This window comes from Apteryx mantelli, chromosome 30, assembly GCF_036417845.1.
Source record: "Apteryx mantelli isolate bAptMan1 chromosome 30, bAptMan1.hap1, whole genome shotgun sequence".
In the NCBI taxonomy this organism is placed as follows: domain Eukaryota; kingdom Metazoa; phylum Chordata; class Aves; order Apterygiformes; family Apterygidae; genus Apteryx; species Apteryx mantelli.
This window is the reverse complement of record NC_090007.1, coordinates 545,026-651,846: the sequence shown is the minus strand read 5'-3', so window position 1 is coordinate 651,846 and position 106,821 is coordinate 545,026. Positions and strand designations below refer to the sequence as shown.

Sequence of the window (106,821 nt, the reverse complement as noted above, 5' to 3'; positions counted from 1 at the left end):
TCTTTGCAACTGTTTAGTATCTTGCAGGAAATTAGCTTATTTCAAACAAACAAGTTGCTACCAGGGGACTTGAATGTTTTATAAACACAGCTCGTTTCCTGCTGTGAATTTCCCAAGTTGCAGCTTCGTGCTGGGTCCGCAGGGACGTTTCCCTGATTAGTTCTGTGCAAAGGCTCCGGCCTGGCCCTCCACGCTGGCAGCGCGCTGCGCCCCTGGTCCCGGTTTTGTAAAAAGCTGCAAGACCTGCACTGGGCTGGCGCCGCTTCAGCTGCTGCCTTTCCCCACCTCCTCCCCGTTCGATCGGCTGCTCGGTTTGCTTAAAAAAAGCCCAAACCCAAATATACCAGCAGCGACGGGAAGGGGCATTTGCATGCGCAGGGCGCAGAGCTCCCCTTTAGCCACCCCGCTCCGTCGAGCACGGAGCAGCCCCGAGACGCAGCCCGTGTCGCTCCACTGCATCCAGTGCCCCCAGCACCCCATCCCAGTGTGCCCAGTGCCCCCAGCACCCCATTCCGGTGTGCCCAGTGCCCCCAACACCCTATCCCAGTGCGCCCAGTGCCTCCCGTACACTGCCCTAGTGCACCCAGTACACCCCAGTGCCTCCAGCACACGGCCCCAGTGCTCCCAGTGCCTCCAGCACCCCATCCCGGTGCTCCCAGGGCTCCCAGGGCTCCCAGCGCCCCATCCCAGAGCTCCCAGCACTCTCAGCACCCCATCCCAGAGCTCCCAGTGCCCCATCCCAGTGCTCCCAGCACCCTCAGCACCCCATCCCAGTGCTCCCAGTGCTCCCAGTGCCCGCAACACGCCCCCGGCGCCCGCAGCGCCCGCGCTCAGCGCCCGCGGGCGGGGTCAGGGCGGCCCCGCCCCCAGGCCCCGGACCCCGGACCCCGCCCCCTCTGACGCCACTTCCGGGCGGGGGGCGGTGCAAGCCCGGCGGCGCGGCCCCTTTAAGGCCGAGGCGGGCGGGCGCACGGGCCGCAGGGCCGGGCGCGGCCATGGTGGTGCTGCCGGGCGGCGCCGCGGGGCGCGGCCGGGCCCCCGAGGAGCCCTGCCGGTGAGCGGGGCCGCGGGCCGGCGCCGGCGGGTCTCCGAGGGGCTGGTCATTGGGGGGGGGGGGGGGAGAGGGAGGGAGACTGGGGTGTCTGTGATGGGGCTGGGCTGGGCTGTCCGTGGGGGATTTGGGGTGTCTGTGGGGCTGCCCGAGGGGCTGCCCGTGGGGGGGCTTGGGCTATCCGTGGGGTGTCTGTGGGGCTGGCTGTGGGGGATTTGGGCTATCCATGGGGTGTCTGTGGGGCTGGCTGTGGGGGATTTGGGGTGTCTGTGGGGCTCTCCATGGGGCTGGCTATAGGGGGTTTTGGGCTATCCATGGGGTGTCTGTGGGGCTGGCAGTAGGGGGATTTGGGGTGTCTGTGGGGCTGGCTGAGGGGCTGCCTGTGGGGGGGCTTGGGCTATCCGTGGGGTGTCTGTGGGGCTGCCCATGGGGGGCTTGGGGTGTCTGTGGGGCTCTCCATGGGGCTGGCTATAGGGGGCTTTGGGCTATCTGTGGGGTGTCTGTGGGGCTGGCTATAGGGGGTTTTGGGCTGTCCATGGGGTGTCTGTGGGGTTGGCCATGGGCAGCTGGCGTGTCTGTGGGGCCCGCTGAGGGACTGGCCATAGGGGTAGTTGGGTTATCCATGGGGTGTCTGTGGGGCTGGCCATGGGAGGGGCTTGGGGTGTCTGTGGGGCTGGGCCTGTGTGCCCACCTCTCCAGGGTGGGTTGGTGTGTCCGTGGGGCTGGCTGTGGGCCTGCCAGCAGGCTGTCACTGGGACAGGCCGTGGGGTGACTGTGGGCATCCACAGGCTGCGTAGAGCAGCGGGTCGCTGCCCCGTGCCCGTGGCCCCCGGTGTGCAGCCAGCGCCCCCCTTGCCCGTGGGCTCCGTCCCCACATGCCTGGCTCCCTGCGAGGGACGGGCCGTGGTGCTGCCTGCGCCCCAAAACACCCTGGTTTCTGCACCTCGGCCTAAAAGCAGCGTTTTGAGGCCCAGAAATGCTGCTGGCAGGTGCCTCCCCCTGTGGCGGTCGCTGGGCCGGGAGTTTTTCTGCACTGGAGGAGCCCATCCTCAGCTCCCTGGAGGGGAAACTGAGGCAGGGATGTGCCAAAGGCGTCGCAATGAGGCCGGGGCAACGCCATCCCTCCCCACCCGCTTGGGAGCGGGGAGAGCCCTGAGCGCTCGCCCCGTGGCGCGGGGCAGAGCAAAGGGGAGCGCTGGTGACGGGACGTTGCTCTGTCCCAGGAGACCTTTTGCCCTGTCAGCCAGGAACAGGAAAGCGCCTGGGCCTGAAGGCATTTGTGTCAGAGGCAAGGGAATGTGATTAGGCTAATGGGCTAATTACTGTTTATCCTGCTGAAGGTCACAGGTGCTTCGTGGGGAGGTGTCGTGAGGACGAGTGAGCGCAGAGGTGATGTGCTGTGGGGGGGGAGCTGGGCATGGTCCCTCCGGTGCCACCGGCTCCCTGGCCCTGCTGGGTACCTGGGCATCCCGTGCGTGCCGCAGGGACAGGCGGCAGCTCCTGCAGCAGCAGGAGAGCCCTGGCCGGGCTTTCCGCAGGCTCGGGTTGGCACGGAAGGAGGCAGTTGCTGGCCATGCAAACAAAGTCTAGCGGCAAACCTGCCCTAAAGCATCCGTGCCGTGGTATGGGAGCTGCCGGGCCTGCGTCTGTGGAGCTCTGTGGTTGTTTCCACCCCTGGGAATGAGCTCATTGTGGCATCCCTAGCTCTGGACTTCAGAGCTGTGGCTTGCTGAGGGCAGAGGTGGACTTTGTCCTTTCAAAGGCTCTTCCCCTGTTTTAGGTGCTCATCCGAGAGGCTGGGTGAGGCTGGGCCGTGCTGGTGTCTAACCAGGCAGGAAGGGGAACTTGCTGGTGGTGGCAGCAACATCTGAGGGCTTGGAGGAAGTGACCGTGCAGCGCGTCTGCCTCGAGCACGTCTCACGGCATGCGTGCTGGGTGGCAAGGAGGAACCGCGGCAAGCCAAGGCTCAGGCTCCCCTTGAGAGGAGCCTGCTGTGGAAGTCGGTAGAGGACACAGGAGTCCTGGCCCAGCAAGTAATTTGGGGGCTGGGGGGAAGTTCTGCAGAAAACCTGCCCTGTTTCAGGGTGACAGCAGACAGTGGCAGCCTGAGTTTAGCTTGTCTTGGCGCTGAGGCTTGCATGTAAGAGGATCTCAACTCTGAAGTTACCTATACAGGGACTGGAAACGGAGCTCGTCCGAGACTTGCTGTTTGCTCCTGGCAGGGCGCCCGAGACTGAAAAGCTGGGCTGTGCTGGCACAGTCCTAAGGTCACTATCACCTGTGGATCTCCCAGATTGGAAATGAATCCCGCCGTTGAGCAGCAGGGCGACGTTGCAGAGCCGCACTGACTCATTTGCCTGTCGCTCTGCGGGGCCCCAGCGAGGCGGCCGCTGGCTGCTCGCGCGGCTTCCTGCCCGGCTGAGCGGTGCCGCCCCTGATCAGCCCCAGGAGCAAGCCTTTCGCTGTGTGTTGCGTTATCGGCCGCACACGAGCGGTGCCACAACCCCTGGGTTACGGATGGGGACCCCGAGGAGGGATGGGGGTGCAGAGTCTCCCGGTCCCGGCTCTTTCCCCGGCGAGGTTGCAGGGCTGGGAGTGCGTGGCCCAGGGCTGAGCTGGCGCCCGGGGCAGGGCTCCAGCCCCAGACGAGCAGCGCAATGCGCAGGTGACTCAGTTCACAGCCTTCCGCGTGGACTTGGTGCGCTGATGCAACACCTCCGCGGCGAAGGCTCTGCTAGCGACCAGGGCTCACAACTGGGGCAGGGAGTCGCCTGGCCGGTGCTTGCAGGTCTTGCGAGGGACAGAAAGGCACCACTGAATCACGGACGTGGCAGTGCAGTGAGTCAGGGCAGGGGACCGGGAGCTATGAGCACTTCACCAGGCACCTGGGCTCCTCAGCAAACAGCCTTTGAGGACTTGAGAGACCATGGAGACAGGCAGTAAAGTGAGCTGAAGTGTGAGGGGTGCGAGAACAGCTGAGAGACTGAGCATGACCATGGCCTAAGCCTCAGCCTAGGGGTAGGTTAGGGTTAGGCAGGGATGGCTGTGACACTGGGGATGGGGTCTGTCTCCAACAGACCTTTGCAACCCCCAGTTGAGTCCTGTTCCCCCCCAGGGCTCCGTGCAGGGTCTGTGCTGGGGCACAAAGTGCCTGGTGGCTGTGCAGGAGCTGGCGGTGGAGGAGTCCCCGCAGCTAAAAGCACTAGAGCTGCCACTGAGCTGCGAGTGCTCCTGCTGTGGTGACGCTTGCCCAGCTATTTTTAACTTTTTTTTCCTTTCTCCAACAGAGGAAAACCTCCTTGTTATCCCATTGCCCTGAGTTAGGGCTCTGTCATCTACAGAAAACAGAATAAATATTTACTGTGTTGCCTTGGGCCCCTTGTCTTTGCAGGGCTCCTGTAAGCCACCAAGGCGAATGCAGCAGTCCCTGGTGAGCTGCGACTGCCTCCTGGGAGTGCCAGACCCGCAGCTCCTTAGCTCTGTGCACTCAAACCTCTGCACTGGGGCCACAGATAACATGACTCCCTCTGTTTTGTTTTTTTTAATTGCCTTGGTATCAAAAATTGATCCATGGACCCTGATCATCTTTTGTTTGCCACTTAGATTACAGCTCTCCTCCCTGATCTGTTAGTCATCACTGGAGTTACATGCATCCCTGCTGGTTTTTTGCAAGGCCATCTCTGTCACGTTTTTCTTTCCACCTGGAAGCGAGGGAGAGGTTTTCTGATTTTGTTTTTTCTCCCCAACATTAGAGGCCTAGTTGCTGCCCCATCCAGGGGAAGCAAAAAAAAAAAAATCAAGGTGCCGAAGTGAAGAAAGAAGCTGGCTCCCTTCCCAGGTTGGCTTGCTGTAATCTGACAGTGCAGCCCTCTCTGCTTCCAGATGTTGGGGACAGCTGTGCCAGTGCTGTTGCAAGGTGGTGCCCATGCCAGGCCTGGGCGCTGAGGCTTTTCCAAGCGGCAGGACAAGAATAAGCTTTGACAGTAAAATGGTTGCATTAAATGTCCAGTGAGCTTCTCACTCATCACTCAATTCCATCTTAACAGGAAATCGGCTAAGTTATGGTCACTTCTAAATTGTGCACCTAATAAATAATGCCCTGAACACAGAGTTGTTATGAATAAAAGCCAAGACACCTTTGATGTGTATCCGTGAATGGTGGAGTCTTTCTGCTGGGGGTTGTAGCTTTATTGCACTCAAGGCTGCTGCTGGGGGCCGGGCTGGCAGGGCTGGCATGATGCGTTTTGCTTGGTGAATGCTCTCGGTGGTGCTGAGGCGGTTCAGCTCCACGCGCCCGCCTGCTTGTGCCGCACAACGCTGCTTGTTGCTGTGTCCATCGGCAGCTCTGCCCTGCTGGCAGGGGAGCATGGCCCATCGCCCTTCAAGGGTGAGCTCGGCCTCCTAGTCCTTGTTCCCAGCTCTGCCCAGAGCTAGGGCAGATCCCAGGGGATGGAGAACCAGCAGAATAGGCTCTTATGCCAGTAGGGGAGGAGGGAAAACCTGGTTATGAGGTACAGCCACACCAGTGCAACAGTCTGGAGGGAAGAACCAGCCTCCTCTGGGGATAGTTATATGGCTAGGCCAGGTGTTAACTCTATTCTTGTTTATCTGATGGAAACGGTACCTGCCCTTTGCAAATCACTCTGGGGGCCTCGTGCCAGGCAAGGTGTTGCTGGCTCCCGGCGGTGCTCTCTGGCTGGGTAATAGGAAAAGCGCGGTTGGTAGGTGTATTCCCAGCTGCCTGTGGGCACGTTCCGGGTCCCTCCGAACCTTGGGGGTGCCTGAGATCCTGCTGTGTGGGGAGGCCAGCTGAGACGTGTCTCTGCTCGGTGGAGGTGAATGTCTTTATTTCGCTTTGCATATTGGTAGAGTTAATTACCCAGAACATCTTGCTGCTAATACACAGCTGCTTTAAACAGACCAAATCCTTGGAGCAGGACTTGGTTTAGCAGTGCAGCGTGCCAATAAGGCTGTGAGCTGGATGGCACAGGGCCTGATGCAGGAGGATGTGGTGCTTATTCCACGTCACTCTGAAGGAAGACGCTCCCCCCGTCTGCCTCTCCCGTCGTCCCTGGCATCCCCGCCGTGGCAGTCCCCCTGCAGCTCCTTGTCCTCGCCTTCCTCGAGCCGTTCTGGGTCCTGGAGGTCTCGGGTGTGCTCAGTCCCTTCTGTCGTGTGTCTCTACAGGAGGATCGAAGACTGCCTGCCTCCCCTGGAGGACTCTCCATCCAAGAGGTTCTCTCCCTCCAAGCGAAAGCAGTATTATATCAACAAGGCCATCCGCAACTCGGACCTCATCCCCAAAGCCAAGGGGCGCAAGAGCCTGCAGAGGCTGGAGAACAGTAAGGATCTGTGGGCTCCAGGCAGCCTCTGGGAGCCGACTCTTCCCGTGCTGGGTCTCTCTCCAGGGGCTGTCTGCGGTGTGTTAGGCAGGTGGAATCTGCCCCGAATCCTCTTGCTCTTCCCCATGCCGCATGGTGCAAATAGAAGTGATGCCGGAGATGCAGGGCCTTTCTGAAGGCGCTCCCTCCTGACTCAGGGGCCTTGTTTTTCTCTCCTAGCTCGGTATCTGATGACGCTTTTGGAGCGAGATGAATGTGGGAATGACGAGGGAGAGCTTGCCCACTCTGCTACCCCGAGCATCTTCTCCGAGGCCTGTAACAACGAGACCTACGTGGAGGTAGGACGCAGACATCTGTCCAGCTCAGGGCTTGTTCAGGAGACCTTGAAGGGTCCAGTCCCAGCAGTACGCGGTGTTTGTACCTTTCAGTCCTCTGGTAGAGGAGCCCTCTCCCTCCCCGGGTTGAAGCGACGTTCCTAAACCCAAGCGGTGTTTTCATGTCAGAGTTAGGGGTGGTGTCCAAGTGCCTGGTGCCCAGCTGCAGCTGCGTGGGGCAAAGCGGGAGGTCGGGTCTTGGGCCCCCTGGTCCTGTGGGGCAGGGGGGACCTCTGGGCTGTCTGATCCACTCGGGGTACAGGGCCAAATGTGCAGTGCAAGAGCTGGATCCTGCTCAGAGCCAAAGTCGGTTCGGAGGACTGCTCCGGTGGGGGCTGCCCGGGCCTGCTTAGTGAAGTCTGCTGCCTTCCCTACAGTGCCTGCAGCACTGCTGTGCGCTCCTGGGACTTGCAGCTTTGCACAGCTTGTGCCTGCAGAGAGATTAACCCTGTGAAGGCTGCAGTGCTTCCTTCAGTACAGGCCCCTTGCTAAATCCCTCTGTTGCTTCACTCTGCCCAGCCGGTATTGCAATATCTGCTCTGTAACCTGGCATTTTGAAACTTTGGCTTCTTTTGTATGCTTGACGTTCAGGGTTTTGACTCTGCATGGGCTCCGTGTGTGGACTGTGTGCACTCTTGGCTCTGCAGAGAGCTCTTCTCCTCCTACTCATGCAGACCAGGCTTAGAAAGCCTAATGTAGACCTGGGTTTGAGGCTGGATTGCATGGCTGGGCTGTCATGGACTCCTGGCATCCTTTGTTGGCTCTGAGTGCTAAATCTGCATCTCCTCCCAAAGCAATTGTTTCAAGCTGTTATGTACCGTCGGGACATGAAGAGGCGAGGAGAAAGATTACTGTTGCTGTGGCTTGTGTCAGCTGTGATCTGCCTCCATGCTGGCTTGGGCAGTGTCACAGCTGCAGAGCTCTGCCCAGCCCCATTTATTCATCTCTCTCCAAGCTGCAGGGATGATCGCTGTTACTTCTCTGGAGTGGGCTCTCTCATCTGTACAGCTCCAAGAAGGGTGGTGGGGTTGGGGTGGGTGAAGAGGAGACTTACGGGGTTTCAGGTAGGGCTCTTAAGTGGCGGCTGCACACAGCTGGGTGCTCCCTGGAGATGTCTCTGCAATGGGGGCCTGGTGGCTTGTGTTGTCAGATCTGGAATGACTTCATGAACCGGTCAGGAGAAGAGCAAGAGAGAGTTCTGCTCTACCTGGAGGAGGAGGCCAGGAAGAAACACAAGAGGAAGCTGCCTGTGAAGAATGAAGACAAGTGGAAAGGTGTGGGGAGGGGAAGCTGGGCCAGGAGACCCTCTCCCTTTCCTCCCTGAGTGCCTGTGTGCATTTTGGGAAGGGCTTTCTTCCCTGAGGGCTGCATCCTGCTCCCTGCACCATCCGCTTGCGGCCAGGTCAAGGAGTGACTGAATTCACCCTCAGATGCTGCAGGGAGGGGTTAGCACCTGGTCGACCCCATCGTGGACCTGGGAGGGTTCATGGGAGCTGGGAATGGCTGGTGTGACTGGCACAGCAGCCGTCCCCCAATTCCACACCCACTGCACTGCTCCTGGATTTCAGCACCCCCCAAATGCTCCCCTGTTGGGGAGGGTGTTAGTGGTCTGGGGATGAGTTTGTGCAGATCCATCTTCTGCAAGCGAAGAAGGTGGCCAGCTGGGATCCTCTGGGGCAGTTAGGGAGATTTTGGTCATCCTGTTCTAGCCACTGCCATGTGGCTACAGCCAGTGCTAGCTCAGGGACCCTGGGGATGCAGACCGTATCCAAGTCCCTTCTTTCTTCTTTCCACCGGCTCCAGGGCACCCTGCCTACACACCCAAGGAGTGCTTCCAGCGCATCAGCCGCCGGCTTCGCTCCACCCTGAAACGGGGCAGGATCCCCATGGTGAGCCGGGGGTGACTGCCGGGGGCGGCTGGGCTGGGGCAGGCAGGGCGCCGGGTGCCAGAACCGCACGTGCAGCTTCGTCCAGGGACGTGTCCTGAAGGTTGTCCCCTTGACCTTGTGTGCGGGCGCCGAGCCAGAACAAGTGCCAAATTCCAGATGAGCTCTTGGGGAATGTGCTCCTGTTCTCTTATAACCCCTGCACTGGTGGCTAGTTGGGAACAGCTGATCAAATTTAACTCCCGGTACGGATGGCTATTCCTGGCTCAGTATTCTCTGGTAGTTACAGGACATTTTTACCTGGTAGTTTCCCAGTCTCTGCTCAATGAGCGGCTGGTAAGAGGGGAAATGAAGCCTGTTCACCAACACGGGCAGCAAGGGAGCCTTTGGGGTGTTCAGAGTTGTCCAGTAAGGACATCTGGAAGAACTCAAATGCATTTTGAGAGGGGTCAAACTGTATAAGCCATTGAGTAGACAAATCCGAACTGGAAGACAAGCATGGCCTTGTGCCGCCTGGCCTAGGGAGCCGAGCTGCCACACGCAGCCTGTGCGCTGTGCTGTGTGTACGGACACTTGTTTTCCTGGGCCCTGGGGGTGCCTGGCTCTCTGCACTCTCTTCTCAATGGTGCTGTTTTCCTGCTCTGTTTGTTTTCCTTGTTCTAATTAGAGCGCTGTCTCTAAAAGCAGCCTCAGCTCCTGCTGCCCGTTGGCTTCTGCTCAATTCGTTCTCCAATGAGACTTGCTTCTGTTGCTTGTCTCTGGGGTCACAGTGCTCCAAAGAGCTGCATTCAGGCTGATCTTTGACTGTCAGGAGGAAAGGAGATGTGAGGCACAAGGCTTTTCTAGCTGCTGTTGCTCTGAACATGAGCCAACACTTGGCACACGAAGCACGGAGCTGGCAGGAGCCAGATTCTTCCCCGCCTCTGGGACTGGATAGGGGAGATGTGGTTTATTTCCTTGTGCCTTTCCACCGTCTCGTGTCTAGATTGTCTGCCTGGGCGCTACTGGGAGTAACTGCTAGGGACTCTGAGGCCTCGTTGTGCTGGGGGCTATGCAGACACGGCACGGGAAGATGGTTGTGAACACAAACTGCTTTGGGCTCTGCCCAGGCCCCTGCAAGTCCACAAAGGCAAAAACCGCATGTCTGGGAGGGGCGCGGAGCTGTGTGGGGACAGAAGCTGCTTTGCTTGCCCGGGAGGTGCTGGTTTGGGCATGGGGAAACAGCTTTTGCTCTACAGCTTTTGCCTGTTGCTTCAGGACCTGAGCAGGGCTCTGCCAGTGCTGCCCTCTCCATGCCGATGGCCTTTGCTTCTCCTTCCAGGGGACCCTGGAGTGCCTGGAGGAGGAGCTGCTGGCCTTTTTCTCCGTCACCCCTCGCTCAGTCTACACAGCGTTGATGGACAACAGGTATTTCTGCAGTCTCCTCTGCACTCCCTGTATCTGATCCTTGAGTTTGGAGGAGTTGGGCAGGACAACGTGTGGGGAGATGCTGGTCTGAGACATGCCAGCTCTAACTCTCCTGTTCCCCTTCTCCCCCAGCTTCGAGCGACTCCTGCTCCACGCGCTCTGCCAGTACATGGACCTCGTCTCTGCCAGTAAGAGCCTCACGTTTGTTTGTGTTTTCCCCTTCTCTGCATCGCTATCTCTTGTCTCCAGCTCAGCCTCTTCCTCCCTTCCTCCTCCCAGCTCCACCTTCCGCTGCAGCTCACAGATAACCCTGCTTTCCTGCTCCCGCTGCTGTAACTCCTTCGGGAGCCTTGGCTGCGCTCGCGCTGCTTAGCCAGCAGCCGTGACTGGTGGGTGGCATCGGTCACGGCCTGGGGCCGGGCAGTCCCAGCGTTGCCTTGGCTGCCGTCCGGTTGCCCTTGCCAAGGGTGCAGGGAGGGGCAGCCCAACTCTCCTGGGCTGACCTAACTGGGGCTGGATCCCGCCCTGCATCCTGGGAGCGCAGCCCCTCTTGGGACTGGGCTGTCCCCTCGCACAGAAGTTTGCGCCTTGTCCCCACCATTTGGGCTTTGCTCTGTGCTAAGCGTCCCTCCTGCTCCCAGTCACCCTGCGCCTCTCCGAAGGCTCAGGGACTGGGACGCCATGTGCGTGTGGCTCATGTGCGCTGAAGTCCATCAGCCGGGGTCGTGGCCAGGCCCAGCTCTGCCCGGGGACATCTCATTTGCAGCAGTGCAGCCAGGTGTCCTCTTGTTCTTGGGTTGGGATGGCTCAAAGCAACAGGCTGCTTGCCTGGCTCGCTCTCTTGTGGCTGCTGTGTCATCCCACGGAGCACAACCAGGCCTGCGCCTTGCCCATGGGTTTCTTTAAAGGGTCTTGTTGCCAAGGCATCCTACAAGAGGCGCTGGCCTTCATCTCTGCAGATGAGCCTTTGCCGCTCAGCGTTTCATTAGCGGCTGCTTGTGGAAAATGCTGGGAGAGCTCTAATGAAGTGAAGTGGAGCCTGTGGTGCCAGCAGGGGTGCATGGGGAGAGCTGGGGGATGGAGGGGACCGTTGCTCTTTCTGCACCTCTGCAGAGCATGGGGGAACCTTTGTTAGAAACAAGCTGCAGGGACTTATCGGGAAGAGCGGAGCAGCTCTGAGGAGGGAACTGCAGCTGGGCTGGGGATGTCCTGCAGCAGGTTGCCGTGGGACCCCTGGCTGAGGGGCAGTGGCACGCTCACCGCTCTGTCTTGCCCCCAGGTTCGGACATCGAAGGGAAACGCCAAATGAAAGTGAGCAACAAGCACCACGTCTTCTTGCGCCCCGAGCTCCTGCTCTCAGACTACCTGGAGCAGATGAGCTGATACACCGAAGGATGTCCTGCTCCTTGCTTGGTGTGCTGAAGGCTTCGTTCATCTGCTCCTGGCCTCTCCCAGTCGCTTGGTCCCTGTCATCTGGATAAGCCTGGTCTGCTGCTCGCCTCTCCCCTTGCACAGTGCAGGGACCGCGAGGCGCAGTGCGGATCGGCTCCCTCTGTGCGCCCTGCTTCGGGACTTCTCCCTTCCCCACCTCCGAGAGCAGATGCTCGAGACGACAGCTGCGATACCTGGTGCAAAGCAAGGGGCTTACAGCCGTGCCCTCCGTCCGGACGTAGCCCTGGGCCTGCTCCGAGGAGCAGCGCCCTGATCCCCTCAGGGATACATGGACTCGGCCTGCAGGCTCGGCCACCAGCACGTGTGCAAGGTGTGACCGCAGTCCGGACAGCACAGGGCTGAACTCAGTGCACGCTGCCCTCCCGGCCCCTCCGGGTGCAGCCGAGGGGTGGAAAGGTGGGGTGAGAACTGCTCATCTTGTCACACCGGGGTGGAAGCGTTTGCTCCGCTGCTGGCATGCTTTCTGCAGAGGCCAGACTGTTTTTTTTTTTCCCAGGCCAGCACTCTGCTCTTAATCTGGCAGAGGGACTCCAGGCTGTGTGGTGCTGCGAGATACCGCCGTGCTCAGGGCGCAAGGCGTGGGCGAGCAGGTGCCTATCTGCCGTGCTTGCCCTGTTTCCCTGGTTGCTGTGCTCCCAGCAGGAGCTGCTCTGCCTGGAAGTGTTTATGTGTCTATTTATAGCCCAGGTGCTTTTAAAAATGAGCAGGCTGGACCAGAACCACCTCTGGCACTGTGATGCTTCCGGGATGATTTTGGCCCAGGTATTTCTGTGATGAAATAGTTCCTCATGGCTGCTGGCTCTTCCTCGGCTCAGATGTGGCTGAGCAAACCCTGAGCAAGTGGAAGAGCCTCCGGTCTGTCGCCTGCCCGGAGGGGAAGGTGCTTTGCTTCAGGACCAGCAGTCTGACACCAGCGATGGAGCTTATGGTAAAGCTCAGCCCCTGCCCAACTCCTCAGTAAAGGTGCTGAAAGCAGCTTGGTGAGAAAAGAGCTGCCTCGGTTCTGGATTCAAACCCAAGACTGAGGACTGGAGAGTGATCCGGAAGGGCAGGAACATTTGGGCCTGGGTCCATAGGTACAGGAAGGAGATTTCTGCCTAAAGGGAAGTGTCGAGGCCCGAGAGGCAGGACTGGGCATCCCCTCCCTGGGCTGAGCTCACGGACTCTTGCCCTGCTGTGTAAGCACCGCAGCGGGAGGCAAAGCTCTCCTGCAGAGCCCTTGGTCTCCTGGCCAGCCTGGTCCCAGCTGCTGCTGATGCTCTGGTTTGCAGTTGGTGTGAGAAGCTGGCATGCAGACCTGCCTTTTATTTGGGGGGTAATGGGCTGTTTTTAAATGTAATATAGCGTGTCTTTTATATGTTTGTATGTGTGCCGACGCAGCCCAGCAGCCTGGTGCCGTGTGACTGGAGCTCCTGCTTGTTGCCTGCCTTGCTCGGCCGAGGCGCCGGGGCAGAGCTCAGGCTCCTGGCACAGCCGCCGCGGCCGTGTGGGAGGCGCGAGGGTGCTTGTGGGTGGTGTTGTGTCCTGCGTGTTGGTACGTGTCTCTGGTATGTGTCGAGGGCTCCTTGCGTGTCTGCAGCAGCTAGAGGCATGCGGGGTGGGGGCTCGCTCGGCCCCGGTCTGCAGCCTGTTCCCACGGCGCAGGGGGCACCTGCCGGCCCCATTCGAGCCCAGCGGGCAGGGGAGCATCGCCCAGGGTGGCGCAGTGGCGTGCCGGGCCTTGGCCCACCGTGAATCCGCAGACCGAGCGGGGCTGGTGGGCGAGAGCCGGGAGAGTCATCGCTGCTCTTGTCTGTTTTGCGTGATGCAGAAATGGGTGGTGTTTACACAGGAACAATAAACCACGGTGCTCCCGACGGCTCCTGGCGTCTCGTGTGTTGCGTCAGGGCTGCTGTGGGGGTTTGGGGTGTGGGTTTGGGATGTGGGCTGGGGTTTGGGGTGGAGGTTGGGGTTTAGAGTGGGGGTTTGGGGGGGCCTGTCCTGGCTCTGCCTGCAAAAAGCATGGCTGGGCCTGAGGCTGCTTTTCTGCCTGGTCGGGAGAAGAAGAAAAAAAAAAAATATGGAACGCTTCACGAATTTGCGTGTCATCCTTGCGCAGGGGCCATGCTAATCTTCTCTGTATCGTTCCAATTTTAGTATATGTGCTGCCGAAGCGAGCACAAATACCGCAGCCCCTACAGCGGTATTTACAGCCCACCAAGACAATAATTTTATGGATAGGGCGATATCACTTGTTTCGTCATCAAATATGTTTAACTAATACCTTAGTTTTTTATATCATTTTAAATGGTTACTTTACTTTGGTTTCGCCCAAATCTTCCTACTTCATAGGTTACACGTCCTCTCGGAGGGCTGATGGTTTCTGGGTAGGTTTATATGCAAATTAAGTGACTGTCCCGCCCCTCTCCCCCTCCAGCGACGAGGGGGCCTCCGGCCCGGGCTGTCCGCGGCATCGCCTGAGCGCCCGCGCGGCGCAGGGCAGGCCGGCTCTGCACAGGCGCACAGCAGGGCCGCCCTGAGGGGCGGGGCGAGGCGGCCGGGGTCCTTCCGGCGCGGCGGGAGGCGGTGCGGGGCCGCGGCCGGTGAGTGGGGCCGCTCCTGCCGCCCCCCCCCCCGGGGCAGTTTCCCCTCCCTCCCCCCCCAGGGGGGCAGCAACCGCCCCCGGAGGCGCGTACCCCTCCCTCACCCCCGGGGAGGGCGGTTCCTCCTCCCTTACCCTCCTTGGGGGGGGGGGGAACGACCGCCCTGGGGGGCCCTTCCCCCTCCCTTACCACTGGGGGGGGCGCAAATTTCCTTCCCTCGCCCTTGGGGGGGGGGGAAAATCCTCCCCCCATTGGAGGTAGCGACCGTCCCGGAGAGGGACAAATCCCCCTCCCTCACCCCCCTATGGGGGGCAGCAGCCACGCCGGGGGCAGTTCCCTCTCCTTCACCCCCACAGAGGGGCTGGGTGCCCCCCCCGGGGGGGTGATTCCCCTCCTCACCCTGTGTGAGGGTTGAGTGTCCTCCCTTGGGTGCAATCCCTCTCTCCCCATCTCTCTGTGGGGGGCAGTTCCCCCCCTCCCCCAGCAGACAATTCCCCTTTACCCCTGCCGGGGGGGGCTCGTGCTCTTTCGCTCCCCACCCAGCTGCGGGGGGAGGTGGGGGGCAGCCTGGCCCCTGTGGATGAGGTGCTGTTGGGGCCGGGCAGATGTCACTGGGGGAGCCGGTTTAACTGGGCCTGTGTTTGTGACTTGTAGAACTGGCTGTTTTTTGCATCCGGACGGTTCCTTATTCTTCTCTGTAGGCACCAAAAGCTGTGTGTCTGCGTCCCATGGGCCAGCGGGGCCTCGGGGGGTTGCCGGAGGCGCAATGGATTTGGCATATGTCTGTGAGTGGGAGAAAAGGCCAAAAAGCAACCACTGCCCTTCCATCCCCTTGGTGTGCGCTTGGTCCTGCAGGAACCTGATTGCTTTCACCACAGACCTCAAGAATGAGGAGGAAAAAGGTACAGCGTGCTTGTGAAAGGTTGCTCGGTAACTTCTTGTGGAAACTCGCAGCACATTTATGAACGCCCCCCTATTGGGAACCAGTGGACCATGTGGCTCGTGCTCTGTTCCGACCTTAAAATCTTTCATCTGTAGGAAGCAACACAGGAAACTTACGTTCTCTCTTTTCCTTACGTTCCTCACATTTAATAGGTGTTTCATTTACTAGTGAGTGGTTCTCAGACTGCTGAACCAGGGCAAGTTCTGCACTGGTACCTGTTATCTCACCTGAGCTACCAAGCACAGCTGCTGTCCTTCCCAGAACTGTTTGACAGAAAATAGTTTATGGCTTCCCCTGCAGCAGCTCAGGGTCTATGGAGTTAGCAATGAGGGACAGTGACTGATTTCTCTTTTCACACAGATCTCACCCATATGGTCCACATCATTGACACGGAGCATCCATGGGATGTCTATTCTGTTAACTCTGGCCATGCTGAAATCATCACTTGTTTGGAATGGGATCAGTCAGGTAAGCTTGGATCCTTTCTCGTTATTCTTTTGTCCCACCCTTTCTTCATGCGCATGCAGCTCGTAAAGTGACGGTGTGTGATAGCTTATAGAGAGCGAGTTCGTGGGTCTTTCTCTTTTGACTGCATACACCGTTAGGAGTTGTACTGTGCCCATCACTTCATAGCCATGAATTGTTTGGCTCCAGTAGATCTGCACTGCGATGTTTTGATTTCTTGGTTCCTAATGACTTTTTTTGCTGTACCCACTGGTTCTTATGAGGCTCTTTTATTGTAGGCTCCAGGCTCCTCTCGGCAGATGCAGATGGACACATTAAGTGCTGGAGCATGACTGATCACTTGGCCAACAGCTGGGAGAACACTGTGGGCAGCATGGTGGAAGGAGACCCTGTTGTGGCCCTATCCTGGCTACACAATGGTGTGAAGCTGGCTCTGCACGTGGAAAAGGTTTGTCCCAGCTCTGCATGGGGATCCAGTGAGGAAGGCTGGCTCAGGTCATTAGCAGAGAACTTGGGAAACCTTTGTTTATGACCCTGCTCCACCATGGGTTTTCTCTATGATCTTGGGCAGGTCAAGCAGGGGAATTTTTTAAGTCAGAAAAGGAAAATCAGATTCCTAGTTCCTGCTGAGTTTCAACAGGAATTAAATGCCTTGTTTCTCTTGGTGCTTTAAATATGTCGTCTTTGTCTGTCTGCTTCAATTTCCTTGGCTGTAAAATGGAGATAAAAAGCATTTCTTTGCCTACTAGCAATATTGCAGAAGAAATGTGTTCAAGGTCATGAGGTTTGATCCAGGGATTTGGTAATGGGAGCCATATGTGTACATAGATAAGCTGCTTGTTTAGAAACATGTCTAATTCTATCAGACTCACAAAACAGAAAGTCTGCCAAGTAGAAGCTACCTACTTATGTTTTTCTAAAAATGTTTACTTTTGCAATGTTCCAATGAGAGAAATGTTTCCCTCTCCGTAGTCCTGGGGAACCTGAGGCACAGAAGCTTAAGAGGTTGTGCAATGGGTTGGTGTCAGAGCAGGAATTGGCCACAGAAGGGAGAGGGGGCATTGGCTCTTCCAGGCTCAGTCTGCACATATGAGGTAGAAGCTCTCTGAGATGCTGTGAGAGCTTTGCTGAGGGGTCGGTATGTTCCTGCTGCTGCCTGTAAAACCAGAACTGCTCTGACCCAGGGAGAAAGGGGCTTCTGCAAGATCACGGCACAAAGCTGGACGTATGAACTCGATGCCTTGATTTCAGTCTCTGTTCAGCTCTCCAGACCATGCTGCAGTGACTTAGAGGAGAGCTGTGCAGTTGTAGGTGCATTGCAGATATCAGATACAAACGTCCTTGTGTTGTTTTTCTTCTTTCACAGTCTGGAGCATCAAACTTCGGTGAGAAGTTTTCCAGGGTCAAATTCTCTCCATCTCTGACTCTGTTTGGCGGGAAGCCCATGGAGGGCTGGATTGCTGTGACCATCAGTGGTCTGGTGACAGTCTCTCTCCTCAAGCCCAATGGGCAGGTGCTGACATCCACAGAGAGCCTGTGCCGTCTCCGTTGTCGTGTTGCCTTGGCAGATGTTGCCTTCACTGGCGGTGGGAACATTGTGGTGGCCACGTCAGATGGCAGCAGCACTTCCCCTGTCCAGTTCTACAAAGTCTGCGTCAGCGTGGTGAATGAGAAATGCAAAATAGACACTGAAATCCTGCCATCCCTCTTCATGCGCTGCACCACGGACCCTGCCCGCAAGGACAAATATCCAGCAATCACTCACCTGAAATTCCTTGCTCGGGACATGTCGGAGCAGGTGAGCATCTGCTGTTAAGCAAGTAGGATTTAAAAAAAAAATAGCAAAGGAAGTAGCTATTTGCTCCACCTTTGGCTTCCACACCCAGCTCTGGAGATAAACGGATCATGTCCTGCGATGCCTTTTGCATTCCTAGTTGCAGAGGGATGAGAGCATTTGTGATTTGAAGGGGTACAGGCTGTGATACCACATTTTGGAGTTCTGCCTCTGCTTTCTATCTCACTGGAATTAGAGGCTTCACCATTATGTATTGCAGATACAATCCTCTGCTTTTCACTGGTGGAGTATAAACTAATCAAGAGAAAGAGCCTCAAGACAGGGTGGGGAAAAATGCTGCTGGATACTGCCTTTTCCTGTTTTAAATTTTGTGCAGACAGTTACAGTATAGGTTTCTCTTTTGAAGGTATTGCTTTGTGCTTCCAACCAAAACAGCAGCATCGTGGAGTGCTGGTCTCTTCGGAAAGAGGGCTTGCCAGTCAATAATATATTTCAGCAAATCTCTCCTGTGGGTGAGTTTCTGCACCTGATATTCTTAAAAATAGGAGCGTGGTCTAAGTGAAAATGCAGGACAGGTTCTTAAATCCATCATCACACATGTGGGATAATCCACAATCACATATTTATCTGTTCTCAGTCCCATGCTCTGTTTCATCTATTTGTCTACATCTTAGGCAACAAATTGCTGCTCTCAAGGAAGTGGTTTAATTGTTACTTTCACTCAATAAAAGACATTTTCTGTGTTATGCTGTGCAACCGCTTTTCCTGCTGAGAACAGTGATCTCAGTCTTCTAAATAAAAAACATTTGTGCAGCAAGCAAATAGTTTAATCGAGCTGTCCAGTGTGCACATCTGTTCTACCTGATGTCAGAGATCCTGGTTTATGTGGTTTACTCCAGTGAAATGTACAGGATTATTATACGTAAGGATTTGTTAATCAGTACCAGCAGAGTCCTCCATCAAAACAGATTTAGTAGAAGAAGTCATTGTTGTACAATTAATGAGATTAGAAAAAACGAGGGAAATAGCCTGATAGAACGAAGTATAGTTGATGTTTGATTTGTAAGCCCACTTATTTAAGGAGTGTGGGCAGAAATCAAGGGGTGGGAGGGGTGGCATTTTCTGATCCTTTTGGAAAAAGATGTCTCATTTATTTTGTTTTTTTTCTCCAAAGTTGGAGACAAACAACCCATGATACTGAAATGGCGAATTCTTTCTGCCACCAATGATTTGGATCGTGTTTCAGCCGTGGCTCTGCCGAAGTTGCCAATCTCACTAACGAATACTGATCTGAAAGTAGCCAATGACACCAAATTCTTCCCTGGATTGGGTGAGGAGTCCTTATTGTCTTTCTCCTAAATATGTAGCTTCTGCCTGAAACTTTGCCTTCTCCATTTCCTGAGCTGTAGCTGAAGTAAGGGTTTCAAACAACCCATATGAAATACTGATATGAAAGCTTTCAAAGACATAATATTCTCCTATTCATCCCATTTCATTTACATGGAAAGAGATGTGCCTCTGTGAAATGCTGGCATGGCCTATAGGTACAAATGTGCCTGAGAGCCCAGAGCCTTTTGGGTGCTCTGCAAGGTAGCCACATGAGTTTTCAGTGGCTGTTTCTCTGGGTGAGGACTGGGTTATACTGGGAGTTGCTTCCTCAGCTTCCACTGTCTTCTGTCCCCAGGTCTGGCTTTGGCTTTTCACGATGGCAGTGTCCACATTGTTCATCGCCTGTCCTTGCAAATGATGGCAGTGTTCTATGGCTCTTCCTCCCAGCGCCCAGTGGACGAACAGACCATCAAAAGGCAGCGAACCGCTGGTCCACTGGTTCATTTCAAAGCCATGCAGCTCTCGTGGACGTCTCTGGCCTTGGCTGGCATCGATAGTCACGGGAAGGTATTGTGCTTTGTTATGTGGGGTGTGTGGTAGTTGTCATCCCTGGCGCTCTCTCTTTCTCTAAGTAGTGATGGATCATTCAGAAACTTTCTGGGAATGTTAATTCCAGCTGTATGATCCGATGTTAAATGAGAAGGGATGTATCCCGTTATTGCGGGGAAGTGTGTCTTCAGGTCAGCAATGAGTTGCAGTTGGCCCTGTATTGTACAGTAGCTTTTGTGGAATGGTTTCAAACCAGTTCCCGTAGCCTGTTCTTGATGTGGGTTTTCTTTTGCCTCCTCCCTTCAGCTGAGTATGCTTCGTATCTCCCCCTCCATGGGCCATGTGCTGGACATGAACATGTCCCTCCGACACTTGCTGTTCCTGTTGGAGTATTGCATGGTGACTGGCTATGACTGGTGGGACATCCTGCTCCATGTCCAACCCAATATGGTTCAGAACCTGGTGGAGAAGCTGCATGAGGAGTATATGCGCCAGAATGCGGCCCTGCAGCAGGTGAGCGGCAGTGGAAGTTCCCTTTGCAGAGGGGCCTCAGAGATTGGGAAGAGGGAGCAGGAATTGCTAGAGCTCAAAAGACAGAGAGCTTTAACTGCTAGGCTATTCTGCCTCTCTGAATGTTCTGCTTGAGCATGAATTTAGGTGTGAAGAACATCTGTTTAAGCAGTGTTTGCTTTCAGGAACGTTAACAGGACTGTACCTGTTGGAAATTTCTGGTGAGACGGTAAAGCGTGTTGCTGGCAGAGATTCTCTCAGTGTACTGGGAACTGTAGCACTGTTTGTACATGCACAGAGCAGTATTCACTATTTCTGTCATTCATGTAGCAAGAGTGAAGAGTAAAGAAGAAAAGCATCTTGTTTTAATAAGCACATTCTAATTCTACCTTTACCTCTGTTTTTTTCCTGGTGCCTCTCTGTCAATCAGGTCCTCTCCACGCGCATTGTTGCCATGAAGGCATCTCTTTGCAAGCTGTCCTCCAGCACAATAGCTCGTGTGTGTGATTACCATGCAAAGCTGTTCCTGATTGCCATCAGCTGCACCTTGAAATCACTGCTACGCCCACATTTCCTGAACACCCCAGACAAGAGTCCTGGGGACCGACTCACTGAGATCTGCTCCAAGATCACAGATATAGGTAGTGATTGCTCGTAACATCTGGCACTGTGTTCTGAGTGTTTTGATTCAGGTTGTTCCCCCTTTAGGTTAGATGTAAAGTGTTACAGGCTCATAGTAACTCCCTGAGTTTGAACAAAGGGAAGGTGAACTCTCTTTACATCGTGGGGGTAGGGAGTGAAATTTGGATCCATCTTCTCCCTGAGCCAGGAGATGTCTTGCTTCTGTTTCAGACATTGACAAAGTGATGATTAACTTGAAGACAGAAGAGTTTGTCCTGGAGATGACCACGCTGCAATCCCTGCAGCAGCTCATCCAGTGGGTGGGAGATTTTGTGCTTTATCTGCTGGCCAGCCTTCCTAACCAGGTGAGAGCCTGCGCTCCCGAGAACTGTCAGGGAGGAGCAAAAAAAGTCTTTGTGTATTTGTTTGGGTGGCTTTAGCCAAGTCGTGCACAACTCTGGTGTTGCTGTCAAGCAACTTGAGAAAAGAGTGTAAGAAATAGCTGAACTATAAAACAATCCTTTCCATGCCCGTCCAGCTTCTGGTAGTCAGTGATGCAGGGACTGGAAGCTGCATTTAGGCCGTTGGGCTTAGTAGCTACCTGACTTGTTTAAACCCTTTATGAACCTTTGTGTCTAACCTCCACAGCATCCTCTGGCAGCGAGCTCCACAAATTGTGTACTGCTTGAAAAAAACTCTCCTTGGGTTTGGGTGCATCTCCTAAGTTGTCTGGAAAGGGAAGAGTGGTTCAGGAGGGCTGTAAGTCCTCGTCACAGCTATTCTTTGCCCTCTGCAGGGCTCCCCTGTGCGTCCGGGACACAGCTTTCTGCGAGACGGAGCATCCTTGGGCATGTTCAGAGAGCTTATGGTGGTGATCCGTATTTGGGGACTGTTGAAGCCAAGCTGCCTCCCTGTCTACACAGCAACTTCTGACACCCAGGACAGCATGTCCCTCCTCTTCAGGCTTCTAACTAAACTCTGGCTGTGCTGTAAGGGTTTACCAGTTTCCTTGAACAAAAGGATCCTTCCTTGATGTGGATTGTGCATGAAAGGAATAATTGGGGGGAGTAACTTTTGAGTGGGTCTGTAGCGTTTATAAAGGGCAAGTATAGCTGCCAAGTTTATTGTTTTCTGTGCTGTGTTGGCGGATGGAGGAGGAAACTGCACGTAGCAGCTTCTCTCAATCTTTAAATGAGAAATGTTAGAGCTGGCGCTCTCTCTGCTTCATCTTCCATGCAGGTCGTGAGGAAAATCACATGACGGAGCCAGATGATACCCTGATAGATGAATGTTGCCTCCTGCCCAGCCAGTTGCTCATTCCCAATATCGATTGGTTGCCCATCAATGATGGCATTATCAGCAAGCTGCAGAACAAACAGCTCGTCCGGCTGCAGTTTGGAAAAGCTCCTGGGCTTGTTGGTCACACTGTCTCTTCCCAGTTTGATGCCTTTGTAAGGTACAGAGAGGGTAGCAGGGCACCTGGGATCTCTTTCCAGCTCTGAGAGATCAATGGGTTTGGGACGCCTGCATTCTTTGGCTTATCCATTTGCATATGCGACCTGAGGGAATTTTGTTCTCTGTACTTGACAAAACAAAAAATGCTAGCTTGTATTTAGATTAATTTCACCATATCCTTAAATCCCATGACACTTTACACACTGTGTAGTAAAAGTGTGGGTCATCCTGTTGAAATGCAGCTGCTGGTGCAGGCACTTTAGACAGCACTGCAATGCTTGGTTTCAGCAGGAAACCAGGAAAATGCTCTGCGTCGGGCTGAAACTAAGAGAGCGTTGACAGGCTGGGGTTTACCTGGACCTGGTTTTGGAAGCCCTTTCTGGGAATTCCTATAGTACTAGCAAAAGGGGTTGCAGGAGTGCAGAATAGTGGAACTCCAAGGCTTTGGTTCCAGCCTTTGCTGGGGGCAAGGAGGGAGTGATTCTTTGCGAGTGATTCACTCCTGGCATTGGTGCAAGGGATCTGCTTTCTGGGATTCCATCTGGGTTTTGATGGATGGAATCTCAGATATTCTTTGGAAAAGGCTGTCCTGGAAACAGCTTTTAGAAATGGCGTTCTAGAAAAGTTACCATTCTTCTTCCTGTCCAGGGCACCTGGACAGCCCAAGATTGATCACCTGAGACGGCTTCACTTAGGAGCATACCCAACAGAAGAGTGCAAGTCGTGTACCAGGTAAGCAATGCAAACATATAGTCCCTTCGATGCAGAGAAAGTCTTGGCAGAAACTCATACTGTTCTTTCTTTCATTTAAAAGATCTTTCAGTCTCTGTTTACCACCCTAACATAGCTCAATAACATTTCGTGTTAACTATGTCTGCAGGAGGAAATGCTTCTTCTATAGTAAGGCTTTTAGTTTATGGCACTAGGTATTGCACTGGAGGAAGCAGTTGTGGTTATGTATAAGGCTCTTCTAATCTGGACGACCAAGATTCTTAAAAGGCTTCTGGAAGAGCAGCATCCCTGACTCAAGATAGCTGTTCCTATCATTGCAGCATGGCTGTTGCATTAAAAATCTTGTTGCTTTGTCCTGCAAAGTAACCCCAGCTCTGTGAGAATTAGCTAGATTCTTCATTGTCAGTGACTGAACTATATTGCATCTAGGGGCTGAATTTTGCATCATGGAATAAATATGACATTGCTTTAACAGAAAAATATGAGAACAGTCAGGTTACATAGGTAAATGGAGGACAGAATTTGGCCTGTAGAAATCTTTATTGGTAATGAGAGATCCCCAGCTTGATTTGCAGGTCTGGTATTTAAAAAAAGCTACCTGTGTTCTTGGAGAGGAGGTGGTAAGAGGAAATAAACACAGACTCCATGGTGCCGTTTGGGGGTCATTTTTCAAACTAGATTTGCAGTTCAGGTCCTTTTTTTCTGTCTTCTTCATCCACCCTTCACAGAAGAGTCTGGATTTTGAAATGATGGTGCAGGGAGCAAACATCTATCTAATCATATGATTGAATTAGCTTTAATTATTGGTTTTAATAGAAAGTCTCTGTAGTAGATCATTTTTACAAGATGAGTGTCTGCTGTTTTATGTATAAATAGCAGCTGGGGGCTGTTGTCTTCAAGACAGCCTTCTGCTCCAAGATAACCTCTCTTCATTTAAGATAATTGCTCACATGGTCTCAGCTGGTTTTTAGCGCTCACAAACATCACCTGCGAAGGGCAAAAGCTGTTTTTCTCCTCTGATTCCTTGCTCCCTGTGTGATCCATACAGGAGCCCCAGCAATGTTGGCTTTTTTCCTAGGCTTCTCTGTTTCCTATGCCTGACTGCACCCCTTTGTGTGTGTGTGTGTTTCTTTTCAGGTGTGGTTGCGTTACCATGCTTAAATCGCCAAACAAAATCACTGCCGTGAAACAGTGGGAGCAGCGCTGGATCAAAAACTGCTTGTGCGGGGGCTTGTGGAGGAGGATGCCCCTCAGCTATTCGTGAGATTGCCTTTTGTGGGGCAAAAAGGGAACAATGGGCGCCAAGTGGAAGAGCTGCTCGGAGCTGCCTTCTTTGGAGGTGTTTGGGACAAAAGAACAGCAGCACTTTTCCTGTGCTCTCTGAAAGCATTGTGCTGATGCTGCCTGTGAGGCAGCGCCAAGCAGTTGACTAGCAGTGCTGTTGTTTTTCTTGCATTGATTTTTCTGCTTCACCCCTTTGTGCCATAAAAAAAGGAGGGGAGGGAAGAAGAATCTTTGTACAGGGAAGAGCTAGAAAGGAATCTGAGAGGTTTCTCTGTCACTGTCCAAGGCAAAGTCAACTGGGAGTCAAGGGCCTGAGAGGTGAGAAGCCTGCCGCCTCTCTGTGTCTCTTGGCTGTGCACGCAGAAAGGCTACACCCTGGAGTAAGTCCTTGCATGGGTAGAGAGCAGTAGATGGCTGATAGTTGGGGGTAAACGGACAAAATCTCCAGTGAAAGGGGAACAAACACATAGTACCTTATGTTCATCCTTTGTTACCAGGCTGCTTGGGAAATGTGGGATGGGCTGGTTTATTCCTGTTTCCCTATACTTCTCCATCCTTACAAGTGAACTTGCTCCTGTGATGGGAGACTTCACCAGCATAGTTTATCTATGTTCTAATTAATAGAACAATTTCCTCCCAGTCTGGAGGAACAGGAGCCTGCTGCCCTGGAGCAAACCCATCTGTTTCACTGTCTCTCACTGAACCAGCAGCTATTTTGTAAATAAAAGTTCCCTTGATTTTGTACAGAATGTTCAGAATGTTTGGTTTGTTCTCAGAAAAGCTTCAGAAGTCTTTCTCATATGACTTTGGTTGTACACTGTATGTCCAGGACTGTTGATGCATGAACAAGAGAAGCAGGAAAGCCCTGTTAATTTCATCTCTTTTCAAAATCAGACTGAGAGAGCTGTGCCCTTTGACAAAGCATAGTGAAGATGCTTCGAGCTGATCTGTGGCTTGCCAAATTCCTAGCCAGCCAGGTAAATTCCACATCTCCCCAGAGACCATTTAAAGGAAAGAACAAGCCAATTTATATATATACTTTTTCCATCTGGGAATGAGTTTCCATTTATCAGTGAAAAATTGCAATGATGGCAAAGAGCTTGTTTCTCTCGACTCTTCCATTTAATGTTTTGCTGTGTGGAGCAGGTCTCTGTGTTGCCATTCTAAGGGTAATTAAGGAAAATGAAATGGCTAATTAGGAAACTGGAACTTCTTGTTAAAACTCTTACCCCTTTAAGTAAAACTGTAATCAATCTGGGTCCTTGTTAATCTCCTTTCTCTCAGAGAGCAGGTTTGGGGGTTATTTAATGTTTGATTGCTGCTACTCATTATTTGCACTGAGGTAAGACTGAGCAGTTGCTCTGCAAGAAAATGCTCCTTTCCCCACTCTGCTCACTGTCCTGCCACGTTGGAGCCCTGCGGTTGGGAGCAGCTCCCTGAGGTCTGACCCAGCTCTGGTGCTGGCTGTTCGCTGTAGGTGGATGAGCTCCAGCGAGGCTGCGTACACAGAGCAAGGAACGGAAGGTGGATTTTTAAAGTCCTTGGTGATACTATACTTGTTTTCTCCTCCTTTCTACCTAGTACAGGGCCTTCTGATTGTACCTGTTCCTATAAATAAGTGGTCTGAACAAAACAGTCCTTGTTCTCTGGTCATCATCTCTCCTTAGCAGACTCCCCGGCTCCCAGAGTGGGGATGCTGGTTCCTCCTGCTTCGCCAATCTGCCTGCTGCATGCAGGACGTTGGAGATTGCTCCCCTGAGAAGCTGGGCTCTGCGCTAGTGCTGGGGATACGTGTGTGCCTTTGGGCAAGAACCAAGGTCGTGCCCGGATCTGATCAGAAAAGCTGCTCCTGGAGCTGGAGCTTGTTTCTGGCAGGCAGGGCTGTAAAAGGAGCACTGAGGGCTCCACCTTGCGTCAGCCAGCCGCCGCGTGCGGGCAGGTTGGTGTCTAGCGAGGGACAAAGCTTGCAGCCGCCGCGCCGCTTGCACGCAGGAGGGCGAAGGGCCTGCCCTGAGCAGCGTTGCTCCCTGGCCCCAATGCTGCAGGCCTGCTCACGGCTGGGCTGTCCGGCTGCAGGGGGAGGCGGATGCCGGAGCAGCCTCTCGCTCTGAGGCTACTGAGGACTGCTGGGATCGGGCACCAGGCAAAGGCCCCTGTGCAAAGACCCTCTCTGGCTGCAGGAGGGGTTTCCCGCATCCGGCGAGTGAGGCGGGACGGTCGATGAGGACCGGGCACCATGTTCCTGGAAGGAGGCAGCTCCCCGAGGCTCCGGCCTGGGGAGCAGACGCGTGGGACGTCCCTCCCTCCCCAGGGCCCGTGCAGGGACTTTCTCCGGGTGCTCGGCAGCCCGTTGGAGCTGCTGCTCAGGGCTGTTGGGGGCAAGAGCAAAAGGGTTGGTGGTGGAGTGGCAACGAGCACCGGCTGGGGAGAGCGGGCAGAGCCTGCCCTGCGTGCGTGAGCCATGAAAGCGCCTTGGCGAGGAGCCGCAACCGGCGGCAGCTGCGGGCAGCTGCAAAGAAAGCCTCCATCCGGGCGGCTGGCTGAAGCGGCGGCCGTGGATAGTTGCGCTTATTTGCTTCAGTACAAACTCGATTGATGCTTCTCGGGGCTTATCAGCAACTGGCAGATTCCGTTTTAACGAACCGGGGGGAGGTCTCAGCTCTGGGCCCGATGGCCCCGTGGCCGCGCTGCGGGATGTCCTCTGCGGTCCCGCAGCCGCAGGCACCCACTGGCGCCGGCGGGGAGGGCGAAGGGGGTGCGGGACAGGCCCAAGCGGGGGGCACGGGGGCTGGACAGGGTCCGTGCACCCTCTCGAGGGGGGGCTGCTCTGCAGGAGCCGGCGGGATCAAACCCCTTCCTCCCCCTGCTCCTGGGGGTCCTGGGTTGGGGGGATGCGCTCACCCAGACATTTTTGCAGGGGCTGGGGGTGCGGGCAGACCCTGGCGATGCCCAGAGGTGGCCGCAAAGGATGCGTGCAGGGATGGGGCAACGCAAGTGGGGCACTGGGCTCCAGCCCCCGTGCGGTGTCCCAGGCTCAGTGGCAGGCGAGTGCTCGCAGGGGTGGGTTTGCCGTGGGTCGGGGCTGCTGCAAGGGGGAGAGTGCGGGGGGCTGAGTGTGGCGCGGGAAGGGGTCTCAGCTCCCGCCAGGGCTGAGAGCTGCAGCCAGCCACGTGCTCGAGACTTGGCCGGTGCCGAGGACTCGCGTGAGCTCCCAGCGCAGGGGACGGCTGGGGGGCTGGACTGGACCTGCTCCGCTGGCAGGAGGGAAATGCAGCCGGTGCTGCGGGAGGAAGGTGCGATCCTGCCGTGCCACCCCGCGCCCTGCTCGGCCCCATCCCCTTCCCCGCAGCAGCTCTGCCTGCAGGAATCGTCGTCGCTTTATTGCAGAGGCGCAGTCGGCGGTAGGGGCACATGCAGCAAAGCCTGCGGCTCGCGCCCACGCGGGTCCCGACGCGCCACCCTCCCCGGGCCCCGCTCCCTCCCGGCGCTTCCCCAGCCCCCTGGCTCGTTGCCCGTCTCCGGGGCCGGCAGCTGCAGGGCTGCCGGGGGAGCGGAGCGGGTCGGGGCGCAGCGGCGCGGCTGGCCCTGCCGGCAGCAGCGAGCCGCGGTGCGGGGCCGGGTGCCGTCCCCGGGCCCGGCGGGGGCAGCTCAGCGGGCGGCTCCCTCCCCGGACACGGAGGCCATGACGCTGTCGATCCAGGCGGCGTACGGGGCAATGCGGGTGTAGATGCCGGGTTTCTTGTAGTTGCCGCAGACCCGGGAGCCGGCCGTGACCACCGCCTCGGCCACCCCGTTGCAGACCAGGGGGCTGCCGGAGTCTCCCTGCGGGAGCGAGGGCAGCCAGGTCAGCCTGCTCCCTTCTCCCGAATTCATGTGAGCTGCTTCCCCGGAGCAGCCTCAGCTCCCAGCCCGTGGCCGGTGCAGGGCAAGGAGCTTCCCGGGGCAGCAGCCCCCAAATCCGCCTCCTCGCCTCTCCCAGCCCGCAACCGCCCTCCCCGCCAGCCGCTCCTCCTTCCCGCTCGCTTCCCCCAGGGAGCCAGTGCCGAAGGGGCCGGGAGCGGGAGCGGGGTGCGCGGCGGGTACCTTGCAGGTGTCCTTCTTGCGGGAGTCGGTGCACATCATGTTCTCGGTGATGGTGTGGTCGTGGCGGGTGCGGTGGTTGCAGGCGTCGCGGCTGATCACCGGCCGCTCCACCTGCTGCAGCTTGTCCGGCCGGCGCCCGCTGTGGCTGACGGTGCCCCAGCCGGCCGCCTCGCACACCGTGTCGGCCGGCACGTCCCGGTCCTCCCGCTGGAACCGCAGCACCTGGACGTGCGCGTTCAGCTCCGCTTTCTCCTCCAGCTGCCCGGGAAGCAAACGGGGTCACCGGGATGCCGGGAAGGGGTCGGCGCCCAGCCCTGGCACCGGGTTTGCTCCAGGCTTGTCCCTGCTCAAGGCTTCGCTTTTCCCCCGCAGCCCCTGGGACGTTTCCAGGAGCCCTCTAACACGCGGCGGAGCAAAGCCGCAGCCGCAAGGACCGCGGGGAAGAGGGAGACGCCCGGAGTCGGCCCAAAGCTCCGGGAAGCGGGGATGGGGCGGGAGGGCACCGAGGGCAGGCGCTCCCGCGGCTGGAGGGATGGTTCGCAGGCAGCCGTGGGGCCGTGCGGGCGCTGGAGCCCACCTGGAGCAGGAGGAGGTCGTCCTTGTTGTTGTGGACGTTGCTGCCGGGGTGGGGGATCTGGGCGCGCACCCGGTACAGGCGCTTGTGGGGCTCCGGCTCCGTGAGCGAGTGGGCGCCCAGCAGCACCTGGAAGAGCTTGCCGTCCCTGCAAGAGAGGCGGCAGTGGCAGCGGCGTGGGGCTCGGCGGGAGCTGGAGCAGGGCCCCGGTGCACCGGCCTCGGGTTTGGGCTGGGGTCGGGGGTCCCGTCCCGTCCCGCCCCGCCGGCACTCACGTCTCCTCGGTGCAGTGTGCGGCGCTCAGCACCCACTGCTCGGCGATGAGGAAGCCGCCGCAGACGTGCTCCCCGTCCAGCTGCAGCGAGGCCATGTGGGGCCGCAGGTGGGGCTCGGCCTCGCGGCCCCCCAGGATCCGGCCCCGGGGCTGAGCTGCGGCGGGCGGGAGAGGCAGCCTTAGCGCCAGCCGCCCGCGGGGCCGCGCCGCCCCGATCCCGCTCCGGGCTGCCTCTGCACCCCGCGGCCGCGAGCGCAGGCAGGAGCCGCTGCAGGGGCTGCACGTTGCGGCCCCCCCAGACCAGGGCTGCAGGCACGACCCCCCCCCTATCACCCCCCAGGGCACCGCGGTCCCCGCTCGGCCGCGTCCCCCCGTCCCGGGCTGCATCCTGCCCGGCGGCGCTGGGCGCACTCACCGCTTGCCGTGGTGCCCAGCAGCAGCAGCAGCGCGAGGACGGGGCCGGGAGCGGGAGCGGGGCCCAGTGCCATGGCTGCGGCGGGGAGCCCAGCGGCGCTGCCTCCGTCCAGGAGCGGGGCGTCGCGGGTGGACGCTCCTTGCCCGGGGCCGGACCCGGCATCGCTTTTATGTCCCGCTCCGGGGGGGCAGGAAGGGAAAGTTTGGGGGGAGGAAGGGGGATTTCCGCAGCGTGGGCTGAGCGGGGAGGAGGATATCAAGTGTTTTTAAATGCTCAGCTTATAAAACAGGTCAAGAGTTCCCTGCACAAACAAATCTGGGAGGAAACAGCCTTTCCCAGCGCTCGGCTCTGGCACCGGCAGCAGGGGATTTTTTGCACTGCTGTTTTTAGATGCGAAACCGAATCAGGCTCTTTGCACGTGAACGCTGTCGGCGCCAGCCCTGGCGCCCGGGAAAGGCCTTTCCGGAGGGCAGCACGGGCCGCCGGGGACACGGAGCTGCCTGCGCTGGCCCTTGCGCGGGGGCCACCCGGCCAGCGTCCCCCAGGGCCGCGGCTGCGACCCTGCCTGCGCCTGAGCGGTGCCGGGGCCCTCGCCGCGCGGGACACCGGGCACCGCGGGGGCCGGCGTGTCCCCTCTGCCCTTCTCCCTGGTGCCACTAAGCGGAGCCACCGCCTCGGCTCCCGGCGCGTCCCCAAGCTCCGGAGGAGCCGCTGGAGGCCGTTGCCCCGAAATCCCCGCCGCCTGCAGGGACAAGGCCCCCCCGGCCTTCCCCAAACCGTAGCAAACCCGCAAGGGTTGCAAAACCCACGAGGCTAACGGGGACGGAGGAGGAAGGTTTGCAGCTCGGGGCAGGGCAGCCTTTTCCGGAGCGGCTTCCCGGTTGCGCTAGCGCAGCCACGGCTGGGGGAATGGGGGGGCCGCGGCCGCCCCGCGCTGCAGCCGGGTTTCACCCCTGTGCAAAGCAGCGCTGCAGCTCTGTGCTGGCCTCGGCCGTCCCTGCCGAGAGCCGCCAACTCGGGTAGCTCCCGGCCGGGGCAGAAATCCCGGAGCAATGCTCGGAAAGCGTCAGTCAGCACCAGGGGTTCCCAGCACACCCGCTTCCCGCTGCCCGTTTCCCAGGCTTGGCCTCGCTGGTGCAGAGCACGTGCTCCCCTCGGGGCCGGCGGCTCAGGGCCACCAGCGATTTCCACGGGGAGCTCAGAGCGAGGCGGGCGGCTCGGCTGCAGCTCGGCTGCCTTTTTCTCATACATGACAATTATTGAAGCTCAGAATCGCCGTGTTTTGTTTCATATTTCTGTGCAAATATCCCGGGCTGCAGATGGGCCAAGCTAAACAATTAATTGCGCAACAGCCCGCCAGCTGCAGGGATTGCCCGGAGGCAGCGACGCGGGTGCCAGCGCCGGCCGGGACGGCAGGGATGCGCCCGGTGCCGGTCTCTGCGGGCAGGAGAGCGTTAAGGTGCGGAGGTGGCTGGCGCCTGGCTAAAACAGCGGATTTCTGCGCTTTGGGGCCGCAGAGCCGCATGGAGAGCTCCTTAATCTCGGATTTCAGCAATTCGGGATTTAAACCTTAAATACGCAGGGAGATTTCTGCCCATTTAGGGACAGAGGTGGAACGAGGGCGATGTGCCGTGCCGCGGCTCGGAGCAGAGCGCAGCCCCGGCCGGCCGGCCGGGAGCGGCCTCGCGGCGGCGGACGGAGGCGCCCGGAGCTGCCCCGGGGCTCGGCCGTGTTGGGGGCCGTTTTGGGGTCCAGCCTGGGCTCCCGGGGGCTGCTCCGGCCGGGAGCGCAGGAGGGAGGGCAGGGAGCCGGCGCGCTGCAGCCGCTGGGCAGGAGGCCCCGGAAACCGGTGAGGCAACAAAGGCAAAGGTTCCGGTTCCGCCCGGGTCGGGCGGCTTCGAGGCTTCGGCTGCAGTTTGGGCCAGGGCTCCGTCCTCGCCCCGCTCGGCGCGTGCCGGGCGTGCGGGGTGGCTGCGGGGGGCCGCGGCCCCATGTGTCCGCCTGCGCCGCAGCCGTGCCGGCGGGGGACACCGGCGGGAACGCCCTGTTGCTAGGAAACTGCCGGCGGATTTTGCCATGCGAGTCACGCGCCGGATTCCCGCGCCTCCCCGAGGGACATGGCGGCAGTGGTGCCCGCGCCAGGCCGCACCTGGGCTGAGAACCGGAGCGGGACCCTGCCGGGGGGCCGGCTGCTGCCAGCGTCGGCCCTGCAACAGGCCCCCCCACCAGGGCCACCCTCTCCCTGGGGTCTCTGGGGTGCAAGGAGTTTGCCAGGCCTCAGAGCAGGCGGTGCCTGGGCGGTGGTGGTGGGAGCCCCGCGGTGCCGGTGAGCGCGGCCAGGGATGAAGCTGCGCTGCGGCTCGCGGGGACCCCGGTGCGGAGGGGCCACAGCAGGGCATGTGGATGGATGCAGCAAACGGGGAGGGAGCGGGCTGATCCCAGCAGGTCCGGGGAGGAAGGAGCCCATGGCCCTTGGGCTGGAGACGGGAATGGGGGCTCGGTGCAGGGCCCTGCTCGACCGCAGGGCTGGTGCAGAGCTCTGGGTGCAGGGCTGCCCTTTGCGGGTTCAGAGCTGCCTTTTGGGTGCAGAGCTGCCTTGGCAAGAGCTGAGTTGCCCCTCGTGGGTGCAGCGCTGCCCTTTGCGGGTTCAGAGCTGCCTTTTGGGTGCAGAGCTGCCCTGGCAAGAGCCGAGTTGCCCCTCGTGGGAGCAGCGCTGCCCTTTGCGGGTTCAGAGCTGCCTTTTGGGTGCAGAGCTGCCTTTTGGGTGCAGAGCTGCCCTGGCAGGAGCCGAGTTGCCCCTCGTGGGAGCAGCACTGCCCTTTGCGGGTTCAGAGCTGCCTTTTGGGTTCAGAGCTGCCTTTTGGGTGCAGAGCTGCCCTGGCAAGAGCCGAGTTGCCCCTCGTGGGAGCAGCACTGCCCTTTGCGGGTTCAGAGCTGCCTTTTGGGTGCAGAGCTGCCTTTTGGGTGCAGAGCTGCCCTGGCAAGAGCCGAGTTGCCCCTCGTGGGAGCAGCGCTGCCCTTTGCGGGTTCAGAGCTGCCTTTTGGGTGCAGAGCTGCCTTTTGGGTGCAGAGCTGCCCTGGCAAGAGCCGAGTTGCCCCTCGTGGGAGCAGCGCTGCCCTTTGCGGGTTCAGAGCTGCCTTTTGGGTGCAGAGCTGCCTTTTGGGTGCAGAGCTGCCCTGGCAGGAGCCGAGTTGCCCCTCGTGGGAGCAGCACTGCCCTTTGCGGGTTCAGAGCTGCCTTTTGGGTGCAGAGCTGCCTTTTGGGTGCAGAGCTGCCTTGGCAAGAGCCGAGTTGCCCCTCGTGGGAGCAGCGCTGCCCTTTGCGGGTTCAGAGCTGCCTTTTGGGTGCAGAGCTGCCTTTTGGGTGCAGAGCTGCCCTGGCAAGAGCCGAGTTGCCCCTCGTGGGAGCAGCGCTGCCCTTTGCGGGTTCAGAGCTGCCTTTTGGGTGCAGAGCTGCCCTGGCAAGAGCCGAGTTGCCCCTCGTGGGAGCAGCGCTGCCCTTTGCGGGTTCAGAGCTGCCTTTTGGGTGCAGAGCTGCCTTTTGGGTGCAGAGCTGCCCTGGCAAGAGCCGAGTTGCCCCTCGTGGGAGCAGCGCTGCCCTTTGCGGGTTCAGAGCTGCCTTTTGGGTGCAGAGCTGCCCTGGCAAGAGCCGAGTTGCCCCTCGTGGGAGCAGCGCTGCCCTTTGCGGGTTCAGAGCTGCCTTTTGGGTGCAGAGCTGCCTTGGCAAGAGCCGAGTTGCCCCTCGTGGGAGCAGCGCTGCCCTTTGCGGGTTCAGAGCTGCCTTTTGGGTGCAGAGCTGCCTTGGCAAGAGCCGAGTTGCCCCTCGTGGGAGCAGCACTGCCCTTTGCGGGTTCAGAGCTGCCTTTTGGGTGCAGAGCTGCCTTTTGGGTGCAGAGCTGCCTTGGCAAGAGCCGAGTTGCCCCTCGTGGGAGCAGCGCTGCCCTTTGCGGGTTCAGAGCTGCCTTTTGGGTGCAGAGCTGCCTTTTGGGTGCAGAGCTGCCTTGGCAAGAGCCGAGTTGCCCCTTGTGGGTGCAGCGCTGCCCTTTGCGGGTTCAGAGCTGCCTTTTGGGTGCAGAGCTGCCTTTTGGGTGCAGAGCTGCCCTGGCAGGAGCCGAGTTGCCCTTTGCGGGTTCAGAGCTGCCCTTTGCGGGTTCAGAGCTGCCTTTTGGGTGCAGAGCTGCCTTGGCAAGAGCCGAGTTGCCCCTCGTGGGAGCAGCGCTGCCCTTTGCGGGTTCAGAGCTGCCTTTTGGGTGCAGAGCTGCCTTTTGGGTGCAGAGCTGCCCTGGCAGGAGCCGAGTTGCCCCTCGTGGGTGCAGCGCTGCCCTTTGTGGGTTCAGAGCTGCCTTTTGGGTGCAGAGCTGCCTTTTGGGTGCAGAGCTGCCCTGGCAAGAGCCGAGTTGCCCCTCGTGGGTGCAGCGCTGCCCTTTGTGGGTTCAGAGCTGCCTTTTGGGTGCAGAGCTGCCCTGGCAAGAGCCGAGTTGCCCCTCGTGGGTGCAGCGCTGCCCTTTGCGGGTTCAGAGCTGCCTTTTGGGTGCAGAGCTGCCCTGGCAAGAGCCGAGTTGCCCCTCGTGGGTGCAGCGCTGCCCTTTGCGGGTTCAGAGCTGCCTTTTGGGTGCAGAGCTGCCCTGGCAAGAGCCGAGTTGCCCCTCGTGGGAGCAGCGCTGCCCTTTGCGGGTTCAGAGCTGCCTTTTGGGTGCAGAGCTGCCCTGGCAAGAGCCGAGTTGCCCCTCGTGGGAGCAGCGCTGCCCTTTGCGGGTTCAGAGCTGCCTTTTGGGTGCAGAGCTGCCTTTTGGGTGCAGAGCTGCCCTGGCAAGAGCCGAGTTGCCCCTCGTGGGAGCAGCGCTGCCCTTTGCGGGTTCAGAGCTGCCTTTTGGGTGCAGAGCTGCCTTTTGGGTGCAGAGCTGCCCTGGCAAGAGCCGAGTTGCCCCTCGTGGGTGCAGCGCTGCCCTTTGTGGGTTCAGAGCTGCCTTTTGGGTGCAGAGCTGCCCTGGCAAGAGCCGAGTTGCCCCTCGGAGCAGCACTGCCCTTTGCGGGTTCAGAGCTGCCTTTTGGGTGCAGAGCTGCCTTTTGGGTGCAGAGCTGCCCTGGCAAGAGCCGAGTTGCCCCTCGTGGGAGCAGCGCTGCCCTTTGCGGGTTCAGAGCTGCCTTTTGGGTGCAGAGCTGCCCTGGCAAGAGCCGAGTTGCCCCTCGTGGGAGCAGCGCTGCCCTTTGCGGGTTCAGAGCTGCCTTTTGGGTGCAGAGCTGCCTTGGCAAGAGCTGAGTTGCCCCTCGTGGGTGCAGCGCTGCCCTTTGCGGGTTCAGAGCTGCCTTTTGGGTGCAGAGCTGCCCTGGCAAGAGCCGAGTTGCCCCTCGTGGGAGCAGCGCTGCCCTTTGCGGGTTCAGAGCTGCCTTTTGGGTGCAGAGCTGCCTTTTGGGTGCAGAGCTGCCCTGGCAAGAGCCGAGTTGCCCCTCGTGGGAGCAGCGCTGCCCTTTGCGGGTTCAGAGCTGCCTTTTGGGTGCAGAGCTGCCTTTTGGGTGCAGAGCTGCCCTGGCAAGAGCCGAGTTGCCCCTCGTGGGAGCAGCGCTGCCCTTTGCGGGTTCAGAGCTGCCTTTTGGGTGCAGAGCTGCCTTTTGGGTGCAGAGCTGCCCTGGCAGGAGCCGAGTTGCCCCTTGTGGGAGCAGCGCTGCCCTTTGCGGGTGCAGAGCTGCCTTTTGGGTGCAGAGCTGCCCTGGCAAGAGCCGAGTTGCCCCTTGTGGGAGCAGCGCTGCCCTTTGCGGGTTCAGAGCTGCCTTTTGGGTGCAGAGCTGCCTTGGCAAGAGCCGAGTTGCCCCTCGTGGGAGCAGCACTGCCCTTTGCGGGTTCAGAGCTGCCTTTTGGGTGCAGAGCTGCCTTTTGGGTGCAGAGCTGCCCTGGCAAGAGCCGAGTTGCCCCTTGTGGGAGCAGCGCTAGCCTTTGCGGGTTCAGAGCTGCCTTTTGGGTGCAGAGCTGCCTTTTGGGTGCAGAGCTGCCCTGGCAAGAGCCGAGTTGCCCCTCGTGGGTGCAGCGCTGCCCTTTGCGGGTTCAGAGCTGCCTTTTGGGTGCAGAGCTGCCCTGGCAAGAGCCGAGTTGCCCCTCGTGGGAGCAGCGCTGCCCTTTGCGGGTTCAGAGCTGCCTTTTGGGTGCAGAGCTGCCTTTTGGGTGCAGAGCTGCCTTTTGGGTGCAGAGCTGCCTTGGCAAGAGCCGAGTTGCCCCTCGTGGGAGCAGCGCTGCCCTTTGCGGGTTCAGAGCTGCCTTTTGGGTGCAGAGCTGCCCTGGCAAGAGCCGAGTTGCCCCTCGTGGGTGCAGCGCTGCCCTTTGCGGGTTCAGAGCTGCCTTTTGGGTGCAGAGGTGCCCTTTTTGCGGGTGCAGCGCTGCTTCGGCGGCTGCGGCCCGGCCCCGCCCGGCCCTTTGTCTGCCGCCCGCCCCGGCGCCGCCGCCTTCCCGATCCCCCCGGCAGCCCGGTCGCCCCCTCGGCGGCTCCGCGCCCCGGAGCGGGTCCGGCAGCGCGAGGCGGGGCGGCGGGGGCGGAGGAGGGCGAGGAGGAGCAGCAGCAGCAGGAGGAGGAGGAGGAGGAGGAGGAGGAAGAGGAGGAGGAGGAAGCAGCCGCGCTCCGCGCTCCGCCGAGGCAGGAGCATCCCCGCTCCGCCGGGAGCCCCCGGCCGCCGCCCGGCCCCGCTGCGCCCCGAGGCGCCGCCGCCGCCGAGGTGAGTGCGGGGCGGGGGCGCAAAGCCCGGGGGGGTCCCTGCCCCGCCCGTGCCACCCCCCCCCCATCGCCCCCCTATTTCCCCCCCCCCCCCGGTTTTGCCCCCTTTTCCAGGCGGGGCTGGGGGAGGTTTCCGGGGGTGCCGGCCCCCTCCCGGCCCCGCGGCGGCACGCCCCTTCCCACGCCCTCCGCCGCCTGTCACGATAGAGCGGCCTGTCGCGATAGCCGTGCCTCGGCCCCACCTGTTGTGGCACCACCCTCCCCCCCCCCCCCCCGGGGCCAGCGGGGTGGGGGGACCCTGACTCGCCCCGAGGACCCGGGTTTCGCCCCGGTGAAGCCGGCTCAGCGCCGGGAGCTGCCTGGCACCTTCCTCGCGGGTCGGAGCCCGCTGGCTCCGCCACGCTGCCGACGGGTTCCTGCCCCGCAGCAGGGTGACCGCGCAGCCCAGCGCGACCATGATCTCCCCCAAGGAGAAGGCCAAGGCGCCCAAGGACAGCATGACTCTCCTGCCCTGCTTCTACTTCGTGGAGGTAAGGGCGGGATGGGGGCCAGGGTTGCAGCTCGGGGAGCCAGCATGGAGCTGGCATGAAGGGGACGGGGGCTTCACCCAGATGCCCCATCCCGGGGGCTGCATGATGCTGGGGCCATCGGAGCCACTCGGGGGTGCTCCATGTGTGGCTCTGCGCCCCGTGGCAGTGGCTCTCCGAGGGTGTCCCTGAGCCGGCGCCACAGTCCCAGCTCGCTCCTGCTCATCCCCAGCTGCCCATCGTGGCCTCCTCCATCATCACGCTGTATTTCCTGGAGCTGACGGACCTCTTCAAGCCGGCCAAGGTGGGCTTCCAGTGCTACGACCGGGCACTCTCCATGCCCTACGTGGAGACCAACGAGGAGCTCATCCCGCTGCTCATGCTGCTCAGCCTGGCCTTCGCGGCGCCCGCGGCCTCGGTGCGTCCCGGGCGGCTCCTGCTGCCGGAGGGATGGGGTCAGGGACGGGGCTGGCCACACCACGCTGGAGACGTCCCAGCCCGAGCTGGGTCCTGGGGCCGGGTTTCGGGGCCCCAGCGTGGCCCATCGTGGGAAGCCTGGCGGTGCCTGGCATCCTGCAAAGTCCCCCACGGGGCAGCGCTGCCGACCGCCCTCGCGCCCCCTCCCCGCGCGGCCGGGCCCCGCTGAGCTGCCGCTTCCCCCCAGATCATGGTCGGGGAGGGCATCGTCTACTGCCTGCAGTCCCGGCTGAAGGGCCGCAGCGGCGCCGAGGGCAGCATTAACGCCGGCGGCTGCAACTTCAACTCCTTCCTGCGCAGGACCGTAAGGTTTGTGGGTACGTTGTGCCGCCGCCGCGGGACCTTTCTGAGGGGCTGGGGGGGACGAGGGCGGCAGCGCGGGGCGCCTGGGATGCAGTGCCGGGGGGGCTGCAGGCCCTTCCCCTGGGTGCTCCGGGAGCTGCTCCGGATCCGGCCCCGAGCGGGAAGCAGGTCTCAGGGAGCGGGCGCCGGGGCGCCGTCCGGATCCGGGGTGACCTGCTGCCCCGCGCCCGCCTCCCGCAGGCGTCCACGTGTTCGGGCTCTGCGCCACGGCCCTGGTGACCGACGTCATCCAGCTGGCCACCGGCTACCACGCGCCCTTCTTCCTGACCGTCTGCAAGCCCAACTACACGCTGCTGGGCACCCCCTGCGACGCCAACCCCTACGTCACCCAGGACATCTGCTCGGGGCCGGACAAGCACGCCATCCTGTCTGCCAGGTACCTCCCGGGAAGGGGCGCACGTGCCGGGGCACCGCCTGCCCCGCGCCCCGGGTCAGGCCTCGCCGACCCTGCCTCGTCCTCTCCTTCGCAGGAAGACGTTCCCGTCTCAGCACGCGACGCTCTCCGCTTTCGCTGCTGTCTACGTCTCGGTGAGTTCGCCGGCATTGCCCGGCTCACGGCTCCGCGTTCAGGGCCCCTTGGCGGCACGTGCAGGCGAGGGTCACCCGCGCGGCTGTGCGTGTCGGTGGGTGCATGCGTGCACAGCCGCACATGTGCCGGATTGCAGTTCTGCATGCATGGGAGCGAGACTGGGGGGGGGGGGGGGGGGGCTGCGGGTGCCGGCGCCGCGGGCTGCCACTAACAGCCTGTCCCTGCCCCGCCGCCTCCGCCAGATGTATTTCAATTCCATCATCTCGGACAGCACCAAACTCCTGAAGCCCATCCTGGTCTTCGCCTTCGCCATCGCCGCCGGCATCTGCGGCCTCACCCAGATCACCCAGTACCGCAGCCACCCCGTCGACGTCTACGTGGGCTTCCTCATCGGCTCCGGCATCGCCGCCTACCTGGTGAGCGCTGCCCGGCGGCGGGACGGGAGGGATGCTGGCCGGGGCTGGGGCCAGGGCCGGGGCCGCCCCGTGGGCTCTGCTGACCCCCCCTGTCCCTCGCAGGCATACCACGCCGTGGGTAACTTCCGCGCGCCGGCCGAGCGGGTCCCAGCCGCGCCGCCTGCCAAGGACGCGCTGCGGGCGCTGACGCAGCGGGGCCACGACTCCGTCTACCAGCAGAACAAGTCGGTGAGCACCGACGAGCTCAACCCGCAGGGCCGGCTGGAGGGGGCGGCGCGGCCGGTGCCGCGCGAGAAGAACTCCCTGGGCAGCCTCAAGCGGGCCAGCGTGGACGTGGACCTGCTGGCGCCCCGCAGCCCCATGGCCAAGGAGAACATGGTGACCTTCAGCAACACGCTGCCCCGCGTCAGCACGCCCTCCATGGACGACCCAGCGCGGCGGCACATGACCATCCACGTCCCCGTGGACGCCTCCCGCTCCAAGCAGCTCATCACCGAGTGGAAGCAGAAGTCGCTGGAGGGCCGGAGCATGACACTGGCCGAGGAGGCGGGCGCCCGCGGGGCTGACGACGGCGTCCCGCCATCACTCTACCCCACGGTGCAGGCGCGCGGGGCCGAGCGGGCGCCCGCGGGGCCCCGCGTGCTGCTGCAGCCGCGGCCGGGCGCCTCGCCGCTGGTGCACATCCCCGAGGAGAGCCAGGCGGGCGCTGCAGCATCGGCGTCGGCGGGTGCCGGGGCGGCCGCCCGGGCTAAGTGGGTGATGGTGGCGGAGAAGGCGGCGGCGGCGCCACGGGCGGCCAACCCGCCGCGCCTGGTGCAGGTCATCGCCATGTCCAAGCAGCCCGGCGGCGCCGGCGCCGGCGCCGCCCGCCACTCGGAGACCTCGTCGTCCTCGGCCAGCTCCGACTCCTCGCAGTACCGCTCGCCCTCGGAGCGGGACAGCGGCAGCATCGTCACCATCGACGCCCACGCGCCCCACCACCCCGTGGTGCACCTCTCCGCCGGCAACGGGCCCTGGGAGTGGAAGCTGGCGCCCAGGGGCGCCGAGGGGCCCGACGCCGTGGAGCTGGGCGAGCTGCGCCGCGGCGGCCACCCTGCCCGGAGCGCCGGCGCCTCCCCCGGCTCCTCGCTCAGCGACGTGGAGCAGGACGAGCCGCGCTACGGCAGCGTGGCCACCATCAACGTGGTGGCGGCGGTGGCAGACGCCGAGGGCGCCCTGGGCTCCGCCAGCCGCGACTCCACACTGCGGAGGAAGCCCGCCGGCGAGAAGGACGGGCACACGGACCACGAGGCGGACAACTACTACCGGAAAATGCAAGCCGGGCGGAGATTTAAGGATTAACGCCGCCGCCGGCCCCGTGGGCACGGTGCGGCTGCAGGAAGCAGCCGGCTCCCACCGGGAGCGAGGGGCTTGCACCCACCCCTGCCAGCCGGGGCCGGGCGTTTCCAGGCACTTTGACTTTGGGTTGTTTTTTTTCCCCTTTTTTCTCTAACACTGGTGCTGACATTTTACGTGAGGGTGTAATTTATTCTGGGGTTGTAAATCTGCCTGCAGGTGGGTGGGCAGCAAAGGGCAGCGTTTGGGGGGGGGGGGGGTGTCCCGGGGAGGAGGGGGCTGCCGCGGGGCAGCCGGGCCCGGCTGGCACAGGGATTTAGGGGATTCCTGGTGGAAGCTGCTGGTCCTGCAGGGACTGAGGGGGTTGTAGCAGCCCCGATCTTGTGCAGAAATTCATTTTTTGGGGGGGGGGGGGGGGGGCTTGCCCAGGGCATGTGGAGCCTGTAAATACTGCGCTGGCTGAAGCAGCATGTGCATCAGGGTGGGGGGCACCCAGGGCCGGTGCGGGCAGCATTTCCTGGCGGGATGCGGCCTCGCTGGGCGAGGGGCAGCCGGGGGAGCCCAGGCTCAATCCTGGCTCTGCTCTTTGCAAGCAGCCGGGGGCCACGTGGCCAGGGCATCCTGCTGCCCGGGACTGGCACAACGGTGCGGGATGGTCACGTCTGCCGGGGGCAGCTGGGGGGGGGGGGGGGGGGGATACGGGACCGGGACCAGGCTCCATGCTGCTCCCTGGAGCGAGCCGGGCTGGAACGGCAGCCCCGTGCGCGGGGCCGAGGCTCGGGGTGGGAGCGGGGCATCTCCGAGCTGTGAATGCGCCTGCCGGCGATGCTGGACATGGTTTGAGGCAAATAAAGACGTGAACGGTGGCCGGCTGCGCTGGGCTGTTGTGCTGGGACCAGGACCAGGCTGGGGCTGGGCGAGCTCGGCCTCGCCGCGGCCAGCAGCACACGCGGGATTGCGGGAGCTGCAGCGCCCTGCTGCTGCCGGGGGCTCGGCCGCAGGTGCGGGGGGGGGGGGGGGGGGGGGGGGCACGCGGGGTCCCAGGCCCTGAGCCACAGAGACCCTCTCCCGACCCACGGAGCCCCCAGCCCCGGGAGCTGCCCGGCCTCCCACCGCGGGAAGGAAGCGGTTTCTCGCTGCGTTGCTGCAGCACCGCAAGGAGCCGCGTGCCGGGCTCGGCTCCGCGCTGGCCCCTTGCGCCAGGGGCTTGGCTGCAACGGGGATCCCCCCCCCCCCGCCCCGGCTCGTCCCTGCTGTGCCCAGTGGTTCCCTGGCTCCCGCTCCCTCCCGCGGAGCCGAGCCCCGGCTGCAGCCCAGGCACCTCCAGAGCCGGGGCACCGTGGGGCCGGCGCTGAACCCTCCTGCCACTTGGATGAACAGCTGCTATCCTGAAGCCTCGGCCTGGCAAACATATGGATAATCCAGCATCACCCTGCCGTTCCGTGCTGGCACAGCCGGCCGGGATTAGCGGGGGGTTGCCGGCAGCGGCACGAGGCGCAGGCGGCCGCGGCGGGGGCACCGGGGGATCCCAGCTCCCAGGCAGGGAGCAGGATTGGGGGCTTTGCTAGGGGGCAAATGCGGTGGGTGAGAGGAGCTGGAGCTGCTGTGTCCGTCCCCAAGAAGTGCAGGAAATATGGCACAGAGACTGGCAAATCCTCCCGTGCAGCGTCACCTGGCCCGCGAGGGGCTGCTCCCGGCTCTGCTTTGCTCTTGGACAGACTAAGGCGAAGCCGCTCCGGCCTTGACGGAGGCTTCGGCACACGGTTCCCATCCGCCTCAGCCGCGCGAAGCCGGGGTGCGCAAGGGCCCAGCAAGGAAACCAAACCGCGGGGAAGCCCGGAGCCGCCTGAGATTCCCTCTCTGCTCCCTGCCCTCCCTCCCGCTCCCAGCACGGCGGCACCACCCGGACGGGGGCCTCCGGGATCGGCTCAAGCGGGGGGCTCCCGCCCCACGGTGCCGTCCCGGGGGGGGTTTGCAGAGGGCTCTTGGGGCCCAGGTGAGGCGGCAGCGGGGGGAACCGGCTCCCTGCCGCCCGCCCGCCCTCCCTCCCGCCGCCGCAGCGCTTCTCCCAGCTCATTAAAATGACTAATGGCTTCACACTCCGCTTCACGCTTTCTCTGACCCAGCAGTTGCCATGGCAACAGCCATCCCTGCTCCCGCAGCCGCGCAGCCCCCCGCCCGCCCGCCCGGACCCCCGGCCCCGCTCGGCCTCCGGCTGCCCACGGCGGGGAAACCCCCCCGCGCCGCCCGGAGCATCCTTGGTCCTCCGCGGCGCAAGGCGCAGGGCGGCTCCGCGGTCCCCAGGGGAAGCAGCGGAGACGGGAGCCCTCGGCCCCCAGCCAGGGTGAAGGAGCCCCGAGGGGTCCGTCGGGTCCCGTCGCTGCTGGGCCACGCGCCCAGCCTGGTCTCCCCCCACCCTGAGGCCGGGGGTGACCCACAGCAGCCCCCTCCTCCTCCTCCTCCTCCTCCTCCTCCAGCCCCCGGGACCTGGCCCGGCCGAGGCAGCAGCATCAGGCAGCAGGAACCTCCCTGCAGTCCCTCCGCGCCAGCGTGGGGAAACGGAGATGCCGTCCCCAGGGTGTCATCGGAGCTGACGGTCGCAGCAGCAGCACGGCCCCCTCCTGCCGGCGGGCAGGACAGAGCAAAGTCACCTCCGCGGGAGGGACGGGGCGATCCGGCACGAGCTGGGAGATGCATCTGACATTTTCCAGCCAGGAAACCCACTGTGGGAGCCCAGATCTCCTGGTTCCTCGGGGATGTGGGTGAAGCGCACCCGAGTCCCAGGGAGCCCCGCAGCATGGCAGCAACCCAAGCCGGAGGGGGGAAACCCCCCCCCCAAAGCAGGCTCGCGCTGCCCGCTGCCCTCCGCGCTGCAAACCATGGGAACGGCCGGGTGTTGCGAGACAACGCGGACAAAGGGGTTTGTCATCCGTCCCGCGCCAGGACGGCGTTACTGCTCGGAGCCGCCCTTCGCCCTCCTTCCCCGCTCCCGTGCTCCGTTTGCCCCGGGCTGGCACCACGGGCTCCGGGAGCTCCCCGCCCGGCGCGGGAAAGGAGGTGAAAACCAGCTTCACCCACCAACCTCCCCTCGCCCATTGCTCCCGGTGACCAGGCAGAAACAGGAATTCCCTCGCAAGAACATTACGTTTGAGGAAGGCTACTGGCTCCCTTGACGTGTCAAGGTTAGGGTCCGCAATAAAACCATTTGCTTCCCTAAACGATTTATGCTAAAAAAGGACCTGACAGGTGGACAAGTGTCCCATGCTCAAGGCTTGACTTTTTGGCTTCTCTAGCATTCACTTTCAGTCTGCAGCAGAGCCTGGTGTGGGACGAGGTCCTGACGGCTGCAACCCTCCACTCCATGCTGCAGCATCGAGACAGTTTATACAGCACTTCCCTCTCTAAAGATCTTTGCCAGATTTTGACTACGCTACGGATACTTAGCAACGGGGGCAAGTCTTTCTTTCGCAAATATTGGTTCAAGCTCCAACAGCATTAGCAGCTTCAGAAGCGTTACTCAAAAATAGGCAGTACCATTTCCAGCTCGTCGTCAGAGGCGGGCTCTGGGGATCAGCAGTAGTATTTACAGAGCTGGCAGTTAAGCCAAGCTAGCTAAATTCACTTTCCATACCCAAAGATGCTCGGAAAGACCAGCCTTCCACATCAGCATGTTTATTTGCAGTGAGCCTCTCTTTCCACTCGGAGCAGGAGCTTATTGGGAAGATCTGCGGGATCCAGTGAGCCAATGGGAATATTGTGCTCTGGATGAAAATCTAGGTTTCCGCAAGTCAGCACTTTCCAATAAAAACATCTTTTCAAAAAAAGAACTTTCACCACGTTGTCAGAGAAAAGGTGGCCTAATTACGAACCCGGGCGAGCGCAGGTGTTATCCTGTGACAGTGATATGGCACAAACATCCCCCCGCTGGCACTTGGATGTAGGTGTGCTGCGTCGCTGCCTCCTCCCTTTCCCGTCCCCGCCACAGGACTGCGGCACGTTCGGAGAACAAAACCCGCGCCGGTGCCAAGCGCCGCCGGAGGCTGGCGAGGAGCCAGGGAACAGCCCTCTGCCCCTGCCCAGGAGCCGCCCGGCCGCGGCCTCCCCGCGTGCACGCACACGAGTGTGCACACCCCCCCGTGCGCACACCCGGCCCCGCGGCGGGTTTCCATGGCGATGAGCGCGGCCACGTCGCTGCATGCGGTGCGATGCAGCGGTGCATGTGCGCAGGGGGAAGGGATGCAGGAGCCGCTTGCGGCTCAGCCGTTCCCATGGAGATGCAGCCCTGAGCACATGCTCTTGCCCAGCCCCTCGATCGATATTTACTTTGCCGGGAATGGAAGAGCGAGGAGGCCACGACCACTGCAGCAGGCAGCTACCAGCACTTCATTACAGTCCAGCCCCCAGAGGGGCAGGGATACCCGGCACAGCCAGGTTCTTCCTCTCCTGGGCAGGGGACGGCTGCTCCAGGCAGCTCGGTACTTCCCTGTGGTGCCGCTTCTCTGAGGAGCAAGTCCTTAACAGGACACTCTGCCTCCAGCCTTCACCACGCACCAGCATCTGAAAGGTCTCTCCAGCAGCTCCAGCCAGACCTCCCTGGAAGGAGAGCTGAGCCCAGAAGCTGCTCCCTGTCGTTGTCCCTCATTTCTGAGCTTCCACCTACAGCCAGGCTTTTCCGCCCCATCTACCTAGGAAGGGGCCAAGCACAGAGCCATGCTCTGCAGCTCAGCAGAGCTCCTTTCTAGGCAGAGATCAGGTTGCAACAAACTTCCTGTCGTTAATGGGCAACCACCACCTGTGGGGAAAATAATCCCAAGTGAAGCTTCCAGGCAAAGGTTAGTGTCTAAGCCTTTGACATTCAGGAAGGTGCTGTGCACCTTATAACCCATAGCCCTCTTATAAGGGAGCTTCCCAAACCCAAACAGTAGCAATTAGCTTGCTCATTCCTGTGGGGCGATGATGCATACAGCTTGGCTTTGTTTTCACAGGCATCAAGATGGGTGAGGGAAGAGGCAGCTGTTACAAATCCTATTACACTGTCAAGGAACAACAGTGATCTCTTTTAGTAGCCTAAGGCTCCTGAAGAATCCAGCTCAGTAACCTTGGAGCTGAAGTTTATATAGAGATGCCTATAAAATAAGCTAGTGTTTAATGCTAATGTATTCAACACAAAGGGAATGCAGCCAAAGGATAGAAAACAGCAGAGCTACAAAAGCAACAGCTCAATACATTTATTCTTTATATCCCGAAACCCATGGGAAGTCTATTCAAATGCAACATTTTCAGCTATCGTCTGCTTGGGCACAGCGTACACCACCAATGAAAAGCTCTGGTGTGAGGTACATGCGCTCACTGCTGTGCAATACACTGCATTTCTATTCCAGAAATCCGCAGTGAGGAGCCTCTGGTAGCTCACACCACTGAGTCCACTTGAAGGAAGTGGCACAAAGCATGCTAGGGGTGCAAACCTCTCAAGGAATCACCTGCTGCATTTTGGAGTTTAGTGTAGATGATGAAAAACCTCAGAAGCAATACCTCAGCTCTGCAGCCAGCCTGTCACTACCAAGAGTGACCTACTAGGCCACCTTCCCCACTATGCAGACAGCTTTGTTCACTGGTATTTCCCATTGAACACCTGGGCTTCCACTGCTTCCATCTGCAGTCCTAAGATACTCACAGCATAAAGATTTGGGAGTCTCATACCTGGAACTTCAGGTCTCCCTTCTTGGATACCCGAGTGTGCTCTGGGGTCTCCAGGTCTATAAGGAGCACTTACTTGGGGGGGGGGGGGGGACAAAAACAAAAAACCCACCATTTAACTCTGAGTTGAGCATGCAGACAAGAAGCCAAACCTCTCTAGAAACTAAAGGCCTGGCTCCTCAGGAAGCTTATAAACAGTCAGATATGCCCAACAGACAGCTTGAGTATTCGCACATTAGAGTGACCTGGAAGAACCAAGATCATCATTCATTACTGTTACAGAAGTTAAAGTAGGAATCTACTTACAAACAGGAACACTGGATGTGAAACTCAGCATCGTGACATCCAGCTAGTCAGAAAGCTTTTACACATCTAAAGCATAAAACTGCAGAGAGTATTATATATCTGACTTGAAAGTTGGTTATTCCATGGATATTAGCTAGAGTATATGGAAAGTTTAGGAACATAAAAAAAGTGTTGGAATGTGACAAAGGCAGAGCATCAGTTAAGGCCCTACAACCTCATACCTCTGAACTTCACCGTTCAAGCACTGAAGGGCTGGAGTGGGAACAGTTTGGAATGGATTATTATAGCCCTTTCCAGCCTCAGTCTTAAGTTTATCACCCTTTACTCTGCACAAAGATGCTAATATGAACAAACAATCCACTAGCCCAGAGGTATGTGAAAAGTCAAAGTTATATAAAATGAGGCAGCTGAAATTACATTAGAAGGAAAAATCAGAAGCAAAAAAGGCACAATAAAAAGATAGGAAAATCAGAAGCAAAGAATACAGAAGAAATTTATTGAAAGCACAAGTACAGACTGGCCAATAACTGCTTTCTACAATCTGAACAGTAAATAATGGAGCTACAGAAAGGTACAAAGGTTGTTATAAAATAGTTTTAATTTCTTTTCTTTTTGCATTACAAACATTCTTTGAAAGAGGCAATGGAATTCTGATGTTGTGTATGCTTACCCTCCCACCCCACCTTCCACAATACTGAACCTGTAATAGCTGTTATCAAAATATACAATACATCTGTTCACCATAAAAAACTGGGTTTTGCTGCCCCCTCATGTCTTACAACAGGTATAAAAAAATTATAAATATGTACACCCTTTTGTTACTCACATTCTTTACATGCAAACACAGGGATCCAAAGGAAAAACCCACAATTGCCTGGGTTCTGGGGTTACCTCAATTCATTTGCTTGCATTTTGCAAAATATATATAGCCTGTGTGTTGACCAAATCAAGGTTAAAGGCCACCAGACAGGTTTCATTCCAATAAGCCTCTTCCCAGTGTCTTGGGTGAGGTTGATTGAATGCATTTAAAAGTTAAACCACAGCTGTTCCACTTGGATTGCGCATGGATGTTTTCAAGGTACAGTGCTGCCTGTGGCACGTTCAGGAGTGCCAGCTGAATAGCCAGTGTTCCTTGGCTGTAAGAGGAATTGATTTGCTGTTTTTCATTTGGGGAAGAAGGCAGATGAGGAAATTAACTCTAGCTGACAATTACCAAGACATCTGAATTTGCCCTATTGAGTGTAAGATGCAAGCAAAGAGAGCTTTTCAAAGTAGCAGATGACAAGGCTTTTCATTAACAGGCTTATTCAGATTTATAGGTAACCGAAACCAGCATCTACTTGTCAGCTGAACTTTTTTTCAGCAAAACCGGGGGCAACGCTTTCATTTAAGATGGTTTCACACTCCTTTCAGCCACAAGCTGAAGACTAAGGCAGACAAGTATTAGCAATCTCATGCCAGCAACCCAAGCTGAACTCTCACTCAGACTTCACACGCTTCTCCAGCATAATTCACATCCTCAAGAGTTCAGGGAGGAACTAAGAAAAGTTAAGACTTTTCCAAACACTCAGTGCTAGGCAAGTCAAGAGCTCCCACACTAAGCAAGGAAATCGTAACTTGCAACACTAAGACAATTAAAAAACAAACTTTGGTCCACAATTTGCAGAAAAACCCTGAAAAAAAAGTACAAGATTCTTGTTATTTTGCATCCGAACAGGTTGCAGGTTAGAGGGAAATGTAAGGCAACATCGGATTATACAAAATAGAAGGCAGAATGGCCCGGGAAAAGAGTTGTAAGCCAGAAAAAAAAAAATGGTTGTATCATTGGGAAAAAACAATCTGCTGCATTCTACTTTTAATAAATTCCCTTCCTATAACTTAAAAAGATTTGGGCTTGTAGGTTTTAAAAAAAAAAAAGTAAAAACTTTAGCCTGGGTCCTTTTACTTAAATTCACAAGCTATTTGTGCTTGTTATCTCAAAACACTTTGCTTTAAAAATCTGCTTAACATGTTTTATCAGTTTCATTACATTACTCATCCTCAGTCATGACCTCAGCCTGATAACTAAATTCCTGCCCTACAGTTTCAATTACAAAAAAAATAAAATAAGAAAGTACAGTATACAAGGGTAATACCACAAAGGAGTAAATTTAGATTACGTTTATACCATCTTATCGTTCTATAAAAAGGTACTTAAACTATTTCTTTTGCATATAAAGAGATTAGAATATTTGGTCAACTGGAAATATTGCTAGGCACAGATGACAGCAACTGCATCAAAAAGTATAATACAAGAATTAAAACAAAAAGCTCAAATGCTGAAGACATGCTATAAGAATGATGGCAGAGCTACACTGGTCTTGTTAATCTCAAATTAGGGGCGCAAAGGTGACTCACATGAACACCTTTCTAAATGTGGGATATCCAATAATTTTTCAAATCCTAGCCAAGTATTTAGATATATATATACACACACACAATTTAGACAAACTCTTAATGATTCGTCTTCACAAGTGTCCAACAGTGGTTAATTTCATATCTTGATCAATGCTCTTGTGAAGGGTAGAGCCTGTTGATTTGCTATTGACATTGGAATGTAATTTGGTCATGGGAATGCTTCCCCACCCAGACCTTTCTGCTGAATGTTATAAACAAAGGATCTTAAACAACTCCCACTTGAAAAGTTTGCAGATGGAGATAAACCACATGCAAATTGGAAAGTGGCATGAAGATACATGATACTACGCAGATTGAGACATTTCATGGACTGTGGGATACAACTGCCTAAAGAGTCAAAGCCCAATATTTTCTTTATCCACTTGCCAGCTTCACTTGTCCTTTGTTACAATAAACAGATCTAGTAAGCCAGAACTCATTCATTCCCCTCAACTCTCCCAATCCAATTCCTACAGTTCAGATGTTTTCCCCAAGAGAAGAGAAGTTTAAGGCACAGGATAGCAGATGCACAGTTTAGGTAAGATCAATGCAACTTATTTTTGTGCTGGGCGAGTTGGGAACTCCAATACACCATGCATTTTGCAAAATCCTGACTCCAAGGCGCTAAAGTGAATTTACACAGTGGTTTTTAGGTCTTTCAAGGCATGGATGGGTAAAGAAAATAAAAAAGGCATCAATGTGAAACCTGATAAACTTGTTAGGATCTGCTTTTTGGGGGGAGGAGGAGCGGGAGGGGAGGGGAATTTTCCCAGAGCAGGTTCCGAAGTGTAAACTTTAACTTGTGATTTTTATTTGAACAGTCAAGATTGTTACCCATCACTGCAAGGTTAGCAATATGAATTAGATTTAACTTTTTTAAAAACCGGTAAACTGATTTCTCTTTAAAAAAATAAAATCTCTGGTCTTTTAAGGTCACTTCAGCTGCATTTTTAAAGTGGCTTTTTTCTGGAATGATGGAAGTTGAAACCCTAGTGTTCAGCCCTCTAAGGTCAAGGCTGAACCCAAGAGGTTTTAAGTCAAGTCCATTTTGTCTCACGCCTTCCAAAGCTTTAAATGGTGGACTTCGAGAAGGACACACGCAGGTGATGATTCTCCCCAAGGTCATGATTATGGAGGTCAATGAGCGATTGAATAGCTTCTTCCACAGAGCCCATCTGGATCAGAGCCATTTTACGGTCCTTCCTGACAAGGCAGAAATTTAAGTCATGTTTAGTATCATCATTTGTAGAGTCTAACTATGCAAGTTTTCTTGTCTAGCACACTCAAGAAGGTCAGACAGACATTTCACTTTACAGCTGCTTGGGTAATTGAGACATACTTTTTCCTTTTATATGGAAGAGTAAGCCTGTATGATAAACATGCATACCCAAGCAACTAACTCAGCTACCTTAAATTATATTTCTTCATCAGCTTATATTCACCATGCACTCAATCCAGGGTTACTCCTGAATTCCTTATTCTAGAGTCATCAGATATGACAAAAATCATTCTGCTCACCTTTAGCTTAGCCCAAGTTGATTTTCAGTCAAGATTACTAGTAAGTGCTTCTACCACCCTCACAATTAAGAGCTCAGCATTAGGTAGGCTGGGCCATAAGAGAAAAACTTACTGGAAGAATTTGAATCCTTTGACCATCCCACCATTGCTTGAAAATAGCATCTTGAGGTCTTCTTCAGTTATTGAAGGTCTGAAAGAAATCAGTTTTCCAGTCAACTTTAGGTTGACAGACTAAATTAACCTCCTAAAAGAAAAAATACCCCCACAAAAACACACACATACAATCCTCATAAGTTTCTTTTCCAAATTCTCTACCAGTAACTCCACCAGCTGGCAAAACTATGAGGAACTACAGGAAGATGAACAAACTTTACTCCTGCCAGCAGTGAAGAGTTGACTGTATTCACTCTGAAATTAGCTTCAATTGCAAACATTTTCACAATATTATACTCAGCCACCTAAGAATTTTCCGTGCAGATACTTACGGAATATTGGACAGATGAAGAGTGGCAGAAGGGGGGAAGATGTTTTGGAAATTTTTGGAGCCTGGTTTCTTGAAACGATGCAGAGGAGAATTTCCATAATCCTTAGTCAGGCCTTGGTCTTCCTGCCCCTCACGAGGAAGTTGTACTGTCTGATGCTTGGACAGCGTTATACGGATTGGCTTCCCATGAAGCTTCTGACCATTTAAATGACTCATGGCTGCAACAGTTAGACAGCACTGACTTCAGTGATACTTCATTTTTCCCCTCATGTTTAAATGCAAGCTAGAATTTCATTCTATTTCTTCCCTTTGCAAACATCACATGCTCCAGGAACTGCATATCAGGCATTATCACTCTGCCTTATTCTGTTCATTTCTCTTTCCAGTAAGATTATCTGGCACAAACATACTATACCTCCTCCAGAGTTGCACTATACCCAAACTACATGTGCAGGGAAGTAATTAAGTGCTGACATTCAGGGTTTTTTTGTTTTTAAGAGACAACAAGACAACAGCACTCTGATATTAAAACTTTAGGTAGTCATTAGGTCTCTTAACAATCTGATACAATTAAGCTTGCTTACCAAGCTGAGCCTGGTTTCCATCAGCCATCTGAACTAGGGCGTTCTCTTTCTTATTAAATAAAATCTTCACCCTCTGCACATCACCATAGACTCCTTCAGAAAGTGAGGAAGGAAAAACAGTCTTAGGTAGGAAAAAAGGCAGTCTCATTCAACTTAGCATTAGCTAATCAATCCAACAGCAAAAACATTCATTCACAACCAGAACTGATCTCATTCCAACCATGTTTACTTATTCTGCTCTACGTAAGGAAAATTCTTATATAGCAGAATAATAATGGAACAATACATTAAAGAAAAGATACTGGGTTTCGGCAAAAAGCAAAAATCTAACTGCCAGAAGACTGGACAATTTAGCATGCTACCACAATTTAAAACTCTTATAAAAGACATGCAAAGCAATAAAACATGCATAACTGAACATAAAATAAAGGCAAACTAAAATTAAATAGCAAACTAAGTAAACAATGTAAAAATGAAATTACGCATTCAAAAATGGCAAACTGCAAACTGTACATTTTTGAAGTATCAAAAAAGTAATCTCAAATAAATGAAAAACAAGGTAATAAAAAGTGTGAATAATAACATACCGAAAAGAATAAAGAGGCATTGGGGTGTAACTCTCTTTAGAGAACAGCAGAGCAAGGCAGCGGAGGGACAGGGAAGAGGTAAGGAATCGAAGGGGAGAGCGAGGTTGCACAAATCGTCCACAACGAGGAAGGGCAGAGTCCCCGCAGGAAATGGCGAAATTGGTTGATGGATGATGAAGTTTTCAAGATGGTTAATATTGAAGGGCAGGTTGGTTTCCGAAGAGCAGGGTTTTTTTTTTTTTTTTTTTTTGGAAGGGGAATGTTTTTATTTTTTGTTTCAAGCAACAACAGGAAGCAGAAGTACCGTGCAGTCAGTTGGCAAAGAAATTCCGGATCAGGGGAAGAAAAAAAATTCAGGGATGGGGGAGAAAAGAAAAAAGTAGCAAAAAACACAGGTCAGTAAATACATAAGGAAATATGTAGTGTTCCATCAGTCAGATTTATAGAATTCTACATACAATACTTGTTTACAGAAACAGTTAATAGGTTTTACCTAGTGGAACACAATGATAAAGAAAAGGCATTTTTACTTAAGATATACAAAGAGGTAGGAGACAGTATCACAACAGAGTGACTTCTACTGGCTTTCATATTGAATTAAACTGCGATAGTATTCTGTAAAATTATGACTAAAAATATTGTTTTCTCTGATTTCCAAGCATTTCTTAGAAGAAATGACTTTATGGATCAAGTCAAAAAAAATACAGCTGTGTTTGCTGCTTTAAGACAAGCAAGTAGAGGAAGCAATCTATATTGCATATTTAGCTGTAACCAAACAAGAAAAGTCCAATTTGGATATGAATCACTGCTTTTAAAGCAAAAGATTAGTGGTACAGCTGCTCCTCCAGATAAAAAAACCCCAAAACACAAAAACAAAAAAACACACCTCAAAGTGCTGCTAGAAGTACTCGCTATAAAGGAACTTGGTACCACATTTACAACAGAAGACTCTTCCCTTCCCTCTTTCTCAATGGGTTGACCTCATAATGCAGAAATCCAATACTATTACTCAGCCAGAATATCAAAAGCAGAAACAGCATCTCTGCTCCCAATGACAACACTAACTTAACATGTAGACAAAAGCCTGCAAAGTAAAAACTAGTGCAAGCTGAGACATCCAGACTTCCTCCACCTATTGTAGAAAGGGTAAGTGGAATAATTTTAAATTCCACGATTCTGAACGAAGGAGTCACTCTAGAGAAATACTGTCTCTTAACTAACTGGTTGTGGCACAGGTAAGTTTCTACAACACTGATTATACAAGCAATGGAAAAAGTTTTAGGTCTGTTAGTTCTCAGCTTCAGTCCAAGTATCAAAGTCTCTCTAGCCCAAAGATAAGCTGGATGGATAGTGAAGAGCTCATCAAAAAATACAAGGCATGAAATAACTGGTTGCTCCTATTTAAACAGGTACTGTGCACATCATTTAGACACTGCTCTTGAGAGCTGTGAACATATGCAAATTTATATAGGATAAAAGACTATGCTATACTCCATCACTGCCATCCAGTCAATGCAAAATCATCCTGAGAAAAGCACACTTGACCATATTACATTGGTCGAGAACAACAATGCCAGCTCTTAACATTTAAGATTCTTGTCTGAACAGCAAGTCATTGGGACCAAGCCAAAGATGACAGCTCCTGGAACAGCACAACAAGAGTTCCTAGGTAGAAAGAACAACTCATCCAAACCAAAGCTTGTATCACAGTCCATGCCATTATTTCATGCCCTGAAGAAAACAGTAATGATAGATAAAAAGAAGTCTGAAATATTGATTTAATTGGTTAATCTCATCAAGAGTTAAATATTTTTGATTATTCTTCATCACATCCAGACTTCCCCTTTGATGCAAAAGAGGTTTTGTGGTTACTCTGACATCACTGGTAAGTTTTATAGCTTTACAAAGTAGTATTAAGTTGTGTGTGCAGTCCCACCAGTTAAAGTATTGTTTTCCATCAGAGTCTCATCATACTCTATTGCACACATTAGAAGATTCTACACTTTCAATCTGACAAAGAGACAAAAGCTGACTTAAAAAATCCAAGATACTCTTTATCAAATTCTCTCATGATGGAGTCTTTCATTAAAGATTTTTTGTTCAATTTTAGTTGCTTCATTTTAAGAAGCCCAAATATTTCAACTCATTGAGATAAGTTAAATAGAATTGAAAATGTGAACTGAGTTAAGGGTTTAACTAAGGAAAAACTTCCAGGAATCTTGGAAAGGAAAAAAATAAATGTGCAAGCACATGGCAGAGGAAATACTGCACAGGTACAACAAAGTCAAGCTGGCAGGGGTCCAGACACTAAACAGAAAGAGTAAAGGTCAGAATGAACTCTCTCTGTAGTTCTGAATTAATGTATTAAAAACTAGAACATGCTAAGAGGGAGGCAGGGGGGAAATAAAAAAAAGAATGGACATGACTTTTCTGAGACCCAACTGACACTATTCCATGGAAGTGGCAGGGAGATTCCAAATAAGAGGGAGGAAGGGACAGGCTTTGTAGTCTTTATGGGACAAGAGCAGGCAGGCAGCACCCTTGGCTTTCAACCAAAGAAGAGCAAAGTTTTTAATTTGAGAGACAGACTTTCCCATTTCCCTTCAGCAACTAGAGTACTGATCTGCTTTGAGGTTTAGAACTGGCAGAGCCCATGTCATCTGCTTTTCTGGTTTTGCCGTTTCCTTTAGGATACAGTAGGATTTCACTTTCAATGAGTTTCAGCACAATCTGTGTTCAGAAAGTGAAAGCAGAGGTAACAGGAAGGAGGGAAAAAAAAGGTAAAATTAGGACTCCACTAACCTCAGGATTCAGATTGCTAACCAGCAGAACAGAGTTCCCTGCCCCAGTGAGGCCGGGAATGGCAATCCGTCCTGCTGCAGCCGCTGCAGCTGCTGCTGATGGGATAGCCAAAGGAGCTAGTGCTCCATGAACATTTGGAACTGACAAGCCTGGAAATTAAAGAATATTAACCAGTAAAGAAATTAACAGCATGTACTCTAGTGTATTTGCTGCACCAGAAGGGAGAACAGCACACCATCTTTAACATGCAAGTAACAGTTCAAAACACAGTGAACTATTCTAATAGCAACAGGAGCCTCCAATTCTGGTGCCGCAGGAAATGTTATAATTTCTAATAGTATTTGCTCTTGCAGTGCCTGGTGCTTAAGAGACGCCTCTCCACACAGTATTGTTAACTACAATATTTTGCATGTTTTACAAGCGGAATCAGCACAAAGCCTCAGTTCTGTTGGTGCAGGAAAGGTATCACAAGCAGTGCATTTGAAAAGGTTTTTCCAACTAGTGCATGCCAAAAATGCTTCATTCTTTAACCATGCATTTAAGTCAGATATTATATGCTACCATTAGCTAATTCCTTCTTGAACAGAGAAACATTTAAGTTTTACTTATATGCATTTCCAGGATGCTCAGTAACATCTGGCACCTCACAGTATTAGCCCTCCAAAGGGAAGAGCTTTAAACTTCATCTGCTAGTGGTTAAATGAAATTAATTCTCAAAGTGGCACCGTGCATTTCCCCAACAGGACAAAATATTGACAAAACATTAGTGGTTGGACAGAGTTCAATTTGTGCTTGTCATAAGCAAGGAAATTCTATCAAGTTACAGAAGAGTCACTGAACCTAGCTCAGTATGCTATGAAAAACAAAGCAAATTTGTTTTGCTAACACTCTGACAGGAGAATTTTAGCTCCCAGAACCTAAGCATTTAACTTCAAAAGCTTAGTTGTTTCTGTACATCGCAATATTTTGTTTTATACAAGTTGTCAATTTCACAGTGCAACCTTAACAGTACGATTAGGCTCATATTTAAATATTAGCTTTATTCAGAATATTTAGAAAAAGTAGATGAAGGTTCTTAGCTTTTGACCACCTTTACAGAAGTCAAGTTCCCAAACTCAGCAACTTAGTAATTTAATACTACAGAAGGAAAGTCTAAACACAAAAAGCTTAATTATCTCCCCCAAATAAATATTTTAAATAGTGCTTTTATTGTCTTCCCCCTTCTGCTATTCAGACTTTCCTGTTACCACAGGAATATTTATCTAGGCAGAGGTTCTCAACTACACTTTTGTGTTCCTAGTTGAGTTTATGTACTGAAACACCATTCCCTTCTATGCCCTAGTGCCAGCACTCAGGATATACATCACTAATCCCAACAAAAACATCACTTAGCTCTAAAACCTCAAGACAGCTTCAGAAATAATCAGAAAACCTATATAAAATTCCAACTTACGAAATACAGTACCTGCAGCCTGAGGAATTGCAAAGGTAGGAGGAAAGCCAGCTCCTGCATACGGAGAGGCAGAAATTATTCCTGGGGCACCTGGGAAGAGATGTACACATTATACATAAATACCCATAGGAAGACAACTCTAGACATAGCTAGAGTATCTTGAGGTCTCCATCCTTCAATTTAAGCACTTAGTTAGAAGCTAAGCCCCAATTATAAACAGTAAGTCAAAAATGACTAATGCAATACTGAATTTCTTCAAGAAATGACAATGAAGTATTTCTACTCCAAGTCTGCTGTTCTGAAACAGCTGTTAGAAGATGGCTGTTGACTAAACAAGCTAAGTAGCTTCCATAGCTGTTTAACCACAATAGTTTCAAGCTATAGGTTACAACACCCCAAATTATCGCTGAGAGTCCATATTGTAGACAGAACAGCAGATGGCACTAGAAGCGCAGAAAGCAGCAAAATCCAGAAGCCTTCAGCCAAAGCAAGAACAGCTTTCATAGCAGTAGCATGCATCTGCATCCATCCATCCCAGTACTTCACACGAGTCTCATCCAGTGGTTCCCAAGTTTTTCTAATCAGTCACACAGTACACTAAAATTTTATATGACCAAATATACAAGGATTACATCCCTTCCCCTGTCCCAACTGACACAAGTATCAGTTACATTTGTCCTGCTCCCACTTTAAGAATTCTCACCAAAAGCAGCTGCCATGGTCTGATCAAGAGAGGGCTGGTTATCCCCAGAAGGTAGGTCTGGCCGTGTATAATCTCTGCTCTTATCATTGTTATATTTTACATTGAGACTTGTGAGCTTTGAGAAATCTATGCGCAGTGTACAACAGGCATTGTAGATATTCTGTCCATCTAAAGACTGCAAGGAAATAAACAATTCTTTATCCAAGGTGCCAAATACTAAATCAGGTAACAAATCTCTGAGGAGGCAAAGTGTTACATCACCCCAGGTAACACCGGTCCCTCTGAAGACATGCAGCATCTTAATTTGTGTGATGCTAACATCACTTCATTTTATCCCCTTTGGTATTTACTCAACATAACCCTACTGCTCTTCTAGCAGTGAAATTCCCTCCCACTTGCACATGCAATCTGCCACTATGTCAATGCTTGCACAAACATATGACAACAAAATATTCCAAAATGTTCATTCCTAAAGTTGATCTAGATTAATAGATACCTGAATTATTTAAATTCTGAAACTTGCTTTTAGCAATGAAAGCATACTACTCACCAGTTTGGCATGCTGAGCACTCACTGGGTCAGCATATTGTAGCAGGGCCTGAAATTGGTTGTTCTTTGTGAACGTAATTATTTTCAAGACTGTACCAAACTTGGAAAAAATCTGCAAGATAATATTTGTGTGCCTTGTTATCTTATTTCCAGTAGGCGAATTTCATTTATCCCCATTATTAGAAGAACAACCAACAACAAAATTTATCTTTTCACCCTATTAGTTTTCAGCTTAAAAATTAGAGTTTTAAACTACTCTGTGGCCATTGTTTAGCTTACTAGCATGGCATCAGATTAGAAAATAACATGATTACTGAAGTGCTCCCTTAATAAAAATGTTTAGTTTTGTCTTACTAAATTCTTACACAGGGAGATTCACATACACCTTCATAAACTGGAACTTTCTCAGAACTTTCCAGGGATTCTTAAATGCAGTCAAACTCGCATTTTAAATACAAAAATGAAGTTAAGCAACCTCAGTAGACAGCAAGAGTAACTTTTCCAACAGACAGACAAGCTAATGCCCAAATGGCTTGTGTATTTTTCCCCTGCTCTCCCATAAGGATATCTAACAGCTACTTCCTCTAAATCCTAGCTACAGCTTCAAGAGTTGTCTTGAAAGTATCAGTATTTGTCCTTTGCACTGAACTAGATTTCAATCCAACTAAAACGCACCATCAATCAAATCTCTGGAAATTAAAATTCGGACAGATTGGGACCAAAAACAGAAGAGTCACATGGGCATCATGGTCCAGAAAGAGATTTGAGGGCTACGTTCAGAGCTGCTCACCTCAAAATTTGGTTTACATGGATAAGAACATGCTGTTAAAACACTTGCATTGCAAATATACTAATTTACCATTTGTTGCTACACTTTCCTCTATGCTGATCTACAAGAAGTTGTTGTAACGTGTTTTACCTGATGCAGAACATCTAGAGTGACGGGATAGAAGAGATTCTCAACAATGATCCTCAGGACAGGGCTCTGGCCAGCCATTGCCATCCCTGCATCTACTGCTGCTGCAGAGGCTGACAGCGCTAGGTTTCCGGACTGAACAGAATTCACCGCTTGCAGAGCTGCTTGGGCACGCTGCAGAACCAAACATCCTGTTAGACTGACACTCCTGCTTGCAGAAATACATATTGAAACTCTTGAGATTCCCGTCTGCAAACTACTAAAAAGCAGAACTCAAAAGGGCTAGCAATTAACTGTCCCTAAGACTGGGGATGCAATGACTTCAGCACATTTTAAACATGGGCAATACAAAAATCATCACAGCAATGCAAAAATACAAACCAAGTAAAATATGAAATACTTGCACTACAGCTAGAAATCATGAATGGTATATATGGATGAATTAAAGTGTTGCTCAGCATCTACTGATGCAGCAAAATTATTCCATTATTTAGAAAAATGGAAAAGCTGGGCACTTCAAGGGTGAAATACTGTCTCCAGAATACTACATTAACTGACAAGACTGAAAGATTAATGTATAGCTGCTAGGGATCCAGGAGTGAAAAAAGACTTGGAAAAAATTCTGTAAAGAGTCCCCCTTATGCATATGCCATTATAATAGGCTCAGCATTGTGCATCAGATTCTGGTTTTGTTATATGCAACAAGTAGCATTTCATCTCCGCAGCATTAGATCCTGATGAATGTCAGTCTGAAAAGCGAGAGGAGGCAAACTGAACATACTAGGCAGACATCCCTGATAAGGAGGCACAAGTAACTTGAACTTCTTTCCAGTGTTCTTGTTCTGAATGAATACCAATACGAGCTGAGCCAAAAAGGGGAACCTTTTACTCTATGCAGAGCCTATCTTTCACAGAAATTCTAGATAGCACAAAGCATTAAGAACTGCTGTGTTCAAGTGCTGCCTGCAAAAGCTAATACTCATTAGCAACGCATTATACTCTACCGAAGACAGAATTTTGCCCCAGAACTTCATTTTATATAAAGCTTCAAATATTAGATACAAAACATTTTCCAAAGCACTAAAGTTCATCAAGTCTTTAGATATCTATTCGGCTACTGTTTCTAATTAAAGAATGCTAATACACTGATTCTCACAATCTCACATTTGCTATTGTATTTTCTTCCCCTGACATTTCAAGCCAGTTCTAGTAGCTCATTTAACAATTTAAGATTTTGAGTAAAAACCATTACAGGAGTCCTTAAGCTAGAAGCCATTGGTAGAAATCATTGTCTCTTCCCTGCTGTTCCCACGCAGCACATGAAAAATCATAAGCAAAGGGAAAGATGCAAGCAAGAGCACTTTATTCTGAAAGTTAGGCTCTCAAACTAGATCAGAAGTGTTTGTATTCAAATTCACAGAAAACACAACATGCTCTGCTTAGCACTATCATAGTTAAATCAAATCCCTTGAAATCCTTTCATGCCTGTACCAGCAGCACAAATCAAAGCACTACGTGAGAACCATGCCTGTCCCTCCCACCAGCATGACAACGTAAAGAACAAAAACTAACTGCTTGGTTTGGAGAGTTGTCCGTTTTGAGCTCCTTGTGGTTGGAGAACTGAATGTAGATGGGCTGGCTTCGAAGGACTGGAGTGACTGTGGTATAGTAGTTCACCATGGTGTTGGCTGCCTCCTCCGTATTCATTTCTATGAAAGCCTGCACAGAAGTCAAATCCAATACATTCAGATATTATCAAAGTAGCTCACACTAGGAGACAGTGTTAATGCTTGACAATATCATAGTGCGATTGATAACTTGAGAAGGAACTTTATTTTTAATTGAACTGGATCAGTATTTCAATTTGACTACTGCATTTACAATCAAGTTTTTCTTTGCATACAGAATTGTTTAAGAACAGGCTATATGTAGAACAGATGAGGAATTTCACTGTCCAGATTGACATTAACATCCTGTTTGTCTCATCCCAAGAGCCACGCTACACACATTTAGAAAACAGGCAGCTACAGAAGTGTTCGCAAGAATGCCAAAATAATCTAAGAATCCAGGCTATCACTCTTATCATATTAAGAGACTTCTCGTAATTCTCTGCGAATTTGTAAACCTCTCATTCTTTCATACCTTTATGGTCTTGCTCTACTTTGAAACAAAAATGCAAGGGGTTGTAGCAAGTCATTATATTAAGTACTTTCATATAATCATGCCATGCAACATCTAAGAGAGGTACATTTTCATAATTAATATTAAAGACGTAGTATTTTATGTGACAATTAAAGTTGGCTTGCTTCTTTACTCATTAATTTGTAAGAGACAATTTTAGTTACCAAATTAGTGCACACCTTCTGCATTACCCAAGAGTATCATGACTTTACCCAGCTCATTTTGATATATCTGTAAAGGTATCCTTAACCTGCAAAGTTAACACTTGCGGTTACTCAACTATCAAGCAAGCTTGAGTGAAAAAAGCCAACTCACACCACTGTTGTCCAAATCATTTACCTAGTCTGTAATTTAAAACCAAGCATAATGCCAATTATAAATGACAACCTATAATTAGGAACTGAACTCCTTGTACAGTCTGAAAATAGCATTTTCTACAGCTCACAGGATAATCATGGAAAAGTAAAATACAGCATGCAGAAGTTTTTGTCTCCTAATGCATGACAGTTGTTTAAACAATTTGCATGTGGTTTACTGATGACAAGTCATCAAGTTTGACATAATCATTACTTTCAATTTTGAACACAATACCTGATTTTTTCCTTTCAACATTAGAAGATTGGTGACCTTGCCAAAAGGTAAGCCCAAAGAAATGACCTCTGCCTCCGTGACGTCACTGGGGAGTTTACGGACGTGGATTACTCGAGATGGGACCCCAGCGCTTCTACTATCACCTTTGAATTTTTTGCTGTCGTTTCCATTAGCTATGGAAAACAAAAATCACTGCTTATTAGAGTGGGTTTGATAGAACATGCACATATTTACCACATTTGACATGCAGTGTGCGCTTCCCATCCAGTTATTACTCTGCATTACAGAGAAATACCATTGTCTAATTTAACCAAAGTTTGAAGACACATGGTTTTACTCATTTTTCAAATTACATGAGTGATCCAAGTGACGTAGCTGAATGCCACAGCAATGGAATCAACTCTCCAGTGGCCATTTTGCAGCTTGTTTACAGTACACACAACCCCACCCACCCGCATTTCTACTTTGTTTAGGTCTGAGCCACTAATTCTAGACTGCTGCTTTATTCCTTTTTACTTTGAATGGCACTCTTCGCAATGAAGCAGCTCGAGGAGCACATCTTAAAGTAGGTGATGTTAAAACAACAAATACATGATCCAAGACATAATTTTAGATTAACTGGACTGCATGCATGGCAAAGACTGTCAACAGCACAATACCAAATACATTAGCTGATACAGTCTGGCAGGGAGGCCACAGCTAGGCAGAACATAAAGGGACTCAAAGGATAACGGTAGCTCAAAGCAAGACAATTCAAGGCCCTGAGACAAGCACAGAGAAGAAAAGTCTACACTCAACACCCAAGGATTCCGTCTTGGATGGGATTACTTACTTGGGAGTCTTACACAATGTAGAGGTAATAGAAAACTACTATACATGCCAAAATAATCCTACATGAATTCAACTGTGCTTTAATTGCACCAGTTTACAGCACAAACTGCATGTTCCAATTGCTGTAAAATCATTTTAGCAACTGTCCCGCAACAATTTTATTCAGGCCACTAACATTTTAATGCTATAGGGCAGAAGTTTATTACTTTCAGCTCAGCCTTACAAAAGGCCTAATAATAACAAGCACTAAAAACGAATAGATTTTAAAATTAAGAACAAGTGGGGAAAAAGGGGGGCCTCATAGTATTTGCAATGCTTATCATCAATTTCTATTCTTATAGACAATGTTACCTGCAGAAGAAGAGTTGCTGCTCATGATAAAGGGTCCGTTAGTAACACAAGTAGAGAAAAGCTCGTCAGATCCCCGCTGGAAAAGAAAAGGAGAACAGTAAATTGACAGCATTTTGCTAAATTCTGTTCAGGTACTTGGAAAGCAGAACAATTGAGCTATTAAGGTGCAAAAAACTGAACAGAAGTACAAATATACTGACAGTGGGCAATCAACCTCTCCATCCATCATATAAATTAAATACAAGTAAAATCCAATTTAGGAAGTGCGTAGCACTATCCACTATCTCCATTCAGCTAGGCATTAGGAACCTCGGGATTGTCTGAAAGCACTAAATCAAGTCCCCTCTATTCAGCTATATGTTCTCCTACTGTTTCTAGTAAGATAGATTTGACTATTGATATCAGATAAGATTATCATCCTTTTAGTTTAAGCTAGAACAATACTGCAGTTTATCAGAAACTGCAAAGCAGATGTGCCACCAGGCATTCATCAACAGGAGAGAAGATTATTTTACTGTAGGTTACCAAGAGTAAGAAACTCTTAAAGCTAAAGACAAGTTATCAAAAGCTGGATAAAGTGTTAGTGAATGACTTAACTACTATGAAAACAAGAGATGTGTATTTCCACCTGACAAGGAAAAGATGCAACCTGGAGAAACTGAAAACTGAAAGAAATGGGACTCTTCCCCACCCCTCCCCCAGCCTCCCAAGGGCCAGAGCAAGAAAAAAATCAAGTGACTAGAAAAGTAGCTACTTTTCATATTTTACAACAGTAAATCGGTCTGCATATAATAAAGTAATCTACATTCTAGTACAAAAAAATCATATCACTGGTTTGTTGTTTTGTAGCCATAATCCCCACAACAGTAGCAACAATTTCTAGGACCAGACAGTACCCTAAAGTCTCAGTAAACACTTTAGATCCGTCTTTGGACTTTGTTCTAACAGACACAGACAAGCATTCTGAAGCAGAGAAATCCAAGTATCACAGCTTGGCACAAATTCTTTGTAATCCCATCCTCTACTGCATTTTACACTAGGAGTTGTTCTACACTGAAGTCAACAGGTCTACTTGCAGAACAGAATGCTGCAAGTAGCACAGTTTGCATCCCAACATCATGTTTCTTTGATTTTTCTTATTGCAGTACAGTGCCTTTCAACTTAGGAAAGCACAGTCCAATGAGAAATTCTAAAACTACCCAAACAAACCGATAATGCAAATCCATTAACAGAAATGCATTTAATTATTCTAGGCTCTGTAGTAGCTGTAGTTAAGGTACAATTCCATCTACTTGCAGATGGAAGCCTGGCACTTCTCTCCTCCATTCCCTGCATATAAAGTTAAACAGATCTATGTGACAGGTTAATGTGAGCCATGTAAGTATTTCAACTCATTACAACATAACCTGTAAAGTCACCCAAATTACCTCAACTGACCAAGGCTAGTCTAACTTAGAGCAGGAGGTATTAAAAACATTACTAAGACAAAAGCAAATAAGACTACAAATTACTTCTCAGCACAACTGATATTCATATACATACAGTTTAAAATCAGTATGACTTAATTTTAAACAAGCAACACAGAAGACCTCAAAACCCACTGTAAGCAGTATGCAAACATGAAAATACAAATCCATTAAAAAAAAAGCACTTTCCTGTGATTTTCAAAGTGATTCATACACAGAAGTGCTACACTAAAAGATTTCCTCTAAAAGGGGTGGGGGAAGAAAAGAACTAAGCTCATCCCTGCCTCAGCTAAATCTCATCTGTCCTGATGAAAACATACCCTGTTTCATACTGTGACCACCAGAAACACTATCTTTCACCATGTCCTATATATCTAGTGGCAATTGTAGTAACAGTATCTGTGCAACAACAAAAGCTCTCTGCTTACTCTATCAGTAAACAGGTTGGAAAAGTAGGTCACATAAGGAGCCCCAGAACACTGAATTAGAGGTATCTTATAAACAGCTTTATTTTTTCCAGTCTTGAATTTCTTGTTTGACTACTCACTGCTAACTCTTCAAAGACAAACTCAAGGACTTTGATGTACTGAATATGAGAAATTAGGACAGGTTCCAAAATCATGGTTCATGTGCTACTACTGGTCAACTGCAAAGCACTGGGTAGGTTCTACAAAGGCAGTGGGTCACCCAGTGATGTCTCCTTGTTCCAGCTTAAGTAAAGTAGTAATTAGGAATTGGCCTTAACACCTGTTCTAATTAGCCCTGGGATTTTTAAGTACAACAGAGAGGCAAGCTAGTCTGGGAGATCCCATCTTTCTGATTACTTAAATTAATGCATAATTCAAGGTTAAAAAAATCCATCAGTTTGAAAATGCTCATGTGCCTAAATTATTGCAAAAAAATACAAGTGCAGCTTTACATTTTGTGGCATAGGTTACAACTGGCAGCTATTTAAAGAACAGCCTATGAGCAAACAAAAAACCTACAAATGCAGACAGATGTTTACTGACCTAAAAAAGAGCCTTGAAGAGCCTCTGAAACTGACTACATCATTCCCTAGCAGGCCTTGAACTTTTTTTTCTTTTTAAGAACTTAATTAACAACATGTATATTTCTGAGTATGCACAACTCAGACATTCCTAATATGAATCAATGTGCCTATGCAAGTACACTCAATTACCCCTTATGATCCACCATGGAAATGCTAGAAGAACAAGCCACTTGTTTGGCTGTCATGGAGGCAAGAATAGGAAACTATAGCCTGGAAAAACAAACATTTGTACCATTATGGAAAGAGTTTAAAATTTCCTGAATGAAACTTTCCCAATGACTCGTTTAAAATAAACATTTTCTTGCATATTTAAAAGTTTACTTGCAACACACTTCAACAAGGAATGCTTATTGCTGCTAGTTTCCACATGTCAATGTTTCTTTAATGAAAGAGTACAATTTTAAATCCACTTCCCCTCTTATCTTCAAGACAGTCTATGCTGCCTGCTGTGACCGGAGCCAGGAGGCAGAGGGGGATGATTGTTTGACATCAAAAGAAGCAGCAGTCAATTTGTAAGCTTCACAGTTGGAAGTACGTGCAAATGAAGAGGGAAGACTGAAGCATTTGGAAAACTGCAATTATTCTAAGGTCTCTTATCTACACACAGAAATTTACAGATATTACATATATTCTAATGTACAGTTATAACAGAATTACTCCCCACATGGACCCTCTTTAAAACAATGGCTTTTAAAGTACAAGCCAAAAAGGAGCATACTCAATGTAGCAAGGAGTTGCATCAGTTACATGATACTACCATAATCACACAGTATGTATCCGTGCTGGTAAGCTTCCTTGAACAGAATCAAACTGCATCAACTAATGCATTTTTCTTCAACATTTCTCACATTGTTACTCTGTTGGAACTATCACAGATAACTGTAAATCTCTAGTGACAGGTTTTTTTTGGAATGATCTAACCTGAGGTAAATTGAAAACAGAAGGGGGCTCAGTCTGCATTCAGTATGGAGAACTTCAGCAGGAGCTGATATCAATTGACTGTCTTTACACTTGCAGTGGTCGCCAAGTTCCCTTTCCAGACTGTTTTCTTTCTGTACATGTTATGAATAAGCTTTAAAAACATGTTATAATACAGTCAAATGCTCTGTACCAAGTATTTCATTTCAGCAGAGCCAGAGGAACCAAACCGAGCCTGATTTTGTTTTAAAAAGTTAGACTTTAAAGAAGAGTTCCTCACCAGCAGCTTATCTATTGGGTATTTTGAATTATATTTGAAAAGCCAAAACAAAAAGCTATCGATTCTGAAACATTACCTGTGTTGTTGTTGTGTGGGTTTTTTTAATTGTACATCTAAACAATTCTATTCTTCTATTTGCTCCCTGTAACTCACACGCCATAAGGCATTCTCCAGTCATTACTGCACCATTAATTTTTATATCTTTTAATTCCCCAACTATTATAAAGAGACCCAGGACTGTAGTGCTTGGTTCAGGATGCAGTTCCATACATTCTGAAGTTAACATTCTTGCTCACAGGAAGCATTAGTCTATGTTGACATTTCTGGTTAGCTAATTATTTTACAGCTGGTATTTCTAATAAGAGATTAACAGAAGCAAAAACATACTAATAGTAATACGGCTCTACATAAAAGTCCTCATTTTAACTAACAAATCTAATCTTTCTGTTTACAGAAAACAAATCACTTTTTAAAAGTTGTGTTGCTGAATCTCTTCTCGTCCAGGGTAAGCCTATCTCTGTTTCCAAAAATCACTGATTAGCCACGCAAATTATTAACAGGTAAAATACAGACGGTGAGCATTTCTATGACAGCAGCTTCCTTTTGTCTGCTGCACTCACAGCTACAAAAGGTCTACTACTCAAGCTGCATTAATTTATTAACAGACCCATGCTCTGTGTAGTCTTGCTATCACCACTTCACTTCCCTTTTCTGAATTAGGGAAAGGAAGTCAGTCACAAGATGAAATTCTAAAATTTCACATTTTTCAAAGTTATAATCTTGAATACTCCTGCTCAAACTTTCCTAAGCCTTCCCCTTGTTTAAAAAGGAAGTTCTAAAAAAACAAATTTTAACTTAAAAATTAAGTTAGCCTAAGCTTTCATAGCTTAAAAAAAAGCAGTTGTCAATTCATATGAAAACTACAAAACTGTCTCTTTTTACCAGAATTTTACTTAAACTTAGTTTGGAATGAAGAAACCCAAAGATTGTCTCAGCACATCTAGAAGTATTGCAGATATTCTCAGTTGCCCTATATAATCTGCCATCTACTTAAGATCCACTGACTCATTTAAAAAGGATTACAATAAATCAATCGCATTCTGTCTGTGCAAAAGGCTAGAAACCAATGCAGACTAAATGACCGCAAAAACACGAATTTTAAGAGAAATAGGTAATACTCTACATGGTAACAAGTAATTGAAAAAACTGAGTAGCAATAGAGCTTTGATACAGAACATGAGACTTCCATGTAAGTGTCTACAAACATTTAAGGACCATATATAAAGATTTAAATGTGTATGTTACTTCATAGTCTTTGACCAGTACTTTCAGAACATTGTGCAAATGTCAAGGGCTGAAAGCAAAATTAAAGCAACATCAAAAAGACAGGGAATATGGAAAACTATTAGAAAGGGTCAGCAAGCCACTGGCTAACCAAGCCTAAAACCTACAAGAAAAACTACTTCCCGACTCCCTGAGCACAGAGCAGCAGTCATCTGACTTTGGCTATGAAATGCCTTAGACTGCTCTACCAATTTTTAACAGACTACAGATAGAGTCATCCCTCCTTCTTCTAAAGGAGTCTTGTGCCTTTGCCCACACTGAGCATGCAAGTACCATTCTACTACTCCACTTTCCCTACATACGTGCACCATAATATTTTACACACACAATTACACACCAACATGAAGAGAAGCTCACAGGAACCCTTTGCTCTGATAAGAGGTAAAAAAATTGGGGGGAATACAGGAAGCATTGAGTGTCTCAAGCACACTTCCAAGAACTCTGTATGAGTTCAATCCCAGAGGAATTAAAGAATGCATACTCTGAGACTACAGTTCACAACTCAAATAACTTTGCAAAGAAACTAATAAGAAATCCAGTCTGATGACATCATCATTCACACTCATCATATTACATGCCAGCACTTTTTGCTGAGAGATTCAAGAGCTAAGAGTGGAACTAAATTTAAACTACTAGGAAGAATGATGCCAATTTTCCTTGTCTTCCACAGAAGACTTATTTTCAGCAAGCTTCACTGATTTTTCCCCCACATGCTTCTCTTTACCCTCCTGCCTCAAATACTCTTTAGCCATTTAAAGGTACCACAGTGATTAAAAAAAATCTAATTTGGGTCACAAACAGAACATGTTAGTCAATTTTCTTGTGAAAATGCATCTGAAGAACACTGGACAGAACTTCATACTCTTTTAATCCCAATAAAGTTAAAAAGTTAGCATTAACTTAAAATAACTTCAATAGTCTAAAGACTGCAGGCTCCGAGCTGAATTTTAATAGTGCACTGTGATAGTAGTATGTACATTATATTGGTCATCCCACTGATCTGTAAGTAGCAGTTATAACCTCAGTGTGCGTCATCCATCCCTCCGTGCCCCCTGTTTGTGAGACATTAAATTGATCATCCAATCAGACCCAAAAATGAAAGTTGCAAAAAAAAAATCAATTTAGTACACTATTGCTTATGGTTGAACTTTATGTACTAATTCAAATGCAGAAACCCCTACATCATTTATCAAATTAAATCCAACTCAGTAGTCAGCACACTGCATGGATATAGTCAATCTGTAGTGGAAATATTTGCATATCTGGCAGGCCTAGAGCATATATATATTTTATATTATGCTTTGTTCAGCTGGGGCTAGCAAACACCTATCACCTACAATTTAGTGATCGTCTAAATTGTTATAGCCTCACTCTTGTCTGGACAAAGTTTAGTTTAATACCTTCATAGAAGAGCCAGTGTGCCAAGCTTCCCACTAAGATGCACATCGGAATACCAGGTACTCACACATTTTCAGCATCTCTGGAACTAGGCTAGTCGGTCAGTGTTGCAAAGAATTTAACACTTTACAAAATTATTTTCCTACTGTACATATTGCAGCAATAGCTGGCACTATTTCTGTAGTTTCAGACAAGACTTCTGAGTTCCTGAAAGACACTGGAGACTTAGCTATTACATATAAGCAGTTGCTCACATAACCTGGATGCGAGATTTTGCATTAAGAGTGCATTATGAACTTAAGCATACACAAGCTTTAGAGCAAAGCCAGATCCTCAACCCACTCATCTAATCAGCCCCTCCCTAACTTTCATTCTCAGTCTCAGCTACTATGGAGACACCCTGTGAAACAAACCTGCCCTTTGAGCAAATAAAAGGTGTGGCCATTTTAAATGGCCCCAAATTCCTAAACTCTAAGTACTGAAGTAATGCAGTCATTCTTGCTCTGTAGGGTAGCACACACCCAAGCCTTATGAGATACTGCTCCCAAGTTGCAACTTAACTATTAGCAAACCTTGAGTTTTTGAAGTCATTAGGCTGGAGCAGATAGGTTTTTAGTAAAACTTTGTACAAATACTATCAGAAAGAAATATTGCCCTAATAATTCAGGAAAAAGAAGCCTTGAAAGAATATTTTGTGACAAACCTATAAAGTGGCAAACTGAACTTGCAAGTTCAGAAGGAACTCCACACTAATTCAATCTAAATTGTGATTGCATAATAATCAGAACTGGCTTTGGCAAACACCAAGCAATCATTACCTCAGAATTACTAAAACACAGATGCTGAAATAAGCACAGAACTCTACAAGAGTCTTAATACAAAGCTTGAAAGGGAGAAAAAAAATACCCACACACCGCACAGCTACACCAGACCCATATAAAAGCTGAAGTTAAACGATGCCTCTTCTTGCTAGTTTGAGCAGATGACAAATGGGGCACCAGCACATCTACATTTTCTAGTCTGACAACAAATACTTGAAATAGATGTCACTGACTTGGAGACCACAAAGGGAGTCAATCTCTACATTTGTGAGTGGCAATATTAAAAGGATTAAGTAAAATCCATGCCTGTGAAATGCCTTGCCATTTTTTAAATCACCACAGTTGACAGGCAAGGTAGGCCTGAGGTTCAAATACATAAAAATGGGTTAAGAAAATATTCTATCAGCTGATCATTTTCTGGCAAGTCTCACTCAATTTCATTTTCATCAGCAACAGAAGCCATAGCTCATTTCCTTTCTGAGTGCAAGCAATTTGAGCTAACTGCCACATTAAAAAAAAATGTTTAAGATATGATGCAGAGAAACCTTTTTACACAGGTCTAATAGCTGATAAACCTGTGGTAGCAATCTTGCTTAGTACCTGTGCTTCAACTTCTGTTAAACTGAATTAAGTAAACAGTTTTCATAATCTACTGGAAGGTTTACCACTTGCCCCTGCAAAAGGCAGTTATCTATAAATTGAAGACACAGGTGTATAAAAGCTGATTGTGTGCCACTTAAATCTAACAGATTAGACAGAGCTATTTGCCAAATCTGACACAATGCTTGCCAATAGGTTCTAGCATCCGTATCTTGTTGAGTACATGTGGCTTACATGTGTGATCATGCCTGTTACAGAAAGACCACAAGAGCCAGCTTGTTGCAGCCTCTAGCTAAAGCCATAGGAGGGGACTGGAATTTCCTCACAACATTCTTGGCCTACTGCCTGAAGCCATAATTACTGTTCCCATGGCAAAGATCCTGGCTTGACCACAAATCACTTCTACACAGTCAGCCTGTATCACACTCTAGCAAACCTTGTTTTAAAAATTAACTTCTCAAATGCCTCAGAAGCACAATGATTTTCTGTAAATGCATCCTTCAAACAGCTCAGCTTAATCAAAACACTACAGGATTATTGAACACAACCTTTTTCCAGCAATTTTTATCTATAAAATGCAACAGTACTTATAGTTAAAGAATACTTTTACAGCTCATACACTTTCTAATAAGTCAGTCCTGCTCAAAGACCGTTACAGCCTAAAGAAATAAAATGATACTTAAGCAAATTAGAGAAAAGGAAAGGAGATACTGAGAGAGTGAACTTGATCAAAGTACTTAAAAGTAGTAACTGCAGGGGACAGACCTGCTACCTTAGAAGTCCAAATACAGTGCCTCCATCTTAAGGCTGAACTTCCTTCCTTTTCAGATAGTAACGAAATTACAGGAAAAAAGAAGTCTTAAATCATGTGTTTCTAATCTGCAGGACATTCCAGAAGACTAGGCATCAAGAGCCCTATAACAGAATTGTAATGTGTTTCCTAGGCAAACTCATACACTTTAAACTGAAGAGCCTGAGGACCAGGTTAAATGCAAAGCCCTGAAATGGCTACTTGGATTACCAGCCTGATAAAAACAAGACTACCGGACATTAAAGTGCTTTAGAACTAAACCATGAGAATATTTGGGGAGTTTGAAGACTTATTCTTAATGGTTAAGTTACAGAACATAAATATAGCAAAGATCTAAAAACAAAGAATGAAATCACGTGTGAGTACCTGTAATAGGTAAACTACGGATGGGAGAAAATGCTTCAAGAAAGTGCCAGTATCCTGCCTTTTAAACAGCAGAATTAACTGATACATACTTTCACAAAGTCTTTAACTTCAAAGTTAGACTGTAGCAATATGGAAAGCTTTACCTGAGGAAGGCAACTAAAGATACCACTGTAAAGTGTTTTTGACATTTTATTCAACGATGTTTTCTTAAGTTACAGGCACTTTTCTTGCTTGTCCGAGATTTCCCTGGTTTTGGGACATTCCATTTATACTAACAAAACAGTTAAAAAGGTTTCCATTATTCTCTTATTAAAATGCTGCTTAACAAAGTACATCGAGACAGCTGACAGCTTTTTGGGACTGTAATCCTCTAATACCTTAATAAATTGGATGGAGTACTGTTTCTGCCTTCTTTGTACATACATGATATGAATAAATTTACACTTCAGATTAAAGACAGTCTTCCAATTCAACTCTGCATGCCTTTCATTTAGGAGCTCAGTCAGCAAGCTCTTGTGAGCACAGCTTTTGGAACGGACACTAGCAAGGTAGTTCCATCCCCAGCTGAATCCTCTTTCCATTAGTTTTATAAATTCAACAGACCACAAAACTGTAGTTCCACTACATTATTTTAAATTATTAGGCAATTATAAAGAACATCTGCCTCTGAATAGAGGGGGAGAAAAAACAGTTAATCCTTGAAGTGATTTCAGCGATGCCTGAGGGATGAGACAAATGATGCTGGAAGGAAGAGAGCTCTATCATTGAAATTACTTCAGCAGGGTGATCACTGAAATGTTTCTGTGACATTACACAAACTTTCTTCTGCAGTCTCTTCAAACTATTTATTGGAAAAACCCAAAGAAAAGGGAGACAACAAGCAAGAGCAACAACAGAATTTTAGAAGAGCTGTAGCCAATGAGGTTTCACACTCTGTACCAAGAGAAGCATTTTTAACAAGTAATGCATACATGGTTTGATTACACATCTTTTTAAAGCAATGAAGAAAGCCTGCATGCCCCCCCCCATGCAAGAATCTTGCAATCAGATGATCTTCAGTAGTACAGGAAGAGCAGGATATAGGCCAACCAGCTGTACACAAGCATGTACAGGATACAGGCATGAATTCTTTACTTTGTTACTAACTGTGAATCCTATAAATAGGATTCAAGCTTACTTAAAGCAAAATCCATGACATGCATAACATCTTATAGCAAAACATTAAAGAACACAACCTGTATTCGATGAACTACACTGGCATATTCAATATCTTAAACACAATCAGATACACAGCTATTTTGAAAATATTTTTAAAACTTACCTTTGAGATGATTCAACTTTCTTTTTTGCTTCTGTCACTCTTTAAATTTTGATTCAGCTTCCTCAAAACCTGCCTGTCTTTCTTGACAAGAATCCTCATTTTTGATGCACATACCTCTTTCACCACTCTCCACCCTACTGTACAACTAGGGTAAGAGGAATTACAATTCTGTCCCGTGCTACAGGATTTCTCCCAGTCCCCATTTTAGACACCTTGACTACACTCTTCTAGGTGACTGAAATCACCCTACAGATGGGAGTGATGAGGCATGCAATATCACATCCTGAAGCTTTCCAAGATTCAGAAAAGACTATTAGAGTTTCAGAGGCTTCCTGGTCAAGTTCTTTAGTTATGTAAAAGAACTTCTTAAAACTGCAGCAACTTAAGATTACACATTGTTATAACTGACTGAGGGGACTTTTATCTAGATTAATCTGCTTACTGGAAGATGTCGTATGAAACTGTCCTACAGTGGTCAAGTGATGGCTTAGTCCAACAATTATCATGGCTTGATTAACTATTAACCAACCTGACTGTCAAAACTCAAGCTTTTCCTCTTTGATGACAAACTGATCTCCCTCTTGCAGATGGTGGTCTCAACCAAAACCAGACACTACCATGTCACTAAGATTTTAATTGAAATCTCAGACACTGATACTAGGAAACACTAGAATAACCCATCCCCTACAGTTGTCAAACAGATCCCCTCCATTTGTTTAATGCTTCTCAGAAACCCCAAAGCACTAACAAACACGCCTATGCCTACAGGAGTCACATCTAATTTTGTTCCTTCAATATTAAAAACTATTTGCTGTCTAGGAGCAACTTCTCTAATGCTTTTAATTCACTTATGCAGATTTAACAGAGCTCATACTACACAAGCTCAACTCTACTTAAAGAATTAGCCCTATCACACATTGCATCAACTCACCAGCCTCTATTCAAGTTTCCACATGCAACTCTACTTCATTTCTGTGTTAATAACGAAGAAGCTAACATAGAATTCAGGCCATGAAAAAAGTTGCCAGATTACTACTTTGAGGGCTCACATTCACACATACTACCTAATGAAAAGAACTTACAGGGCTGAACTTACTGTAATCCCAATTCCAGAACATTAGCAGCAATGTTCACTAGGTAAAATAATAAACTTCTAATACATGAAGGAGTGCCAGTCTATACTGCACATTCCAGTTTAGCATTTCACAGGAATGAGCTTTTATCCTGTGAACACAACAGCCTATTACCATGCACCATAGATAAGGAGGCTCCTGTCAGCACTTTGAGTTTCAGGGCTAGGTCTGCACTTTCAAAACCCGAGACTAGAAGGGTAAAGGTCATATTTACTGTACTTGCAAGAGATAAAAATCAACAACTAAACACTCTTGATTTTTCATGGTACAAGAATTTTTGACATATAACTGGAATAGGTATTCACATTAAAAGAGTTCCCAAAAAAGAAAAGACCAACATTTCTCCACTGAGAAGCATTGTCTGGTATACAAATAACAAGCATGGCTTGATATTTTTGTAGGGGAAGGGCTGTTCCTAAACGCAATAAAGTTCTTCTCTAACAGTCGATAATCAATGTCCAAATGCCAAGAGCTAAGTGCTGAGCCATAATAAAAGTTTTAAATGCACATGAAACTAAGTTACCTTCTAGTTAAAATCAATTTATGTGGTACCAGAAATAACCCTTTAAAGCTGAAGATCTACATTTGGTGAGGCTAAAACTAAGTCAGATGCTGAGCAGTGTAAAAAGAGAGAAAAAGTGAGAAGTGCCTACCTTTGTACCAACTGTTATATCTTGGACAATGCTGTAGAAAAAAGAAAGAAAAGGATTAAAAAGTTAGATAGGTTTGCCACAAATATCCAGCATAGTTTACAGTAGTAAGAAAAAAAGCAAGTCAAAGTGCACAGTTGTCTTTGCAAGTGAGCCAAGGACAGTTTATACAAAGAAAAATTATTAGATGGTGATGGTGGAGACCCAAGACCCAGCAGTGCTAGAAAACTGCAGCCCTTTTCCACTTCCTATAGTGGAGCTTGCTCTTTTTGCCAGTGTACCGCAGGAAGGGGGGGGGAGAACCAAAAAACCCACACAGTTAACAAAGCCTAGCATTCTTCACAGGAATGCAAAGTGATTAGAACAGAACCTTTGCCCTAGTCAAGGGCAAAGTGTCAAAGAGTCAACTCCATCACCAGCATTTGCTTCTACAATTCTTAAAACACCTATATTTAAAGGAGTTAAAATAACCTTTGCTAGGATGTAAAGGGGCTATCTCTAGAGAAAATATCAATTTAATAGCGAAGACTAACGCTGTAATTCCACTGGTACCACAGATAAGCAGCAAAGATCAAATGGAGCTTGGACTGTCACCTCAACCGAATGCAAGTAGCCTGGGCCAGACTTACAGCAGCCCTTCAACTATGCTAACATCACTGGAGTTAGTCCAATGCCCGTCCAACAAAGGGCAATTAGGAGAGCAATGAAGAGGTCCAGGCAACTCCCAGACTGTGGTATGCCTGTACAGAACACTCCTCCACTGATTCACTTCTACCTAGGAAAACAAACACTATACTTTTCTAACAGACATGAAGAAAAAAACCCACATTATTAAATCTAGCACATATGTTTAAACCTGTTAAACTGAGACTTCCCAATTAACTGACCAACATGAAAAGTAGTGTTAAGTTATTCTAGTACATGCATCTAATAAAAAGCTTTTCGCTCTACCTCAAATAGCTTGTTAGCCCCTGCCAGCAGCAAACATGATATCACAAGACACATCTACTAGAGCAACTTCTTTCATTGATGAAATCAGAATGACCGGCCTACCAACCTGGAATACTGTAGCTTGGTAACCTTCCAGAGTATTACATTACCTACATATTAATCTTTTTTTTGTAAAGTACTCAAGACAGACAAAGAATTTCAATTATACCCTTGCACTGAAGGTATTTTTTAGAAGCTCCAAATCATGGTAAAGCAGCAAGGTAAAAAATGGAGAGCTAAAATGATAGGTTTATAGACTTGACATACATATTGCGCTGCATGTTTTGACTCCTATCTTTCCAATAGCTGACATCACAGTCCATAACCTCAGGGTAAAGGATCCAAATGTGGCATGCCAACAGATCTACAGTAACTTTAAGGAAACATGGCAGACAGATAGAAGGCATGGCAGTCATTTTTAAACAGCAATATGAAATCTGAAAGATTCAAGAACAGTTCTACAATTCAAGTGATTTAATGCCAAAATATTTAATTTAGTCCTTCTTTCCCTACCCTCCTACAACACTTCATGATTTTTCAGGGAATTAAATATTGCTCAATCTTATTACTAAATCATTCATGTTTCACCAGCTTCACAAATAAGCCATAGCACTAGTATAAGCCAGCTCAGCTTCTCATACTTCCTCCTCAAAAACCAACCTGCCATGTCATCATAACCCAGCAATTTACAGCTGGAGTTACAGTCTAATCCAATGGTTGCTGCCAGGAAGCTACACGATGGTGGTTTTTTTCTCCAGTGAGCTGCTTAAACATGCTGTATGAGAATGCAGGGTTTTAAAATCCCCTGGTGTCTGGTCACCAATGAAGACAGATGGGCTTTGCTACACTTCGAGGGCCAGCAGTAATGAACTAATTAAACCCATCTGCACACAATCAATTTAAAGAATCATAATCATTTTATTAACACCACTAAATATTCTATAAGAACATATTTCTTCAATTAAAATACATACATTTTTGCCCAGTGATTTTCATAACCTTAAATCTTTTCAACAAAGCATAAAAAGAATGAGGGCTCTCTCCAGTTTCTAAAACCCTCGAACTTACCCCTAAGCAATTTCTCTTACTTCCTGTTCCTCTTGTGGGCCTCATACACAGGAAATGTTTTACATAAAGTAGCCTTAACAGGGGATAGTATTTAAAATTATCCAACAGGAAGAGCTTTTTTATTTGCCAAAAATTGACTCCTGGAATACTACTGTAACCTATTTGATAATGAGCACAACATGAAGCAAGCACCAGTAATATTTAAGGTATTTTTATGCAGTACACTTTCAGTTCACATCTCCGCTCTATAAGCTATTATTTCTTAAGCTGCATTCTCTTGTCCTATATCAACCTCAAATATGGAATTCATACTTTGCTAATTTCCAGGCAATAAAGAACAGGTAATAAAGCATTTCACAAAATTACTATTTATGTGGAATGGGATGTTTCCAATGCACTAAAGGAGAGGGGAAGAAAAAAAAAAAACAAACAGTAATGCCTTTAGGCCATTTTCCAAAGCAGTCTTTCTATATGAACCCCTTGCCCGTTTTAACAAAGAACTTATTCAAAAGAGAATTTTGGAAAACTGTAACTAAGTATCATTTTAGGTTTGAGAAGTAGATGGAAGAGCCCATAGCCAGAGAGGTCACGCACTGCCAACTAGATAGAAAACGTAAAAGCATTTTCAGAAGCAGCTTTTAAAGTTTCAGCACAAGCACAGCTTCCACAGGGTAAACATATCATGTACCAAGATCTTTAAGAGGTAATGAATAATTAAAATTTCAAGACTCATGTGTTATACTCAAATTTCTACAATAAAGTAAGAACTAGTTTATGTGCACAGCAAGTTAGCTTTCCTAGGAACTACACTGAACACGCAGCTGATCACAAACTGATTTTTCACATTAAAATGGATGGCTTCACATAGTGAAGTTTTTTTTTATCTGCACTCAAGTTGAGCAACTTCTTAAAAGCAGCACAGCAAACTGAACTGCATTCGGGACTGTAAGCTACTTTACTTGTAAAAGATCTGATCTACTAAACAAGCTGTTTAAAAAACCGAGTGTGTTATTTTTAAGATGAAAACAGCACTGAAAGCGCACTTTTCAATGAGTTAAAAACCTGACATGTGACTATGCTTAATTGGCACCAGACTAATATTCTGAGGCAAGAAGACAGGAGGCACTAATCTGGCTTCCCATACTTAAGGTTCTGGGAAAATACATTTTATTGGGAGGCTTTTAACAGTACTTTCTTTTAACTACGATTACTGCATTCTTAAAAAAACACACATAGAAATTAGATCACTGCAAAATATACCATACAAGACTAGAGAAACATGGAGACCTCATTTCTGATAGTGTTGCCTTTATAAAGCAGCTTTAAAGTAAACGCTTATGAACCCAGACACCGGATGAGGTGGTGATTAAAGAGAAAGCAATACTGTCCAACATAAGAGAACTGTGCTCTTAAAAAAAGAAAAACACAAAACAAAGCAAAAAAACTAAAAAAAAAACAAAATGCGCCCCTGCACGAGCCAAACAATCACGGAGGCAAGTTCTATCTTGAAGGAGTTTAAAACTGAGCAATAAAAAACAAGGAAGCAAGAAAATAGGTCTGCTCTACTCTTGCTCCTCAAGGGTCTCAGGTAACGCTGCAACGGCCGCTTGTTTATCAGCAAACCCCCCGAGCCCGCCGGGAAGCTTCACAGCCCCACGCGGACCGACGCGAACCTCGGGCTGGCCAAAAACCCGCTCGCAAAATAAAAACCAGAAAGGCCCCCCCGCCGCCCGCGCAAGGCCCAGACAATAGGAGCGAGGCCCGGGAGCGACTCCGCCGCCCGCCCGGGGAGCGCCCGCAGCCGCCAGGTGCGCTCGGCGCCGCCGCCGCCCGCGCCCGGCCAGCGCGGCCCCCCCGCCCCCCCCCCCTCCCCCGGTAGAGGCGGCCGGCGCGCACCCACGCGGCGCCCGCAGCCCGCCCCCGCCCCGCCGGGCGCGCCCTGGCAGCGGCGGGCGGCGGAGCGCGGCGCCGCGGGAACGGAGGGGAGGGGGGGAAGGGCCCGCCGGAGCGCGCGCTGCCCCCCGGGGGGGGGGGGGGGGGGGAAGCACGAGGCACCGCGCCTCAGCGTCGGGGCGGCGGCCGCGGAACAGGGGCCACCCCCGCCCCGGGGCCCCGCGGGCCTCTGCCCCCTCCCCCCCGCCCCGCGCCCTTCCTCACACGGAGAGCGGGGCCGCGCCGGGAGCCCCCTCCCCGCACCGCAGGTAACCGCGTGTCGTCCCCGCCCGCCTCGCCTCACACGCGGCGGCCCGGCCGCTCCCTCGGCGCCCTCCCCCCGCCGGTAACGCCCCAGCCCCCGGCGCGGGTCCCGCGCCTCCGCCGCTTCCCCCTAGCTCGGGAGCGGGTCCGGGAACTCCCTTCCCCAGCCCCGAGCACCGCCTGGCCTGCGCGGGGCCCCGGGCCGGCGGAGACTCACCCGTCCATTGCACACGGAGGAGACCCGTCGGGAACGGAGTGGAGGCGCCGGAATAGCAGGAACGAACCCAACCGCTCCGTGTTATAGACTCACAAAATGGCGGCGCCCCCCGGCCCGCCTCACCCGCGCCAACGTCCTATTGGCTGTCGAAGATGTCATCTTGATTGCAGGGGAGGGGATGGCCCGCCTCCGAAGGTTGGCGCCCTCCCGCCTCTCGCGAAGCCTATTGGCTGTATGCGAGATGAGGGGCGGTGCAAGGCGTCGGCGTGCGATCTGATTGGGTAGGCGCCGGGACACGGTTGGGAGGAGCCATCTTGAGAGCGGGAAGGATGCCGAAATGCCACACTGAGCCACCATCTTGATTGGGGGCAGGGTATGGAATAACTGCATTGGGAGCCATCTTGAATGTGGGCATAGGTTCCAACGTGCACATTGTGTTGTCATCCTCGGCGCGGGCGAGGGCCCCGCGAGGACTCCTCCTGCCTGCGGGAGCGGCCCAACGGCCGCCGCGGCAGCCATGCTAGCTACGGGCAGCGGGGCGCGCGCGCGCTAGTGGCCGTAGCCATCTTGAGTAAGGGCAGAGCGGGCTCCACGCCGAAATTACGTTGGTAATCTAGCACCGTCAGTCTGTGCATTTTGGGGGGGGGGGGGGTTATGCAGTTAGACAACACTTACAAGTTTTATTTAAAATACAGGATAAAATCTGTTTATTTTCAGTTGGTGTTTTAAGGATAAAGATTACGCAGTGGCTGAGAGAACTTTTGAGGTAAGACACAACACTTACCTGCTCTGCTCAGGCATCAGGATAATATTTTTTCTTAAGTTACAGTCCTGACACAGTTTTCTGACCAAAACAGCGCCTTTCCCAACCTCGTGGTCCGCAGTGATTTGTTAGATATTAGCTCGTTTCACTCTTACTGCGCATACTTACCTGTATGTACCGTATTTCTACAAAGAGATTCATGTAAAAATCCACAGATTTCCTATATTTTGAGATTTTCAAAACTCTAAAAGATTTCCTTTTCAGGTGTGGGCCCATCTATAATAAATATAAGCCTCCTTATAATGGGCTTGCTTCTGTTAGATACTTTCTGTGGCTCCCTTAAAAATAATTGTCAGACCCACAGGAGTTCATGTGTCACAAGAGGAAAGTCCCTTAAAAAAAAAAAAGAGAGAGAAAAGCTTATGCACAGTTGGTTTCCTCTGCAAGCTGTGACTGTACTTTTATTTTGTTCCAGTACAGGAACAGGCACACAAGGACCAGGATCCTGACTGAGACTGAAAAGATCCCATTCGACCATATTATATACCAGTACATTTTGGGATCTTTTCCATTAACATCATTTTGTAAAGCAGCTTGCTTCCATAGATAAAATGATGCATGTCTCTGTTTATATATAGACAATATTTGCTCACTGGGATTTCTACCAGCAATTACTTATTTTCATTGCCTCACTTGTCATAACCCTATCCGTTGACTGCAGCACAGGAATTAATTGTCCCAGACCTCCCTACAAATCCCCTGTGTAGCACTGAATCAAATATCAGATGTTCAATCCACACTGATCTCAGCTTCATTAGTTACAACTCTGTTATAAGAGTTTCTAGGCAACATAACACTGGTGTTACCGTAGAGAAGAGCCGTAGTACTTCATTAGCAGCACCCACTTCTTACATTTTTGTAAAAGCTTAACATTTTTACACTTCTGCCAATCTGCCCCGTTAGTGGTAAACAATAAATACTAATATAGATCAGTGCCACTGATGGAAGCATCTGAGCTGCAACACAACAGTTTCAATAGCATATCTATGAAGGTTTAGAAAAGATTTAAAAAATGTAGTGCAAATGAAACTAGGAGGTTTATCCTTGGGCAGTGTTTCTATTAAATGTCAGGTAACTGACAGGTACAGACATGCATTGTATAGTCTCATTTCTTTCTGAAGCATACAGTAGACACATAAATATAGAAAAGAAGTTTCAAAAAATGTGAAAACAGCTGCAAATTTCTCCCAAACAAGAATTACTTTGTTGGTTCCTGTGGCCAAAGGTCTCATTTTCTCAGAGAGAGGGGTGATGGTTGGATATTTTGAAGGCCAGGACTGGATGTCAAGTTAATGCCTCACTCTTGTCACCATTTGTGAAATGCAAGAGTAAGCTTGGATCTCAGCAAGAGCTGGCAGCTGCTAATTTCCACATTGTTTTATTGGATTCCCCAGCCATTTAGCCCTTGTTCCAGCAGTGAAGTTTAAAATGGAGAAAAGGTATGTTCTCACCTTTTGCTACAGGCGACTAAAGGCCCCATCTGAAATCAAAGTTATTTTACTAGGTACTGCACATAAAAGGAGGCTCAGGGTTTCCCATAGATAAGCGATTTACAACTTGGAAATACATGAGGCAGACAAAGAATGGGAAAATGATGGGATTATGTGATTCACTTTAGGGTTGCTGAGATACAGAGAGATAAAGTGATTTGATCAAAGCAGAGCAGGAATTTAACTCCCATCTCACAAGCCACAATGCAGTTTCTTGAACCATGCCTGTTTTAAGCTATATATCCCATGGAGGTGTTTCACTTCATCTTCTGTTTTAAATATTGTTAGTCAGAAATCCTTCCTTAGCAGAGGTGGTATGGAGACAGGATCCGTTTTTTTATACGGGATATTTTTGTCTACTTGAAAAGACACGTACCCTCAACATGATGCAAGGACTTTGAAAAAAAACCGTTAATGTTACATACTACTCACTAGTAAAAATGACATCTAGCTTGCTAGTGGCTATTGAAATTAGTTTATTGTATGTACAGATATCCCAACTGTTTTTCAGATATCTTTGGAAAAGCGAACAGGTGGATGCCATCAAAGAATTATTACTTTTCAAAGTAACCCCTGTGCAGTTGTGGTGTAACTTAAAAGACTCTTTTAAGGTTCATGCAAGCTCACTCAGATTTTCCATAGTTCAAGCAGAAATGCTGATTGTGCAACATTTTATCAGATGTCTTCCTGTAATATTTAACAGAATCTTTAGACAGCATCTATTCAGACAGAATGCTAGCAATCTGAATAAAGATACCACTGGGTAATGTACAGTGTTTCTCTGGGAAAATAGGAAAATGTATTTAGGAACAAAATAATAATTTATATGAAAAAACAGCTGGGAGAAAACTCACCTCTGTAAGTCTTTTTGTTTGTTTTGAAAGAAAAAAAATGAAAATGGTCATGTGAAAAAAGGGGGAGGGAGAAGAGGAAAAAATATGAATCAGCGTCTTTTGCACAATCCAGCAAAATGGCCCCACCCTCCCCCAGGCTCTGGTTACTCACATCTTGCTAGAAGGGCCTTTGCCGGACACACCCAGGTTTTTCTCTGTTTAAGTCCTTCCTGCCTATGTTATCTCTCTGAATTTAATTTACCGTGCAGGGGAAAAAAAAAAAACCCCACCTCTGAAACACAAAGACCCTTTTCCTGCCTTTTTTTCTATGTATTTTTAAAATAGCTCTCAAGCCTGTACTATATTTACTTTTCTATGTAACTATACTCCTTTGCAAACTAGCCACCTTCCCCTTCTCCTTCCTGTTCCACTCTCCACTTCTATCAGTGAATTGAAAAAAGTACCCTCCAAATATATGGTCTCTGTTCAAGAACATGAACTATTGTGCTTAATGGTACATCCTAGATACTGTTTTTAATGACAAAACATTTTTTCTCTGTACCCTTCCCCCCACACAGACACATTATTCGCAGTACCCTGCAAGGTCCCAAACCAGGGAACTCTTACATATATAACTTTGCTACTATCTATAATCCCAATTAAATTTGGGGTGGGGGTATTCAAATGTTTTTGCTTCTTTCTGTTGCATTTATTCATTTTAAAACACTTTCAATTAACACGGCTGTTTTATTTAAAGCAGTACTTGCAGCTTTAGCAACATCTTAGGATGCCAGAACATTCTTTTGTGCATCATTCATGGTGCCACATCACAGCTCTGGAAATGGTTAGTTTAGAGCTAGCAGAGAAAGAGCAAACTCACTGCTGGATTTATCGGTGCAACAAAAAGCAGCATAGGGGCAGTGATCAGCCAGTTGATTCACACATGCCTCAAAACTTGACTGCACAGGTATGTCCTTGTTCAGCTCATATTTAAAGGAAGATGAAAGGAAAGAGACCACAGGTAACACAGGGATAGAAGTCAAAAGCTACCTAGGCTTACGTGGTTACTGGAGGGGGAGGTGTGGGTACAAAGAGTTTCACTGCAAAGCTGGCTATATTAGTTCCACTGCTTGTGAAAGGCTCATTTCTTAACTATAGATTTGTGGGTTTAAAAGCAGTATACATAATTAGCAAAGGGAGTGTATTTTCTATTGATTCATAAGAATTTGACAATACAGAGTATTATCAAAAAGTTAACCACTAGGTAATTCATAAATTGTTTTTGAATTGAGCTTAATACACCTTCAGTATTAGATAGAAGTAAATGTTTATGACCAGCTTATGAGTTCCCTAAACTGGAGTTTTATGATAGCTGTGCCACCAGAGCAATTTGAGGCCTCCCTTTTAGGGAAAAAGTTGAATAGCATTGTACCTGCAAGTCCTGCCCTTGGAACTTTTATTAGTGTTGCTATTATACATTCTGATTTCACTTTTTACTAGGACTTTCAACCTAGATCCTTTTTTTTTTGTGTGTGTGTGCTTGAGCAGCTATATAAATTTAAAATGGTAAGTATAATCACAAAAGCTCATGTTTTCTCTTTCTTTCCTTCTCCTAATCTGTTACAAAATGAGAGACTTATCTATGTGTGTTATTCAGTTGTTATCAGTACATGTTATTTCAGAACTTCCCTGCCTTCACTGCTCCTCGCGGATACTTTTCGGTGACTCATTTCCTGTCAAGGATGAACGACCATTTCCTGGCTATTGAATACAGAACTCTTTTTTTTTTCTTCCAGTCTATGTTGGAGTGGATTAACCTATAGTTTGATCATACTCCTTCCAATTTACATCAGAACTGAAACTCTTCACTGCAGCCTTCCAAGATAACAAACGGTCAGCATGTGTTGTTTGGGGATCATGGCATCCCCTGACAACCTGGGCCACGGGCTGCGTGATTTCTTGGTGTGGAATTAAAATAGTTCCAGCGATACAGATTTAGTAATGCCATCCTGCCAGTCATTGCAACCAAATTCTTCTCTTAATTCAACCCATTTCAGCTCATAAAAATAGAATGTTGGAAATACCATAGGGCAAAGACACTAATGTTATAACACATCTAAGCAGAGTAATTTTGAATTATCTAATAAGGGCTGTCAAGGTTGTATATTGGCACTTGAGTAATCAAGGTAGTATCCATATAGGGTTTTTTGTTTTGTTAGACAGAGGTTACTAGCACATTATATAGGTTTCTGTATCGATTCTGTGCCCATAATTTCAGCTCTTTTCTCCAACCTGTGTGTTCCAATTTCCTGAGCTGCTATTTCTTCGTATGTTGATTCTAACTCTTGTAGACAGCTCGCTTCAACAAATGCGCTGTTACAAGATTGTCCTCGGCTGACCATTGTAATGCCAGCCTGAAGTATCTCAGCTCTTCCAGTCAGCTGTTTTGCTGTTATTTCTTAAATTATTCTTCTAATTCCTGTTCACATCATTTCATTTGAATATTTAGATTCATTAGCCTGTCATATATCTGTAATGTTTGGGAAGAAAACCCACACAACAGAGATACTGCCTCTTGAGTCTGAACGTAGCACATACTGTGGGGATGATCACTGAATAATTCATACCCTTAATGATTTATTCATGCCCAAAAGCTGGATACCTCCTCTGTGACTTTCCATTATCTCAAAGAGAATGCAAGTTCCTATTCAGCTATGCTCATTTTAAAAGTGCCAGTAGCAGCCCTTGTATTAGCACCCGAAGCATGGTCTCTAAGACAAATGGAGCAGGTGTGTCTTCAAAACCACCTCCTTATGATTTATCAGTAACATTTCTGCTCAGCAATAAATGGGAAACTCCTGCCATTCCAGTGCCATATGTGGCACAGTGCCATGCACATATAGGTCTGTGCCCTGACACAAAACCTAAAATACAGATGTATTTTTTGCACATTTTTCAGAAAGGAAGGTGGGTAAACAGGCACCCTGAGCTCTTTTTCACTGGTATACCCATGAAATGAGATGCTGTAGTCACGGTTTGGAATGTTCTGAGCATGGAAAACAAACAGGTCGTGACTCTGTGATTTGATATTGTAGGACTGATCTTATTCTGCAAGAGAAAGTTCAGTTTTATTTTCCATTGTAAAGTTACAGAGTCTAAGATTATTGATATAAACAAGTAGTAAGATTGTTTCCTAGTCTCTCGGGAAACCTTGCAGGAAAGCCTGGACAAATAGCAACCATTCAAACTAATTTCCTTACTCCCTAATTTGGGCTATCAGAAAATATGCCTTTAGTAAACGTTTGCAAGACCAGGATCTGAGTCTCCTGACCTAGCTGAAAATTTTGCAAGACATTCAAATTCCATTTGTCTAGAAAGTATGAAGGATGATTCTGCGTTTCAGCAAAGTCTCCAGATCCACAAGCAACACAACCCCTAGCTGGCTATGAAATTTCCTAATTGTTTACCCTGTAATCCTGACTTCTTTTGTCCTTGGAATAGGCTCTACATAGAATAATTAAAAATGTCAAACATGCTTGAGAAACTCTCCAAGTTACTAAAAATGAATGTGAATTTCCTCCCCTCAGCCTCACTTCATCTTTCCCTTACTCTGGCCTCAGCTTTACAAAGTGATCTGTTTCCAGCCCTTCAGCATAGTTTGCATTCCACTGCCAAGAATGAACATTTATTTATACAAACAACCATCCTCACAAAGCACATCTCCGCATGCTATCCTAGGGCAGGGAAATAAACATAATTTCTCTTTCTGTCCTCTTTTGTGTAGCTGTAGTTCTACATTTCTTTATTCAGAAGCATTTTTGCAATGAAAGATTAGTGCTGTTCAGTCACTTTCCTGTGCTGCAAATCTGCTCAGAAACAGACTAGAATGCTTTTTCATTTCCCTACAACGATTTTATTTTATTACACTCTAATGATGGTGCCAGTTTCCTGATAAACCACTTAGGGGGTCTTGATGGCTTAGCAGGCAGGTTTTAAAAGAGATCTCACTCATGCTAGAACCTTGAGGACTCTGCGTAACTCACAGAAACTGAAAGCCCAAGAGCCTGCTTTTCTCAAAAACACACCAATAACCTAGTTTTCCCAAGTCTGCTACCGGGCTGCTGTGTTATACTAATTCTTCCAGCAGTGAAGCTGGCATTGTAAGAGATCAATAGTAAATGAAACAGCAGCTACCAGGTGAGCAGCGCTGTAAAAGGCTAATGTGGCTGGGGAGTCTGAAACTCATACATTATTTCTGAAGGTTCTCCATCACTCACCTGTCAGACTGAGGTATTGTTCGCTGAAATGCTAGCTCATCACCTATGTCCTCTGTCGTCAGATTGTCTCCCATTGCATCTGCTATTTAAATGGGTATTACACAGATGCTAGATGACTCCAGACAGGGGAATTTCATAGTCTGAGCACAGTTCATTTAAATGAAAAAAGGGACTGTAAAAGAGATAGAGATACAGATGCAGAGCATCTAGAAATTCTCCTTTAGATGGATATGTCTGCAAGCTGATCGCTCACTTTACTGTAAGCTTGTCAGATTTAGCTGTGTGAGAGCCAACTTCTGTTCTCAGTTGGTATAGCTGTTTGTAACTAAGAGTAATACTCACATAGATAGGTTTACACTTGCATCCACCAGTGAATTAGATGGAAAGATGGTTTGGCTGGGTACTTGGTCACCTACATTTCTAAAGCAGTGTTTTAAGAAATGAAACATTTAAGCAGTTTCTGAAGGATCCAGGGGGATACTGTTAAAAAAAAAAAAAGACATTTTGGAGTATACTGTATCTTTTCAGGAAGAAAACACAGAGCTTTTTTTAACCATATTCCCAAATCAGAATCAATGAACTACTGCAATGAATGAAATACGAAGTTTTAGTGACTGCTTTCCATGAGTCATTGCTGAATATTTTATTGCTCTTAGCACTTTCTCAGTAAGTTCACTGTTGCCAGTCTTGGAAAGGCATATTTAATTTTGCTGCAAAACTCCTATCCAGATAAGGGAGGAACAAGTGACCCCAAAAGGGCATTAAGTAGCACAAGGACAGAAATGCAGAGACATACCAGCTCTGTTTTGGAAGTGCCAAAACTGTGCTCCCTCTTCCCCCTCCTTAATGCTTCTTTATGATCTCATGCATGCACTTCATAGGTGCTACAGAAGCACAGCTGAATTCAAGTTGTTCTTTCCAAATTGATTCAAGAACAAATATGTCCAAATACATCTAAAAAAGTAATGGGGCTGAGACATCAAACCTCTGTGTGCCTGCCATGAGGCCCGCATTGTCATACAGGCTAATAAAGACATCATTTTCCCAGGGCTTCAGCTCTATTAAACACAAAGCTCCAAATGATTTCCTACTTGGATCAAAGATGTGTTTGTTCCAGTGCCACTTAAGTTTAAAAGGCAATACTGGGAATGAATGAAATCTCCCCAGTGGCAGCTGCTGAGGTTCAATTGGTTTGTCAGTGCCATAATTATGCAGCGGACGTCTTCTGTTTGCTGGCCCATATGTTCCTGAAGGATGTTATGTAATGGAAATAGTGCAGGGAAGCTTTTTCCCAAAGCTAAGAGTCTCTTTCTTTTGTGGTGTGACGACTTGCTTATGTTTCAGATGGTGAAAATGTTAAGAAATGAAACATTCTGATTTCAAACTCTGTTAAAACAATCATTACTCTTATTTGATCAAACTAGAGGGAAGCGTATGAACGGAAAAAATGGCCTAGATCCCGTGTCCTAGAACTGGTGTTTTAATACAGACATTGACCACATTTTTCATATTATTTATATATTTCCAGCTGGCCCCTGAAAATGAGTGCTCCCACTTATCTAATGCTAGAAACTGCCACTGTGATCAGTGGCAGAGTTTGGTATGGCCCTTGATACTAAGAATAAATGTGGCTTCCTGTCCAGCCAACCACCGCTGCTCAGCCCTTCCACCTCTTCCCCAGAATATTTCTCACCTTCGTGGTTTAGGGTCTGGATGCTGATTAGTAAGTGTCTGCTCATTAAATTGCTATCTCCTTGTCTAATAGATTGCACACCAGTTTTTCTGTATAACAGAAATGAGTGTGTAGTAAGCAATCCCAACTGCAAAGTGTTAAATAAAGCATTAAAAGAACATTAAGGCATGAACCTGCAAAATGTGGAAATCAGGGAGAACTGAGAGCACTCAAGATCTCAAGTGCCAAAGGAACAAAAGAAATGTAATATCCTTTAAAATGTTAAATATTTAATTTGGTGAGATGCTCAGATACTAGGGCAGCAAATGCAGAGTAAACATGACAGATAGCACCATGCCAGAGGGACTTCATGTCAGCCATAGGGACTTGCTATGCATGCCAAAAAACAGAGGCACAAAAAGCTACCTTTTTGCAGAACTGTAAATTTTATGCACATCTACCTGGTCTGCATGCGCGATATACATTTTCTAAACACCATTTAATACATGTATATTCTTATTAAAAGATAGCATCCACATTGTACAAAAAGACTCCTAATGATCGCTATTTAGAAAGAACAGTGGCACATCTTAAGTGTTGGAGATCTGTCACTGACTGACTCCCTACAATGCGTATATTGCAAACGCACACCTAAAACCAACAGGATAATTTTCATGAGCTGCAACATTCCTCCTGTGGAGCTGCATTTAATTCAGAGGGGCATCTCTAGCTAAATTTTCTTGCTTTAAGGTCAGGGCTTAGAAATAAATATTAAACCAATGCTTCTTTTACTGAGAAGATATTTAATTATTTAGTTTTATACTCCAAGTTGACCACTTACTTCTGCAACAATTAGAAGTCAGCTAGCAAGATTCTTCCCTCTAAGTTTTGTCATGAGGACTTAAGTACACATGTGGTCACCAAAGAAACAAAAAGGATTTTATGTAAACAGAACAGCACAGCTGTGGCTATAACCCAGTCCTCTAATAACCAGGCCTACGTTCCAAAAAGCTTGGCCGTACACAAGTAGCTATTCTGAGGTACCCATTTAGGCTTCAGGGAGCCGGCAGCCTAGGTGATTTTCTAAGAAGCGTTCACTGATGCCTTAGTCATCTGAGAACATATGCTGAAAGATCCAGTAAGAGACAGCTGGGTTTGCGGTGTGGGCTTGGAAAAGTTTCCAAAGTGTATTTTCAGAAGTGCCTTTGTGTGCTCAAGGGTGTTTCAGCAGAGAACTCCAGACCTAAACCCACCCATTTGCTCAAATTTTGCTCAGATCTGTAGAGTGGGCTTAGTTATTTGCTCTTGCTCACAGTTTGGAAAGTGTGTTATCACTACTCTCGGACAAGGGTTGGCAACCTTTTACAGGTACTATGCCAGACTGTATTTTTCTTTTCCAAATTAGTGGTTAGGTGTGCCAGCACTGGGTTTTGCTGCCTCTCCAAGAGGCGACCTGCCATCCATCTGTGGTATTTTTCATCCGTGAGGCAGGGGCTCTCGCCTCCTGCTGAGCTCAGAACTCAAAGTGGGAAGACAGAAGCTGGGAGCTGCTGCCTCTTGCTGGTGCCTCTCCCCATAATGCAGATCCCAGCTCCTGCCCCAAGCGCGTCATTCAGAACCCGTATAAATTGACTGAAGACTGCAGCTCTCAGTGTATAGAACCTTCTGCTTGTTGATTCCATCCCACACCAGGGATCTTCAAGTTGCTGTAAGATCACTTTTCTGAATAACTAATACCTCTCTCTCCCTTTGGGCTACCCTGTCTTCTAGGTGACAGTGAGATTCTGGTACTCCCCCCATAGACTGCTGTGCTCCATGGGAGGCTTCCCGAAGCATCCTGAGTGATCTTGGAGGAGGTAAGGGAGAGAGTGGCACTTCAAAGCAAGGACAATTGCAGAAAATCTATAGTAACAAAGGCTCCAAAGGTTGTAGGCCTGCAAGGTCACAAGTGTCCTGTCAGCACTGCCAGATACTGTGGACTGATGAATTTGCATGCAGCCGAAAACCTCAGGTGCTGCTTGTTCAGATTTGGGTTTTAAAGGACAAGGACCTTTCCTTTACACGGGCACTCCACTTTAAGTGTCCCTGTGCTCTCCCAGTGCCAGCTTGGGCATCTGCATCTGCCTGAGCAAAAAGTACTGTGATGCAGAGGGAACTTTCTCTCCTCTGAAAGTGCCTTATGTACCAACAAAGTTATTTCTTCTACCTCCGGGAGCCATTTACCATCACAGTTCTCAGCAAACCTTCATAAACACTCAAGATCTAAAAATGATAGTGAGCTCTTTGTCTGCTGCTAGCAAGACTGACTTCTCCACACCCCCCACACTGAGTCACCACAGATTTTAAGTGCTTTTTAAAGAAGTAAAATCCTTAAGCCTGGGAATGAGTTGAGGTGTTAGTAGTTAAGTGTTCTGCATTATAAAAAGTAGGTTACCATGTCTCACTGTGAACAATTAGGTCTAATTACAAGTCACAGCTTTGCTACAAATACTATTTAATAACAGATTTCTACGACACTTCATCCAGATTGTTTTATGTTACCTCCAGTTTGCGGATAGGTAAAGCATGATGCAGAATGGAGGAAAAGAGCGTTTTGCCTAAGATCAAACAAAAAGAAATAGGTACTAGGCCCCGACTCACAGTTCACTGTTCTAAACATTTGCTCATACTTCCTCCAGCATACAGCACTGTTTATTTCATTTTATTTTAGTTGGTTGTTAGAAAAAATGATTTATGATTTTAAACTTTAAAAGACTGCTCAGAAATATATAAAAATTAAACAAACACTTTTAAACAATAAAATAAAAAGATGTGCAACTTCCCCTTAGAAAACTCCCAAATGGGATTTTTGATATTTGATATAAAAAATCCTCTGAACCGGACAGAAAGAGAACTGAAGATATGATAACACCCGTTATTCCTGCTCCAAGGACTGTAAACGGAGAAGTTTTTGTACTTAGTAAGGCAACACTATCAGTCAGTTTGCATGGCACTGTATTTTTAGCAGTAAGATAGCAAGTTGCCTGCAAAGTTGGCATGTTGAGAGGTCGGTAAATCTACGTTAAGAGCTTTGCACTAAATTTTTGCTGCTTTCTTTCTCTGGTGCACCAGGTGCAAAGGTTCTTTGGCAGCAGTAAGAAAGTGCATCGGGATGGTGGTGTCACCCTAAACGTAAATTTAACAGAGCCTTGACCCGTCCATTAATAGTAATATTTATTCAGCATCAGAGCTGGGGTCAGGGCTAGGGCTTTGGCGTAGGCCCGACAAGGAAAGCAGATGGGGGCCGTGGGGGTGGGAAAAGCGCGTAAACAATGTTTTCAGCCAGTCTCCCCAGCCCACACAAAGGAAACGAAATGCTCGGGTGCGCGGCTGGGACATGCCTGGAATCCGCGGCTGCAGCCCGCATTGCTGGCGGCCGAGCACCCTCTGCTGGGAACCTGCAAAGGATCGCCTGGGGGGATCTCCAGCGGGATTTGGCTTCCCAGACTTCAATCTCTGTACGGGAGAGGCTGCTGCAGCTTCTGATCCCGGTACTGTGAGCCCAAGCCCCCAGGTGCAAGATTACAAAAAAAGAAAAAGAATTATCCACATTTTACATAATTCCGTTCTTATTTTGAACTTGTTGAATTCAAGCTCCGTGAAACTGTGAGGATTAAGAGTTATTTTTATAGTAGAAGAGAATGTTACCACATGACTGGAGAAGCTTGTGCTGGATGAAAAATACCACAAATGGTGAGACAAGCAATTAGAAGAGTAGAAAACACTCCTACAAATGCCTTCTTGCCAACAGACAGCCTTTCCCGTTTCTTAAGTGAAAGAAGATCATTTTAATACAAATGGCTATTGGGAACAAAAGTAAGTTCCCACAGTTAGTTCTGTGCAGATACCATCATATGCTCACCCATAGTGCAGGGCTTAAAAAAAAATCCATGGAAAAATAAAACAGCCTGTATATAGAATTGCTGTGAAAAATAGTGGCCCATTCTCCCCTTGTGGAACTAATCATAACTGTGAAGTTGCTCACATATGGAAGCATTAACAAGATAAGTAAGTTATCTGCATTGTAGAATTTTTTGTCCAAGTCTTAGATTTGCCCACTAATTTCGGCTTTCCCACTTCTTCTCAGAGAAATAAAATATTAGATCTATTTATAGCACTTAATGTTTTTAAATTAATTTTTCCTTTACTACATCTGTTTTTAGTGGCTGATTACAGTCTGTCGGACCAGGCAATTCTCTGCCAGCTGGCTGCAGACTTATTAGCTCCGTCTTAAGACGACTTGCTTTAGAGCTCACCATCATGTTACAGGGACAACAGCTCTGTAATGCAGGCCCTCAAGAGAGGAGATGATCAGGACTCAGATGAAAAGAATTGTATCCAATTCTTTGGACCGAAATACGAAATTTTGTTTAAGGAATGTGATTACTACAGATAACAGCAGTCGCTCACTTGCTCAGAGCCAACACATGCAGTTAGAACCTGCCCTCCATCAGACTGTCCTGGATAGTACTTTCTAGGAGCATTTCTCAAACTGGAGGAACGCCACCCTGTAGCAAGTACACCATGTACCTTGGGGTTGGTATTTCTGCAAGTAAAGCAGAAGCTGCTGTTGAAAGGAGGTCACGGAGCAGGAATGGAGCTGGGTAGATGCTGAGAAGCCTCTGGTATAGAGGAAGGGGGAGGAGAGGGACAAACATTGCAGAGAACAGGAAAAACCAATGTGCTGGGAAATGATTAATCCATCCCAAAGGCCCTTGCTAAGAAGTGGTGGGACAAGCTCAATGATTTTTGGCCATTGGCCAAAATAGAAGTAGCCATGGGCTACTTCTAATCCTGCTCTCAGCTCTCTACTTGCTTACAACCATAATGTTTTTAAGCACAGCTCATCCCATTCCTGCCCCAGACACCACAGTCTTCTATCAGTGTCCTTCACTTAATTCCCGGCAGCTCTCTAGCAAAACACCTCCTCTTACATGTATATTTTCCAGCTGTCCCACGTCCCTCCACCTCCAGTACATGTTTCTCAAATGAGCGGGAGCAAACAATTCATGCTGGGGGAAGGGGGCGGGAGTCAAGTTTAAGTACTGTTGTTCTATATCCTGTTGTTTTCCTACCAGGATTGTTCCAGTTTCCTGCACTGTCTTATCTCGAGTTGAAAAGTCAAAGCTCTCATATTTACTTGCATTGTGCTGCCTCTTGAGTTTCTAATCTGTGAAACAGACAATATAAGACTTAAGAAAAACATAGTTAGGACTATTACGGGGTGAGGGGGAAGGAACAAAGTGGTTAAAGGGCTTTCAGTGTCTATACAGTTATTTTCTTTATTTAGTTATCCTGCTTGCATAAGCCTGTGTATGGCACAGAGGGTTTCAGAGAACCTCAGCATACCATAAATGATACACTGAGTTCACCTAAATGTAAAAGAGTAAAATTCAGACGTTTACATTTTCAGGTGATTCCAGATATCTGTTTTTGACAGACTTTTCAAAAGAACCATTTTCAGAAAGTGCTGAACATGTTTTTTCAGGTGCTCAAATTAGACACAGAAAAGTCTCAAAAAAGAGGAAACACTTCAATTCTTTTAGTCACTTCTGAGTTTTAAGAGCTCCATTGAAATGGAGTAGACTTTGAAACTACTTGGCCACATTTTCTCGAATACAGACACAAAAAAGCATATATTGTGCTGATATTTTGAAAGTTTATTATGTAGATTAGAACTGTGAGAACACAAAATCTTGTAACTGAAAGGATATTTAACTTCCTCCTCTGCTGAGCATGAAGTTCACTTAACTATAGGTTATATTAGTGCACTAAATTCCTTTTTTTTTTTTTTTTTTTTTTTTTTTTTAAGAAAACTTTTGCCATACAGCTTTGGAATGTCCTGTTTTTCTGCACAATGGTGCAGGTCCTGAATACACTGTGTCCATTATCAGATGGGAGTCTCTGCTGGAAAGATAATTAAAATGCTACATCATTCACAGTCATGCAGATACTGAACCAGACAAGTTTTCAAGAAAACAGAACAAAACAAAACCTCCAAGTCTCCAAAACCCCAACCCCAGAACTCAAAACCCCCACGTAGATCCTATCTTTGTTGGATGCATGTAACATCGTGGTAGTGATCAAGATGGATTTTTATCAGCTGAAGATCAGAGAAGTATGCCAGTTCAGCCTCTATAGCTAAATACATATTTCAGTTTTTTTTCACTTGGTTGCCACAGTGTAAATCCAAACTCATTCAATTTGACAGTTTCTTTGCACGTACCCTCAACTGATGTAAATATGAGCGCACAACCGGCTGAAGAGGTATCCTTAGTTGATTACCAGAGCTTTTATTTGGAACTAAATATCAAAAGAAAAAGGCTTTTTAGAAGAGATCAGGAAAAGGAAGACATGTGCTCAGAGATAAGGAGAGATAAAAGCATTCCATTTAAAGATGCCTATAATAGAAATCAAGGAGTCCATCTGCCAAGTCAGTAATTTCATGGCCTTATGACCATGCGAAGCTTCCGTTTCTGTTACCCTTTTCCCACACTAACTGTAAGTGCCAACTCTAAGTTTCTTTTAGTTTGTCCAAGCGGAGCAGCCTGTTAGGGAGAAATTACTCATTTTGAACTCAAAGATAAAACTCTCCGACTTCAAAAAGGAACAACAGTTCTCCCATAAGTTTAGGTCCAGCTTTCTAAGGCTGAGCACAGTGAGGCCTGGGAACGGGCTGCCTCAGGAGGTTGAGTTCTCTGCCCTTGAAAGTTTTGAAGACAAGTTAGACAAACATCTCGGGAGAGGTTTAGGTAAAGCTAATTCTGCTGTGGGGAGTGAGGACAGCCCAGACAGCCATTTGAGGTGACTTCCAGCCCTGTTTTCTATGATTCATTAGGAACGAGATCATGGTGATAGTAGATCCTGCAGTAGATCATGCATTTTCCGCTTTAAAACTAATTTAAAAAATCTTTTTCCTAAAACATTTTTAGGGGAATTTTTTTGAAGGAAGCAGTAGATTTCAGTGAGAAAGTTCTTTGAAAATCCTAGCTTTGCATGTGTTTAGCAAGCTAGCATATGCAAAACATGCAAAGCACTCTAGGCTAAAGTTATCTGTACTATCATTAGAAAGTCAAAAAGGAACATACAGAGAGATGCTGGTGTACTACATAAGAGCAGAAGGGCTTTTCCAGGCGTTGCTGACATGTAGCAACTCTCCCTCCTCACCCCCCCCAAAAAGGCAGTTCTCATGACTAGTGTTCATTCTCCAGCGGGAAGTAAAACTGACTTGGTGAGAGAGAATTTGACCTGTGATTTTCTCTTTGAAAGAAACATTTAGTGCCCTGACCTGTCTCCTGAGGGTAGAGAGAGATTTTCTTGTATATCTTGCTTTTGTTTCCTTTGCACTTAGGGTTGTGCTTTGCCTAATTGCTGAAAAGTCATTAATTGTCCTGAGGTATTTGCACAGTAGGTTTTACCCCTGCCTCATTCATTCAGAGGACAGACTCACTCGCGCTGGGCAGCTTGGAAGTCCACACCCCTTGATGACTCTTATTTCTTCTTCCTGCTTGGAACAGTTACATTTTTGCCCAGAGATTTTGCACGCTTACTCACTTAGGCTTTGTATCCAGCAAAGCACGTTTAACTTTGGCATCAGCAGATTTAAGTATTCATTTAAAATTAAGCATGTGCGTAAATACCTTGCCAGCTGGAGCCTTAGAGCTTCACAGCTCAGTTATTTTGTCCGTTTCTGGCAGTTTTGGATTGATAGAGTAGGTCTTGTATAAACACACTTCCAGAGAGCTCATCAGTGTAGGAATTTGGCCAAGAAGTAGTTTTATGATCACTGTTTTTAATTTGGACAGGGCCCTTATCACAAAACAAACATCCTCCCCTGCACTGTCGAGACGTCTTAGACGGGGCGACCTCAAAGAGCAGAGCAGGCCAAGGCGCGCAGGCGCCGAAGGCTGGGCCACTCCTCAGCATCCTCCCAGGCCAGGCACAGGTTTCCACTGGAAGCCTGCGCTGCCGCGACCGGCGCCGAGCCGGCAGCACCCACGGCCGCGTGTCCGCCTGTCCGTGCACCCACCCCGCCAGGGCGCAGCCTCTGCCGCGGCACGGCCCGCTCCATCGCCGGCTGCCTCCCAGCAGGGCTCCCCAGGAGCCCCCTTCTCGCCCCGCTGCCTCGCACAAATCCGCCAAGCGCGCGGGGGCTGGAGGTGGGCGCTAAAGCCACTGGCTGTAGGTCTCAGACACTGGCTGGCAAAAGGCAATCTGCAGTGCAGTAGTCTTTCCTGCCTGCGTGCGAACAGGCTTTCCTTAGTTCAATTAACATGCCTGTGAAATAAACCCCTGCAGACAAACATCGTATTCACAGATTACAGAGGAGCCCTGCATCTGTCAGCTGGAATGGGCTTCTCCCACCTTCCGCAGCTTGCTCAGAGAAGGGGAGCGTGTGGAGCATGAGACACAAGCCCCGGGGTCTTGAGCTCGCGAGCCAAGCAAGGGTGCGTGCTTGCAGCGTATTGGGCTGCCTGCGCGTGTGTGCTTACATTCAAAGCAAACACGGCCGGTTCTCACCAGGAAGCAGCGTCACATTTAGGCCAGAACTGCTCACAAAACCAGTTTAGACTAGATTCCTGTGTCCAGGGTTTTCTGTTTGGCATCTTTACCACCACTAAATGCAAAACCTTAATTAATAATAGCCTAAGATGCCTGGAGCAAAGACTGCCATTAGGAACTGTAAATGCATGCAGCGTCAGTCACATAAGGCATTGCGAGGCTTCTTGGCTCTTTTGCAATATTTAAGTTGACAGTAAGTTATGCGACCAATTGTTCTTCTCTATCACACAGACATTATGATGGTCTTCTACGCTACTACATTGAAATTTTCAAAATAGATGGAAAAATTTCAGATTTAAGTATCTGGTAAATATGAATTACATATGCAGAAAATACTTTTGTTAGGAAATTACCTCTTCTTTTTGATGTTTAGAAGTCACATAATGTTAGAATCTCAGCTTGCTTCACTATTTCTGGTATTTGTTTCTGCAGTTTACTCCATTCAGAGAACTAAAGTTTGCTAACAGCAGTCTGTGTTAGATGTTCCAATACTGCAAAGGAACATCTAGGATAGAATTAAAAAAAACTAGACTATTTTCAAAATTTGTATTTTGTTTCAACTTTGATTGGCATGCTGTAATCCTGCAAGTATTTACGCAAGTAACATTTTCTGTATATAATCCATTTGAGTTTAACAGGATTGCTCACGCTAGTAAAGTCACATGTTTTGCAGCAGCATTCATTGTGGGCTGAGTATTGAAAAATTTGGTTACATCTGCTAGCCAAAATTAAAATATGTGTATTTATACACATACACACACACGTATAATGATTATTTTAGGTTCTGAGAAAGAGTTCAGTGACTGAATATTCCTACTTGAAAGCACATTCAGTGAGACAGAAAACAGCAGCATGGTGAGTATTCTATACTAGTCTTCTATATTACTCTTCTATAGCATAAAGAATACCATAGACAATGTTTTCTAACAGAATCAGTTATAGTATGAGAATATATATATATATTTTAAACGAGTTTATTTTAGGTATGTGGATGCAAGGTCCATTTTTCAGTTTCTGAAAAGCATCCCACAGATTTCTTAATATGTCAAATTTCCCTTTGTTGTAACTAGAGCTACCATTTTGACAGATGAAGGAAATATCAACCATGTAGGCTGTGGGGAGGTGGGAGACTGAGGAGCTGATGCGGAGGTTCCTGACACTTTCTGTTGTTACTTTCTGTAAATGAGTACAGAATTGGCCATAGGTACAGCCTTGTTCAGATCACAGGCCTCAGATTTGCAAACAAAGCATACATTAAAATGCAAGTTATCCTCCATCATCTGAGCTATGGTAACCGCTTAGGCGATTCAATGACAGTGTTAATCTAAATTTTGCTGTGGGCTTAGAAAACACACACATGTGAACAGCTGCTGTGGTCCAGCTGAGGTATAACATCTTCTTCAGCTGTGCTACTTGATCAAGACTCAGAGCCCATAGATATGCATAAATTGCATTTATAATATGTATAAATTCATCATTCCAGGACCACGCCCACAAATTTCCCTCTAGGTTTTTAAAGCAGACAATTTTTTTTTTTTTTTTTTTTTTTAAAGAACAAACAAGTTGTTTTGAAAAGAATCATTGGAAGAATCACTGTTTTAGAATTATCAGTCTATTGAGATGGGACTGGAAACAGTCCCCAGGACTGTCATTTTGCACATGTCCTCTTTCACCTAAGTCATTTCCAACACATTTTTGCAGGATGAGAATGTTGGTGACAGAAAATACAGTGATGTCAGTTCAGTTCGCATGGATCTCTCCAATCTCGTGACTTGGGCCCACACTCATGGAACTATATGCAATCAAATCCCAACCTTGGAAAGCATGCAGAACATGGGCCATCCTAGCAAGGATAATTCTGTTCTGTGGATATGTGGAGTTGGACATGCATATCACTGGCCTGGTGGAAAATTATGCTTGAGAAGCAGAGAGGAGAAAGAAGCTGTAGAAGAGAGAAAGAGGTCTATATCCTATGAGACTTCATCAGGGGAACCTAATTTAGCTGAAAAGAGGTTCAGGGTAACCCCATCTTTTGAGGGGGCTAAAGCAGACTCTGTTACCACAGGGTCATGTAGCAGATCTCCAGGGGCCACTCAGAAGAAAGACGACACAGTTTACGTAATGGATGAGGCACCAACACTCAGAAAAAAGAGAGGGCTAATCACTCAAAAAAACAGTAAATCCATGAGATCATGCTCTGCAGCAGAGCAGCATTTCCCAGAGCCTGATGGTGAAGTCAAAACTGACCTACATAAGGTGAAGCTAGAAAGCAATGAAGATCTGCAAATCATCTCTGATGAAGAACAGTTAGTATCAGATGCAGAAAACCAAACAGACAGAATCAACTGGAATACTCTTTCAGAATTACAAATTAAAGAAGTAACTGCTGAGGTAGAATTGCAAATGCATCGCAATTGGAAGACGGCAATTAACACGCAGCCAGCCACCCACACATCTGGCTCTGCCCCCATGGAGAAGCCACAACTAACTCCTTGCTTACAGGAGACTTTAGAAGACATCAATCAAAAGAGCCTGGAAAGCAGCTGGAAGTTACTTCCTCTTAATCCTGCAGAGTCCAAAAATGAAACTTCTAAAGCAGGGAATTCCTCTGGGTCAGCAATACCTAAAGAACATTTCAAATCAGTTCCTGTCTCCGACGTTGAAGCAAAGGCCCAACGAGAGTCACCTGCCTCTGTGACATTCTTTGAGTTTGAAGCCACTGTAGATGTCCAGCAGCAACTCCAGCTGAGCTCTCCTGAGCGTGGCACATCAGAAATAAGCTTAATTAGGAACTTTGCTGAAATCCCTATTCAGGAGGCTAAGCCATTAGGATCTCAGCATGCACCTCATGTTTCAGCCTCACTGAGTCCAGAGAACAAGAATTCAGACCATCCACCTGTGTCTTCAGACAAAAGTAAGATAGTCTGGAGTTTTATTCCTGGAAGGGTTTGCGGGTGTGTGGGTGCATTTTAATAATCGCTTTTCCAAAATATTAAAGGAGGGCAATTTCATACAGCTGCCAAAATCTGTATTGTAGCATCTGAATAAGTGCATCTCATTTGGAGCGCACTGTTTCTACTAAAAGGGACTAAAAGGTTCCTGCCTTAAGCAATCCGCATTTCAATAGACACTGCCATTTACTGAGGTACGCAGATGTTTACCTAGCAGTGGCTCAGCTTTAACTACCCAGTTTGAATACTTTGGTCTTTCATTTTACTTAGTATCACCCTATAGTATGTTGGCTATCCTTAAGAGAGTCCTGTGAGAAACTGGAACCAGAGATGTGAACTCAGATCTCAAGAGCGGGGGGGGGAAAGGAAGTGACTTTTAAAACAATGAAACACAGAAATTGTGGGTCAAACTCTGGTTTCATTGAGGTCCGTGGCAAAAATCCTGGAGATTGCAATGGGACCAAAGTTTCAATCCTGCATGTTAAATTAGATGACCTAAAAAAATTGCTTTAGTGCTTTTAAGAATTTTAAGATTTTCATGTATTCTGTCCTTGAAATCCTACTGGAGGCAGGGGGGAGGGGAGTTGTAATTGAACATTTACTTGCAAGGTATACTGCTTACTGGGGATCTTTCGGTACCAAGGTTAAATCACGTACAGAGCACATTTTAAATGATTCAGTGTCGTAGGAATAGGCTCTTTGATGAAGACTTTAGAAGCCTAGCTTGTGGCAGTTTTAAATCCTGCTACAAAAGAGAGATTCTCTCCACAAGAGGGAATGGCTGACACACAGTGTGTGGACGTTATCAAAATTGTGCTAGTCTTTTGCAAATACTGGGGAAGCCATCAATGAAATTGATTTAGTTCATTTAATAAATGAACATGTTTTAGGATAGATGTCTCCAATGTGCTGGAGCCCTAATGCCAGGTGCAGACATTGTTTTAATTTAATGATTAAACACCTCAAATAAAATGCAAATATCCAGGTTTTTAAAGATGCTCTAACAGAGCCACAAAATTTGCATCTATAATGATTTGCATGCCTTCAGGTGGTATTTCACATTAATACTGAATAAACTGCTGTCTAGTCAGTTTTATGCTTTTTTTGTCTGCTAGTACCTAGGTGTAAATATAGAGGCAAATTTTAATAATTTAATTCAAAGAGCCGGAGTATTTCTTTTCCATCCAGTGGCTTGATGCCTTGGCTCCGTCTGACTGATAAACAGCCCCCAAGAGCATGTGTCTCACTCCCACACACTCAGTACGAGAATCCCCTATTTCGTATTCCCTAAAACCTGCTCTGTACTCACATTCACTGCCCAGCCCCACGGCCGGCTGTCCTGTCTGCAGCCCCTTCTGCCACGCATGGCTCAGCAGCTTGGCCTCTGCCAGCTAACAAGGTGCACTTGGGCGCACGGGGAGCTCAGGGCGGAGAGCTGCCGTGGCACTGCCCTCTGGCCATGCCGGCTGCTTCCCGACGGGCTGCATCCCCAAGGGCACCTTCTCCAGCTGCAGGACAGGGCTGCAGACTCCCCCGATGCCTGTCCCAGTGCACCGGGCACTTGTCCGCAGCGCAGGACTGAACAGGTAGCCCTGTGCCAACACACAGACCAAGAAGTTGAGAGGTCTGTAGGAGCAAGGGATTCTACATTCAGATGGGTATTTACTAAAAATACGTTTCTCAGTTTTAAAGCGGATACAGAGTCCCCAAGGCTTTGTGCTTGCCGTGGAATGCCCGCTTTGAGCCTCTACAGCTTTACTAGGAACTTTAGGGAAAAAAATCCCATTTAACACAAGCGTTGTTACGGCTTAATGGCAAGCCCTTCTCTACTGAAATAGCAATATATAACTCAACTAGCCATAACATTAAAGATCAACAGTTTATTGCAGGTTTCTGCAGTGCAGAGGACTGGACAGTGTTCTTCCAAGAGAAAACAGAGTACTGAAATAGTATTTTAGGGTTTGTCTGTAACATGAAGAGCATACGCTTAAAGCACTGTTGGCATTCCTGAATAGACTCCATGTTACAGACATGCTTATTCCATACATAGTCACAACTGTACAGAAGGGCATTTTGTTTTTTTGTAGGTGTTATTAGTCTATTTCTTTAATTGACAACATGTATCATCAGAAGCCTCTGAGAATTCACCTGGGTACGTCTGTGTAGCTGTTTCTGCCAAGATAAATGGCTTATGGCTCATGTGAGGCCTCTGCATGTATTGATTTACAGGCCATTCATCTCTTCACACAGACCAGTCAATAACAAAACAAATAACCCCCAAAAGCAATGCAGAAATGCGTATAATCCATCTCAGTTCAGCTACAGTATTTTAAGATAACAACTAAGCATGTACAAAATAACTCAGTGCAAGAAGGGAAATTACTAGATATTAGCTTTAGGAACCCTTTTCAATATACCTCTCCTCAGCCCTGGAAAAAAATCACAGGTGAGCAGATGGAGCTTTTAGCAATCCAGAGAATTAATTTCCCGGTGCTGCATGGAACTAGGTAGATGTGGTATTGCCATAGCAACTTGAGAAAGAAACAACTGAAATCCTTGCAGTCCTTTTTAGAAGTATATCTTTACGCATCTTTTTGTTCCTCCTCACTCTCCACTCCTGGAGCTAACTTTTAGTTAATGTCTTTATTTCACAACGAGAGCTCTCCTGAAGAGGTTTTTGTGAAGGAGAACACTTTGAAATATATTTTACATAACGTCTTGTACAACACTTTGAACATCTAAAACGGATACTGCTTAGTATGGTCAGATCACAAGATCCATGTAAAGGCCAACCCCCATCTATTTTAACAGAGCAGAATTTGGCCCACACAATCACTGTTCATCTATAAGATACATGATAGAATAGTTGCAAATTGATGAAAGCATATCAAATCCATTTTGGGTTGCTTGGGCTTCACAGCCACCATTCCAGGCTCAGTACTACAGCCCTTGGTTATGTGACTGGTCCCATGAGCATGGTCCTACAAGCACACCCTAAGAATCAATTCCAAAATCAGCCAGGGTGAAATTCAGTCCCTTGCCAATATGAAGACATGCCACCAATTAAAACCATGGTTTCCAGTCCCGTTTTGCTGTCTTAGAAGGCCCGTAAAATTTGCACTGATGCTTTCCACATTGAGAATTCCACAATTCCATTGAGTGGTGAGAGCTAATTCTCTTCCTATTAAGTTTAAAATGTTCTTTCTTTTTGAATTATGTATCTACATGGTAGTATGCAGGTACACCAGTCAAGTAAGAAAGAATGAGAAAGGAGGCAATCCTTTCCCCAGCTAGTCTACTGCAAAGCTATCAAGTGGTGTGGACTGGCTTGCTGAGAGCACAAATCGAAACCAGAGCATTAAAGGAAGGGGTACATGAAAGTCCCATCACCTCTGAATTATTTTTAAAAGGAAGGTGAACATTACTCTGCATCTCCTTATATTTAATTGATCTCCTTGTTAGTTCTTGCTATCCACAAAGCTGTGTCTTATCTTTTAGATGTGTTGAGGAAGTGGGAGAGTAAGAGAAGCCGTAACGCTGGCGACATAAAAATGTTCAGAGACTGGCTGGTTTTACATTTCCCTTCTGAAACGCGCGAGATCTTTGTCCTACCACCTGAAGACCTCGATAATTACCTAGCCTCGTTCTACAGTAATGCAAAGAAGCAGGATGGCACAGAGTTTTCTGCCAGCTCTTTGTACTTCTTTCAGAGCGGTATAGACAGATACCTCAAGGATCACAAGTACGAGTATAACGTGGTTAGAGGGCTGGAATTCAGAGCATCCCAAGAAGCCTTAAAACAAAAGTGTCAGCAACTAACACAGAAAGGGAGAGAGAGAGATTGGCATATTTTGGAGAACCTGACAGATAAAGACGTGGAAAGTCTTCATAAAAAGGGGATATTAAGTCGCATGCACCCTGAAGGCTTTTTGCACCTCATGCTCATAAATATCATTAGGGGGTTTGGGGCAAATACACATAATCAGAGTCATAATCTGTACTGGGGACAGCTTATGTTAAAAAAGAATGAGGAGGGATTGGAATACTTAGAATGGAAGGATGCGCTTGATGCAGAGGTAAATACAGGGGAATCAACTGCACGTGTCTTTGCCAACCCTGATAATCCAAATAAATGTCCAGTCCGAGACTATAAAGAGTATGCTAAGAGGAGGCCACTGGATATGCTTCATGACCATGATCCACTTTATCTGTGTCCCAAACCTTTGTGCTCCGTGTGGGACCAGATATGGTACTGTAGAAAATCACTGACAAAAGCCAAAATGGAAAAGATCATGAAAGTTATTATCCAGCAAGTCAAAGGAACTGAAAAGAAGCCCAAGAAATAAAAGTATTAAATTAATTTCTGCTTTGCCACTTTCTGCATGTTTTAAAGTAGTCTTTGAAAGGTTTATGTGGCAATACTTGGTATAGGTTGAGAGAACATCCTTCTCCTCCGTTCTCATGTAAGAACATGAAGCCATCTATAAATTTGTATGACCTTAGTTTTCAGGTTAAGTGAAAAACTTCTATTATTCTTTCTATTAAATGGAATTGATAATTCCGTAAATGGAACACGAATATGAAATCTAAGATTCTCATATTTAGTACAAATTAATATTCTGCTGTATTAATGAAATTATAAAAAAGCTAGTATTAACATGGAGAGAGGCAGTAGTTGAATAACTTGGCTAAGAGTTTAAGCCGTATTCATTTTGAGGGGAGCTGACACTATTGTAAACTGCATTCGTCTATAGTATAACAGTCTGTCATAAAAAGATAAGTAATACGAGTTAGTTCTGGGATGGAAGGAGAACAACGAAATACTAACAGTGTTTGCCAGTTGTTAATGCATAGCGAATGGAAATGTTTTCAAGAAGGTTTATGTTGTTTTTCTTAGTGAAAGATTTTTAGATTTAAGAAGTTGTGATAGTGTTTTAAAAAGTTATTTTTAAAATGGCTGACAGCATTGGAAAATTTTATAGTAACCGTTTTCCCCAGAGTGCTAATTATAGCTACATAAATACGCTTTGGTAGATGCAGTTGACTATTTTTAGCTATTCAAGTACTGTTCAGTCAGTATATTTTCTTACAGTCCAGTCAAGTTGTTGGATGGAGTTGTTGACATTTCCTAATAAAACAAAGTTTTACTTAGTACTGTTTGTCTGTTCTAAAAAGATGAAGCCAGTAACCCCAAACTAGTAATTAACAGTTTCCCAAAATGCCAGTATATTCACTTCTCGTACTTGTTTCTCCTGATACAAGCCTGTCGTTCTTGTCCGCTACAGAGCGGAGCCATGTAGAAATTGGGCAATTTGCAATTCCGCTGAGCCCGCGTTCATGGTTTCTTCACGAGGTCTTTGTGGCCCAAACCATGTGCCAGAGGTGGCCCTGCTCAAGCAACATTTAATAGCACCAAATAACATATAGATGTTTAAAGAACCATAAAAAAGAGAAACTCACTTAACCAAATGCTCAGAGTGCATCTTCCAGCTGTCCCCCTGCTGTCAAACACACACTGCGTTATTACTGCAAGAGCATAGCTGAAGGAACCTACAGACCTTTAATACTTGAGTCAGAAAGCAGCTGCCTACCTACACACACGGACTCGAGCTCGAAACAGGGGCAGCTCTTTGCCAGGCTGTTTGTAAACACACTCTGAAGTCCAGAGCAAAGCCCTTTCCTACAGCATTTGGCTTTACTCATCCCGAATAAAACAAGAAAATAATCAGATCAGACTTTTCTTTCCTCCCTGCTGGTCTATTTGGTCCCCACCCCAAAGCCTCTCTTGCCTTGAAAGGCAGCTACCTTAAAAATCAGGTGACACAGTTAACCAGCAGAATGCGCTTAACCCCATCACAGTCAGCTGGGCACCTCTTAGTTCTCCGGCTTGCTACAAGGAAATAAGCAAAGCAAACAAAAAACTCAACGGCCAAACACCCTCCTCCCCCTAACATGCTGTTACAAGCTACGAGAGCAAACCTCCCAGAAATAAGAGCTCCCTCTTTGCCCAGCAAAACAAGCCCCGCAGGCATCACCGTTTGCGCCAGGTGCGCCAAGCTGCGCTCTGCCCTTTGCTGTCAGCAGGAGCACGCAGCAACGCGCGCATACCCCCGGCCCCCTTTCCCAAACACTTGGTTCTCTCCCCAGGCCTGAGCCATGCATGGGGCTTTCACATCATGTACAGTGCTCAAATACTTTGGTAAAGGGAGATTGTAAAAGAAAATAGAGTTTCAGCAGCATTCTGTGTGCTAAAGATATTTATGCAATGCTCTTAACTTAAAGAGAGCCTGAGGAGGGAAAGAAGTAAGGTCTGGGAAAGCAGGTCTCGTTCCTCTAGCAGCCTTGTGTTTTCTAAGCTTACACATCACTAATAAGAGAAAGTCACTTGCCTCTTTTTATATAGAGGCTATCTATAGACCATATTTATTTGTATCTTATGATATTTTTAAACTAAATTTCTAGTTAATTGCAGTTCTCACAAATGAGTAGCATCCTGTGTAGATATGCTAAATTAGATCTCATCAAGGATTTAATTGCTGCTCACAGAAAAGAAAATCAACCAGAGAACTGTTTCATTTTATAAAAGCAAGGACATACTATTTTCAGAAATTTTGATTAACTATCCTATTGCATATCTTAGCAGCTCAAATTGTAATCATCATTTTAAATAATTAGGAAATTACCTATTGTAGACTGTTACCAGGAGCAGAGCCTTTTGCAAAAAAAAAAAAAAAAAAAAGTTTTTTCAGAGATCACAGGCAGAAGGCTTTGGAGTATGCTTTTACTTTGAAAAAAGAGTAAAAGAAAAATGGTGTCCCAATGCTCTTTTTCTATTGGATGTTAACGATATCCAATTAACACAAACTCAGTTTATCAGTGAGAGGATGCCTTTTCAGCTGCCAGCTTCCTACAGAAAAATCCTACATGAGATCTATGGATTGACCAGAATTTTTTTATGACTGAAGTCAGGATAAAAATAAATTTAAAATATGATTTTTTTAAAAAATAAAATGAATTTATATACATACATTTGGTGAAAAAAAGGATTTCTAGGAACATTTCTTTCTGCAAGAAGGGAGACTGAGTGCTCTTGGCTCGCCAGCTGCCTACCTATGGGAATGGGACGCTCTCCAGCTCTCCTGGGGCCTGCAGAGTGGGAGAGGCAGAGCAGAAACTTGCTAGCTGGGCCAGTAAGCTCCTGTTTCTTGGCAGCTCGGACTGCTAGAAACCTGTGCCCCTGAGAGGTCGTGGCAAATAGGCCTGTTACATTCCTATAACACGTCTTTCTTTTCAACTGTCTCTGCACTTTATTGCAGGGCCATAGAGGAAGAGAGAAACACTTAAGATAAACTAACAGTTATACACATGATTTTCATCTACACATCTCAAGAATAAAGATTAATTGTCCCCTTTTAAAAGATGGAGACCAAAATACAATGAAGAAGAAGTAATTTGATCAAGATCATGCATTAGATCAACGGCTGAGAATCTATTAGCGTCTCTCCTGCCTTCCCAGTCCACTTCCTAGCTCGGGGGCTGTGCTGTCACATAGCTGCTTGGCTTGATGGTTAGATGCAGGAGGAACCTGGACATTGCACAACTCCTATCCTGATGGGGAAATAGGACTCCCCCCACTGCAGTGCAGAAACTGGTTGGTGATGGAGCAAGCTCTGTACACGGCTTGCCACCTCCCCAAGTCACGGGAGGGCCCTGCAGAATTTACCATAAGCGGGCTGGGACCAGCTGTTTCATACTGTGGAAGAGAAGTGAGCACTCGAAGGCTTCTGCAAAACCAATTTCTTTTCCTCTTTTTATGCATAGGATTCTGAACCCCCTCTCCATTATCAGCATAAAGACCCGAGGGGAAGCAGCAGAAGGGAACTTTGCACTTTGCTGTACCCATGAGCAAGTCTGCCAGCACTTCTCCTCTGTGCTTCTTCTTGCATGCAGACCTGGTGGAGCTGAGCTCCGCAGCATTAGGTTAAACAGGCCTTGTGCAAGGTGGTAGCATGCCGGCTTTCCCAAGCACTGCCTTCTGCCTCTGCACTGCAGAACTGCCTCACCTGAAGCCTCAGCCTTTCTTG

General features: G+C 48.6%; 6 protein-coding genes and 1 non-coding gene across 12 annotated transcripts; 4 read left to right on the top strand and 3 right to left on the bottom strand.

Annotated features, from left to right (window-relative positions):
- Positions 1 to 973: 973 nt before the first annotated feature.
- R3HDM4 (R3H domain containing 4) lies at positions 974 to 13,371 on the top strand. The gene is made up of 8 exons (XM_067312789.1): positions 974 to 1,054; positions 6,239 to 6,393; positions 6,613 to 6,731; positions 7,918 to 8,041; positions 8,571 to 8,656; positions 9,975 to 10,060; positions 10,193 to 10,248; positions 11,340 to 13,371. The coding sequence occupies exons 1-8, from the start codon at positions 996 to 998 to the stop codon at positions 11,441 to 11,443; spliced, it is 789 nt and encodes a 262-aa protein (XP_067168890.1). The 5' UTR covers positions 974 to 995; the 3' UTR covers positions 11,444 to 13,371.
- A 194-nt stretch (positions 13,372 to 13,565) lies between these two features.
- On the bottom strand, positions 13,566 to 13,672 carry LOC136994565 (U6 spliceosomal RNA). The gene has a single exon (XR_010886616.1). It is a non-coding gene; the product is annotated as a U6 spliceosomal RNA (small nuclear RNA).
- A 382-nt stretch (positions 13,673 to 14,054) lies between these two features.
- On the top strand, positions 14,055 to 25,410 carry MED16 (mediator complex subunit 16). 2 transcript variants are annotated; one of them, XM_067312764.1, is made up of 15 exons: positions 14,055 to 14,094; positions 14,796 to 14,996; positions 15,398 to 15,505; positions 15,781 to 15,950; positions 16,869 to 17,300; positions 17,704 to 17,809; positions 18,472 to 18,627; positions 18,982 to 19,193; positions 19,482 to 19,688; positions 20,116 to 20,326; positions 20,538 to 20,671; positions 21,103 to 21,295; positions 21,546 to 21,762; positions 22,410 to 22,493; positions 23,631 to 25,410. In XM_067312764.1, the coding sequence occupies exons 2-15, from the start codon at positions 14,861 to 14,863 to the stop codon at positions 23,755 to 23,757; spliced, it is 2,493 nt and encodes an 830-aa protein (XP_067168865.1). In that variant the 5' UTR covers positions 14,055 to 14,094; positions 14,796 to 14,860; the 3' UTR covers positions 23,758 to 25,410. The 2 variants fall into 2 exon arrangements, with proteins under 2 accessions (XP_067168865.1, XP_067168864.1); XM_067312763.1 differs by lacking the exon at positions 14,055 to 14,094 and having other exon boundaries at positions 14,797 to 14,996.
- A 1,726-nt stretch (positions 25,411 to 27,136) lies between these two features.
- On the bottom strand, positions 27,137 to 28,861 carry LOC106484250 (complement factor D). Its single transcript, XM_067312743.1, has 4 exons — positions 28,710 to 28,861; positions 28,438 to 28,582; positions 27,861 to 28,118; positions 27,137 to 27,599 (listed from the first exon to the last, which is right to left on the bottom strand). The coding sequence occupies exons 1-4, from the start codon at positions 28,802 to 28,804 to the stop codon at positions 27,426 to 27,428; spliced, it is 672 nt and encodes a 223-aa protein (XP_067168844.1). The 5' UTR covers positions 28,805 to 28,861; the 3' UTR covers positions 27,137 to 27,425.
- Positions 28,862 to 36,268: 7,407 nt separating this feature from the next.
- Positions 36,269 to 39,706, top strand: PLPPR3 (phospholipid phosphatase related 3). Its single transcript, XM_067313006.1, has 7 exons — positions 36,269 to 36,354; positions 36,584 to 36,769; positions 37,016 to 37,145; positions 37,372 to 37,567; positions 37,662 to 37,719; positions 37,963 to 38,136; positions 38,239 to 39,706. The coding sequence occupies exons 1-7, from the start codon at positions 36,280 to 36,282 to the stop codon at positions 39,475 to 39,477; spliced, it is 2,058 nt and encodes a 685-aa protein (XP_067169107.1). The 5' UTR covers positions 36,269 to 36,279; the 3' UTR covers positions 39,478 to 39,706.
- A 6,243-nt stretch (positions 39,707 to 45,949) lies between these two features.
- PTBP1 (polypyrimidine tract binding protein 1) lies at positions 45,950 to 78,193 on the bottom strand. Of its 5 annotated transcripts, none has more exons than XM_013942406.2 (15): positions 78,091 to 78,193; positions 73,623 to 73,653; positions 61,461 to 61,536; positions 60,279 to 60,451; positions 59,079 to 59,225; positions 57,510 to 57,680; positions 56,592 to 56,702; positions 56,042 to 56,216; positions 55,339 to 55,428; positions 53,886 to 54,034; positions 51,084 to 51,117; positions 50,497 to 50,589; positions 49,914 to 50,130; positions 49,541 to 49,618; positions 45,950 to 49,113 (listed from the first exon to the last, which is right to left on the bottom strand). In XM_013942406.2, exons 1-15 carry the CDS (start codon positions 78,096 to 78,098, stop codon positions 48,981 to 48,983), a joined length of 1,686 nt encoding a protein of 561 aa, XP_013797860.1. In that variant the 5' UTR covers positions 78,099 to 78,193; the 3' UTR covers positions 45,950 to 48,980. The 5 variants fall into 5 exon arrangements, with proteins under 5 accessions (XP_013797860.1, XP_013797862.1, XP_013797864.1 ...); XM_013942408.2 differs by having other exon boundaries at positions 55,351 to 55,428; XM_013942410.2 differs by lacking the exon at positions 50,497 to 50,589.
- A 481-nt stretch (positions 78,194 to 78,674) lies between these two features.
- On the top strand, positions 78,675 to 103,846 carry LOC106484263 (uncharacterized protein KIAA1958-like). Its single transcript, XM_067313005.1, has 6 exons — positions 78,675 to 78,698; positions 78,808 to 78,856; positions 88,956 to 89,041; positions 96,568 to 96,641; positions 97,488 to 98,700; positions 102,236 to 103,846. Exons 4-6 carry the CDS (start codon positions 96,639 to 96,641, stop codon positions 103,081 to 103,083), a joined length of 2,064 nt encoding a protein of 687 aa, XP_067169106.1. The 5' UTR covers positions 78,675 to 78,698; positions 78,808 to 78,856; positions 88,956 to 89,041; positions 96,568 to 96,638; the 3' UTR covers positions 103,084 to 103,846.
- The last annotated feature ends 2,975 nt before the right edge of the window (positions 103,847 to 106,821 follow it).

Bases quoted from the DNA above. Each gene is read 5' to 3' on its own strand.
- R3HDM4 (XM_067312789.1), top strand. From the start codon at position 996: ATGGTGGTGCTGCCGGGCGGCGCCGCGGGGCGCGGCCGGGCCCCCGAG. The intron at 6,732-7,917 runs GTAGGACGCAGA...TTGTGTTGTCAG, and splicing joins ACAACGAGACCTACGTGGAG to ATCTGGAATGACTTCATGAA. The intron at 10,061-10,192 runs GTATTTCTGCAG...CTTCTCCCCCAG, and splicing joins ACAGCGTTGATGGACAACAG to CTTCGAGCGACTCCTGCTCC.
- PLPPR3 (XM_067313006.1), top strand. From the start codon at position 36,280: ATGATCTCCCCCAAGGAGAAGGCCAAGGCGCCCAAGGACAGCATGACT. The intron at 37,568-37,661 runs GTACCTCCCGGG...TCTCCTTCGCAG, and splicing joins CACGCCATCCTGTCTGCCAG to GAAGACGTTCCCGTCTCAGC. The intron at 38,137-38,238 runs GTGAGCGCTGCC...TGTCCCTCGCAG, and splicing joins CCGGCATCGCCGCCTACCTG to GCATACCACGCCGTGGGTAA.
- LOC106484263 (XM_067313005.1), top strand. The intron at 98,701-102,235 runs GTAAGATAGTCT...CTTATCTTTTAG, and splicing joins ACCTGTGTCTTCAGACAAAA to ATGTGTTGAGGAAGTGGGAG.
- PTBP1 (XM_013942406.2), bottom strand. The intron at 56,217-56,591 runs GTGAGTAGTATG...ATTTCCTTGCAG, and splicing joins GTGCTCAGCATGCCAAACTG to TCTTTAGATGGACAGAATAT. The intron at 55,429-56,041 runs GTGAGAATTCTT...ATCTCTTCCCAG, and splicing joins GACCATGGCAGCTGCTTTTG to GTGCCCCAGGAATAATTTCT.
- MED16 (XM_067312764.1), top strand. From the start codon at position 14,861: ATGGATTTGGCATATGTCTGTGAGTGGGAGAAAAGGCCAAAAAGCAAC. The intron at 15,506-15,780 runs GTAAGCTTGGAT...CTTTTATTGTAG, and splicing joins TTTGGAATGGGATCAGTCAG to GCTCCAGGCTCCTCTCGGCA. The intron at 21,763-22,409 runs GTACAGAGAGGG...CTTCCTGTCCAG, and splicing joins CAGTTTGATGCCTTTGTAAG to GGCACCTGGACAGCCCAAGA.
- LOC106484250 (XM_067312743.1), bottom strand. From the start codon at position 28,804: ATGGCCTCGCTGCAGCTGGACGGGGAGCACGTCTGCGGCGGCTTCCTC. The intron at 28,119-28,437 runs GTGGGCTCCAGC...CTTCCCGGGCAG, and splicing joins ACGACCTCCTCCTGCTCCAG to CTGGAGGAGAAAGCGGAGCT. The intron at 27,600-27,860 runs GTACCCGCCGCG...TCGCTCCCGCAG, and splicing joins GCAAGAAGGACACCTGCAAG to GGAGACTCCGGCAGCCCCCT.